The following is a 144179-nucleotide window of genomic DNA, read 5'->3' as shown; positions in this document are numbered from 1 at the left end:
CACCCCTATTATGCAAACAAATTGAAGCGCGTGATCAAATGGGATGACGATCCATATCCAATTGAAAGAATTATATCCAGTAAGAAAATTGATGGAGTCACTCATTATAAAGTGAAGTGGGCTGGTTATGACGATTCATGTAATTTGTGGGTTCCAGTGCAAGATGTTGCCAGGCTCTGAGTTTTATATGTACCTCCTATCTCATGACTGTACCGAATTATATCCAACCTGATCCAGGTTGATCAGAAAGACTTTGCAGAGGTTCGCAAGACTATCATCGTTAAAAGAACATTGGAAATAACCCTTGTAGAGCTTTTTGAAGACTTGAACATTTCTTTCAATTATAATGACGGGAGATACGTATTCCATTGGCCACATTCTATTCGGTCAATTAAATTTACAGATGAAAACTTAGAAGACGGCATTGGAGTGCCATCCATTCAAGGCACTACTATAATAGGTTCTAAGGTGCTTCGTCAGGACACATACCTTTGAGAGGAATTCGCTTTGCAGCTATGCATACTAGAAGAAATTTCTATTCTTACTTCAATTGGCTTGATCGTAAACTGAAGAAGTGCAGTCTCTTGCACGAAAGTTCTTGCTCAAATAAATCTTAGTTGCTCCTAACCGTTTTTCATGTTACGTGTGTGATTCCCTCATCCCGGGCTCCTTGACAGTGTTTCTCTTTTTTTGTTGTACTTGACTTATTGGGTTATTTTCCATTTTGTCGGCTCCTTTTTTCTATTCAATCAGACAAACGGACAACTGCGTTGACGAAAATATTTATTCCTCACTCCAATTGGGTTGCTTGTCAAAGACGTCTTTTCTTCTTCTTTCTAATGGCTTCTTTCAAATGTTGTCCATCTGATAGTTTTTGTGCCAGGTTTCTTACTGCATTCGTTGCAGTCTTACTAACGTATGGATGTGCTCGTCACAGGAGTAGTAATGCGAACTTGCGCAATGATTTAACGAATCCATTGCCCCTCTGAAACATTGGTCCCGAGTATGGTGTAAGGTCGGCAAATCCATGCCCGTAGTGGATTTCTGAGATTTCTTTAGAACATGTCTAAAGTGTAGAGCTAGAGCTGTTTTGCCTGGACCTTTGAAGTGGAGAGGTCGACCAGAGTTGTCACACAACTTAATTGAAATGAAATTTATTTCATTATGCAATAGCATAAAATATTGCATGTTTTGAGAAGCATAATGAATGATATTGTCTTCCTTTGCAGAGTATGGGACTAATTTTAATATGGGAAACTTCTTTGCACCCAAGTGCGATGATTCGATAATGTCACAATAAACTATAAAATGATGGAATAATGGTGTAAGTCTGAGGTGCATGTTTCCACTTGTACTGTTTGCAAAAGTTGTAACTGGTGCAAACCCAACATATTGGAGGGGTATTCAGATAGATGAATGGTTACACCATCAAGTGGGTTGATAGTGCAGAGCTTTATGCCATTACTACATGTGAGTAGAGCTTTGCCCTCTAATTGATTGTTGATTGTATGTAGCAGTTTCGGAGTTTCGTAATGATCTGGTGGGATAGTTATTCTTTTTGTAACAAGTACTTCTTTCTCTATAATCAAGTGATAAGTGCGTTCAAATGGATCTCCATAGTAGTGGGCTGCGTCACCTTCTAAAATAAAATTATTTAATCGGAGAAGATTCTTGAGCTGTTCTGGAATACCAAAGAGACTGTGTAATGATTGTCTCAATCTATAACTATTCTCTCGGAACGTTACACTTGCTTCAATTTTGCGTGTTCTAAAAAAACGATTTAATGCGGTCTTGACGGAACAACCTGGAATGAAAACTAAGTGCGACACAAGTGTATATAACCCAAGAGAACAGGTACAATAAAACAGGTTTCCAGAACCAAGTAAAAAGAAAACAACCAGACAGTAATACAATGCATCACGTGAGCAAGCATCACATAAGAATCAGGAAAGAGAAAGTGTACGGGTAAATGAGACATTCGAAGAATTGGGGCTCAAAAGATTTGGAGGTGAAAAACGGGGGCACAGCTGGATGTGTAGCCGCGTACGTGGAGGACACAGCTTCTGTTGAACTGCGTGGGAAGGTCCGAGTGACCTTATGGGCTGAAGGGAAAAGGAAGCTAAGAATGCTAAGAACAGAAGGTGAATGAAGTAGCTTAGCTGGAGTTGAACAACTGCAGAGGACCGTCATGAATGTTTAGTCCCTGTGGTTTTAAAGAAGAAAACTTAGAAATGAAGAAGGACTCGCGATTTTTGCGTTTGCAATCGGTGGTGTAGCCAGATTCCAGAATTGCAACAGACAGGTGTGTATCCATGTCGTGCCCGGGAAGATTAAAATGTATAGCAGCGGGAGTGGGGCGATTATTGACAATGTCGGATTTATGACCATAAAACCTCTGACGCATAGTATATAAACTCCTCTGACGTAGTACAATAAAGGGTACCGAGTTAAGAGACAAGCGCCTGAAATAGTACCCTGTAGTTGAGGCTCCTATTGGACGAGCCTGAGCTTAACGAGTAAAGCTTAACATTCTCGATCATTCAGAATTTATATGCAGTCTCTCATATCACTTCATCACTCTCGGTCATTCAGAATTAATAGGAGTATGCAGTCACTTTAGAATCGGACATTTGCCGCTCGTTTATGCACCACTGATGCAGAACCTGAGAGGCAGACCAATGTGATATGAGTGTTCCTGATTTGACTATCTTATAAAATCTCTGAACTTATGGTGAATTATATCACAACCCGCAGGTGAATTGTCAGGTGTGATATATTAGAATATTGTTTTGCATATGTACAGCTTGGGACAAAAGTTTACGGAACACCGGGGTGTCACACATCTGAATTGGAGCGGCACCCTAGCAGCAGACGGGAGCAGACAAATATACTCAGAGATGGCTAGAAGAGCCGGCCACCAGATTCTTATTCGAATTCTTCCTGATATCTAACAGGGGGCAGCTTTGATAAAGACATAGGCCGAAATAATACGAAATAAAGAAACATAGAAAAAAAAAGCACGTTCCGTAAACTTTTGTCCCAAGCTGTACGTAGTGCGCTCTCTTGACGTACACTCCTCATAAGCATGTGCACAATAATTAGCGGTCTCTACATGTGTTCTCTACTGTGTTCCAGTTTTTGGTGCACACGGGAAAGTAAGAAAAGAAATTAGTCGAGCCACTAAATAAGCCAGATAACGAGAATAGGACATCGTCTATGAATATTTGTTTTTAAATCTTATTTGTATGTGTGTGTGTGTGTGCAGTTAAAATGAAAATCACTTCTTGTAGTTGAACTACATAGGATAAAACCACGTTTATTACAGGTCCAGAATCATGACATTTATGTTGATCAAATATTTATTTAATAAATAATATAAATAAATGTTGATGATCAAGTCACATGCTCGGCAAACGGGTCAGGTCGTGGCTTAAGGAGAGCAAGCAGCAAAGATAGAACCAGATACCTTCCAACATCTCAATCTGAAACCTAGTTCTATATCATCTAATTATATATCACATCTACGAAATGCAGCAACTAAGAGGCGAAAAAGGGATAGGTCTAGCACTCGCAAGTGAATAACATAAGTATTTAAAGATATTGAAAATTTTAGTTTACTGCAAAACTAGCTTTCGGACGGAGTCCATCCTTCATCAGGTGCGATACTCCTGCAGCAACAGTACCAACCGTAGCATGGTTCCAAGAATCTCAACACATTAAGGAAGAGATTGCTCGGCACACTGCGGCAAATTGTATGAAAAACTCCGGCATCAAAATATATCCCATTTATAGGACCAGTATCTCATTTAATCTTATCATCACAATAGCTGCTAAAACTAAAAAGTGTAGTGTTGCAGAAAACAAAGTAAATGCAAATGCCGAACGTCGATGATAAATGCCATGTGAGATCTCGCTGAAAATGGAATCGACCGCAAAACTGTAGGACTATATCTACTGCTGAGACTAGAGTTCAGAGATTCGTTCATTCCGCCGAAATGTTCTGTACTCCACTAAGGAGTCGTGCTTCACAAATTGCGGCCGTGGATTCCTTTTCAGCGGAACCCCCTCTAGCCGTGAGAGCAGCTCGTGAGAGATCTGCCCTCGCCATGGCGGTCGGGAGCGGTGCACTCGACAGATGGCGCTATTTCGCATATCTCCTATTAATTAGTAAAAAAAAAAAAAAAAAACTAGGTGTCGACGTGGTGTCTTTGTTGGAATATGTATCGCTTGAGGTTACGATTGATAAAACAAAGGTTCCCAAAGAGTCCGGGGTAAAATTTAAAAGTTCGGAGTGTTATTTAGTAAATGAGTAGCTCAGTGATGAGTTCTTTTCCGATGCCTCAGGCATGCTCACTGAAAAGAAAGTGTTCCGTCAGCGCAACCTGTTAACGATTCATTCAGCCGGGGGACCATCGTGAAACACTCTGTATAATTGCACGTAAACCTGGAACTCGTACGATGATTCATAATGACAGCATGAGTGTCACAACATGAGTTTCTGAACATTGACTAACTGGGTCTTGACCAAATATCTGACATTATTTCACACATATCCAGTGGTGTAGAAAGTTTTTCTTTTTGGCGGGGGGGGGGGGGGGAGGGGGTGTTGTTGTTGGCGAACCCCCTATAGGAGTGGGTTGTCCAGAATCCCACGCCCCTATTTTCGGAGCGTGGCTCTCTTCATGGGACGCCCTCAGCCGGCTAGTTTTGTAGTCGCTATCGTACAATCGCTTCACGCAAAATGACATTTTTTTTTGTCATTGTGAGCGTTCTTCAGGTCAGGGCGTGCATTTGCGAGACGCGCGGTTGACCTTCACTTTGTGAAGCTGAACCACGAGGCACAGCAATGGCTATCAGCCGTTAACGTTTTGCGGCAAATCTGCTCGGTAACAGTACAGGGAGTTCGCTCAAAATCAGCTAGAAGAAATGCGTTTCTGCCGAATGCAATTTAAACAAGCACAGCAGGAAGTGCGTAAATTAACGTAAGCAGAAACAGAGCTTCTACCTATTGGTGGTACAATCCCACATGCCAACAAAGTAGCAGCAACCTTCGGCTCTGACGTAGTTGTTGTAGTGCTACATAGTTCTCTCACATAGTGGTGTAGTGACTTCGTATTGTTTGCGACGTAAAGGAACGCATCATGGACAGCAGCGCCGAACTGTGTCCCTCGCTTTCTGTGTACGACGATCCATTGATTCCCGAAACGAATATTAAGTTCCACTTTTCGCAGAACTACCGCGTCTCCATTATCGCTTTAGGCTACGTTCACACGAGGCATATTTTTTCCTGCAACTCGAAGCAACTCTAACCAACGTCTTATGAGCAACTTCGCGACCGCGTTCACATGTAGCAACTCGGTAGCTCCGACCACAAGCAACTTTAGCGCAACCTTAGAAAATTGATTCGAATGAAACTGGTGAGGGGGGGGGGTATATATTTATTCAAAGGAAAGGTCTGGAAAGGAAACTGGTGATTTCTCTTCTTTATCTGCTGTTTATCAAATCGTAGTCAGTTTATTACGCCAAAAGATCATAATTATCTTCAAAAAATTGCGATTGATATGTTTGTGCGGTTCCACTGACAAAAAAAAACACACTAAAAACAGACAGTTCTCGGTTGCACCTGCAGGATTTGAACCTGCAGCAGGCCGTGGACAACAACGAAGATGGCTACGCGCCTGGAGCACCGGCCAAGGTATATCTAAACTGGTAGCGTAAACAAGCAAAAATACCAAATCAGATCCATCGGCAAGGCCACCAGCAAGAGGCGCGAGCGATCCTGGGTGCTGACACTAGAGGTACGGTCGTAAACACAAAAACTTTACAACATGGGCGTGGCTTGTGTGTGTTCTAATAGGTTATTCATAATTTCAATGTAGAAAAAACTTTCTGTTACCCTGCTCGTGCACATATACGAAATCATCTACCACCCAAGTACATTTCCGTGTCCTGCTCCTTTTGCGCATGTGTCACAGTGGGCGTGTATATCCGTGCATCCCTGTATCCGTGCATTGTAATACTGAGTTGGTGCACTTTTTGGGTTAAACAGGAAACGACGTTCACATCTCGGAGCTGTAGACCAAGAACCACTTGTGTGAACAGATAAATACAATGCATCCCCTGTTGCTGGCCCTGCGAAAAAAAATTTCGTCATGGGACGAGCGGCCATGATAGCGTGAGTGTTAGCAGGAATCAGCTGTGCACCAACGATGCCATGTTTCGCATGCATCGTTGCAATTTACCTATAATAGCCACTCACTGAATAAATGCAAACGTCTAATCACTACGTGTACGTGTAGCTCTAGGAGAGAAATGGAACTTAAGTGAATCTTCCTAATTTCTGTGTGCTCATCACGATGCCCTTCAGTCTGAAATTGTATGAATCTGTGATAACTCTATGTATTTCGAATTGATATGTTTAATAAAACCGGATGTGATTTATTTTTCTGTATTCTCGTCTGGTGTTGTTGCTTGGGTGAGGGAAGGGTATATAACGCAAACAAAGTGCGCGAATGTAAACGCGTCATGGCTAATTATGCACTATTTATTATTCATAGTGCTGACGTCGTCCCTGACGTCATTTATTTACAATCGTAGTAGTCCGCTCAACGGATGGATGGCGCTGAGGGTCTCTATCATGGCGTCAATCTGAAGACACAGAGGCTTATGGGAGTTGCGCTACCTGTTTAGATATACCTTGCACCGGCTTCAGTTCCACCGGCGCGACCAATGAGATAGGCCACCGTCATCGCCTCTCCGTGGCATACAATCACCGTCGGTCTGGACTCATGTAGAGGAACAACACCTCCTCTACATTTGGTGACTCGAACGATGAACATCAAGTTCGGAGCAATTCGGCCCTTCACCATCCCAAATTTCTGACGACACCATCGACTAGCACTACCACGGCACGCTCTTCCTGGAAGCCACCGCCATTAGTCAGCTCACCACGACAACATCACGACCGCTGCTCGCCTCTCGATCAACACACCGACCGCTCCCGTCCCGCTTCCGATCCGTTACCGACCCGACCAACCCGCAACGACCCGACCGCTCACTGATCATCGCATCCGTCCACCGACTACCAGGGGCCGACCTGCGCTGTCCACGGCCTCCGACACACTCACGACTCACGGCTTCATTTCGTGCATCTCGACGCTCATTCCCTGCCGGCCGCGACACCAGAGCTACGTGCTCGCCTGCCGGTTTCGGCAGTCGCGGCAGCCGACGCCACGGCACGTCTTCAGCCGGCGTCTCGGCAGGCATCCCGCCTAACGCAGCCTCGCAACCCGTGGGATCGACCCTACGAGCTCTCGCTCCCGTGCCGGTTGCGGCACCCCAGGCCACGATTCTCACGCTCGACTCCTGACGCCCAACGACATCATCCCTCATCTGCCACGCTCATCGACAGTTTCTGCAAACGGGTGTTGTGCCTTGCCACGAACACATGGAATAGTGCACGTCATCCACGGTCGTTTCTGCTCTCTTCCTCCGGTGTTGACGTAGGTCATCGTACTTCTTTGTCGACACTCCGCGTCTGAGGGGGGAGCACTGTAGCGGGCAGTGGACAACAACGGAGATTGCCACGCGCCTGGAGCACCGGCTTCAGTTCCACCGGCGCGGCGATGGAGATAGGTCACCGTCATCGTCTCTCCGTGGCATACCATCACCGTTGGTCGGGACTCATGTAGAGGAACAACACTTCCTCTACATACCCATGAACCCATGAACGAAATTACACAGTCATCGGGAGTCACGTGGCAATGCTCCTCACTGATTGGCTGGTGCACGAGCAACTTCAAGGAGCAATTCCAAGTAACTGGAGTTGCTCGAGGTTGCCGGTGTCGGCCGACTGCCAGCAACTCTGTAATTGCTCATACTTGCTGCAAAAAGATACCCTGCGTCAACGCTGCCTCATGTTGAAAGCCCGACTTTTGTGGCCGTCAGAGCAAGGCAATGACGTGAAGAGCGAATTCGTTGAGTGTATTTGTGAAAGAAAACATCACTGTTAATCTGAAAACACTCTTTTAGGTGTAATTCACACATACCATAACTTCTCTACAAGTGTATATTAACACCCCTTTCGAGGCCTACGCCCTCCCAAAAATGGTGTAATTATACTCCTTTTTTTGTGTGTGTACACCCTGGGTACCATAACTTACTCCTTTCCAGTAGTAAGTGTACACCCCATGCCAACTATACACCCTGCTGAAAAAGGTGTTTTCTGTGATAGAAGGAAAAGACACAGTATACACGAACACAGTACACTATTATACATTTGATTTACAATGTCTGCGGTGAGAAAATAAAAGCTTCTGCCTACATAGAAAAACTTGTATATCAGAAGACAGCGCGCAACTTGTCGTACATATAGCTATTATAGCCGTTATAATTCTCATGACCCCGCAGGGGGCACCGGCTTCGGATGGTGTTTTGTGAGTGGCGCCTCAACGGATCTCAGCCCCCCGTCCCAAGGTGTTAACCGTACCGTGCCGAGTGCATTTAAGGAGAAGGGTAGAAGCCTTGAACGGTGGCGGTCGGGGTCTTGGTGAAGCCCCGGCCGATGGCTTTTCTTTAAAACTCCGGGACCTTCGCACATGTATGAATGTGAACTGTGAGTGACTCATGGGAACATTTATTTCCTTAAAACTTGAATGGGTAAACACACTTCTCCTTCCTTGATCGCGGGCGGAAAGCGCCCACGGACCAAATTTTTCAAAGAGGTGTTCGACACCCTTCAAGCTAAATACACATAGTTATCAGTAGCGTGAGCACTGATACTGAGAAAAGCACTCCACTCGTGAAAATGTCACCGTTCTTCATTGAGAAGGCAGTGGCATCTCTGTCAAAGAACTTGACCGAAATCAAGCGCCTTAGATCAGGTGACTTACTGCTGAAATGCACCTCGGAAGTCAACTGCGAGCGCATACTGAATACACAACAGATGCTCGGAATCAACATAACATCAACCTTGCACAGGACTCTTAATACTTGCCGTGGTGTGGTGTCGTTAACGGAACTCGTTGATGTCCCTTTAGAAGAGGTTCTTGAAAATCTAAAAACCAAAAGGTAATTGATGTAAAGAAAATAAAAATCAGGAAAAACAATGAGTATATAACGATACGGAACACAATCCTCACATTCACTGCCCGACTTTACCCGAAAAATTGAATGTAGGGCATTTGATCGCAGAAGTGCGGCCATATATCCCTAATCCACTTCGATGCTTCAAACGTAACTGCTTTGGCCATCCTTCTGATGCTTGTAGAGAGTGTGCATGCTGTGCTTGCTGCAGCAAGCAGGTGACCACCCTTCGTACTCGAGATCCTGCCCAAAGTGGAAGGAAAGAGGTCATGCACATCAAAATCACACAGAAAGTAAGCTATCCAGAAGCCAGAAAGACGGCATCTCCTTTCCTGTTCCAGAAATCCTTTTCATCTGTCGTTAAAGAAAAACCAAGGATGATCTCATGCGCAACACAGACAGGGAACATAACAGAAAGTGAAGAAACATGTACAGCTCTTTCTTAAACACCATCTCCTGTAACAGTAACTCCAGTTTTGCAATCATTTTCCGTGGCGTCATTTTCACAGACGCCACCTTCGTGATCGCAACCCGTGGAGGCAAGCTCCATGGAATGCGGTGATGAAACGAGCTCGCAAGGCTCTTTTATGAGCGTGAGCTCACAATCTCTAAGAAATCCTAAGAGCAGTATTTCGGGGAGTGGCTCACTCCCCGATATATCGCCTAAGGAACTCACGGCTGCTCGAAAAAAAAACTGCGAGACAGCCCATAATGCCCCCCCCCCCAAAAAAAAAAAAAAAATAATAATGAAAGTTTCTTTACACAGTACTCTCTTCCCTATGACGAAGACGCCCCTTGTGCACACATTTCTCATTTTCTATATTATGGCGATCCTTCAGTGGTATTGTCGAGGGCTTCTCACTAATCTTGATGATATCAATGATCTTTCGGACAAGTATGACACACTCTGTTTTGCACTACAAGAGACTTATCTGAATCCACATCAGAGACATACACTCCGATGATGGAACTTGTTTCCGACAAGCAACACGTACATCTGGAGGTGTTGCTATCCTCACACCAAAAACCGTCGCTGCAAAACATCTTCCACTGAAAACAGCACTGGAGGCAGTTGCCGTTCAAATATGTCTACATGGGGTCATAACAGTATGTTCCTTATACCCACCACCATCAGGTGTGGTAGATCAGAATGCACTCGAAACTAATTGACGAACTCCCGCCACCTTTCCTCTTATTGGGAGCTTTTAATGCCCATAACTGTTCATGGGGCAGCTCGAGAGTCGACAGGCGAGGAAAAATATTGGAAAATATATTACTTTCTAGAGCTATCTGTCTTCTTAACAAAGGAAGTCCTACTTATTTAAGCAGCGCTCATCGGTCTTCCTCTGCTATCGACCTCTCCTTGTGCGGCCCATCAATGTTTCAAAGCATTGACTGGGCAGTAGATCAGAATCCTCGGGGTAGCGATCATTTTCCCGTAGTTCTGAAACTGCATAATGCCCCATCCACCCTAGGTACACGTCGACCTCGGTGGAAACTGTCACAAGCTGATTGGAATCTCTTCAAAGAAGAAGCCAATCTCCTAACGCCATCTTTCCAGGGTTTAATTATAGAAGATGCCAATAATCGTATTACTGACACCATTATAAATGCTGCTGAACAGTCAGTCCCTCAAACATCAGGTCGCCTCCATAAGCCTTCATAAGCCTCCATAAGCCTCCATAAGCTCCAAGCCTTGGTGGACGAGCGACTGTGAAACTTCACGCAAAGAACAAAATTGGGCGTGGGGTGTCTTTCGAAGGCACCCCACTGCTCTAAACTTAGTTGCATTCAGGAAAGCACGTGCAAAAGCACGCTGGACACCAAGACAGGCGAAAAAAGAATCTTGGGAAAATTTTGTATCTTCTTTAAATTGTAACACCACCTCAAAACTTATATGGGACTCACAACTTGTCTAGGAAAAACTGTTGAGCGCATGGTTAATAATCACATGATGTATTACCCTGAAGAAAATAAATGTCTAGATAAATTCCAGAGTGGCTTCAGAGCTGCGTGCTCGACAACAGATCACCTGTTGGGGCTAGAGACTGCCATCAGGGAAGCATTTGTCCGAAGGCATCATTGTGTGTCCGTATTTTTTGACATCGAAAACGCCTACGACACCGCCTGCACTCTAAACCAGGTAACGCATATGTAACGGTTAAGTACCGCTTGGCCAAGAGGTACATTTAAAAAAAATGTACCTCTGAAATTTAAGAGGCACGAGCGCCCTCACATGCGGTACATGTAACGGATAGCGCACAGCGATTTAGGCCTACCCGTCGGGGTGGTTCCCCTCTTCTACGATATATTAACAGCCCCAGGAAGCTACGCTGTGCGATAAATATCACAAACAAATACCTTTATTCGAAAATTACATCCACTTCAGGGGTGATGCTTGTCCATCGCGAGCGTGCATTGTCATGATGCACAAACGCCGAACACACGGTGCACAACGTACATGGATGAACGCTGACCTCTGCATCTCTCCTTCACCATTGCAGCTGCTCCGTGGTCACGCTTGTTTATCTCTTCCACACCTTTGGATTGCTGTTCTTCACCAACTTCCGTTTCTTCCGCAGAACGTAACACCAACCACAGTAGACGATTGACTCACCCATTTACGAAATCGGCTGGACGTAACCTAGGAGAAAATACAATGTAAAAAAAAATCCAACAACCGAAATAGCTTGCCTGAAAAACATGCCTACTTGTTTGTGTAATCCAGGTATAAAGTGCAATCTAGGCTTCTCTAATTCACGCATCAACGTTGGTGCATGAAGCGCAAAGTTCGTTGTCTCCGTTCCTCAGTCGTTTTGTCCAGCCTGCCGGTGATCAGGACCACTGGGAATCAGAGCGAAGATGAACGAAAATGCGTCGTGCGGAGGACTAATTACTTCAGAGATATAATACGCACCTTAAATGACTCCAACCTTGAAAGCGTCGAACGAGTTTCTTCAAAGACCGAGCAGTCTCGTCCTCGCTCCCCGACGTTTCAAAACACACTGATTTGCAGTGGAAGAAACGCATTCTTCCCAAACGTGCGATCCCTCACAACCACGGGTTCTAGTTATCGCACTTATTTGATGGAATTATAGTGATCCATTACGGCACTGCGGTATAAAGGAACTTATTGACTGGTATTCGAAATCACGCGAAATATTTTTGCAGCGCATGGAGATCGTGAGAAGGCGTTCGTGCTCATGCGCCGGAAACACGCGGTACACATGAGGTACAGCTGCTATAGACCGCGCTTAAAGGTACTTAGCCAGTACGGATGGGTCTCCGAGCCCTTGTACCGCTTGAAATTCGCAGTGGTCGCGAACTGTACCTGCTGGTTGAGGACTGTACCTCATGTGTACCGCTTGGCCCAGGTGCGGGTCTGCTTTCATACGGTACATATCGGGTGCCGGATTTAGAGTGTGGCGGTATGGTATTCTGCAGGATGTGCACACTCTGGAAATAAGCGACCGCATGTTTCGCTGCATTGCCAATTTTCTTAAGGACGATTACTTCGGGTCCAGGTTGGATCGACACTTTCTCGCCCACTCATACAAGAGAACAGTGTACCGCAAGGGCACGTCCTAAGTGTGGCTCTATTCATTGTAAAGATGAACTCCGTAGCGAGTGCCATTCCTGCTTCAGTGAGGTATTCATTTTGTGTAGATGACGTTCAAATTTCTTGTTCCTCTTCCAGCATTGCTAGGTGCGAACGTCAACTCGAACTCACAATAAACAAGTTGGTGAAATGGTCGCACGAAAATGTTTTTTTTTTCCGAAAAAAGTTTTCCCCGGAGAAGACCGTCTGCGTCTGCTTTTCAAGAGCACGGAGAATGTTTCCCGATCCTACACTCAACAAGGGCGGACACGACATAATAAAAAGCCTGAACTTAAGTTTCTTGGGCTTATATTTACCGGAAACTGACGTTCCTTCCGCATCTCAAACACCTCAAGGCAAGGACTATTAAATGTCTAAATCTTCTAAAGGTACTTTCTCACGGGTCTTGGGGAGCAGATCGTGACACACGAAAGAAGATCTACGTCTCCACCGTGCTTTCAAAACTGGATTATGGATGTGTTGTGTATGGTTCAGCACGACCATCTACACTCATAATCCTCTATCCAGTACACCACCAAGGACTGCGTTTAGTTCTTGGTGCTTTTAGAACTTCTCCAATACAAAGCCTATATATAGAATCAAATCAGTGGTCTTTAGAGCAACGTACGTTTTACCTCACTGCTTCATATGTATTAAAGATCCTGGGTCACCCCCAGAACCCAGCGTATCAATGTGTGAAAGGTACACAATTCAGTCAGCATTTCTTGAACAGGCCTTCAGCTGTCTTCTTTTAGCATTCGAATGTCACAAGCAGTCGAACACTATGGCTTTCCAGGGTACAACTCTATGATGCTTGAGACAACTAATAAAATCCCTCCGTGGCAACCCCCTCCAAATGCAACATGCACCTCTTCAGATACAACAAACGTGAAACTGTTAACACCGTACTGCAACAGGAATTTGAGGCGCTAAAGGATAGCTTTGACAGCCATGTAGAGTTGTACACTGATGGCTCAAAGACAGTTTCCGGGGTATCGTGCGCTATGGTCTCTGGCACAGTTACAATGTCACATCGTTTGAAGGGCACCATGTCTGTCTTCACAGAAGAAGTGTATGCCATAATTTTAGCCCTAAATTATATCTTACAAAATCGCAACAAATCATCAGTCATATACATGGATTCTTTGCGTTCCTTACAGACTATCTGCAGCATTCATTGCACAAAATACCCCATTGTCCATCCTGCAAGGAGCCTAGCAAGCACTATAGCTAACAAGGCTTATCGGTTACTGTTCTGCTGGGTACCCAGCCATGTTGTATAGTTGTACCCGGAAATGAAAAGGCCGATCGAGCAGCTGCACTAACAAACGACGTAACGCCCTTCGACATTCCGTCAAAAGATATCAGGCTATGTTTAAAAAGCAGCATTAACCGACGCTGGCAGAGCTGTTGGGACCAACAGACAAGCAACAAATTACACACTATAAAACGTAAGGTAGGCCCTCCTCCATCTGCATCCAATCGATTGTATGATGTGCTATCTTGTCGGCTCCGGTTGGGACACACCAACTTAACACATGGATATCTCTCTCGGGAAGAAGACCCTATCGAATGCACACTCTCGCGAAAGAAAGGAATAAATTTACGCTTGCGTCTAATCTTACCTTTACCAGGCATAAATTTCGACAAAATGGTTGACGACGTATCCGTCAAGCCGTGTTTTATTCCTTGTACCCGAAAACGCGCCCGCTGTAAGCGTAAAGGGCGGAGTTTTATGCATAAATGGCACGGGGAACACGATTTACTCTTATATTCTGACGGACAAGATTTCGTCTTGACGGATAAACTGAGGCTCTGTGACGGAGTATTAGCCCTTTACGCCTATATTGACGCGTATTGTGTTTCATTTGTTATACGGGCCCTACCTTCTGAAACACGTGCACAGTTCAGTGTGCAAAGCGTCGTTTCTTTCGCATGGGTGACGGTCAATCTGGCTTCTGGCGTCTCATGGTCTCACATCATGCACCGTCTAGCAATGTAAGTTGTCACATTTTGGGCTGGGTGTCTTGAATTTCGTTGAACTCAAGATTTCAATTGTGTGAAACGTAGGGCAGGGTCAATTTATATGTCTACACTCTAAATCAGGTAACGCATATGTAACGGATAAGTACCGCTTGGCCAAGAGGTACATTTTTAAAAAAATGTACCTCTTAAAATTAAGAGGTACATGCGCCCTCACATGCGGTACATGTAACGGATAGCGCGCAGCGATTTAGGCCTACCCGTCGGGGTGGTTCCCCTCCTCCACGATATATTAACAGCCCCAGGAAGCTACGCTGCACGATAAATATAACAAACAAATACCTTTATTCGAAAATCATATCCATTTCAGGATTGATGCTTGTCCATCGCGAGCGTGCATTGTCATGATGCACAAACGCCGAACACACGGGGCACAACGTATATGGATGAACGATGACCACTGCGTCTCTCCTTCACCACTGCAGCTGCTCTGTGGTCACGCTTCTTTATCTCTTCCACATCTTTGGATAGCTGTTCTTCCCCAACTTCCGTTTCTTCCGCAGAACGTAACACCAACCACAGTAGACGATTGACTCACCCATTTATGACATCCTTGACGTAACCTAGGAGAAAATACAATGTAAAAAAAATCCAACAACCGAAATAGCTTGCCTGAAAAACATGCCTACTTGCTTGTGTAATCCAGGTGTAAAATGCACTCTCGGCTCCTCTAATTCACGCATCAACGTTCATGCATGAAGCACAAAGTTCGTTGTCTCCGTCCCTCAGTCGTTGTGTCCAGCCTGCCGGTGATCAGGACCACTGGGAATCAGAGCGAAGATGAACGAAAATGCGTCGTGAAGACGAATAATTACTTCAGAGATATAATACGCACCTTAAATGACTTCAATCTTGAACACGTCGAACGAATTTCTTCGAAGACCGAGCAGACTCGTCCTCGCTCCCCGTCGTTTCAAAACAAACTGATTTGCAGCGGTTGCAAGAAACGAATTCTTCCCAAACATGCGATCCCTCACGGTCATGGGTTCTAGTTATTGCACTTCTTTGACAGAATGATAGTGCTCATCCATTACGGCACTGCTGCATAAGGGAATTTATAGACTGGTATTCGGAATCACACGAAATATTTTTGCAGCGCATGGATATCGTGAGAAGGCGTTCGTACTCATGCGCCGGAAACACGCGGTACACATGAGGTACAGCTGCTATAGATCGCGCTTAAAAGGTACCTAGCCGGTACGGATGGGTCTCGGAGCCCTTGTACCGTTTGAATTTCGCAGTGGTCGCGGACTGTACCTGCTGGTTGAGGACTGCACCTCATGTGTACCGCCTGGCCCAGGTGCGGGTCCTCTTTCATGCGGTACATATCGGGTGTCGGATTTAGAGTGTACGTCCATTGTCCACCGTGCTGGCGCCTTATGTGTGATGGTCATCTACGAGCAGATCATTTTGTTATAGGTGAGGCTCTTTTCGCTTTCGTTTTTCTACGATGTGGTCGCCACAGACAGGATCGCCCATGGAGCGCTCCCGCTGACGCGAAGCATTACGGGAAAATCTGAGGAGCGCGTGACGTCAGATATCTCTCGAGCTCCATGTGCGGCTGCCAGGTGAACGCGATAAACACGGCGAATTCCGAACGCCTCAAGATGTTTGATTCGGAAATCTCGTAAAAGTCTGAAGTCGATATACCCGATGGGTGTTGGGTTCGTACCTATTCGTCTTCTCTTTTTTTTTCCCCTCAGCGGGAATCAGATGTACGCCGAAACGTCAAGTGGAGGTACAAATCTGTGCATTCTGTTTCAGTGAAAATACCGAAGAGGCCTGATGTACTTCGTTGACAAGCCAATAGCTAATGAGCACCTACGGATTTGTTTTGAACCATTCGTCAACAATATGTCTGCGCACTACTTGTCTTGTTTCACCTATCTCCAAGTAGGCATAGACGCATTCGCGGTGAGAATGAGTTTCGTGTCTTTCGGAAACAAGTGAAATATGACAGTCATCAAAAAAGTCAGGCATCGGCGGAATTTGAACTACGTATCTCTCGATTGCCAGTCGAGCGCCAATGACCAATACGGCCACGGAGACAACCACAGATTATTAGAGCGTGTTTGTTCTGAAACATATTCTGGCCGAACGCAAGGTAAGACAGCCAGCAATGTAAGCAGCAAGACCCTCACCCCTAGAGAGAATGAGGTCACCTTCCTTCGGAAGGATTTTGGGGGCCAGCCCTGGTAGTGTTGTCTTCGTAATAAAGGTCAGTCGATGTTTGACGTCAAGTGGAGGTAAAGATTTGTGCATTCTGTTTCAGTGAAAATACCGAAGCGGCCTGATGTACTTCGTTGACAAGCCAATAGCTAATGAGCACCTGCGGATTTGTTTTGAACCATTCGTCAACAATATGTCTGCGCACTACTTGTCTTGTTTCACCTGTCTCCAATTAGGCACAGACGCATTCGCGGCGAGAATAAGTTTCGTGTCTTTCGGAAACAAGTGAAATATGACAGTCATAAAAAAAGTCAGGCATCGGCGGAATTTGAACTACGTATCTCTCGATTGCCAATCGAGCGCCAATGACCAATACGACCACGGAGACAACCACAGATTAGTAGAGCGTGTTTGTTCTGAAACATATTCTGGCCGAACGCAAGGTAAGACAGCCAGCAATGTAAGCAGCAAGACCCTCACCCCTAGAGAGAATGAGGTCACCTACCTTCGGAAGGATTTTGGGGGCCAACCCCGGTAGTGTTGTCTTCGTAATAAAGGTCAGTCGATGTTTGACGCTGTGTTTGTGCTGTCTATCCGTGTGTCGTTCGTCCAAGGGACACTCTGTCCTCGCGTTGCCGAAAAGAAGTCGGCAACATGCTGTATCGCACAGCCAGGAAACACTTCACAAGCATCTACAATTTTTCTTGTTGCGAAAATCAACCACCGAACGCAAAACGACCGCGAAATGAAAGTCAGGAACTCCAACAGGAGAGACAACATGCGTCACTTCCGTGGTCTGCTACGGCGGCGCGGCTACACTCACCAGGGGCTCAGGGTGCTCCGTGGCCGAATTTTAGATCGCGATTATGGCGGCATTTCAACTAATATACGTAAATCTAAATCGAATTCCGCATTGTTTTGGTACACACCGCAATATGAGGTAAACAGGTTTGCAGCTTATGAAAGATGAAAGTCGCGAAAAGGTTAGCCAGATGTTCTAGCCTCAGAACATCAGTTCTCTCTTGACCAGCTTATTTTCACTTCCGTCGTCCTTTAAGAATTTCCTACGGTATGGATCCGCAGGAAAGTGTGTCTTTATGATGCAGTTGATGCAATGCTTGATAGTGCCAATAGCTGTCCAACTTCCCTTTTTAACCGCATGTACATGAGTTACTTTTTTTTTAATTTTACCTCACGATTCAAGAAATATATATGGCGAACCTGATAGAATATGAGATACGACACGGTTTCGTGCGTGAGGTATGCCCCTTCGCCACTGAATGGAGGAAGCATATGCACGGACGCGAGAGACCAGACATACTTCAAACATTCTCAGGCCTTATTCGCCCGTGTCGTTTCAAGCTTGGAGAAGGGAACCGTGCCGTCTGCGAAGTCCAGTTCGAAAGAGTTTCACCACGCGCATAAACACACAGACACAAAATGAGGCACAGAGCAACACACTATTTCATTACGAAAATACATACTTTAAAAGTAGTATCCAGGTTGACACAATCAACCAAAACATCCCGTACACACTGTCGGGAACTGTTTCACACACACGCATGCTCCAATGACACAAGACATCGCACGACGGACAGACGATGACTCGGTGCAGTCCGCGTTTCGTCTCGTGATCATGCTGCGATGAATCTCGGCACATTTCAAGATTCCATTGAATTGTGGCGTGAAGAAATCAAAGTCTGAAATGAGGTGTTCAATACCAGACTAGCCATGTTCGAACTGTAAGTTGGTTCAGCAGCTTACCTTTCCACAAATCGAAGCCTACAAAATCGAAACTGAAATTAACAGAAGCAACTTCGGCCACGAACTTATTTTTGTACATATTTACGTGGATGGAACGCAAGCGAAGGCTGCAGCCGCTGCTCAACGGCAGATACTGGAAAACGAGACGTGGATGATTGCACCTGCAGTGCAATCATACACTTAGTGAAAGCTGACTAACGACCAAAAACAAAACTATCAGCTCACTCGTTCCGACACCCTCCTTTGTTCTTCATCCGAGCGAGCACCGTTGGAACGCCTGTCAAAACTTGCAATGACTTACGCAGCTTTGGGGTGATATCAGGGGGGTGAACGTGTAGTATATTTCTATTGTCGGGAAAAACTCACGTGACCTCTAGCGTTGGGCCAATCGTTGGACAACAGTTGAGTAGCTTTTTGCTTTCTTTTTTTTTTTGTCTCCCTGGGTGATCTGTGACGGTGGCGATGCTTTCCCTTTCTCATCTGTTCTCTCCCTCTCCACCGCTACATCTCTACCAGTTCGTTGGATTTCTACCCATCTACGTTCGCTACTGACGATCCAATGACCTCAGGAGGTAAGCAACCCGTCCTCTCTTTCTCACATGTCGCACTCCTAGGGTATAGCTGTTACAAGTACATACACAAACACATCCCGCACGGAGAACACGGACCTCACATACACTTCTCATTGTCACCACTCATACTAGACCCCCTAGCTACGGGGTAGCGTTCCACTCCTAGAGTGGAAAACCTCCCCACTTCATCATCACAATATATATGTTGTTGCTGTTGTTCAAGCGGCGCAAGAATACGAGACATCATGACACATGTAACCGCCGCCCCACCGAACATCACGCACTACATACTCCACGTAGGGACCAACGACATCGCACGGCCGACAGCACAACATGTCATCCAGGAATTCGAAGCACTAGTTTCCTTCATCACAAACAATAGACCAGGCGCTGAAATAGTACTGACAACGATACTTCCCCGAAGACAGAACAAACACCGAGCATACATATACCAGGACACATGGCTACACGAGTTCGACATAAAGGCGCACGCTGTCAACAACCACCTCATCCACATGCGTAAGGTACACACCAACGTTATGGTTATCACACACGCAGCTTTCGAATACCACGCTGAAGCACATCTCCCTCGGGACGGCATCCACCCAAACCACGCAGGCGTACGAGCTATGGCACACAACATCAAACACCTAATGGTCCATAGCTGCCGTCCTGCACTGACAAACGCTCAAACACAACATCCTCAACCAGCTGACACTTTAAGTGCCAGCACCGCAAACACGCCAGAACACACGATGGCATCAAAGGGGACCACGACGACCACTGCGCCCACGCATACACACGCGGCAAACGACAACACTCCAAACACAACCCGCACACACACAAAGTTCACGCAAACTGTGACACGGAAAACCACAAGCACGCAAACACAGACAGATGACATCGAGGAACACAGCGAGTCTCCACAGCCAGTGGCCCCACAGCCACCGACCCCACAGACACGACGCATGCGCACATCACACAGAAAACACCGTTGACTATTTAATCACCAGCCTACCATGCAGTAAACGAATTTTCTACGAATGCGAAAACTCATGGAGAAACGTAGCCGATACCTACATCATGTACGGATCTACACCCACCACCTGGCTCACAACACAGTAGCTAAAGGCCTCACCCCTAAAACAGTTCCTGCATTAGGAAAACTGACACCTGAGCTAGAGCTAGAGTGGGCATCAGCCTTTAACAACACAGCCCGTACGTTTCTTGAAATATTAAAGAAACAGTGCCACGCGCAACTCGCTACGATCCAGGCCCATATCAACAACATCAGCCTCACCGACGCGGAGAGGAGGGAGAGGGTGTCGAGGTAAGCTTGCCGTTGTTTGCCGCACTCAAGTGGGCATCGCCACGACTATAGCAAAAAAAAAAAAAAAAAAGGAAGTGGGAGAGGGGAGTTGAGGACTTCAAAGTGATGTACAGGCAGGATGACCGATACAGATGGGATGGAAGCACACTGTGGGTGAGAGGTGCACTAGAGTGGTCTCTTCGCTAGGCCCGTTTCTTGAAGAAAGCGCACGAGGCCGCGAGTTTTTGAAAGTCGTTCCGCATTCGGGAAACCCATCTTCCCCACGCCAGGCCTGGCATACTGACGGACGTCCTGTTCCCCGACGCGGAGGCAAACAGTCTCGAACTACACATTCAACAAATCAACCGCGAGCTAGCTAACAAGGAACACTCAAAACTCGGAAAACCTAATTCTAACAACGACACGGATACCGGACCCACTAACACGACACACGCAGCAGCCGAACAGATCATTTCCAGCACCACAACCACAACTCTCCGCAACATCGCTGAGCCACCCCGAGAAAACGCTGACGCAAGAGCACCGTAATAGATATATCACGCTCACTAACCAGCGACGAACTACAAGTCCTCTCTAGGGTGTTAACATTCTGCCCTACACTCAATTCTGTTAACGAGTACGAAATCCACAAAGACATATCAGACTTTACGAGACGGCTACGCCTTAGAGAATTATTCGCTCATACAACACAAGAAAATAACAACGACCTCCGACTACCATCAACCTGGACACCAAATCACGTCCGAGAACCCGCATTAGACCTGTACATTAAACAAGTAAGCAACGACATCCTTCGCGGTATTTCCCAAAGCTCGCGTGGTCACAACCTCACTAAAACACAGCGTGACATCATCAAAGCGCTAGCTGACGGATATGATATCACACCCCACCTCCTCAGAATAATCAGAGATATAAACAACACTCGTACATTTGGTAGGAACACAATACTAGCCACGCTGGATGTGACATCACTGTATACTAACATCCCACACAACGACGGAATCACAGCCCTCTGCAATACCCTTTCTACAACAAACACCAGAAAAGACACGGAAACCATACCCGCTCTAATGGACTTGGTCCTTAAACTGAACTACTTCGAGTTCAATGGCGAATACTACCTACAAGTACACGGTACAAGTATGGGCACACTTGTTGCACCCATATACGCAAATATCTTCATGAGGTTCTTAAAAACAAAGTTCTCAGCGCCCTCTCATTAAAACCCACGGAGTACCTTCGATATATCGATGATATACTGATAATATGGGAACACGGGGAACATGAACAGGAACAGGGGAACGGGAAACAGTTCGTAGACGTACTGAACACCGCGCATTGCAGCATAAAGTTCACATCACAACAGTCAACTTATTTAATTAAGTTCCTCGACACCACGATATCACTAGACAACGGCAACCTCATCACAACCCTGTACAAAAAGCCAACTGACAAACAACAATACCTTCACTTCAAGAGTCACCACCCGCGTCACTGTAAGGTTGGAATTCCTAATGGGCAGAGTGTAAGACTACGCAGAATTTGTTCAAACGACACAGATTACGCTGAGAAGCTTGACGGACTCTGCAGTACACTTGCGCAAAGAGACTATCCAGACTCCCTCCTAACCGAATTCCGTCGCCAAGCACTCACACTCGATCGAAACGAGGTTCTGGAAAACCGAAAAAATCCTGACGCGTGCCAAATAAGCTTCATCACAAGATATTCCAACGCACTTCCAAACATCAAAGCCATTCTACAGAAGCACGAGCCCCTCTTCCAAAGCAGTGACCGACTTAGCAATATATTCACCCATCCCATACAGGTGACATACCGACGCGCAAAAAACCTAGCAGGCTCCTTGGTCAATGCCAAAATCAGCAAAACGAGCACCCCGTACACGGGAACACGACCCTGCAACCTCCCGCGCTGCAAAACATGCAGGCACGTTCAACACGCTAACTCCATCAAAAGCACTGCGAGCAATTACACCCACCCCGTTAACCACGCATTCACATGCACAAGCTCCAATGTCATATACTGCGCATTGAATGCGGCGACTGCTCTATGCAATACATTGGTGAAACCGGCCAACAAATGAACAACCGCCTTACCGGACACAGAACCGACACGCCCAACAAACTCACCAAAGCAGTCGCCGAACACTTTAATGTTCCTGGTCACAATTTTGACAACATTAAACTATATATTCTAGAAACCGGGTTTAGATCCACACGTGACAGACGTGATAGGGAGTCTTATCTCATATACGAGTTCAACGCTCTTCACCCGTCCGGTATCAACAAATCGCAAGGCACCCTATAGAAACACTTCACAAATAAAATATGCTTTTCCCTTCTACCTCCATTATCATCTGTTATGTTCTGCACGGCCACTGCTTTCTGCTCTCTTTATTGCATGCCACAACTTTGTATTACAAATATAAAAAAAAAAAACTTTGCTCGTTCTGGAATTTTCCCCACGTAACCACTAACCTCCTTATCTTTCACTATGCTTGCCACTGCTTGCCTGGTGTCCCGTTCGTCCGCGTGTTCGTGAACCTTCCATTTTTCTGTAACCGGTCTGTAGCCTAGATCACTACGTTCACATAATCTCCTCCATACTCTAACAAAGCAGCCATTCACTCCGGCCATAGAAGCCCGTACGGAACCTTTCTTCCCTCCGGGCTGTTGACCCACAATTCGCATGAACCTTTAAACCCGTCGCACCTAACCCTTTAAATACCATGCCAATGATGAGGACGGTGCCCAGAAGAAGAAGTCTCTGTTCCAAACATCGGCGGCTTCTGTCCTGAGGCAACTCCCTTCCTACATCTCTACCGGTTCGCTGGATTTCTACCCATCTGCCTAGGAGGTTGTGGGTTTTCGCTCGCGTCGAGTGAAATAAATAACAAAATGCGGGAGCGTTGGCTGTTTCTCTTACACAAAGTGCTTTTTTTTTCGGGATAGGTAATTCCAAATCACCAAACTGCAGTGTTCTGTATGATATGAACATTGTCTCTGAAGTTCGAGTGATATGCCGAAGCAACTTTGCATTCACTGATAGCTGGTGTCCCACGTGGAAGATTTCACAGTAGAACAACAGTATATTGGCTGCACAGGCACACACATTCAGAGATCCCGCATGACAGAGAACAGGTCCATATCCCTTTGCTGCTTGTGTGGGCGTCTGGCTGACCCGTCACAAAGGAACTTGTGCATCTGCTATGCCGAAAGATGAAGCTCCAACCACTCTGAGTGGCTTATCCATTCTATTGTATCCATGCAGATGCTTTTCTGAAGCACATATAAGTTGAGTGCTTATACCAGAGCAAGAAAGATCAGGAATCAGAAACGTGAAAACCAAAAATTCTGCCTGCCAAAATGCTGCGTATATGCCGCAGGTGTGGTGCTATATGCTATACTAAGCGGCAGAATGGAATAGGAACTGACTTGCCTGTCATCGAGTGGGTAGCCGAAAAATGCAGTATTGGTCCTTCTTGAATCGTTCTCGCACCAAGCAAGCGAAGCAGACCTGTGCCTGCCACTTATCTATCACTGAATTGACTTGCAGAAGTATCCAAGAGGCACCGAGTTTCATAGAGTCGGTATCGACAACATGTTAGGGAAGGACACTAAAAGGCATCCAAAGCGGTACCGGCATAGACGCTTTGCTTGCGTCCCTGCTGCACCCACCACATTTCGAAACTTTACGCGAGTTGCTCCGGCACCGCAGACACGGCGTCAGCGGCTTGAGCGCGCCAAGGAAAGTTCAAACGTTCGTACTTTCAAACCGACCAATGAGCGCTCGCATACAGGGGGAGCGGCCTCAGGATCCAATGTGCTGGTGACAGTTGAGAACTCGCGCTTCGACGTAAAAATTCTGACATTTCATGACGTTTGATGCAGAGTTCGAGGTAACTCGTTACAAGTAACTCGTTACTGTAACTAAGTTCCTTTTTTTGGTAACTTGTAACTTAACTCGGTACTTTTGCGCCGTAGTAACTTTCAGGGGAACTCGTTCCTTTTTCAGGTAACTTTGCCAAAGTAACTTAAGTTAAGTTCCAAGTTACTTTTAATTCGCTTTTCACTCACGTCCACATATTTTCTTGCTTTCTCCCCGGTTCCTTCATGGCTTTTTTGCCATAAAACGTGATATTCAATCAATGAAAGTATTTTATTCAGGAAGTAAGAACCGCTGCCATTGAAATGAAGCCAAACCACTGTGCTCCCACAGGGAGTAAGACGCAAAGCGTTCGAATAGACCTCTACCAGAGAAACGTCATCATGACATTGGTAGACAGACTGAAACCGAAACAAACCGGAAGGAGAGGGTTGGCTTCCACGAACGGGCATTTGTTCGCCGCCTCCCATTGCAAGAAAAGCAGGACCGAGGGTTGAGTCCCTTTAAAGGGACTATGAAATTTCCCGAACCCCCATACTTTTTTTCGATGGAAACTGTTCTTCCCACAGAGAAACTAATATGCCACAAATTTTTCCGGACGAAATCGCTCCACTCTGCGAGGAGCGCGCGCTGGAAATGTCTCTTCCGCGTTCCTCCTCTCCCGCGCATATTTCCCTCTCGATGGTGTAACTGTACGGACCGCACTTCGCTTCCCCGTTACGTCACCGGTGTTGCACAATGGCAAGTAATGCCGCGAGCTCGCGCTGTGGCTGCCGCCACTACCGAAATCTGCCGATCGCGCGAAAGCTGCTGTCATGGAGATTTCCACTCCCGATGAACGCATACGCGGGATCCTACGGCGCATGCTCCTGGTGGGATTCCTCGGCTCGGCAACACGTCATGATGACGTGTTTCTGAGCCGGCCGTGGTCGCGTCAAGTTACCCGTTGTGTCTCCGCTCGGCAGCTCGCCACGGCGTGGCGCCAGGTGTCCTCCCTTCGCCGCTCCGTTTAAATTCGCTCCCGAGAAATCCGCTCGCACGACGAAAGTAAAATTTCGGTTCTATACTCAGAAGAACGTCTTCTTTCGAACGAAACGAAGAAAAAAATCGTTTCATAGTCCCTTTAAGGGCGGTATCATAATCCCCTCAAGACCGTGGCTTTCGGGCGCGACCTTGTTCACCTCTAGCTTCGAGCGTACTTCAATTCTACCAAATTTGTGGCGTTGTCGAACACGATGACGTCATTTGTTTACAAACAGGGAGAGGTCTATTGTTGGACATAAACGAAAACGATCTAAGCGTGTTGCACTTCTCCGTAGGCAACTCAAGGTCTAACTCAACTGCTCACGCGCGCTGCACCTGCGAATGCTATTTTGTGTCCGAAGTAACTTGGAAGTAACTCGTTTTTTTAAGTAACTCAGTAACTGCGAGTTACATTTCAGGCTGAAGATCTTCGTTATTAACTTAGTTACATTTTTCACATGGTAACTTAACTTGTAACGAGTTCTTTTTGGCGGGTAACTTCTCAATTTATGGTTTGATGACGCGAAAAGCTCGCAGCGCCTCACTTTAGTCCGCAAGGGAACTCGCGAGTTTCATCCCATTGGTGATATCAGCGGCGATGGCTCTTCCGTGTCGGGGAGAGTCGAGGTATGCGCAGAGTGGGTTTGTGAGGTACGGGATGCCTGAAAGCAGGGATATTACCAGGATTTTCGCCTCGGGCGTAGGGGTGGGTGTGTTGGTGTTCCGTAGGAGAAGGGGACACCCATATTTGCAGCTTTTCATGCTTTTTTGGCCTTCCTGGCAGAAAATTTAGAGGGGTTTTGCAAGATTTTTGTGCGTGTCCTCAGAGCCGTAGCGGCGGAAGTGCGAGAGGGGCAGCGGCCCCGGGCGCCCTCGCCAGAAAGGGTGCCGAACAGCAGGCCCTGGCAGGTTGATTGGATAGTATGAAGCGGGAATCAAGAAAATTTGAATTTACGATCTCTCCAGTGCAAGTAAGCGTGTCATTATTATTTCTTTAGAGTGTTTCTGATGAAAACTGGCGAGGGGGTGGGCGCTTCAGATTTGCCCTGCCCTGGGCGCAAACTCGCCTCTGGACGGTTCTACGTGCCTTAGTGGGGTATAGGGAGTACTGGGAAAATCGCTGCTTGAAGGCATGTTTGAAGGTATGAGGTACAAGTCGTCTTTATGCGGTAGACCGTGCTGTACCTGCTGTGCACATCGCAAATCAGCAGCTTCCTCGTTCCGGAACGGTTGTGTACCCGCTGTCTAGCGGTGTTCGCTTCTGTGTAACGCCTCTGTACCTCATCTCACGGATCCCCGCTTCTTTGGAGAGGTATACAAAAGGTACACAACGGACATCAAATTTAGTGTGAGGACTTCAAACGTCCAGCCCAATTTGATTCTCAACTTGAACAAAAGTAATTGAACTGTTAGAGGACATTTTGGGACAGCGCTCCTCTGTTGGTACATTGAAAAGCGAACTATGTCCCTGTGGTTGACACAACTCTGACTAGAATAACTCCAGTCAATAAATAAAAGAGCAAAGAAATGACCCTTTCTGTAGCTGATTGAGACCAAAGAGAACCATCTAGAGAAGGATACAATAAAAGGGTAAAACAGGGTAAATAGCTCTCTGTGGAGCTCTTAGGTTTATTCAAAAGTACACAAGAAAGGCGTCATGTATCTTATCAACCCACGTCAGGCACAGATTTAATTATCTCGATTCTTCATTTGTATCTTTACGTCCAGTTTTCAACTTTTCATGACATCGAATGGAAACGCGTATGTTTTGGACATCAGGTATACTGCAGGAAAGAGTGAGCAGTAACCAAACTCCTTGCTGCCATGCACATGCGTGCCTTAATTCCCATCCTGTTTTTGCCTTATACGGAAGAAAACAAACCAACCATGTAAACTGGACATTGTGCTACCGGAAACAACATTTATACACCACATGGTTCTAAATATGGTGGAAAGGGAGAATTATTTTGCTCTAACACCTATTTTACACCCCAGAAGAGTAACATTGTTTCCACAAATGGTGTAATTGAGCAGGTTTGAAACGATTACACCCAAATTACACACACACAAAAAAAAAAAACGTTTTGAAATTAACAGTGATTGACGGAGAAATCTCGTTCGTAGGTACCTTCTTCCCCATTTTCTTATCATGATTTCAAAGTAAAATGCACGAGTTCGGCTTCCGCGTTAAAGTTTTCGTTCATGTGTCGTCGTCCTTCCAAGAAAGTAGAAGCGGATCGGTTGGTACTTATCGATATTGAAAGTGACAACAAGAAACGCAGAAGTACAAGTTTCAACTACTTGTACATCATACCGAAGAACACACCGGTGTCTAGTAGGGGCAATCAGAAATTATTTCGTTCCTCTTTATCCTGAAACTCTGCTGTGCATGTATCGCTAGCCAGATATGGTATTGAAAATCGTGGTATACCCTGAGCCTACTTGTTGTTGCAAACGTTGTCGCGATGCACAGGGTGTTCGTTTTCATTCGCTACAGATTGCTGATAAGGATTGGACGAGAGGCGCATAGATGATGAATTTGCGGGTGGGTTATACGGCCAGGCGGACATTTTCTTGCAAGCATTTCGAGCAAACATTAGATAGCCGAATAGGAGACAGTCCTCTTTCAAAACCACTGTATTTTTAACGCTGAAACAAGCGCTACGTTAAAATATCCATCGCCGACTTTTACTGAGCACATTTGTATATTGGACCATGACATATACCGTTGGCGGCATACCCTAAAATTGGTTGTCGTAGACGGCCACGCTGACGCGGCCAACATCACGACTATCGCAGGTGGGGTCATGCGTTCTGGGCCGACTTCACGGGAAACTGTACCGACATTTGTCGAACAGCGTCTGAAGAGAACCCAGGGAGAACACCCTGACAACACGGCCGCCGGCCGGATTACAACCTGGGTCACGTCCGAGCCTCGGTGGGACTACCATCCATCGTATCCACAGCGGCTTTCTTTCTTTTTTTCTTTTTTGTTAAGTCAGAAAATTGTATTTACAATGTTACAATATTTATACTGTGCACGGCCACGAGGCACAATAGAGCGAATCTTACTTCTTGGAGGATTACGTTACCATGTCTACACTGTATTTCTTGTCATTTCTTGAGCTTCAGGACTTTCCAAGACCGTTTAATGGGCAGAAACAATGAGTTTATACACCGTCGCCTGGAAGCAGTCAATGCTGGTGCACAGGCCATAGCTAATGTGACGTCCATCCATTTTTGGCGTCCCCTTATTTTAGTTCGGCGATATTAAAGAGTCCACTTCAACGTTCCCCGGAAATAATACCAGGTTGACTTCAGGTTCAGGTTCGCTTCCCGAATAGCCACTGCTATCCGTGCCAGTCAGAAAAAAAAAAATGCAGACCTGAGATAATCACGGATGGTTCCGATTTTCTGTGCGTTCAAGAAATTCATCAGCTGCCATTCGACGTCAAAATTCAATTTGCGGTTTGTCAGACAAGAAAACTAACGCCTTTCTGCAGACCAGACACACGTGGGACAGCGTTTCAGCTTCCCCAACTCGCACTTTACCAATGGTAACTAAAAGCCCTTCCACAATTTCCCTTTTCATGCTCGGAGGACTTCCATGTGCAGGTTTATTGAAAAAAATTTAAAGGCCGGTCTAATCGCATAGAGGTGGCGGAAACACCTTTTAACGGTATCCCAGTACAGCAGCATTCTCTTTACTACCGACAGGTATTCCCAAGTAAAGAGGCTCCCAAAGAAAACGGTGGCATCGGCCACGTCTCCGTGCGTGCTCCCGGCAGTCATTCTTGCACACAGCTGCGGTGCTGACAATCCAACGTCACTGGCATTCACCCCTAATCACGTGCATCGGGCCCGCAGTGTGGGGTCATTCTGATCACGGTCTAGTCAAGGCGGCAAGTGTTGGAAGATGCACAGATGACAATGCACTCTCATAGGAAACCAGAAAGGGAAATATTTGAATCATTGTCGATCTAGAAAGGGGGAAATAGGTGCATCAGCCTGACCCTTGTTTTAACAGACAGGGGTTTTCCTTTCAGGTTAAACACCGGTGTGTTGTGCGAATAAATTCATTGTTTCTGGTGCCCAAGTTCGCGCGGCAGACTGCCACGCGCGTTCCGCCGCCAGTTGTTCGCCGGCACCAGCTCCATGGGGCGAAAAGCCAGCGGACGGCGTCGGGAAGTCATGCTGTGATGTCACTGTTGCCAGGGTATAAGGTGAAAGCTTAGTGAAATCAGTTGCTCGAAAAAGTGCATTTAATGTCACAAATTTTGCAACTAAATCCAACAACTGTCTGAAAAGCTGCGCCCAGTAACGTACCGAAAGGCATTCACTACTGCGAAAGGAAAACATGTTTCTTGGCAGAGAATGCCTCACGTTCTAGCGATGCAGTTGGCGAAACAGCGAGCAGATGACACCATCCAGTTGCAAGAAGAGGACGATGACGATGATTCACGAGAGCAGACGACCACGTGCAGACGATCTGGCGTATATTCGTAGCGGAAGAGCACTTTGATTGGTTCATCTGCAGTTGACGCTACCGGAATCGCGGACGCTGGGCGAAAATATCGGGGATGGGCAGATAGGCGGTGGACGCTCACATTTTTGACGCCTCGCGCAGGGCGTCCGACGCTGAGCGAAGTTCACAGCTTTTTCGCTGTAAATCCGCTCCATGGAGGTTGCAGCTCCGCTGCTGTTCCGAAAGTATGAAGACGTTGTGATATTCAGAACCGTGGTCCCAACTTCATTCATAAACGCACATTGCTTTCCAAATTTCCATACTCCTTCGTGAGAAATTTGAGAAAAACTACCGGGCGGCGGTTCCACTTGTGACGTCATACTTGGAACTGCGCGGATTGGATAGTCACACCTAGCCAGCTCTGCCTGGCAACCAGTTTGTGTTTACACTCCGTCATGACCGCTGTATCGTGCTGAAATAGCTGTCACGAGCTATCGGGGACCACCGCACCGTTTTATCATGTTTCTTATAAGGAATACTTCGTCTTCGAGCACGTTCTCGTTCTCAATAGCTTTGGTGGTGCTTCCTGCACGCGCAGCAAGTCCGCGCATAGTGCGCTGCCAAAGCTCTTGAGAATGCGTAAGTGTACGTCACACGTTAGGTGTTAGGTCTTGTTGGTAGCATGAAGCACAGTGCGGGCACAGAATGTCCGCTCACGACGGCCGTCGTTGCACAACGAGGCCATCCTGTAAGGCTTGTTAAAGAAGACCGGCAAAACTATCTTTGAGGCTATTAACGACAGCAATTATCACGGAACACACCCAAAACATTCACCTTCGCCCATAGATCTCCGCCACCGCATCGACGATTTGGCGTTAGCCAAGCCACGAGCGCGGCTAAGCCAGGACGAAGCCGGGATTGGTCAGAGTTTGCCGACCACAGGACCGCCATGCCAGGGAAATTAAAAAAAATTGTTTTCTTAAAAACTACAAACAAATGGGTGAACATTTTTCACATGTATGCTCCCTGTGCGGAAACGAACGCACAGCCCAAGCATGGCTCCATTCTGTCGCAGTCGAAAATCGGCGGAGCTGAGCTTTAAGGCTAAACCACATGGAGCGAGAACTAGCGCGATTGTCGCGTTACGCGACGCATTTCTTGTCCAGCGACGGGCGAACGACGCCAGTAGTAATAGGTCTTGTCCATTTGACGACATTGCCGCCAGGGCAGCGCCACCGTCGCGTCTGGGCCGACTTCACTCGCGTATTTTTCCCCGCGCGGCGCCAGTGCGGAGGGTTGTCCGCGCGCTTATCGGCGAGGGGAGGGCTGCGTGCGCGTTTACCCTCTCACATTTTTCAGCCTGGGCCAACTTCTTTCGTCATTTTTCAATCTGCGCCGACTTTTTTCGCGACTTTTTCCCGTGCGCGGCAGGCGGCGCTCGGGTGGAGGGCTGCTGCGGTGGGTGGAGCGTGGCCGGAGGGTTGCGTGCGCGCTTACCCGTTCAGCCTGGGCCGACTTCTTTCATCATTTTTCAATCTGTGTCGACTTCAATCGCAATTTTTTTCCCGCTACAGCAGGTGTGCAGTTTACATGCAAAGGATAGCCATACACAAAAGTACGAGTGAAAATATATTTATTAAAGTCATTAGTGTCAGGAATTATGTTATGACTCTGTGTGAAGGAGAAAAACTCAGTCAAAAAATCTGATGCAATAGCATTGAAGGAGTATTTTATTAGTGATAATCACGAAAGTTTTCAATTAAGCAGAAGGAGTAGCACATTTTTAATAAAAGAAGATATTTTTAATCAATACGATTACTATCAAATTAAAAGTTTTATTATAAAAAGTCTAACATGACAACCATAGCGGAGTTTTAATTACATAGTTCTAATATGTAACTTCATGCGCAACAGCTAATATTCCATTGTGATACATTTAATTAAAGAATATATTTTTAATCAATATAATTACAATCAAAATTAAAAGTTTTATTATAAAAAGTCTAATATTCCTATACGTGAGAACCATCAGTGCAATAGCGGGAAGTTCTGACAGATGTATGTGAACAGCAGAGAACCTGGAAGACCATGGGACACGAACACAAGAGGAAATAAAATCTATACCAGTACAAAGAAGATATTCCACTTCACCACATAGCACACTACTAGCCAACAAACAGAATAAAGAATGACAAGAACACAAGAGGAAATAAAATCTATACCACTACAAAGAAGATATTCCACTTCACCACATAGCACGCTCCTAGCCAACAACCAGATCTAATGATATCTACCCTGATTTGTTGAAGACGGGTGCCGATAGATGTATGGAAGACCGCGGAATACGAACGACAAGAACACAGGAGGAAATAAAATCTACACCACTACAAAGAAGTTGTTCTTAATCAAAACAACATAGTAATCTATCATTCAAAAATCAGAAGAAAAAATCAAACTCATCAGAAAATTAATATTCCTATATGTGAGAACCATCAGTGCAATAGCGGGAAGTTCTGACAGATGTATGTGAACAGCAGAGAACCTGGAAGACCATGGGACACGAACACAAGAGGAAATAAAATCTATAACAATACATTGGTTAATCAAAACAACAGAGGAGGAGACTATCATTTTAAATATCATAGAATCATCCTCGTGACTTCCCCATACAATTTTCATTCTAGGAGACACTTTGTTTTATGAATTCAACACAGAAAATATATAAAAAAATGAACTTCACTGCGTAGCACGCTCCTAGCCAACAATCAGCTCTAATAATATCTGCACTGATTTGTTGAAGACGGGAGGCGTACACCTGACAATTATGAACATTTTCGAGCGCAATAGGGAAGATTATTCCAACATTACACAATTAATCAATTTCTTATTAAGTAAACAGCATAGACATACGGAAATAATGAGAAAAACGATCAACAGCTAATAGAGAACCAAAACACATCACATAAACAACAGACACATGCAGGAAAATAAATGAAAAAGAATCTATCAAAACAATCAACATGCACGGATGAATGGCAGAGAAACACTTTGAACAGCACATGATGAATAATTTAATACAGCACAGAGCTAACGCTAAGAAACAATCTAAACGGCGCATCTGCCAACGTGTAAACAACACACAGGAAAATATTACTGAAACAGATAATAGAGAGTCAAAATCCAACACGTAAACAAGAGGTACACAAAGGATAAATAGTTGAAGAACAATCTAACAAAGCAAGAAACATGCACGGATGAATAGCAGAGAAACACTCTAAACGGTGCATCTACCAACGGTAAACAACAGACACATGCAGGAAAATAATTGAAAAAGAATCAATCAAAACGATAAACATGCACGAATGAATAGCAGAGAAAGGCTTTGAACGATGCATCTGCCAACATGTAAACAACACACAGGAAAATAATAGCAAACATTACAATTTGAAATAATATATCTTTTGAACTATCATAAAATCAACCTTGCGAGCTAACAATATCCTACTCAGGCACTTACCTTGACAGAGGTATCCAAACAAGCACCACAGCTTTACAATAATTACAACCAGACTCGAGACATGGTGGGGTCACTCTCTCCCTCTATGCAGACTGGTGGGGTCACTCTCTCCATCTATACAGCCCAAAAAGCGGGGAGCCTGTTGTCAATCTGCGAGGTGGGGAAATCCTCTCTCTTTTTCAAATTCTTTCCTCCAAAAAGGAAATATTCTTAGGACCGGTGTACAGAGGCGAATTTTTTCATTAATCGCAAATAGACATTGGAATTATTCGATTCTAAAGAACACAATAAGAATTCTATAAAAAAAAATCTAAGAATAGACTTTCTAAGCAAACGAGAAAATATTATCGGTGCAAACAATACTCAACGAGAAACGTTGCATTTAATGTATTTCAGATCAGACACAACTATTAGGCAATCATTATTCTCAACTCACAAAATATCAATCGAGTGAAAGTCAAGTTTATTCAGTGATAGAAACAATACTAATTCGAAAACGAGAAACAAATTTAATTACATCGTTTTATGTTAACTTTGCAATACACGCAGAAGTCGCAAACAACTCATCTGAAATGCAAATTATATTGTTTGCTACAGCGGAAATCAACGCACACAACATTCCCAACTAGTAGAATATTTTTATTAATATCAATCGAGTGATCACCTGAAACAAAGTCAAAAGCAATAATTAATTTAGGCAAACATTTTTCATAATCACACAGCGCAAATATACATCACAGAAACACGTCTTTTTCATTCAGGACCCACTAGTGGAAACGCAGTGAGAGAGTTCCCGTACACATTCGGTTAAGGTTACGCCCGCATGGAGTAGGGGAATCCAAACAATGGTCTCGGTATACAAAGCCATAAAATCGCTCCTACAATTCAAGTTAGGGAAGGAGGGTCTCTTGCGCTGTCTTGTACATAGAATCACTGAAAGCAAACGTTTTTCCTTTACACATCACATCTTTTTTGTAAATTGACTTTCATAATTCTAACGCCAGGTGGAAGATTATGAACCTGATAATAAAATTTTAATAAATAAAATTAGCACCAATATGATTTAATTAAATGTCGAGGCGCACTACAAAACAGAACAGACAACTGATATACATTGAAGAGATGGACAGATTTTGTACTCGTTACCATACGTCATGGGAGGACCTGATAAAAAGCTGCTTCGAAAAGGAGGAGCCGCGAAACGATTCATTTATCGCTGCATTTCAATACGTCCTAGACATGGTCGTATTCGGAGACATGGCACAAATTATGGAATTCAAGATGCGAGAACTTGTATGCCGAATCTACAATAGTTATAAAAATATTTGCACGTCATCATCGGAAGGACCACTTGGGTTGATGGTGGAGTTTTTGAGGTTTGCTAACGAAGAATTGAAATACACTAGACCAAATGTAATTGTAATCATTGCAATGGGTATTGCATTAATCAAGAAAGCAATCAGATCAAATTATCATATACAAGCAGTCTATATCGCACGATTCATTACGGATTTGTTGAAATTACACCTAACGGTTGAAATGGAAAGTACATAAAAACATCTTATCACGTGGTATATTCCACTCTAGAACCTCTACACATTTATTTTATTCTACCAGTCAAGGATGTCAAATGAACAGAAGTTCAATATTGTCGTGCAAGGTCTGATGTATTATCACCTGTTGAAACTCAACAAACATATCAATTGCGGTGGACCACCAGACGATTTTCATCTAATACTCTCTTGTACGCCATTCAAGAACATTCATACAAAGAAAGGAAGCATCAATAAGAGATTGTGTAAGTTCATCGCGACAAAGTGCAAGTTGTTGAAGCAATACAAACACGGCGACAACATATCACCTGCCTTAATCAACGCTGGATTCAAGCGCCCAATAATCAGAATAAACTACCTGATGTCTTCGGAATTCATCAAGCAAGACAACAAACGCAAACTTCAGAGTTTGGAATAGAATTGTAATTTATCAAAATAAACAAGTGTATAATTGAAATAATAATTGTATTCTTTGTCATCATTGTAATGTATTCTACACAGCGCAACGAAAGCAGCTTTTGATTAGATTGCTAAGGAGACACTACGTACAAGGATCTTCGCATGGAATCAGCGCTGGCAATCAAAGAGATTTTTACACGACCACACTCTATACAACACCGACGCCCGAAGGAAAGAATTGTAGAAGAATCGATAATAGAAATTTAGAGGCATGTTACATCAATATTTGCTTACAGAGAGGATCACCGAAAGCTTATTTTACGAATTAAATTGCACAGTGTATATATTTTCTCAAACTATTGGACAGTTGACAATTCTATATTGAAAGGAATCTATTATCAAATGACGCGAAGGTGGAGTCTACAATTCTAATCATCATAACATGCGGCACACAATTCCAATAAGATTTTGGGAGAATCGAATCACACAACTGTCATCAGAAATGTTTAATTGCTATACAATGAAGATGAGCACTATGCATAAGATATGTAATTATAATAAGTAAATATTCCTTTTGCAAACTTAACCAAAGCAGCACACATAAACGTAGCTTCAATTCACAGAATGTACCCGAGGTTTTTAATTAGCCATACTGAAAAACTACGAGTCTATTCGATATGTCACGGCATATGAGGCACTACAATTGGAAGGACATACATTAATTTTAGAAGATTTTAGCTCATAATGAATCAAAACGCAATCTCCAACACCAAAGGTTCGTGTTTAAATTTTCAAAGTCAAAACTGTACACTCTTTCTTACAATTTTTTTTAAGATGTAGATTAAAAAGCTGTCTATATAGTCACACATTGTATACAAGATATTTGTTTGTACATTAATTGATAAAATTTATCAGATCACATTCCGGAGCAGTGGAGACTATCAGTAAGTGTTTAATTAAAATTTGAACTGCTACAGTAATTTACGAACTCAGTTGTAGAAAGCGTAATTTCACACCTTAGCTGGCTCACTTTGATACGCGAAGGTTTTAAGAACTCCTTTGTGATGACAAAGAATTTAATCGAGTGTATTGATGTTTTCTATATACTCTATAACGTAATGTGAATTCTCCACGACGTGGATAGTAAAAGTTACGAATATTTTTCGAACAAAATTTACTTAAAACTCGGAGAAAGGGTCACCCGCGTCGACGAACCCGTTTCCGGAAGAAAGCAACACGCTCGCGTGGGATGCCGCGTTAACGCGTTGGGCGCCGAATCGCGTTCGGTTTCGGAAGGGTGTCCTGGAAACGCTGCCCGGCGTGTTGCCGAAACGCATTCGACGACGCGGGTGACCCTTTCTCCGAGTTTTAAGTAAATTTTGTTCGAAAAATATTCGTAACTTTTACTATCCACATCGTGGAGAATTCACATTACGTTATAGAGTATATAGAAAACATCAATACACTCGATTAAATTCTTTGTCATCACAAAGGAGTTCTTAAAACCTTCGCGTATCAATGTGAGCCAGCTAAGGTGTGAAATTACGCTTTCTACAACTGAGTTCGTAAATTACTGTAGCAGTTCAAATTTTAATTAAACACTTACTGATAGTCTCCACTGCTCCGGAATGTGATCTGATAAATTTTATCAATTAATGTACAAACAAATATCTTGTATACAATGTGTGACTATATAGACAGCTTTTTAATCTACATCTTAAAAAAATTGTAAGAAAGAGTGTACAGTTTTGACTTTGAAAATTTAAACACGAACCTTTGGTGTTGGAGATTGCGTTTTGATTCATTATGAGCTAAAATCTTCTAAAATTAATGTATGTCCTTCCAATTGTAGTGCCTCATATGCCGTGACATATCGAATAGACTCGTAGTTTTTCAGTATGGCTAATTAAAAACCTCGGGTACATTCTGTGAATTGAAGCTACGTTTATGTGTGCTGCTTTGGTTAAGTTTGCAAAAGGAATATTTACTTATTATAATTACATATCTTATGCATAGTGCTCATCTTCATTGTATAGCAATTAAGCATTTCTGATGACAGTTGTGTGATTCGATTCTCCCAAAATCTTATTGGAATTGTGTGCCGCATGTTATGATGATTAGAATTGTAGACTCCACCTTCGCGTCATTTGATAATAGATTCCTTTCAATATAGAATTGTCAACTGTCCAATAGTTTGAGAAAATATATACACTGTGCAATTTAATTCGTAAAATAAGCTTTCGGTGATCCTCTCTGTAAGCAAATATTGATGTAACATGCCTCTAAATTTCTATTATCGATTCTTCTACAATTCTTTCCTTCGGGCGTCGGTGTTGTATAGAGTGTGGTCGTGTAAAAATCTCTTTGATTGCCAGCGCTGATTCCATGCGAAGATCCTTGTACGTAGTGTCTCCTTAGCAATCTAATCAAAAGCTGCTTTCGTTGCGCTGTGTAGAATACATTACAATGATGACAAAGAATACAATTATTATTTCAATTATACACTTGTTTATTTTGGTAAATTACAATTCTATTCCAAACTCTGAAGTTTGCGTTTGTTGTCTTGCTTGATGAATTCCGAAGACATCAGGTAGTTTATTCTGATTATTGGGCGCTTGAATCCAGCGTTGATTAAGGCAGGTGATATGTTGTCGCCGTGTTTGTATTGCTTCAACAACTTGCACTTTGTCGCGATGAACTTACACAACCTCTTATTGATGCTTCCTTTCTTTGTATGAATGATCTTGAATGGCGTACAAGAGAGTATTAGATGAAAATCGTCTGGTGGTCCACCGCAATTGATATGTTTGTTGAGTTTCAACAGGTGATAATACATCAGACCTTGCACGACAATATTGAACTTCTGTTCATTTGACATCCTTGACTGGTAGAATAAAATAAATGTGTAGAGGTTCTAGAGTGGAATATACCACGTGATAAGATGTTTTTATGTACTTTCCATTTCAACCGTTAGGTGTAATTTCAACAAATCCGTAATGAATCGTGCGATATAGACTGCTTGTATATGATAATTTGATCTGATTGCTTTCTTGATTAATGCAATACCCATTGCAATGATTACAATTACATTTGGTCTAGTGTATTTCAATTCTTCGTTAGCAAACCTCAAAAACTCCACCATCAACCCAAGTGGTCCTTCCGATGATGACGTGCAAATATTTTCATAACTATTGTAGATTCGGCATACAAGTTCTCGCATCTTGAATTCCATAATTTGTGCCATGTCTCCGAATACGACCATGTCTAGGACGTATTGAAATGCAGCGATAAATGAATCGTTTCGCGGCTCCTCCTTTTCGAAGCAGCTTTTTATCAGGTCCTCCCATGACGTATGGTAACGAGTACAAAATCTGTCAATCTCTTCAATGTATATCAGTTGTCTGTTCTGTTTTGTAGTGCGCCTCGACATTTAATTAAATCATATTGGTGCTAATTTTATTTATTAAAATTTTATTATCAGGTTCATAATCTTCCACCTGACGTTAGAATTATGAAAGTCAATTTACAAAAAAGATGTGATGTGTAAAGGAAAAACGTTTGCTTTCAGTGATTCTATGTACAAGACAGCGCAAGAGACCCTCCTTCCCTAACTTGTATTGTAGGAGCGATTTTATGGCTTTGTATACCGAGACCATTGTTTGGATTCCCCTACTCCCTGCGGGCGTAACCTTAACCGAATGTGTACGGGAACTCTCTCACTTCGTTTCCACTAGTGGGTCCTGAATGAAAAAGACGTGTTTCTGTGATGTATATTTGCGCTGTGTGATTATGAAAAATGTTTGCCTAAAGTAATTATTGCTTTTGACTTTGTTTCAGGTGATCACTCGATTGATATTAATAAAAATATTCTACTAGTTGGGAATGTTGTGTGCGTTGATTTCCGCTGTAGCAAACAATATAATTTGCATTTCAGATGAGTTGTTTGCGACTTCTGCGTGTATTGCAAAGTTAACATAAAACGATGTAATTAAATTTGTTTCTCGTTTTCGAATTAGTATTGTTTCTATCACTGAATAAACTTGACTTTCACTCGATTGATATTTTGTGAGTTGAGAATAATGATTGCCTAATAGTTGTGTCTGATCTGAAATACATTAAATGCAACGTTTCTCGTTGAGTATTGTTTGCACCGATAATATTTTCTCGTTTGCTTAGAAAGTCTATTCTTAGATTTTTTTTTTTATAGAATTCTTATTGTGTTCTTTAGAATCGAATAATTCCAATGTCTATTTGCGATTAATGAAAAATTTCGCCTCTGTACACCGGTCCTAAGAATATTTCCTTTTTGGAGGAAAGAATTTGAAAAAGAGAGAGGATTTCCCCACCTCGCAGATTGACAACAGGCTCCCCGCTTTTTGGGCTGTATAGATGGAGAGAGTGACCCCACCAGTCTGCATAGAGGGAGAGAGTGACCCCACCATGTCTCGAGTCTGGTTGTAATTATTGTAAAGCTGTGGTGCTTGTTTGGATACCTCTGTCAAGGTAAGTGCCTGAGTAGGATATTGTTAGCTCGCAAGGTTGATTTTATGATAGTTCAAAAGATATATTATTTCAAATTGTAATGTTTGCTATTATTTTCCTGTGTGTTGTTTACATGTTGGCAGATGCATCGTTCAAAGCCTTTCTCTGCTATTCATTCGTGCATGTTTATCGTTTTGATTGATTCTTTTTCAATTATTTTCCTGCATGTGTCTGTTGTTTACCGTTGGTAGATGCACCGTTTAGAGTGTTTCTCTGCTATTCATCCGTGCATGTTTCTTGCTTTGTTAGATTGTTCTTCAACTATTTATCCTTTGTGTACCTCTTGTTTACGTGTTGGATTTTGACTCTCTATTATCTGTTTCAGTAATATTTTCCTGTGTGTTGTTTACACGTTGGCAGATGCGCCGTTTAGATTGTTTCTTAGCGTTAGCTCTGTGCTGTATTAAATTATTCATCATGTGCTGTTCAAAGTGTTTCTCTGCCATTCATCCGTGCATGTTGATTGTTTTGATAGATTCTTTTTCATTTATTTTCCTGCATGTGTCTGTTGTTTATGTGATGTGTTTTGGTTCTCTATTAGCTGTTGATCGTTTTTCTCATTATTTCCGTATGTCTATGCTGTTTACTTAATAAGAAATTGATTAATTGTGTAATGTTGGAATAATCTTCCCTATTGCGCTCGAAAATGTTCATAATTGTCAGGTGTACGCCTCCCGTCTTCAACAAATCAGTGCAGATATTATTAGAGCTGATTGTTGGCTAGGAGCGTGCTACGCAGTGAAGTTCATTTTTTAATATATTTTCTGTGTTGAATTCATAAAACAAAGTGTCTCTTAGAATGAAAATTGTATGGGGAAGTCACGAGGATGATTTTATGATATTTAAAATGATAGTCTCCTCCTCTGTTGTTTTGATTAACCAATGTATTGTTATAGATTTTATTTCCTCTTGTGTTCGTGTCCCATGGTCTTCCAGGTTCTCTGCTGTTCACATACATCTGTCAGAACTTCCCGCTATTGCACTGATGGTTCTCACATATAGGAATATTAATTTTCTGATGAGTTTGATTTTTTCTTCTGATTTTTGAATAATAGATTACTATGTTGTTTTGATTAAGAATAACTTCTTTGTAGTGGTGTAGATTTTATTTCCTCCTGTGTTCTTGTCGTTCGTATTCCGCGGTCTTCCATACATCTATCGGCACCCGTCTTCAACAAATCAGGGTAGATATCATTAGATCTGGTTGTTGGCTAGGAGCGTGCTATGTGGTGAAGTGGAATATCTTCTTTGTAGTGGTATAGATTTTATTTCCTCTTGTGTTCTTGTCATTCTTTATTCTGTTTGTTGGCTAGTAGTGTGCTATGTGGTGAAGTGGAATATCTTCTTTGTACTGGTATAGATTTTATTTCCTCTTGTGTTCGTGTCCCATGGTCTTCCAGGTTCTCTGCTGTTCACATACATCTGTCAGAACTTCCCGCTATTGCACTGATGGTTCTCACGTATAGGAATATTAGACTTTTTATAATAAAACTTTTAATTTTGATTGTAATTATATTGATTAAAAATATATTCTTTAATTAAATGTATCACAATGGAATATTAGCTGTTGCGCATGAAGTTACATATTAGAACTATGTAATTAAAACTCCGCTATGGTTGTCATGCTAGACTTTTTATAATAAAACTTTTAATTTGATAGTAATCGTATTGATTAAAAATATCTTCTTTTATTAAAAATGTGCTACTCCTTCTGCTTAATTGAAAACTTTCGTGATTATCACTAATAACATACTCCTTCAATGCTATTGCATCAGATTTTTTGACTGAGTTTTTCTCCTTCACACAGAGTCATAACATAATTCCTGACACTAATGACTTTAATAAATATATTTTCACTCGTACTTTTGTGTATGGCTATCCTTTGCATGTAAACTGCACACCTGCTGTAGCGGGAAAAAAATTGCGATTGAAGTCGACACAGATTGAAAAATGATGAAAGAAGTCGGCCCAGGCTGAACGGGTAAGCGCGCACGCAACCCTCCGGCCACGCTCCACCCACCGCAGCAGCCCTCCACCCGAGCGCCGCCTGCCGCGCACGGGAAAAAGTCGCGAAAAAAGTCGGCGCAGATTGAAAAATGACGAAAGAAGTTGGCCCAGGCTGAAAAATGTGAGAGGGTAAACGCGCACGCAGCCCTCCCCTCGCCGATAAGCGCGCGGACAACCCTCCGCACTGGCGCCGCGCGGGGAAAAATACGCGAGTGAAGTCGGCCCAGACGCGACGGTGGCGCTGCCCTGGCGGCAATGTCGTCAAATGGACAAGACCTATTACTACTGGCGTCGTTCGCCCGTCGCTGGACAAGAAATGCGTCGCGTAACGCGACAATCGCGCTAGTTCTCGCTCCATGTGGTTTAGCCTTAAAGCTCAGCTCCGCCGATTTTCGACTGCGACAGAATGGAGCCATGCTTGGGCTGTGCGTTCGTTTCCGCACAGGGAGCATACATGTGAAAAATGTTCACCCATTTGTTTGTAGTTTTTAAGAAAACAATTTTTTTTAAATTTCCCTGGCACGGCGGTCCTGTGGTCGGCAAACTCTGACCAATCCCGGCTTCGTCCTGGCTTAGCCGCGCTCGTGGCTTGGCTAACGCCAAATCGTCGATGCGGTGGCGGAGATCTATGGGCGAAGGTGAATGTTTTGGATGTGTTCCGTGATAATTGCTGTCGTTAATAGCCTCAAATATAGTTTTGCCGGTCTTCTTTAACAAGCCTTACAGGATGGCCTCGTTGTGCAACGACGGCCGTCGTGAGCGGACATTCTGTGCCCGCACTGTGCTTCATGCTACCAACAAGACCTAACACCTAACGTGTGACGTACACTTACGCATTCTCAAGAGCTTTGGCAGCGCACTATGCGCGGACTTGCTGCGCGTGCAGGAAGCACCACCAAAGCTATTGAGAACGAGAACGTGCTCGAAGACGAAGTATTCCTTATAAGAAACATGATAAAACGGTGCGGTGGTCCCCGATAGCTCGTGACAGCTATTTCAGCACGATACAGCGGTCATGACGGAGTGTAAACACAAACTGGTTGCCAGGCAGAGCTGGCTAGGTGTGACTATCCAATCCGCGCAGTTCCAAGTATGACGTCACAAGTGGAACCGCCGCCCGGTAGTTTTTCTCAAATTTCTCACGAAGGAGTATGGAAATTTGGAAAGCAATGTGCGTTTATGAATGAAGTTGGGACCACGGTTCTGAATATCACAACGTCTTCATACTTTCGGAACAGCAGCGGAGCTGCAACCTCCATGGAGCGAATTTACAGCGAAAAAGCTGTGAACTTCGCTCAGCGTCGGACGCCCTGCGCGAGGCGTCAAAAATGTGAGCGTCCACCGCCTATCTGCCCATCCCCGATATTTTCGCCCAGCGTCCGCGATTCCGGTAGCGTCAACTGCAGATGAACCAATCAAAGTGCTCTTCCGCTACGAATATACGCCAGATCGTCTGCACGTGGTCGTCTGCTCTCGTGAATCATCGTCATCGTCCTCTTCTTGCAACTGGATGGTGTCATCTGTTCGCTGTTTCGCCAACTGCATCGCTAGAACGTGAGGCATTCTCTGCCAAGAAACATGTTTTCCTTTCGCAGTAGTGAATGCCTTTCGGTACGTTACTGGGCGCAGCTTTTCAGACAGTTGTTGGATTTAGTTGCAAAATTTGTGACATTAAATGCACTTTTTCGAGCAACTGATTTCACTAAGCTTTCACCTTATACCCTGGCAACAGTGACATCACAGCATGACTTCCCGACGCCGTCCGCTGGCTTTTCGCCCCATGGAGCTGGTGCCGGCGAACAACTGGCGGCGGAACGCGCGTGGCAGTCTGCCGCGCGAACTTCGTTGCAAAGATTCGCTCCATGGAGGTTGCCCTTTAAACGGCGAAAATCTGCACGTGTGCGTCAAAACTTCGTCGCGCCAACGCCGACGGGCGCTAATCGCGAGCAAAATCGCTCCATGCGGATCGGTCTTAACGCTCAGTCATATCGTGGAGTCACTTGCTATCGAGCTATGAAGATGATTGGAGTACACGCTGTTCTTCAAAGCGTTAAGTCAGACGACCCAAACACACACGTGGCAAACAGACGGTGGGCACCAGAAACAATGAATTTATTCGCACAACACACCGGTGTTTAACCTGAAAGGAAAACCCCTGTCTGTTAAAACAAGGGTCAGGCTGATGCACCTATTTCCCCCTTTCTAGATCGACAATGATTCAAATATTTCCCTTTCTGGTTTCCTATGAGAGTGCATTGTCATCTGTGCATCTTCCAACACTTGCCGCCTTGACTAGACCGTGATCAGAATGACCCCACACTGCGGGCCCGATGCACGTGATTAGGGGTGAATGCCAGTGACGTTGGATTGTCAGCACCGCAGCTGTGTGCAAGAATGACTGCCGGGAGCATGCACGGAGACGTGGCCGATGCCACCGTTTTCTTTGGGAGCCTCTTTACTTGGGAATACCTGTCGGTAGTAAAGAGAATGCTGCTGTACTGGGATACCGTTAAAAGGTGTTTCCGCCACCTCTATGCGATTAGACCGGCCTTTAAATTTTTTTCAATAAACCTGCACATGGAAGTCCTCCGAGCATGAAAAGGGAAATTGTGGAAGGGCTTTTAGTTACCATTGGTAAAGTGCGAGTTGGGGAAGCTGAAACGCTGTCCCACGTGTGTCTGGTCTGCAGAAAGGCGTTAGTTTTCTTGTCTGACAAACCGCAAATTGAATTTTGACGTCGAATGGCAGCTGATGAATTTCTTGAACGCACAGAAAATCGGAACCATCCGTGATTATCTCAGGTCTGCATTTTTTTTTTCTGACTGGCACGGATAGCAGTGGCTATTCGGGAAGCGAACCTGAACCTGAAGTCAACCTGGTATTATTTCCGGGGAACGTTGAAGTGGACTCTTTAATATCGCCGAACTAAAATAAGGGGACGCCAAAAATGGATGGACGTCACATTAGCTATGGCCTGTGCACCAGCATTGACTGCTTCCAGGCGACGGTGTATAAACTCATTGTTTCTGCCCATTAAACGGTCTTGGAAAGTCCTGAAGCTCAAGAAATGACAAGAAATACAGTGTAGACATGGTAACGTAATCCTCCAAGAAGTAAGATTCGCTCTATTGTGCCTCGTGGCCGTGCACAGTATAAATATTGTAACATTGTAAATACAATTTTCTGACTTAACAAAAAAGAAAAAAAGAAAGAAAGCCGCTGTGGATACGATGGATGGTAGTCCCACCGAGGCTCGGACGTGACCCAGGTTGTAATCCGGCCGGCGGCCGTGTTGTCAGGGTGTTCTCCCTGGGTTCTCTTCAGACGCTGTTCGACAAATGTCGGTACAGTTTCCCGTGAAGTCGGCCCAGAACGCATGACCCCACCTGCGATAGTCGTGATGTTGGCCGCGTCAGCGTGGCCGTCTACGACAACCAATTTTAGGGTATGCCGCCAACGGTATATGTCATGGTCCAATATACAAATGTGCTCAGTAAAAGTCGGCGATGGATATTTTAACGTAGCGCTTGTTTCAGCGTTAAAAATACAGTGGTTTTGAAAGAGGACTGTCTCCTATTCGGCTATCTAATGTTTGCTCGAAATGCTTGCAAGAAAATGTCCGCCTGGCCGTATAACCCACCCGCAAATTCATCATCTATGCGCCTCTCGTCCAATCCTTATCAGCAATCTGTAGCGAATGAAAACGAACACCCTGTGCATCGCGACAACGTTTGCAACAACAAGTAGGCTTAGGGTATACCACGATTTTCAATACCATATCTGGCTAGCGATACATGCACAGCAGAGTTTCAGGATAAAGAGGAACGAAATAATTTCTGATTGCCCCTACTAGACACCGGTGTGTTCTTCGGTATGATGTACACGTAGTTGAAACTTGTACTTCTGCGTTTCTTGTTGTCGCTTTCAATATAGATACGTACCAACCGATCCGCTTCTACTTTCTTGGAAGGACGACGACACATGAACAAAAACTTTAACGCGGAAGCCGAACTCGTGCATTTTACTTTGAAATCATGATAAGAAAATGGGGAAGAAGGTACTCACGAACGAGATTTCTCCGTCAATCACTGTTAATTTCAAAACGTTTTTTTGTGTGTAATTTGGGTGTAATCAGGGTGTAATCGTTTCAAACCTGCTCAATTACACCATTTGTGGAAACAATGTTACTCTTCTGGGGTGTAAAATAGGTGTTAGAGCAAAATAATTCTCCCTTTCCACCATATTTAGAACCATGTGGTGTATAAATGTTGTTTCCGGTAGCACAATGTCCAGTTTACATGGTTGGTTTGTTTTCTTCCGTAAGGCAAAAACAGGATGGGAATTAAGGCACGCATGTGCATGGCAGCAAGGAGTTTGGTTACTGCTCACTCTTTCATGCAGTACACTCTAAATCTTTTTACACCTTAAAGGGTGTAAACCCAAATGTGCAGGGCACGCACCTTTTAAGGTGTACTTTAGCACCGTCAACATCGTTAGGGTGTAATCATGTGGAAGGGTGTAATTCTCAACGCCGAATAAGAAAATACGCAGAAAATGTTGTCAGCTTGATGCGAAAAAACTACTTTTTTTCGCATCGAGCTGACAACACTTTCTGGGTATATGCCCAGGATCATCTAGGAATTAAGTGTATTTGTATCTATAAAAAGTTTCACTGCATTTAAAGTATTCAGTAAAAGTTGCTCTGCTCATGCAGCATGTCTATAGGTAACTGGTGAACTCTAATGCGATCAACTATGTGTATAAGAATGTTATATTAAGGAAATATATACGGCTATACATAGGCAACTCAAGGATAGTCCAACTCACCACATCACGCTTCAATTAGCGATATGAAAAATGGTATGCATGGCTTGTTATATGCTCTGAATTGTTTTTTTCTTTTACTGAAAACTGATGGCACAAGAGAGGTGTCACTTGAACAGGTACCACAATGTCACATTAGAAAGCTTCTGTCAGAACTGTCACGATTGATAGTTTTGCAGTTTCAGCAAGTTGTGTAATCGTAAAATAAATTCCTGAAAATGACTTGCCGTTTTTTTCAGAGATCTTAGGAATATATGTTGTAAATCCTCAGATTCTTTTCATTGCCCTGCACTGTTAGAAGAAAAGGTATATAAAAGGTATAAAAAAGGTATAAATAAGGTTTAGAGTACGACATTTATACCTCATCACCATTGTCTATACCCTGTTTAAACCATGTGTAAGGTACAGATCACTGATTCTATACCTTCCACGGCAGCTGAGGGTATAAAAGAGTACTTCTATATTACGTTTATACCTTCAGCGTTTTGTATACCTTTCCTCCCGCAACATCTGGGATCATATTAATTTGTGACGGCGATTATATCATCTCAGTTAAACAATAAGTTAATTTAAAAACATAGTCAGTAATACAGTAGCATTCTAATTATATTGGTAGTGACATCGCGGCACTTTCAAGTACACGGTTTCGAGTTGTTCGCGCTGTTCAAGAAGCACCGCTTTTTCTGTTGAGATCCTACAGGTTTTGTAGCTTCCTTGGCACCATACCGTTTGACACACCATGCAAAACCCGCTGATGGAACTCCTTACTGTTGGGATCCGCGGCCGTTTGGGCCGAAATAGCGCTGTGCAAACTTCAGTGCAACAGCCCTATAGAGGGAAAGATGTTCGATACCGACGCCGATCTTGGGACTGTTGCTGCACGTTCCAACAGATAGCCCGGCGTGCCTAACATTCCTACGCCCAAACCTTCTCCCCCTCCATCCTGTACACTAATATTCGTAGCATTCTTGGCAAGAGAGATCACCTTGAATATCTTGTCTTATCCACTTGTTCTGATATTGTTTTTCTCACCGAAACATGGTTGAATTCCGACGTAAATGACTCCGAGATAATGCCATCTTTCACGAATTTCACTTACTATCGCAAAGACAGAGGTAGGGGAAGGGGTGGGGGAGTGCTCATTGCCGTGAGAAACACCTTTTCTTGATATCTAATACCAGTCTGGTCTGTTCTTGAGATTGTCTGGGTGTGTGTACAGTGCGGGCTCACAAATGTACTGTTGGGAATATGTACCGCCCGCCGGTTTATGTCACAGATTTTGTAAGGGAGCCGTCTCTTGTTATATCTGATATTACTATACGCTGTCCTAAACACAAACTCGGGCTTCTGGGAGATTTTAACATTACTGGTATCGACTGGAATATACCTTGCGTCATGCCCGGTTGTTCCACCATTGCTAGAGATTTTTTCAGTGTGTCTTTGGATTTTCATCTTCACCAAATCATATCGTCCCCAACCAGGGTCACAGACACCACTGCAAATATTTTAGATTTGGTGTAGTCCCCAGTACCAGATATTGTTAGTTCCGTTACATGCATGACCGGCACCAGCGACCACAGTGTCATTCACTTTAATATACGTTCTGAAACACCGAAGTGTCGTACCACCAAGAAGGTGATTCGGCTATATGACCGCGCCAACTTCACTGCCATAAACGATGCTCTTTCTTCATCTCTTCAGCCATTTCTTTTAAGCCAGCCATCTCGCTCTGTCGATAGAATTTGCTCTTCTATAAGTCACTGTTGTCCAGCCTTGTCGAGAGATACGTTCCGTCTATGTCCATCATAACTTCATCCCGCGGCCCATGGTACAACAAGTCCATCAAATCATTACTGAAAAAGAAAAAAAAATACTTCTTCAGAAGAGCGAAAACTAGGAATTCCGCCGTCTTGTGGGAGATGTATATTTCATGTGCCGAGTCCTACAAGCACGCTGTCAGAGATGCGAAACGCAAGTTCTTTTCCTGGAACCTTCCGAAGCTCCTTGTTCAGAACCCCCCAAAATTTTGTTCCACTATAAATCCAGCCAGAGCTAACAATAATGAGATATTACTTCACGAAGGCAGGGGCACTGTCCCGCCTGACCAGGGCGCAAAATTGCTTTGCTATACTTTCGCGCAGGCCTTTTCAACAGAAAGTCCGTCTGACATACCGACAGTGCGAGTAGGAAGGGAGTTGCCTCAGGACAGAAGCCGCCGATATTTCGAACAGTCTCGAACAGAAGAACAGTCTCTGTTCGAAATATCGGCGGCTTCTGTCCTCAGGCAACTTCCTTCCTACATCTCTACCGGTTCGCTGGATTTCTACCCATCTACAACAGAGCGAGTGTTTGGGCTGGTTGGTACATGTTTCAATTAAAAAGAATTAAAAACCCTCAGTGCTGGGTATAGGACAAGGACAGAGAATAAAAACGACAAGGACCGGCACTCACACTGCCGGCACTGACTGACGGGACTGGCACCGAGTGCCGGTCCTTGTCGTTTTTATTCTCTGTCCTTGTCCTACCCAGCGCTGGGTTTCTTTAATTATTTTTAATTGTGACATACCAAGCTGTTCTCCATGTACTGTCCCCCCATGGAGCCGATCGTCATATCTGAAAGCCGTATGCTAAAGCTAATCGATTCGCTCCGCATTTCTTTGTCATGTGGTTTCGATGGCATCAACAGTAAAATTTTAAAGGGCACTAATCATCTCCTCTTCCTATCTAACTGCTATCTTCCGGCAGTCGTTATCTTCTGCTGTCGTCCCGGAGAACTGGCGGGTAGGTAAAGTCATCCCTATCTAGAAGAAAGATGACAAGCACGACGCTAACAATTATCGTCCAATATCACTAACGAATGTGCCATCTAAAATTCTCCAACATATAATACATTCAAACATAATGTCCTGTCTCGAGTGTAATGGCCTCATTTCTCCCTGTTAACAGGGCTTCCGCAAACACTTTTCCTGCGAACCCCAACCCGCCTCGTTCATTCACGATATTCATACTAATCTGGACAACACACTACAGGTAGACGTCATATTCCTTGATTTCTCTCGTGCCTTCGACCGGGTTCCTCATGGCCGACTAATGACCAAGCTGCGGAACTTTAATATTGATTCCACGACATTATCTTGGATTTCTGCATTCCTGAGTTCCCGTTCGCTGTCTGTCTTCGCCAATAACGTACTTTCAGACGGCCGCCCAGTCTCTTCCGGTGTACCGCAGGGTACTGTGTTAGGACCTCTCCTGTTTCTCCTGTTCATTAATGAACTTCCTTTGTCCATACAGTCAAACATACGTCTCTTTGCCGATGACTGTGTCCTTTATCGCCGCATCTCCTCTTCCGACGACCATCTCATCCTTCAAGATGACCTCACCCTCATCGATCACAGGTGCAGTAAGTGATTAATGTCACTCAATATTGATAAGTGTTGCCACGTCCCATTTTGTAGGAAAACACCAAAATTCAATCACTCGTACTCCCTTAACGGTTCTATAATTTCGTCCGCTGCATCATATAAGTATCTGAGTGTTAATTTGCAAAACGATCTTTCTTGGAACGTCCACGTTAGCTCCATCGTTAACAAAGCTAACCGCACCTCAGGATATTTGAAACGACATCTCGTGTATAAATCTTGCGTCATTTACGATAACTCATGTAACCTACTTGTATAGCGGCGTTGTTGTTGTTGCTGTTTTACTGCCTTTTTTCTATGTATTATTTTTTTCTTCACTTCCTGTAACCCACTCCTCCCATGTAGCGCCCGTATGGGGCTTTTGGGAGTACAATAAATTGATTGATTGATTGAAAGCAGACCACGAAGCACCAATCAGGACATACCGGTTGTCGCACCACTAGCACGTTATTTCTGAAAAGTCGAGTGGGCACGACCTGCCTCCACAAAACGATTATAAAGAAAAGAAAAACGAAAAGCAGCGACGAAGAGCACGACAGAATACACCGAGCACGTGAAACGAAAAAGAAGCCTAAGTGGGGTGCGGTCATGGTGCCCAAAGTTATGCCACCCATACAGGCACGGTTTCTGCTTCTTTTCTCAGTAGTGAATGCACCCCTGCTTCCAGTCGGTACAAGGTGTGCTGCATGTCGTGATACGTAATTGTTTTGTACATGTTTATCAACGTCGTATTAGCAGGCATACGACTCCCATGTCTGGGTATACTGTGTGCGCGACATCGCGTTGTCGTGCTTTGTGGTGCGACGAAGTCGTGAGCGACGATCGCTCTCAAACGTCGCTCCATGTGGTTTAGCCTCTATCAAGGAACGTAGAAAAATAAATAAATAAATAAACGCTCGGCGTCACGACACTGCCAGAAGTTGGGGTGGTCTATCGGCAATGAAAGCTGACAGAGCGGCCAAGTCATTGCGAGAATTTCCGTCTTGTCTTAAGGTTAGTTTTGAGTCCGACGTAGTCTTCTCCCATCGCCACCTACGTTCCGCGAGACAACCGGCGTTCGTTACGCCCCGCTTCCTCACCGTACCGGGATCATAGTGTGACGCGACACGTGACACGTGACATATAAACTACAAGGTAATTTTAAATATGCATTTACTTTAGCAATTGTCTTGTATATTTTCAGATATAACATCGGTGCGCACTTACGTTCGTGTGTTCGTGAAACACTGGGGGCACGCCGCACAAGGCGTGTTTCGGGAGTATCTTCGCTGGCGTTGGCAACGGAGTTCGTCGCGTTTTCGCGTCAAAAATCGCTCCATTCGGATTTACTTTTGTTCACCCTGCGCTCCTGACGCACGCTGTTTCGGCTCAGTTATTTGTACACATCATAAGTCGACGATTGATATTTTGAACGTACTTGCTCGTTTCAGTTTTTCCGGTTTTTTTTTTACAAAATAGAACGGCTTTCAAAGAGAATTGCCTCTGGTTCAACCCAAAGCCCTAATTAGGGTTAATCAATGTATTTGAGGTAACCAGTCATGCAGTATTTACAGTGAACGATTATTCATACCGGCACTGCCGATTAAACAAGTTATCCCTACTTGGTCTCCTCTCCCGTGTTCCACAAGATATTCTCTTCCAGTGAATGTAAAACCCGTAAAACCCATCTGATCTGTAAAAGCGGTATACTCAATGCTGTTCACATAGCCCTTTTTGTAAATTATGCGTAAGAATAAAGGAAACACTCAGTATACTATTATGTGGATGAGCTTTACGTAATGTAATGCCTGATGAAAGTGCAATATGTGTTATCCTCGAAAAGTTAGATGACGATGAGGAGTGTGTGCTTAAGACAAACCATCGCACGAAACGCGTAGATTCAGGGTGTGGGTTACATCACGGCAATCGGAGTGTGTAGGGTCGAATCCCACTGCTGGGGCCCTTTCGTCAACTGCCACTATTCAATTGACGAAAACGCATAGATTTGCTCCCTGGCTGAACCTGTCCGTATGACGTTTTCCCGTACTTCCAGACCCGGAGCTCAGCCATACTCTCAGCATCTGGCGTCTTCTGTTGCCCTGCATTGCATAAAATTGCGCACAAACTACTCCACAAATTCGTCTCGGATTTTCGGCGTTATTGTCCGTGATGAACGAGGAGTAAAACAGTGCTATAGTTTCGGAATCAACCTGGACGGTTTCGACAGTTCCTTCAAGAATCTGTAAAAGCCCCTAAGAAACTCCGAAGTAGTCGTGCACGAGCTGTGCCGGAGCGTGACAAAAATCTGAACAGGAAAAATCTCAGATAGGCCCACGGTCAATATTATTCCAAGGGACTTTGCCCTAGTGAGTTGCAGGGTTGCCGTCTCGAATTGCGAACTGCAATTACTCCCTATTTTAGTCCCCTAACCCCGACATTCAGTCCCCAGGACTGCAAATTGTCACTGAACTTGGCAAATGGTCTTCCGAATGCAACAGTCTACGTAAATGTGTGCTCTTGATCAATTTGATAGCATGCGGCTGCATATCTCAGCCAACTTCCCAGTTTTCCACCCACACAGAGTAAGAAACAATTAGCGCTTATTTCTTCGCAAATTGTGCCCTATGTATGTCCCAAGATTTTATACCACTCCATATGTCACGATTGACGGTTTGATGCAAAGTATTTTCATGTATGTACTCGAATATGTACCTAGGACTATTAGGGCAGAGCGCGAAATGCAGTCTTCATGCACTCTGTCACATTCACTTACTCCCGTGTATTTACTCCCGAAAGGGACTATTTTGTGTTGCAATGCATTTAGTCCTCCAAAGGAGTAAAATTACTAATTTTTTCTTAGAGTGTATAGGCTAACTCTCGAACGGCTAGGAGCGCTTAACTTTGTGAAGCGCAGATTATGTTTATGAATACTTCATGAAAAGGCAGGCATGAAAAGGCACGGACCTGATAATCAACAACATAAGTTTAGTGGTGACAGAGAGAGAGATTTCATTCTGTGATGCTGGAGATCATGGTAATATCGTTCAGAAGAAAGCGCCGTCTTGAACACCCTCGATAGGATTACAGCAATATAGTTGATGGGGGTCATGGACAGGAGCGACATATTCAAGTTTCGGCCTAACCAATGAGATACAAGTCAATTTCAAATAATAACACTGCAAGCTTAAAACCACGACGTAGGAAAGCCAATATACGATCAACGTTAGAAACGACATATGAATTATGACTTATTTGTGCCCACAGGCAATTCTGTCGAAGTAATAGTGATGGTGAGTAGTAATGACGAACAGTAGATTCTAGTAATGTAATAATGAAGTTTTGTTACTGTAGATATAAAGCAGTCGCTCCAATGATTTCTGGTATATGCATCCATTATTGAGAGAGCTTGTTAGAAGTTGCTAATTCCAGAATATCTGATATTCAGTGCGTCGGACCCGCTCTTCGTTTATGTAGAAACGCAAACATGGTCCCGGTTGATCTTTGGCTTTAGTGTAATCGAAGTGTATTCACATTATTTTGCAAACTACAACGTTTTTCACGTGGAACGTAAAACAAAGAGAAGGATGAAAAGTATGTCCGCGTTACCAGTCAGAAGACGTAGAAGAAAAAGACTTTAGAAGACGTTCCAACGGCTTTTGCTCTGTCATCATGAAAGGTCAAAATTTATTATTAGATACGGAGAAGGATATGTGGAGGTATTACGGTGGATTATCCGTCATTATTTTCACAGCAGCACTCGCTGTCCTCATCTTGGCATTGGGCTGGAAAAATGGAATCAACCCTGAAGTCCTTCTGTCAGTATTCTTCTTTTTGTGCGCATGCATTATCATGATATTCGCTCACATCAAGGACCTCTATCATCCTATAGACGATGACAAAATGACACGGGATCTGGAGTCATCGTTTAACGGCGAGGACTTGGTATGCGTTAACGTGCAGCCTTCATTGGCACCGACGTCGCTCGATAAGAACGACAATCCACGTCTGCGAAGAATGCCAGCGGAGGCGTACCGTAAGGGGAAGTCCAATGTGCGTGCAAACGAAGATGATGTCGCATCCCATTCAGTTCCTGGTGGCCACGAGAACGCATCACCCCATCAGGATGCATTCCCTGGTCTTCGTTCAAGTTTCGGCGACAGCGGTGCAGAAGGCAACCTCAAATGCAATCAATCTGTCACATGTGACATATCAGATAATCGTTTGTCTCGCTTTGCTCCGTCCCGTGGGAAGACCTCCAGGGTGACCACGATGTCCGCAACCCGAGCAGCACTGAAAGGAAAGGGGACATCCGGAGAATATCATGTCCCGCGTTCTGCAAGCGCATCTGGTACCATAGGAAAACCAGACCCCAGCATTGGGGATATTCACAGTGGTGCGGAGATAGAGGTGGCTACCCACGACAGAACTCACAGTGAGGGAAGCTGGACCGAAAACCAGGATCCAGTACTGCCTTCATCCAATGCAGTTGACTCGCGATGCAGTTTATCTGTCATTCCACCATTCTGGAAGTACGAAGATGTATCACCGACCCCTGAATTCCGCAGTGTAATCTCACCGACCGTCTTCATTTCATCTTCGTACGCAACATCTGAGGGCTCAGATTCGTCTTTCTTTCAAGCACGGATTGAAAACGCCATTACTGATTCAGAGTCTGAAACGCTTCAGTCTGCAGATGTCAGAAGCCTGGAAGACGCTATCGAAAAAAACATTCTAAAGCGAAAGTACGCTAAAATGTCATCATTGGGATGTTCAATGTTGCCAAAAAAGGATGTTTCAAGAGAAGAGTTTTCAGTTCGTCAACGTGGAGGACGTAACGCTGTTGGAACTCCAGATAGTTTAGCTCGATTAATTAAGCCAACGTCGATACGACTGAAAAAGCCCAGCGTCACCCAATATCGGGGCAACTCTGCAGCGAGGGAATCGAAGTAGGGACTGCACAGTCGAGGGTGTATTCGAAATCTCATGGGTACTCACTGAAGTTTGTAGCTGAGTCCGTGTTACAAGTGATGCATGAAACTATATTTTAATGAAACTTTCATAACATAGACGTGTGTTAGTCAGCAAAAGTAATGTACCGAATGTGGCTACGTGATCTTCTGTTGTATCTGTTAACAACAGACTACTTAGAAAATCCCAGGAACCACTTTAAACTCTGGGAAGCTTGTTGTCAAAAGGGAGGATAAAGTCTGCAAATAGTAAATTTGTCTTAGACTTAGTCATTATACCCATATTGCACAAAGTGTCATGCACAGTTAGCACGGAATGCTGCGCATACGCAACGGATACTGGGACTTCTGACTGAAGAAAGAGCACACGTAGAGCGTGCTTTTCTCTTTTGTTTAAACATTAATGAAACACACGAGGGTACAGACGTGAGCGGGCTGCACATGAAAAACGTTGACGCTATGGCGTTGGATCTCGCTAGAGGGGCTATCGCATCCAAAAACCTGTGTATGAGACGGATAGGATAATGCTTGGCACCGTTTCATAGTCTACCTGGCCAAGATCCTCTTGTGAAAACTACTTATATATTAAATAAACGAGTTTTAAAGAACGATGAAATACTTGACAGCTAAGGAGACCGCTGGTAACATCAGGATGTATATCGGGCACATGAATGGGAGCACCGGCGCAGGGGATTGTCTCCGAGTTCGTCTGCTTCTCTTTCGCGCCACAATCAACTAGGTAAAAAGAACCACGGTGAATATCCCCACTTTCGCTTATGAGTATGATTTCTGACATCACTATGTCGGGTAGAACAGGGTGTTCCGTTGACTCTTGCAAATGCTACTGAAGAATCATAGCCTCAGCATCATTCAGCAATTCATCATCATCATCATCATCATCATCATTGATTCCCAAAGTGTGGTTCGGGGGCTTTCAGGGGTTACCGAGAGTGTTTGTGGGGGTCTGCGGCGATCAAACACGGCCAGAAGATCGTCTTGGCGAGCGTTGGTCACGTCATCGCTGTGCAGAGGTCGGTATTTTGGCTCACGATCACTCATGATCACAATTATCTGATAAGGCGCACCGCCCTCACACTCACTTTGAACTCACGTGAAGGTCGATATCGCGCCCTGTATCTCGCATCCGCGATTACAATATTTTGAGCAGCTTAATATTGCCGGACGAATGGAGACGATAAAAGCGGGCGATGATCGACAACAACGCCGTCATGCGGGTCTTACACGGGTTACTATGACGTATCGCGCTTTCACGGTCACGAAATCAAGACCCAACAACACATGCAATATCGGTTACGCCATATATTAGTGCACTGACGAGATAATGTGAAGTATCACACACAGATGTGTACAGCCGAGTTACCTGATAACAAAACTTGTTTGTAGCGACCTTGATCGAGACTGAATGTCATGCAGGGGCGGCGTTTGACTGAACCCATCTTTTCATAATGCGTATGCCGAATGTTTCACGAAAATCCCCCGGCTGAATAGTTCGTGAACAGGTGGCGCTATCGAAGGAATTTCTGTTTGAGAAATATCCTTGGGACATCGGCCATGTACTGAGTAGTGAGCAACTCATTTGCGTACGCTCACTAATTAAACAAACACCCGAACTTTTAAATTTTACTTCGCGTTCTTACGGAACATCTGTTTTGCGCATCGGGACCTTCAGCGAAAGATATTAAAAAGAAAAAACGCATACACACTTGGTGATTTTTCGATTAATTAATTCGTTTACGGCAGCATATACTGATGGCGCATCCCGAAACAACAAGTCCGCCTCAGCCTTCGTCATTCCATCCGAAGGCGTCGTGCACGGAAGACGCCTTTCACATCCAACCTCCTCCACAGCTGCGGAACTCTATGTCATCCTTTTCTTTCTACAACACATCGCTGATTTTCCACCACGGGAATGGGCAGTCTTTACAGACTCCAAATCTGCACTTCAAGCAATTGAAACCTCCGGCCTACGAGGCCCATCTGCACCCCTAGTCACCGACGTGTTAATGGCTTACCACACTATCTACGCCGCAGGCCACAGGCTCGTTCTCCAGTGGGTTCCAGCCCATTGTGGTGTCGTGGGGAACGAGCAGGCCGACAGCGCCGCAGAAGCAGCACTCTCGTCTCGGAACCGGACCCGTATTGTTCTGCTCAGAGGAGACCGCCGTTCAATTCTGCGACGTCTAGTGACACCCCTGGCTTCCCGCCAACGGACAACCGACATTCTTCCCCCCTCTATGTTGAACAGAGTGGATCCCATGCTCGCTTTCCGCATGCCACGAAACACATCTCGTCAGGATGCTGCATTAATCCACCGCATGCGCCTCGATGTGGCCTTTACAGCTCAGTGGCGTTACCGCTTGAGACAAATTGATTCTCCCACCTGTTGCCACTGTGGTGCTCTTGAGGATCTGGAGCACATTCTTCTTCATTGCCCTCACTACGAACCTTCCCGAATCACACTCTCCGAGTCTCTTCGTCAGCTGGACTCTCGCCCTTTCTCCCTACCGAAATTGCTTGGTCCCTGGCCCAATCCAGCCCAGCAACGCTCTGCGCTCAAAGCTCTTCTGACATTTCTGGACACCATCGGACTTCGATCGTTATTGTAAAGGGGCTCGTTATTTTATTCCCCCCATTCCACCAAGCACTGGGGTAGAGTATCGCCTGTTGCGATGAAACTCCCCACTCTCCAAGGCCGAAAATAAAGTTGTTGTTGTTGTTTTTTCTGAGTAATTAATCGGTTTCGGTTTACATATTTCTTGCGCGGAGCAGTGCACCAATGCTCTAAGACTGACGAAATCTGGGCCTGTTGGTATGACACCATATTGCTGCTGAGCGCTATAACACGAATACTTAAAGGACAACGGAAACGAAATTTGTCCATTGCAAAAAGGGGACCGAACAAGGTGTAAATATTATGTAAAATTATGGTGCCACTAGTATTTTGCAAGTACGCTGTGCGGATGGCCATATTTCTGACGATTACGAGAGCGCTGGGCCGCCCACCCGACACGATCGCCCATGGAGCGCGCCAAGCATTGCGGGAAAATCTGAGGAGCGCGTGACGTCAAATATCTCTCGCGCTCCGTGTGCGGCTTGCCGGCACAAACACGGCGAATTCTGAATAACGCCTGAAGATGTTTGATTCGGAGATCTCGTGGAAGTCTGAAGACAATATATCCTATGAGAGATGGGTTCGTACATGCTTCTTCGTCTCCGTTCTTTCCCCGTAGCAGGAATTAGACGTACGCCGAAACACCAAATGAAATGAAGCGAAATGAAAGTCAGGAACTCCAACAGGAGAGCCAACGTGCGTCACTTCTGTGGTCTGCTACGGCGGCGCGGCGACGCTCACCAGGGGCTCAGATTGCTCCACGGCCGAATTTTATATCGCGATTGTGGCGGCGTTTCAACTAATATAGGCAAATCTAAGTCGAATTCCGGATTGCTTTGGTACACATCGCAATATGAGGCAAATAGCTTTGCAGCCTATTTTCGTTTCCGTCGTCCTTTAACAAGGAACACAACACATGCGCTAACTTCCAACACTTTAATGAAATTCGTCGTACCAGTTGATTGCATTCTGAAAACACGTATTAACTATGCCCCTCTTCACCAACTTCGAATGGGCTGACGAAAAAGGCAGGAGAGGTTTGTTACCTCTGGGCAGGTACATCCAACAGGCGTGTTCTTCGGTGAACGTCAGACTTAGATCCAGGAACTTAATGCTGCCATTGGTCATCCTCTCTTGGGTGGTTTCAAGCGTTCTCAAGGCTTCCTGTAGGTGCGGTCAAGCGGTCTCAAGGCTTCCAAGTTGGTGAAGTGGGGCATAGTTAATACGTGTTTTCAGAACGCAACCAACAAATCATGCCCCCATTCCATGAGTCATAGCATACACCAACAAGCCATCAGGCTAGAAAAGCCGGGGTATCCAACGACCTTGCTCACGACGGTTGCCGAGTCCCTGCTCAGAAAGACTTTAAGTCGGAGACAATCGGATCCGGAGTTGGAGGATAGAACAGCAAGAACCGCAGTTATTCCCCATATCCATACAGTATCCCATAAACTAAAGAAAATTGCTGGTCGCGCCGACGTCCGAGTCGAAACTTTGTCGGCTGCTCAACGGCGTAGATCGAGAATCGAAGGGGTGCAAAAGCAACACAGGAATCCATACGTGGAATGCAGGCAGAACATTGTCTACAAGATTCCACTTTCGTGCGGAAAGTTATACGTGGGACAAACAGGGCGCTGTGTGAACGACCGACAGTGGGAGCATTGGCTAAACTTCAAGAACTAGAGGGGTGGGTGGCTAGCGGAACACTGCAGGGTGTGTGGGTGTGAGCCTGTGGTAACCCAATGTGTAATCATCGGAAGGAATCAAGATAGAACAGCTTGAGAGATTATAGAGGCCCAAACAATTAAGGATTTGGGTCAGGCCTGTGTCAGTGTTCCTTCCAATGCTTTATCTGACAGGGAGCCGACGTACCTCGACACGTATAAAAGTAGAAAGAACCGGCAGGTGGCGAGGAGCGTTTAAGCATCTGGTACGACAAATTTAATTAAAGTGTTGGAAGTTAGCGCATGTGTTGTGTTCCTTCTTAAGTCCTCGTCTTATAGCGCTCACTAGTAATATGACCAATGGTCTCTTTGGATAAGCTATCCGGCTGTCAATTTCGTGTTCATCCGCCTGGTTGACACACGGGGGTGATGGAAGATAAGGAACAGCCACCTCCCGTTTCCAATAAATCGGGCGAGAACGTTGTAATTCGGGATGACGGTAGGCTAGGAGCGTGCTACGTGGTGAAGTTCATTTTTAAGGAGGTACCCCCACTAGTTCACAGCACTCGAGGCGCATTCGTCATCATACATCATAAGAGCACGCTATCTCACGTACGGAATGACAGAACCGCCAGCGCTGTTTACTAGCCTCGTTGTGAAGGAATATCAAAGCGTCTCTTGCGGCTGTTCCTAATCTTCCGTCACCCTCGCGCGTGAACCAGGCGGATGAACACGAAATTGACAGCCCGATAGCTGATTCAAAGAGCGCATTGCTGCACTGCTCCGCGCATGAAATTTATAAATCGAAACCGATTAATTACTCAGAAAAATAAGTAAGTGTCGATGCGTTTTTTCTTCTTGGAATATTTTTCGCTGAAGGTACCGGTGCGTAAAACAGAGGCTCCGTAAGCGTGCGAAGTAAAATTTATAAGTTATGATGTTTATTTAATTAGTGAGCGCATGCAAATGAGCCGCTCACTGCTCAGTCCATGGCCGATGTCCCAAGGATCTTTACCAAAAGGAATTGCTTCGATGGTGCCACTTGTTCACGAATTACTCAGCAAGGGGATTTTCGTGGAACACCCTGTATTTGATGGAGGATGAATCATATACGGTTACGGTTTCGAATTTCGATAAACGGATTGGGAACACAATAAATACGCCCCCTTTTTTTAAGCCTTAATGCGTGATGTCAGTTATAGCTGCCATCATACGCAGTGTGAGAGCGAAGAGCACATTAAAATTTTGCGCTTAATGCAAAACTCTCTAGCGTGTACTCGAAAGGACGAAAGCAGTGTTGAGCAATTACATATCTCTTTGCCGCCTAGTTAGCTTCAGTGGCTTATGGTTCTCGCTAATCAATGAAAAACACAAATAAACGTAGACCGCGGTCGATGCAAATGATTTATACACCGTTGATCACCGGAATGAGCGCAAAAAATCAATCAATTTTAATTCCATTGGCTTCGTGTTGAACTACAATGAACATAACAAATGAAATCATCCCGAATAAAATAAGTCGCCTGTCACAGACCACAAGTTAAAATTACTCCTTTTTGATAACGAAGCACGCCCGATCTTCAACTTGTCGTTACCTCACAACGCGCAGGGATTTGCCACGAGCCCCTGCGCGAGCCTAAACACCGGGTTTGAAGCGCGCGAACTTTAAATATAACGATAACGATCGCTACATTGCAGTGCTACGGGGCTCAGACCGTGTCAGGTAGCTAGGCCGCCTTTAACCTGTAGGTTTCTAGCTACGTTTGTAGCAAAACAAACAAACAAACGTGAAAGTTGAAGATTGGGACGGCTAGATAGAGCGTTCGAAGTGTACATAGGACATTCCTGCGACACTTCCCATCGTCTGTCTTCCAATTTCAAATATGGCAATCAAAGGCCAGCGATGGGTGGTAGGCGAAGTACTCACGCAGCAACTAATAATACTCAATAGACGGGTGATCTGAGCGATTTGGTCAAATTAGTGCGCATACGCACGAGTGCCAGCCCAAAGTCACCTTCTCAAAAACTTGTTTTGCATAACAGTGAGTAAGTGGCAGGCGCGGTTGCAACATAGACGCACAGGTACCCATTTATGTACTGCACATTTACAGCATTTACTCTTAACTCTCACAGGCAAAAATAGAAATTAAAATGTCCCTATGCAAAACGCCCCGAAAGCAAGTGACAATGTGGAATAGCACTTTGAGCATTGTGGGGTGATATGACTCCGCACTGTTTTGAGCACGTGTTGTGCCGTAGGCACATGTTATCGCAAGCGCGCGATAACGGTTTGCACTCGGTACGCTCGAGGGAGCGTGGTAGACATCCTTAAAAGCCAGAGGTGACTGGGGAATGGGCTCTTCTCTGTCGGCGGTGCGGTGAGGGCGGTGACGGATGCATGTCTGGTAGGAAATAAACCTTTGTTCTTTGTTTGTTATTGCATTTTGTTGTGCTGCTTTCCTCGCCGGGAGCGGACGGGCGGACACCCCGAGAGTGGAAATGAGAGATTTCCACAAGTGGCGCCCAACGTGGGGGCAACGCTCGTTCGCCCGGCGGGGTGCAGGATGTGCGGCCCTGGCGCTGGTATTGCTTAGGATAGCATTAGCGTTAGGGAGCACCGTGGTTTTATCCTTTGCCGTATCCTCTGTTCGGTCATTGTATAAGTTTTGTGATGTTTCGTCTAAGCCTAATTGCAGAAGTTCCATCCGTCCAATCCGCACTTCAGCCACGGACAGAGCCACCCTGCGGACCGTACGCCGCTACGCGGTACGCTACACGTAGCAAGCCCCGCGATCCTGCACATCCGTGACCTTGGTCCGACGAGGAGCCAGCTAAAAGTAACTCGGTGCCCGCAGGGCCGGGATCAGTGGCATACTCAGTAAAGGTGCCTGCAGGACCTTGAGAACGAGCGCTATACGCGATCGGGACTCCCTTATAGCGGCGGCTTTACAAGCTGCGCGACACGACGGCGTAGGGACATTTTCCCCTAGTCCGGAATGTTCGCTGACTGTCATCGGCTGTCTGCCGAAAGAGCGAACGAACGGTTACAATGTTACGATCCGTGACCCTGATAATTCCGAAGCTGGCTTTGCAAGCAGCAAGATGATAGGAAACGCTTTAGCTCCTTTTGCTCTTTCCGTCCGAGATAACATCGAGGACAGGGAACCTAACATCGCCGTTCGAATTTGTAGAGATTACATCGCCCTTATCAACGCGGGGGCTATGCTCTCGCTTATCGCCCACTGTTTTTACGGAGACACCGGGTAAGTCGTCTGTGTTACAGCATAGCATAGACATCGGTAACGCTAGGCCCTGGCGGTGTATTCCGAGACCATTGAGTGTTCATAAGCGTGCCTTATCAGATGCTCTAGACGAAATGCTCCAAACTGGTGCAGTTCAAAGGTCTTATATTTCCTGGGCAATGCTACTGTGTTTTCAACATTTGATTGTAGTAAAGGGTTTTCGCAAAACCAAGTTCCCCGGGGGATGTCCCGAAGACAGCATTTACCTGTCATAGGGGTTTGAGTTTGTACGGATGCCGCTCGGTCTGTCTAACTCTCCCGCCAGTTTCCAACGGCTAATGCATACCGTATGGGGAGATGCGAAGTACAATTTCGCAATGGCGTACATGGGTGATGTCCTAGTGTTTTCCAGAATTTTTCAGGAACACCTCCAACACCTGTCAGTTGCCCTTGCAAGGACGAGACAGGCAGAAGTGACTGTCACCATCAGTAGAGTGCAGGCGGTAATTCCAGTCTCCCCTCTAGGGCCTAGAGCAGGACTCCGATTCCGGACCAGCTTCTACCCGCTACAGTCTGCGTTCTCGTAGGCGACGCATGTAGCGGTCACTTTTCCGGTAACTAGCCCCTGGTGCTCCTGGTTTGGCATAGCATATCCTCTTCACGTGGGAGCTTTGTATTCACGGCAATCTGCATTGTGTATTGCACAAGGCCTTACGACCTCGTCGGCTGGGAGTGTTCTCCTGACTGTGTACGCATTTTTTCAATTATTTTAGACCAGACTCAACGCCGCAAGATGAGGACCCGAGGAGGGGGGCAGCAGCGCCCCAGTACATCATCTGATTCCAGATCTGCCCGCCAGAGTGTCCGCACTCATTCTGTCGCCACTTGGACGGTAGTAGCTGACCACCGACCCGTCTCCTGGCTTTCTCGGTCGAAATGGGCCGCTCAACCTCGACCGCTGAGAGGTGCTCGGTCTGAAGAAGTCCCGCTGCCCTTTCGAGCATTAACCCTCGAGGAACGTCATCCAACGGATCCACCCCTCCCTCTGACGGAGGAAGAGCGCCAGATTCTTTGCCCGGCTTGTGGTGTACCAGAGATACATCGTAGCGCACACCGGAGGGGTTCACTCCATCGAGAGAAGACTGAAGCAGAAAGATCTCTCAGGTCTACAGCCTCCGATGTGGCAACTGCAGTGGACGTATTGCGAAGACTCCGGCCAGACCTGCTAAGAGAGCAGGGTGTTCTCCCCCGCCAGATGGATGACGTCGTCCTGGATATGCTCGATGACTTCTAAAAAACTTTGATTAACTTTGGCCCCCCTTCGTTTGTTTAGCAGACTCTATGTCTTGTTTTGGGATGGGGGAATGTGGAGTGATATGACTCCGCACTGTTTTGAGCACGTGTTGTGCCATAGGCACATGTTATCGCAAGCGCGCGATAACGGTTTGCACTCGGTACGCTCGAGGGGGCGTGGTTGACATCCTTAAAAGCCAGAGGTGACTGGGGAATGGGCTCTTCCCTGTCGGCGGTGCGGTGAGGACGGTGACGGACGCATGTCTGGTAGGAAATAAACCTTTGTTATTTGTTTGTTATTGCATTTTGTTGTGCTGATTTCATCGCCGGGAGCGGACGGGCGGACACCCCGAAAGTGGGAATGAGAGATTTCCACAGCATCAACGTCAGACCGATGTAGAAAAAATAGCGACCTCGCGACAAGATGAGTGCGGACTCACACGATGATGGCGTTGAACGGAACGATTTCGTTCGGAGCCCTACAATGGTTCCCGTTAGTACCGCTGTGGGACGTCCCAGCATGAGTGCACTAAGCAAGTCCACGATATCTCGCTGCAGCGTGAGCGCGATCACAATAATCGCGTTGTATTGTCAACGTAATAGCAGATGATTGCATACGTGCTGTCATGCTGTGTGAAACGACAAACGAGTGGTACTGACACACTCGATACGATCGGCGAACGTGATTGTCCGTATCGTGAGATACCGCGCTCATGAGTTTTTTTTTTACCGAGGTCTGTCTCTGTGGGGGACGATATTCATCGTTGACGACATATGATACTAAAGAAGGCACGGCTGTGCCTTGTTTGTTTGTTTATTTTTCCTTTTCTTTGTCCATTATTTATGTCAACATGAATAGTACTTAACGGGGGCATCCGAATGGATTCTCAGTGGTCTTTGGGGTCCGACACAACGAGAAGTTTGGGAAACGCTGTGCTAAGTCATTCGTACCACAGCAGAGACACTGTAGAATAAACGTCACTGTACAACGACTGTCCTTCTCTCGGCAAGTCTTATCACTGACTGTACAAACACATCTGGCGCTAGCCCAGTAGTGACAATCCATGACACGATCGCAGACTCTCCGTGACCTGCTAACGCGCGTCCTCCCACCGGTCGCCCAAGGGCGCTCCCTGATTGGTCTCCAGCATACTCTGAACATCTGGCCGTGAGTCTGGCTTGCTGTGAATTACATCAAATTGCACAAAAACTACTCTATAAACTCGCGTCTGATTTCGTCGTTACTGTCGGTGATCAACGAAGAGTAAAGCGGCGCTATAGCTTTGTAATCGACGGGGATGAATGCTATAATCCCTTTCAGTTCATTCGTCAAAAATAAACCTCTACCCGAGAAACGTCATCATGACGTTGGTTGACACACCGAAACCAAAACAGATCGGAAGGGGAGAGCTGGGTTCCACGAATGGGCAATTGTTCGCTGCCTCCTATTGAAAGAAAAGTGGGACCGAAGGTCGCGTCCTTTTCAGAGACCATCGTAATTCCCTCAAGACCATGGCTTTCGGGCGCGACCTTGTTCGCCAGTAGCATTGAACGTAGTTCAACTCTACCAAACTCGTGGAGCTGTCGAACATTATGACGTCATTTGTTTACAAACAGGTAGAGGTCTATTGGACTGTTGCTAGCGGGAATAGGGGGCCGCATAAATCTTCGAAGCGCGGAACACAGGTCAGTCTTTCATGTCCAGTGTGAACACCTCTTGGAAAAGCCTTGGTTTTTACGCAATTAAAGGACTAAAACATGCAAATGTATTCTGCCAAGAAGCCAACATGGCGAAAATAAGTCTGTCATCAAACAAAGAAAAAAGAAGAACGTGACGGTCTTCAGCTTACTTTTAGACAATCGAATGCGTTCCGCCGTCATGCCGTGATGTGGACACTTTTTCAAACCCTCAGAGCTAATGGATATTCTATACAAAGCAGACGGAATCCACGTTTGTGGTGTCAGTTTTCTCCCATTTTTTTTTTCTTTTTCACTCACTTACTCACATAGTTTCAATGGAGGGCATTGCAGTTCGCAGGTTAAGCCAACTTTAAGAGTAGGTGTCCCGCAATTCTTGGTAGGCACACGGACGAAATAATGCTGCGACAGCACAAAGAATGCTCCGTTCAACAAACCATAAATCAATATCTCCGAGAAAACAAAAGTTAACTCTTGTTTTCTCGGAGATATCGATTTATGGTTCGTTGAACGGAGCATTTTATTCTATCTTCCATGTCCTGAAATCAGACTTTCGCCTTCATATAAACGCGCCATGGTTGTCACTGGAACGTGCATGCTACAGACAAATTTGAGAATGCTGGCATACCAACTTCAACCACGTGGAAATACCGCAGTGCAACATTTATCAACGTTCCGAGCCTATGTCCCTTATGCGCCAGGAGGCTCTACGTGTTATGTTTGCCCTTAGATGGAGCCCGTTTACGAATTATTTGATTCCCCGTTCTACACTGTGATAGGTAGACCAAATCACATACATAGCGCACGTAATCGTTTTGTTGATATGTGAACAACACGAATTAATAACTTGACATGCGAGGCGGTGCATTTTCTTTGATTTTTCATCTGAATCTCAGTAAAAGTAAAATGTACCAGAATAGGGATAGTGGTGCACGGTTCCTCTCATCAAGGGCACCCTTGGTGCGGCGATTATGTGAACGACTTCAGTGGCGCTGTCGCGAACTGCCCTTGAAGCTAGTAGCTAGCTTGAAGCTTCTAGCTAGTTGTCACTGGCTCTCGCTTTTCGTGTGTCCTAATACTATACATGGTGTCCCAGAAAACGTGTCATTGAACTACGGCAAAAAAACTACGCCAGCTAGAATGATGCGGTCAAAGGCATTTGTTCTTATTAGGTTTTTGCCACCTCCTGATGTGAATGTGATGTATCGTAAGTTTCATTATGTCAGTATTTGCGAACTGAACTCGGAAATTCTCTAAGTAAAGGTCAGTTTTTTACCACACCAACATGAAGAGCGTGCCAAATTTAGTCAAATTCGCTACAATTGACATCGATATTCGCGAGCCACCCCATCGGAAAAAATGGCCGAGCATCATGCTTTTCGGAGTACCGGACAATAACGCGCGATGATTTTTTGAGCTCATTCGCGCTCAGTCCGACGAAAGAACTTTCCGAACCCTTCCCACAGAGTGATAGTAGAAAAAGTATCAGTTCCTGAAATTGGGAGAGGCAAAGTGTTACCAGCGAAAGTCGGACGCGATAAGCGATGTCTGTGTTATCTCTTTCTGCGATGCAGGGGTGGGCTGGGTTTCCAACCTCCTTTCGTCGGGCTGACAACAATTGCGCTGAAAAATTCGTTGCGCGCTATCCTGTAGGAGCTCCGAAGAGCATGATGTTCGGCTATTTTTTCGATGGGGTAGCTCCTGAATATATCTGTCAATTATGATTTATTTGAGTAAATTAGACACGCTCTTCATATTGTCGGAGTAAAAAAGTGGTCGTTACTTGGCAACTTTCCGACTTCAGCTCGCAAAAATTTACATAATTAAACTTACGGTACATGACATTCACATCAGGATGTGGCAAAAACCTAATAAGAACAAATGCAGTTGACCGTATCACTCTAGGTGGAGCAGCTTTTATTATTATAATTCAATAACACGTTTTCTGGGACACCCTGTATAGTTGTGCTGAGCGTGCTTGCATCCTAAATACGAAAGAAGAAGCGTGAAAGGCACTGTTACGCACCTGGTGCAATACAGGATATGCCCAGTCAAAAAACGACTGCAAGTTGTCACATTTTGGCGTCCCGGACGATAAGGTAGTGATGGCCTATAGTAACACAAGCACTGTCGACAGTGCTATCGATGGTTGAGACGACCACTCATTTGACTATCGATATAGTTTTTATCAAAATATTGATAGTTTCAGCTATCGATACTAAGTTGGACGCAGCCCAAAACCGCTTTCTGGAAAAACGTATAAGTCACCGTATTTTTATTAACGATGTATTGATTTTCGCGAATATCGCGGCCGCTAAAATATCGCGAAAAATTTTACTCACGAACACAGCTTGACATTGATCCCGCAGGAGGAAACAGAACTGGAATCGCGAAATTAAATACTCGCGAATAACTTCCCAAATGCGATTCGCGAAAATTAAGACATCGCGAATAAAAATACGTTTGCAGTACCTTTATTCAGTTACGTGCGCAGTATTGAAATATTTGGAGCTGTTTTGTGCCGTTAACATGAAAGAAACATGTGACACAAAGCAGAGGAGCTGCATTGCGCAAAACAGTTGCGAACCTCCATTTTGCTTAAACGAACCGCGCAGGAAAAGGGATTTTGTGGATTCTTGTGCGCTACGAAACGTGGTTAAGCATTATTCACAGCAGCCACATACGCTGTCAAACTATCAGCAGTTTACATAATTGTCGCAGCAATACGGGTTTGTGACAATTGAGGACACATTTTTTATTTGACTAATACTTACTCAGGAATGTCCACTTTATAGCTGCGCAGATGTGCAATACGCCGGTATTAATACTTTTGTAGAGCAAACCGCGATTGTCGAATTGTATGCGAAAAATGACCGGGAAGGTTCGATTTCCAAGCTTCTAAATATCGTGTGGCCAAACTATCTATAGTTTGCAGGAGCAAAACGCAAATTAAAAAACGTTATGTTTCCAAAACAAGCATGTCAAAGTTTTAAACTTCGGTGTGGACAAACTATTAATAGTTTGCAGGAGGGAAACACGACTTCAGATAGATTGGCTTTCGAAAGAAGCGTTTTCAAATTTTAAATTCGGAGTGGACAAACATTGATAGTTTTCAGGGGCGAACCGCAAATTCACAAGGTTTGGTTTTCAAAAGAAGCATGGTAAAATATCAAAATCGAAGTGAGCATGGTCTTGACAGCTTGCAGGAGCGGAACGTGAATTCAGAAAGTTAAGAATAGGGCAGCCAGAAGGGAGAAATCAAGGCATCTGAAAATGACTCGACGGACACACGAATGGCACAGTTCATGCGTGGCTCAGTTGTATATAAAATGTGTAGTTTGTCAAATTTTATAGTTAAATAATTATTTTAAGTTGTAGTTCTGTTTAAGTTGTATCTAGACGTGGAGCTCCTAGAATTGTATTTAAAATTATTACTTTGATCATTAAACGTTCGGACTTTGTACAGAAGGAAGCGTTTTTGATCGCATACGAGGTACACATGTGGGGCTCTGATGTGGTGTACATGATTATGCACCCTGAATTTTCGTTTGCGGCCTTTGTTGTCACTAGGACCTTATGCCTGACATTGAGTCATCGATGCCCTTGACCTGTATGATGCTCTTACGCCTATCTACATAACTCGCGACTGCAGGCTGCTTCACCTGAGCTGTCAACAGGAAACGTTCGAAGACAGGTTGAAGCCTACAGGGTGTCCAACCGAAGAAGGGCCAGAGGCAAAAAAAAGACGGAGTGCTGGACACAAATGGAACCAATTGTACGTGTTTAGCAGTTGTGTGGTCTATCCAAATTTTTTTTTTTTTTCATCTCTAGCTTTTCAATTATAAAAGCTACGAAGTTGTCTCAATGAGAACATCTGATCTCTTCGGTCGCCTGATACCAAAGCCGTTTTCAGAACAAAAATCCGTTCGATAGATCGTTCACAAAAAATTCGTGAAGGAACACCATTTTTTTCTTTATTTTGTTCGTTGCGCATCTCTAGAGGGGCGTCTTTCCTTCACCCCCAAAACGAGACGACGAAAGAGCACACTATCGCCTCTTGCGTCCTGGAAAAAGGTTAAAAGAAAACAGAAATAGCAACCCAAGATAAGGGCAGTTGCGATAGAGTCACCCCATACATTTCTTTTTGTTTTGTTTCCGCAAGTTAAAACTCATCTTCGACGCATGAGGCGGCACTGTGCTCTTTCACTCTCTCAAGGAAATACGCGTCTTCGAGGATGCGCAATGAACAAAATAAAGAAACAAATGGTTTTCCTTCACGAATTTTTTGTGAACGATCTATCGAACGGATTTTTGTTCTGAAAATGGCTTTGGTATCAGGCGACCGAAGAGATCAGATGTTCTCATTGAGACAACTTCGTAGCTTTTATAATTGAAAAGTTAGAAAATTAATTACCGCTAATTAATTAACAAGGGGCGACGAAAAATATATTTTTGGATAGACCACACAACTGCTAAACAAGTACAATTGGTTCCATTTGTGTCCAGCACTCTGTCTTTTTTTGAGCCCCTGGCCCTTTTTCGGTGGGACACCCTGTATATTTCACATTTTAGTGTAGTTAAATTTAGAAAAAAACGTAATTACTGCACGAATTTCCGGAAGGTCAGATCAATGCAAACGAACTTAACAGCTTTTGTATACGTTTCCTCCGTGAACAATCTCCGTCTGCAGTTTCAGTGGAAACCGACCGCAGCGCACCCCTTGTGCCGTTCACAGGCGCTGCATTGGCCACGGCCAGGCGGGAGAGCCCACTACCCCTATTCTAGTACACTTTAGTAAAATGGACGAAAATAATTTCTACCGTTTTTGCTGAACGATGGCTCTCAACTGTCGCAAATATTTAATTCGTCATTCTCACATTCTGTTGCATTCGTTATAAACTTTTGAACACTCCTCATACTACCTTCCCACTACTTCATCGAACAACACCAACTCGGGGAATTCATTCACCACTTTCGTGGCCCTTTCGCTCACACTGTGATTCGAATGCCGGAACTACCGTCCTCCGCTTCAAAACCTGATAGCACTCACAATGCGGCGTCACTATGCTGAATCATCTGCATAGGACGCCGTGTGCAAGGATGAGGCTATGAAGAAATGGCTTTCTTGTCACTTATTTGTGGTTGGCAAAACGTTATGCACGTGACTCTAAACTATGAAAAATTGCATTTCGAAAAAAAAAAGTAGTTTCAGCAAATCTCACTTGTGCTTGAAAGGAGCTCATAGCTTGGAGAGTAAAAAAAAGAACGAAAGAAAAACAGGAAGAAGGCTATACTGATCTAATAGTAACCTATAATGCTCCTAAAAATAGGAGTGTCGAACTGTTAAGTAATAATAACGTACAGGAAAACTGGCGATGAAGGACCACGACTGTTTAACACGCGGACGTAACACCGGGAGCACCTACGTAATACGATTCTTGGGCTATCCATGAAGAAAAAGTCTGAGACTGCGCAGAAGCAGATAACGACTCCCGTCGTGTTGCATGTGGCCACACTCAGGTTTTTAATAGGATAGCAGTATTGCGCCAACTCCTCGGTAATACCATTGGTCTGCGCCAAAAACTCGTCTGGGACGATATATGGAACCATGGGCGCAATGCCGTGGATGCCAAAGGGAGTCTGGCCATTAGGAGGAGCCTAAAAAAGAGGCTCGACCTGTCAATCAAATTGAGCGTTTTTCATTGGCTGCTGTTTTCTTTGCGGGCCGCCATGACACCAAAATTTTCCCGAAAGTGGCGGCGTAGCTTGGAACGTCGAAGCGAGGATTTCATGACCAATTTTTTTTACAGATTACGTCAATTTTACTCCGTAAGTGTACATTCTGTTGCAATTATCTTGCAAATCACCTTTAAACTACGCTCCAGTGTCGAGGTTTACCTGAAAGTAACATGTTTCGTCGTCCTTGTTAGGCCCAGCAACGACAGCAATCACAGGCAAATAGCAACCAAAACGCTACGGATGCCAAAAATTTGCATTTCATGACATACTTTCATTCGTGTACACACCTTCGCCCGTTCTCGATTCAATCATGTTATGTTTTATAGTTAAACTACGTATAATACCGGCAGGCTGTTCCAACTATAGCGGTTCTACCGGCCAATCCAGGTGTGAATAAGTCGCCATCTTCCCATGCATTTCTCCCTATTCAGCGCGTCAAACGGCGGCGGCAGCCATCAGACGTCCCACAGTTATTTGCACAGAAATTTCACTCACCATACTTGGCGCAAAGTATAGAGTGTCTGGGCACACTGTGCCTAAAGTAGGATGATTGTTTGGATCCAAGTGGATAGAGATTCAATCCAAGCCATCCAACTGGCAACTTGTCCAAGCCAAGCCTAAATACTCCTAATGTCAACAACAAGCACTGCGAAGGCGAAGATAATGCGAAATCGTCGGTTTGCGAATTGAGGAAACGCATTTTTTGAAGGTCTTGATCTACAATATGCTGCAGAGTTTTGTGAAATTGGTGATTTGTGGCTTCCGGGCTTCAAGCCTTGTTTACATCGTCGCGTTTGTTGGAGTAGTGTTGTCGGTGCTGTGGCCTTTACATTTGCGTGCCATTTACCACTTCTATCATGAACAATGACCTGCGTTCGTTTTTGTGAATTCGTTTCAAAGTTAGCGAAGTGGAGTACGCAGCATATGGATCATCGTGCTAGCTGCATCATGCAATTGAACTATTAACAGATGCATCAAGTTGTTTGCATCGAATGAACTGCGTATGTTGACGGTACTTGGCACAGAGCTCTGTAGGTCGATGTGCGATGTCACAATCTGCCGTGATTCAGGCAGAATAGCTATTCGAATGCACGAAGTAGAGGGAAACGTGTAGGTGAATGAGAGAGCAACACACAACTTTGTTGCAACAAAGAAAATCTGTTCATTAATGCGAGTCACGATTCCATTAGAGCACAGTACAGTAAAATTAAGTTGTTTCACGGGGTAGTCGAGAAACATGTAGCTGCTGCTGCCAAGGAGCATGTCAAAACGTAGTTGTGGACGGGATGCTACGTCTGAGCGAACTGTACTTGCCTCTGTCTTTTTTTTAAGTAAGTTCTCTAGAAAAGGGAAGAAAATTGTGGGGATACAGTCTTTCAGTTTCCCATCTGTACATCAAGATGAGATCAGGTGCTGGTAATGCATTTGGGTGTTATAAGTTTCATAATTTTTTTCTTTTCTCTGTGCAACTGGACCTCAAGTAAAGGAAGTCAAATATACAGTTGTCACAATTAATGGTCACAAATGCTAAATGTTGGGATATCAAACATGCCTTGCATAGTTTATTTTTGCAGTAAAATAATTTTACATCATACATATGCATTCATATTGCCACTAATTAGTAGATATGATACATGATTGGAGTTCAGACAGAGATCATGTTCAACCAAATTGGGGCTCAACTGATTCGGGGTAATAATCAGTAGGAGATGAGTTCAACTTGAAAAAGTCAGACCGTAAATATAATGCTGTAGGTACACAGGCTGTTCGACACAGGTACACCTCTCTATTAAAAGAATGGATGGTGATCACGAGTGGTGTACTTTATTGTATCGAATACAATTAACACACAATTTATGAATGGTCAATATTCCTTCAAAATATTATAATTAATTGAGATTCATAAAGCGAGGCTGGTAATTTTGTAATAAATAAGGAAATCGGTTTTGTTTGAGACGGCAGTGTTAATAAAATAAAGGAATTTGTGAATTTCATCAATCAAGAGGATTATCCTATTTTGCTTCAGTGAAAATACAATTGCATTGACTTTCTCTGTAACAAGCTGTGACTGTATTACACAGGAGCATTCACCGCTGCACTGTCAGTGTCGGTACTCCCCATATAAAAGAGATGATCGACTGAGCAGCCACGATGTAGAACATGTTGTAGCACATAGCTGCTTGATGTAGACAGTTGTAATACCCGCGCACATTGGTGGAGATTCTTCCTTGGTTTTGGTATAATTGCACAAAAATTTAAGCCATGGTTTTGTGGTTAGTACATAAATTTTTTGCACCCCTGGAGCTCTCTGAGGGGGGGGGAGAGGGGGGCGTCCTCAGATAAGTCTACACAGCTGACAGTCAAGACGAACTCTTCGAGGAATATTCTAAGAATCGCACGTTCCACGCGAGTGAACATGTAAATACTACTGTAAACATCTGCTTCACAACGACACAGCACAGACTCCACGACACCCTACCCGACCTGTGTGTATGTATTTGTGGGAGGAGATTGTGCCCGACCCCTTCGACAGATGCCAAAAGTCTCAGCCTATGACAAGATGGCGTATATGCAGGCAAGCTGGTGGAAGACCTCATGTAAAACTTTGCTGGTTTGAGTCGTGTGTTCGTGTCGTTCCTCTGCGTGCCCAGACTCAGGCTTTTACATAATGGAGTTCTCAGCCTATGTGTTCGTGGTCGTTGCCGGTGTGTTGGAGTAAATCAAGTTAGGCCTGGTGTTATCCGCACAGGTTTCATGTGAATGCTTGAGATCCTCCAAACTAATGGCTTACAACATAAATATTATGTATAAATAGGGTATTATGTATTATTATTATTATTAGTATTATTTCATACCAGGCAAAAAAGTATCACTCCGCAACGACACAAGAATGGACTTTGAGTGTGATTGTACACTTGACACGCTGAAAGGTACCGATTCTGGGAAGCATATCAGCAGTTTTTTTTTTTATGGTGTAGTGTTACTCTTGTAGGAGCACAGTTCTTCCTTGTTGCTTTAAGGCAAAAATATCAATAAATAAGAAGAAAGAAAGAACACCAATATCCGTATGGTGTCCATGGATCCCACGCAGGAAACTCGTTTATGGCCCCCTAAAAGGATATGCAGGCGGAATGTAGATGGTTGGCGTGTTGTAAGACCTTCAAACTCATTTAGGGGCCGACTGCGCGCTCGCACTTCGTTCACTTTCGCATCGGCCGACTGCGTTGCGAGATGTTTATGAGTGCTGCTTAAGATACTCATGGTGCGGCCGAAAAGGGTTTTCTTGACACATCGCGTTATCTTCTTTAGCATTGCATCATAACTCATAGCAGTTCTGCTCTTACTTTTTTTGCCTGATTCGCTGATTTTTTGTCAATTTAAACGATTTGTTACGCTAATTGTCAGCGTAGCGAGGCAACGATGACTATGAGGACCGTACAGTCGCAGACATATGGAGGGAGGACGGAGGGAATAAGTGGTGGACAGGGGGGTTAGTATGCGTATAGTGGGACGAGATCATAGGGAACTGTGCCGACCATTCGTCCGGAAAGTCTTCGGAAAACCCAAGGAGAATCTCAGAGAGGACAGCAGGAGGAAGGATTCGAACCCACCACCTCCCAGACTTTAGAACTACCTTGGCTACCACCAACGAGCGGATCTCTTAATAACTACATACATTTTCTCATCAGTTATATGGTCCGAGATGTTGCTTAAACAACAGGTAAAAAATATGTGAAAATTTTCCTCTTCCCTAAGAAGCACATTACATAGAATGCGGTAGCTCCGTGCCTTTTTCCAGTGCTACCGCATTCGTGCATAAACTGAAGGTGTGCATGAAGAAGACAAAGAGGCTGACATCCGCGTGCGAAGGAACGTCGAAAGCTGGCTTAATTAGCACGTCGGCTGCGACTAATCCCCACTTACGGATTCTATTACTTCACACTCAAAGTAAGTGCTTTCGCCTTTGGGATGCAGGGTGTAGTTCCGTATCGGGACCACTCGTTTTTAAAAATTAGTGGAAGCGTTAGGAAGGTAAATATTGCATAGAAGTGGAAGAAGGTCATATACTGAATCTAAAAATGTAAGAATTATAAAATTCTATGGACTATAACTTTTTTATATGCATTTCAACAACCCCATCTGATTCACTTTTAGCGCAGGACAAACACGGGAATGCTAAGCCTAACGGACTCGAAACTTGCCATCTTGCAAGAGGTAGGGTCGTTGAATTGGGCTAAATCACCTCACTTTACTCACGTTAGTCTAGGTTAGGTTCTACAGATTGAGGGCGAGGGGTCTGCCCCCCCCCCCCCCAGGCACGCACTAGGCGGTGTGGACGTCGACACTGCCTCGGGTTAAATCAGAAGGTCCTCAGTAAAGATGGCGGATCGCCTTCCAGAAACGGGCGAGAAAATTCAATTTTTATACGTTTCACGCAATATACAAGGGTCATTCCTGTTTAATTTCGTTACTAATTAGCTCCTCTTTCACGTAAAAGCTTTTGATTTTTGTTTGTATTCTTTTTTCTTTAAAACAAGCCAGTGGTCCAGATACGGAACTACATCCGGGATGCATAAAAGCTGTGCTTGCTTTCAGTCGGCAGAGCTACCTCATATTTATAGAAAAAAAGAATGTACCTCCATTCCCGGGCCCCTGAATTTGACGAGTTAGCCAGTTAACGAGTTAGTTAGAGCAAATATTGCGTACACGTGAAAGAGGGTCACATGCCGCATCTAAAAATATCAGAATCATGAAATTAATTGTATGCTATAAGGAATCTTTTTATATGCAGTTGTATATGCAGTTGTTACCTACTTCAGTGAGGTTGGGTAGGCACAGATTTTGGGGAGGGGCGCTACCCCGTCGGGCATGGTCCAGGGGGTGTTCGCATGAGATTGTGCCCCCTAAGCGCCTTTGACTCTTCAGCAAACACGGCGAACAGTCACGAAGAAACCGGGGACAAAAATTCAAACAACATTCTACGTTCATTCCTGTTTCATTTCGTTCAGTTTTTCCTCTTCTTTCAGGTAAAATAGCCCTTTTTCTCTTAATTTTCTTTCGGGTACGACGCTACATCCGAAAAAAATGGCGATTCTGACAAAAACACGTTGAAGTATCCGCGATTTCAGATGTTGCATGGCCATGCTTGCATTAAGGAACATTTTGGATCAGCTAAGGTACCCTGTTCGAAATAGAGGCGGCCCTCCTGCCACGGTCTTTCCCTAACGATTCGTTATCGGCCGCTGGGTCTTCTCCTACTTTTCTAAGGACCTAATCAGGTGTTTTTGACTTCGATGAGGTCGTTTTGTCTTAAGCATCCACGAGGAATGACGGTATTTCCAGGAAAGCAACTGTACCCAAAACCTGTAAAATATGCGATCGTCACCACAAAGAGATGATTGGCATCGCATTTTTCTTCATGCGAGGTTGTCAAGTTTTTGGTGAAACGCGCGAATGATCTTATTCGAACCGATGAGGCTAGAATAAAACACTAACCGCTTTCTTACTCCACAGGTTTCTAAAAAGGGGCTTCAAGAAATTAGGAAGCGAGAAACATGTCACGGCAGCCGACAACCACAACGGGAGCAACACAGAAGGGACCTAGACCAAAAATGCAACAGCCAACTGTACAAACCGGTGTTGTTTGTCCTCCAGGACTGGAATACTTGTCGGTCCTCAACCAGTTGATCATCAAGCAACAGATAGAACTACTTGAAGGTACGTGGGAAGATTCTCTTATCGATCGTTGTTGATGAAGGGTCAATTCCCTCTCGGCGACATCCGACGCGTCGTCGTGAGCGGGCGGCGGAAATAGAGGCGCATTTGCGCCGTCCCCTTCAGATAGCACGATATTCATGTTCCCACCACTGTGGCATTCCGTTGTCCAAAGCAGACGAAAAATCAGGAAGCGTGGCCGTTATGTGTCACCTTATTGGTCGCCAATATATCATTCTCCTCCTCAACTCCCCTCTCCAACTTCCTTTTTTTTTTGGCTATAGTCGTGACGATGCCCTCTTGACTGCGGCCAACAACGGCAAGCTACCTCGACACCCCCCCTCGCCGACGTCGTGAAAGAAGTTAGGCACGGCATTTTTCTACTTTTCGTTTAGCTATAATGTGTATTTGCTCGACGTATCTCATCTCCCAACTCGCCTGAAAGGCAGGTCTATTTCCGTGGCGTCCGCTGTCGACACGCGAGAGTTGGCCTAATAGTGAATGAGTAGATAGTCGATCACATGTCTTCCGAAGTACCATGTCTACCGTACTCGATCAACGGATAAGATTCTGAGTTATGCAGGCTCCATTCGTTCCGGTAGGTACGGTACGGTAGCCTCAGAGTGACGTCATCAGTGGTCTGCTAACGCTTTCTAATGCTAGTGATTCAACATAATTCATCAGCGCCGCAGCGGCCCTCTTTTGATGTGTTTCGAAATACTTCCTGCTTAAATTTTCGGAAGGTACGGAAAGGATGAATGTTGATTGGGTGTGTTTCAGAGAGGAATGTCCGCGATAAATTCGCGTTGTTCGTAGAAACTGTAGTGACACGCCGCTGTAGGACACTAATGGCATTTCCAGTGCTGCGCGGGTGTTCTCTGCTACGAATTCCCGTTGTAGCGCCCATAGCATGCTGGTGCCGAATTTGTTAACATGTACAGCGTACATACACGACACTTTCAGACACAGAAACACTTTCCTCACTTGCGTGCTATTACAACAGGACGTAAATATATTACCTAGCATCTTATTGTGAGTTATTACATATTATCACACTTCATTTTGGTGTTTAGTTAGTTCAAACAGATTCTCATTATATTTTCGTCGACTGAAACGAAGAACTACATGCTTGAAAGCCCACTGCCTTTTACCTGGCGACCACACAACTGTGTTAACACAAGCTTTATTTTCTGCGTTACAGTGCTCGCGGGCATCGAGACCGCGAACAAATACATCGCCTGCAATAACCAGGGCCAGTCTGTATACTTCTTAGCAGAAGGTAAGTTGGTCTCTCGCAGTTGCAGCTGTAAGTAACTGTTTCAATGGAGATGGTGAGCGGCCGATCTGCAAGCGCCTTTAGTTTCAGAGCATCGATACCGTGCTAGTTGATTCATTTCAGATCACCCGTACACCAACCATCGTTGATCGTTACTCTGCTCATGTAGCTCTTCCTTCCTCTGCATAACAAATATGACAAAAACAAATATTATTTCGCGGGCAGACGCCACTAGCAGAAACACTAGCCCTGAAAGCATTAGCTGTAATATGTGTGTGTTTGGTTGTATTGATGCTGCTCGGCGTGACGTTCGTGTTGGGTCCACATGGTGTCATTTGACTGATGGCATAAGCGCCAAAAATGATCAACGTGCCGCAGTTAGCAACGTGCCAGGCCACCAGTTCCAAGGTGATTGGACAAACGGTGGCCGTGAAAATCTAATAGTGTTGGTTCCGTCTTCCGCCAGCGGTGTCAGATGGTGCGTCTCACGTCTCCCGCTGAGAACCCACGAAAAACAGCCGCATCGAGTGCGAGCTTAATAGACGGAAAGAGATGGGCATACACGCATTTTTGATGTACCAGGGTCGCCACATATAAAGGTTTAGCCATACAGGCGCGCCGTACACACCAATTACTCAGTGCTGGTGTACAAATCATCTGCTCGTGTTGAACTGTAATTGGTACGTTTCATCGTAGAAAGAAAGGCGCTTACTCTTCCTCCGTCGACGCTGACTGTTCAAAACCGGTGTTTCTTCCTAATTTCCAAATCGTTTTTATGAGTCACCCTTCGTTCTCAATTGAGATATTTCACAATTGTGTTCTGTCCGTAAAAATGATTGTGGGAACCCTACAAACTTGAAATTCATTCAGTAGGGAAACCTCCCTTCAACAGAACCTTTCTTCGAACACTGATACGTGTTTACGGAGCGATCTTCTTGTCATGACTGATATTGAAACCAAGGTGTCGAACAGAACCCGAACCGAAATAGACCTCTCCTTGTTTGTAAACAAATGCCGTGATGGTGCTCGACAGTGCCACCGATTTGGTAGAGCTTACCTACGCTTGAACCTAGCGGCGGGCAAGGTCGCGCCTGAACTGCACGGTCTTACGGGGATTACAATGGTCTCTGAAAGGGACACGACATCCGGTCCTACTTTTCTTTCAATAGGAGGCAGCGAACAAGTACCCATTCGTGGAACCCAGCCCTCCACTTCAGATTTGTTTCGGTTTCAGTCTGTCTACCAACGTCATGGTGACTTTTCTCGGGTACAAATCTATTTTCATGATACTGTTGAACCTGAACGAGAGCAGTAGCGGAAAAACATTATAGCGGTAACTGGTTCGCAACAAAGCTGTTTGGACATAGAATAAGACAGCATAAGAGTTCAAGTGCCCATAGGTCGGCATTTTTCGAAATATTCATTCAACATCACATCATGTCCGGTTTTGCCCACAGCCCATAACATCACATCACCATCACAACCCATCACATCATAGCCCATCATTCAACATCAACATCACAGCTCATCACATCATTACCCATCATTCAACATCAACATCACAGCTCATCACATCATTACCCATCATTCGACATCAACATCACAGCTCATCACATCATTACCCATCATTCAACATCAACATCACAGCTCATCACATCATTACCCATCATTCAACATCAACATCACAGCTCATCACATCATTACCCATCATTCAACATCACAGCCCATAACGTCATTACTCATCATTTGACATCACAGCTCATAACATCATTACTCATCATTTGACACCACAGCCCATCATATCATAGGTCAGAATTCAACTTCAGAACTCATTCTGACTTCTGAGTTCAGCTTCATTGTGTATGATGGACTTCGAATCTGAACTCCAGGGACCGGTTATGAGATTGAGGGCCTTGTATGCTGCGCATGCTTGCGTTTCGGGGCGACGACTTAGCTTCGGCGACTGTGCGTCCCGGCGGCTCAAGGGCAGATGTCATCTTCTGGGTAGCGGCCGTTTACAGTGACGTTCGTAAATTAAACAGATGTTGTGTTGTTTGTGGTGTCGCGGGCGGGGCTTGGCGGGGCGCCCGCCCACTGCACGGAGCGAGCCTTCGCGGGGCGGGGTGGGGATGATATAGGGCTGTACTGAAAGCGTGAATGCAAATACCAGATGCGTAGGGTGAGGATTGGAGAGCGGCGTGGCGGTGGTATGCCAGGTCTTGGCCTAGGCCTCCGGTGGCTTTATGGTATCAACTTTCTTGGCGCTGCGCTGCTGCTCATAGAGCTGGGGCATTTCCGCTGGGCTGGGGCATAGAGCATAGAGCATATCCGTCTTCTGCTACGTACGTGGAAGCTGGTGGTTGTGTGTGGGAGAAGGAGGGGGGAGGGGATGAAACTGCTCGTCGGTACTCGGTGGTCCCCTGTTTTTCTGCGTGCGTTGAGATCTCCATTTTTATTTTTTTCCTAGTCGTGTGGTTTTGATGTGCTGCTGTTTGAACTGCGGCTTCTAAATTAGTGCAGTGCAAATATCTAGTAAGAGTGCGGATTTTCATGCAGATGCATGTTTTGATTTCGCTCTCTCTTGCACATTGCGCTCGTATAATCATAGGGTATAATAATCAGGGCTCGCGTAATAATCAGATGGTTATACAGGATGTTTATTTTAACCTATACAGAATTTTTATTAAAAAACTGTGAGAGCAGCAAATATGTCGTCTTTCCAGTGGAGTTCTACAGCCAGGTGGACATCCTCTGGACGAAAGTGTGCAACTGCAAGTGACTAGTTACCTAAAATTCATTTATTAACCTTTTAATTAGGGGATTTCGGGCAAAAGCGAGATGGCAGATTGAAGGGCTATCCTAGTTGCAAGCCATTTCACGTTTACAAATCCTGAAACGCGCACGTGCGCTAAAACATTCATCCCCGAATTTTAGTATGCAAATGAACCAAAACCGAAACCGCGGCGACCGGGAACGCGTGGAGTACAGTGCTCACCTCACGTCAGTCATCACAGGGCAACGTGATTTGGAGCGGTAGAGATGATTGGAGTAGGTGTCGCTCAGCATGCCAGATAAGCCTCCGTCGGCGTGGGTGATGCGCTCCCAAGGCGCGCTTTTTCCGTTTCGGCTCATTTGCATATCAAAATTCCGGGATGGATATTTTGACGCACGTGCGTGTTTCAGGATTTTCTTAAACGCGGAATGGCGCTCAAATAGATAGTTTCTCAATCTACTATCCCGCTTTTGCACGAAATTCCCTAATTAAATGTTAATTAATGGATTTTAGGTAACTAGTCATCTTGTAGTTACATACTCTCTTGCAGAGGATGTCCGCCTGGCCGTAGAACTCAACCGCAAAAAACAACATCGATGCTGCTCTCATTGTTTTTAAATAAAAATTCTGTAAGACTAAAAATAAACACCCTGCATCCGTATGTACTGCCCGTGTAATGACGTTGAGTAATAAAACTGATATCCTGTGAATTTTGTGGTGTGTTTTAAGCCGGGATCTTCTGCAACACTTGAATACGATAAAGAGAAATCCGGATGATGATAAGAAATCCGGTATAATAAAACGTGTGGCACGGTTCTGAAGGACATCGATATTTTTAAAGCGACAATTTTGGTAGGGATCCCATCGGAAGCGCTCACATTTGACTGGTCAATCAAGTACTCCTCAAGGACAAAAGCTGTCCCAATGCCGCCGTCGATTTAACTGTCCTCTAAGGTGAGCTGTTCACAAAGGGTTCAAGAGTCGTGACACGTCCCGAAAAACGACCACCAATGTTGGAAACTACTAGGTCTGTCCTTACAGGCTGGACAGGGCGTGAGAACTTGCATAAGCGTATCGCGTGAAATGTCATGTTTTCCATGGCCACAGTCCTGTAGATGTTAGGGAAGGAGGAGGAGGTTCCTCTATACGCTTCGTGCAAAGCGTCCGCCGTGCCACGGAAACTCCTGGCGGCAGCCATAGGAACTAGTTGTGTGAGTCCGCTCGGTTCTCTAGGGCTATCCGTACGCTTTCAATCGTCATCTTGCTTCGGTCACGCCGCGCCTGAATTGATAGCTGCTCAAAATAATGCCGTACCGCACAAACTATTGCGTCGTTGGGTGCACAAATACGTATGAGGATGCCGGGTGTAGGAAAAAATGGCCCCTGGTTCTGTGGGCAGAAAAATGGTCCCGCAGGCTCCTGCGCGCCCAAAAATACAGGGACGTGGTTATGGATAACTGATGAAACACATCACAGCCGACCGGGTGTTACCATTCGCTTTCCCCATTTGTTGAAAAAGGAGACATAGGTCTTTCTTTTTCGTGTGTTAATAGATAATATCTGCACGACACTCAATAAGTAACATAAAAGTGACATCATTCGATGCACTATTTCGCTAGCGATAAAGTTTTTCCACTGTTGGTCAGGCACGAGTTTTGGGTTTGAGTTCGAGCTTGAATGTAAAAAAAAGAGAGGAGGCAAGAATTTTACAGTTGTTATACAGTTGCCCCCTACATCTTTTCCGTGTCGATGTTTATGGATAATAAAGGATGTCGCCCTCTCATTCATTGTTTCATTGCCTTTACAACTCCGCTTCTGCTGAAGATACGGTTCATCGACATAGAAAGTATGACAACCTGCGTGACCAACAATAGGAATTCACTAGCATCCAGGTTGAATTGGAAACTACATCCAACGACCCCCACGTACAGCGAGCGTGAGGTCAGAGCCAGGAGAAGGTAACGTGCCTTTTTGCCAGACATGTGCGTAACGCGTTACTAGTAATTGCGTTACTTGTAATCAATTACTTTTATGAGTAATTTTTAGTGTAATCAGTTACTTCACTGTCAAAGTAACTTTTCGAATAATCAATTACTTTTCTGAGTAATTGATTACTTTTCCGGTAGAGATTAACTCATCTTTCAGATGTTCTGCCCCAAGTCAAGACCCTCGTGCAGTAAGCCTTTTTTTGACCGTTCTACTATACCAAGCGGAGGTCATTGTAATAAGGTTATGGAATTTCAGGGTCTCTCACCCTAATCTCTTACTACACCAGTGTGGTGGTACCATTGTGGTAGCTTTGGAGGTGTAGTGAGTCATGGGAAGATCCACGCAATGCTCTTCCACAATCGGGTCAACGTCTTCCCAGGCGATAAATACAGTAGACGTACAGATCTACTTGTCCAGCGCGTTTTTGTTTTTCGTTTTATTTCAGTTGTTCCCGCTGTTGAACGATTTCTTTCTTTCTTTCTTTTCCCCCCTCTGAGGCACACAAAGACGGGCATAATTTGCGTGAATGCAGAGTAACGACCGGAGTAACGCGTTACTTTTCTACTCGTTACTCAATTACATTTGAAGTCCAGTAATTGGTAACGGTAATCAGTTACTTTTTCCGTACAAGTAACGGTAACGGTAATGAATTACTTTTTTCGAGTAACGGGCACAAGTCTGCTTTTTGCTTACTCCTCAGTAATCCGTCCTGTCGCAGGTACCATTTTCTCGGCATATCTGCAAGAAATCGGGCTGTCTGTACTCCACTGAATAAAAAAAAAATATATATATATAGCGAGAGTAACAGAAGGGACAGACGGGAATGCGCTCAATACAACCAGTGCAGCGAATGTAATCGCTTTTATGTTACTCACTGAATGGCGTGCAGCTTTTATAGTTCATTAACATCAATGTTAATTTTAAAAGCCTGTGTCTCCCAATTTTAACAACTCAGGAGGGCGAATGATAGCTTGGTCGACTAGGATCCGTTTCATCGGCTCTCCACAACGACTGCTGTATTTTTAGGCGCACGGAACCCGCGGGACCATTATTTCCGCCCACGCAACCAGGGACCATCTTTTTCGGGACCCGAGAGTGCCCACCGGGTACAAGGTGCCATAGCTTCCCGCCAAATCCACACGAAGTGGACAGGAGATGTGTGTCGGGCGTCAAACGTACGTGTAACAAAATAAGCTACTCCGTCGATTCTGTCTGTCTTCTTTTATGCCAGTGATCCTAATTGGTTGCCGTATTGAGAAAGCTAAAAGAATTGTAATAACGCTGACATGCCTGCTTCTGCATATAGTCTTATGCCTTAATGACCCCGAAAGTAGTCGTTCGGAGTTTAAAGCGATTGAAATCCAGAAAGTTACACAGCTTATTCACACATTTTCGATCTTCATGAAGCCCGCCACATGCACTCTTGACTGGTTTCGATATCGAACGACTCACACAAAAAGTTCGCTTTCCCACCACTACGTGGCCACGCAAAGCGCCACCTTTAGTTTGTGCACCAAGCGTATACCTGAGCAAGCTTGCAGCATTAAATAGACGGAAACATTGCTGCTGTGGTCCTTTTCGTGTCATCTGTTCAACGTGTTTTGTGTTTGTACCGTCAACATTCTCGTGTGTAACTGACGATGGGGTCGAAACGCGCGACTGAAGTAGTCGAAAAGCTACCAGGCTACTCCCTACCCACCGACGTAGCCGACAGCTATGAGTACGTTGGAACCACGAAAAATGCCAATCCGAAGACCATCCTTCGATGTTTACATTGCGGAGAAGAAAAGCGAGGAGCCGGGCGGCAAACTCAAAACTTTGTCCGACACATGCAGGTAGGTACCTTTCAAGCTGACTCCATGCAGGGGCGGCGGAACGTTTTGACTTCAGGGGGGTACAAGCCCCTGGTTGGTGCCCCCCCCCCAATGTCCCAACCCAGATGTACTGCTAGCAGCAGGAACACACATGTTGACATAAATCCTAATCGTGGCAATGAGGCACGTGGACTCAAAAGTCGTAATTTGTAGAAGCTTTCAAAGGTATGCCGGGCGCAAAACTAGCTGGATCGGGGCTCATTCCGGTAGATTTGTTAGAGACACTCCAGCTGACATAGCTGATGTAGACGCGCCGGCGAAAGTGCTCTCTTTGGTTCGCTTTTCGAAGAACTGCATAAATGCTTTTGACTGCAGCGCTCGCTTTTCTTCTGCCTTTTTCCTCAGCCTCCTGCTTTCTGAGCCAGAAAGCTTGCGGTTTTTTTCCCCCACTCATCTTACTGTGGTCACCCAGCTGTAATAAAACTGCGGACTGCTCTGGGGCCTACGCTACAGCATGCTGTTTCTCCCAAAGCAGCACGAACCGCCGTTTCGAAGACGCTTCGTCTACGCGGCAGACTACCCGGCGCCACGCACTTCATGCGACGCGCGAATATGGACGCGCAACTCCCTGTGCAGCTAGGAGCTGCGTATAACGTCATTCAGGAAACTGAAACGCAAAGAAAAGTGCGGCTATTGCACACGAATATTTTTTCAGTTTAACTACGGATTTCACAAGGGCATGATCACAGGATTGTTTGCCCCTGCGATATTTTGAATTAGCCCACTTGAGCCCTTTTCCACCTGGTGGTAATGACGATTTTGCGACCCCCCTAGGAATATCAGGGGGCGACAATGTACCCTTGTCCCCCCGTTCCGCCGCCTCTGACTCCATGGGTTGTATAATTTATACTGTGATATCACAGAACGACTGTATTGTGATCTCAAGAGCCATTTTGATTAATTGTTGCCGTATGTGCAGATAAAAATACGGGGCTGCTATGCTGCGATTCCGTTGTTCTAAGTTCTATATTTCAATAGTTCCTATAGCTCCTATAGCTCTAAGGACAGAAATATAAGACTTATCTGTTGCATGCATGTGTGATCAGCTGCCTATCCTTTGTAAATTTGTGTCGGACTCAACTAGAGTGTAATCCTCGGGCATCTGGGTTGGGCAACGTGGCTTCTGCTGTGAAGCGCGTTCATAATTTCGTTTTACGTAAACACCTAGGAAAGAAGACAATTGTCTCGCTATTGGGCTTACTTCCGTACGGGTGCAGTTCAGTTCAAGAGCAAAAAGAAAAGAAGTTGTTCGAAGCGCTGTTTTTGTTGTGGGGCAAAATTCATTCGTTTATCCGACTACTGTGTCTCAGACTGGTCATAACTGGTGCTTACGCTGCATTGGAAACAATATGTACACACACACAGACACACGCGCGCACACACACGCACGCACGCACGCACGCACGCACGCACGCACGCACGCACGCACGCACGCACGCACGCACACATATATATATAAATAAATAAACAGACGATGATGAGATGGTGCTGATGCCTGCCAGGAGACTGGGCGCTGCCCCAGTGCCATTTGCAGATAGTGAGAGATGATGATGGAGATGAGGATTCCGGTGATCAAAGCATGGTGCAGAGGCCTGTTAATGACAGGAAATCCCAAAGGTGACGGATACGGAAACGATGTACACCTTACGCTTACATACTGGAATACAAATCAGGCGGTAACGGTAATAGTTTACTAGTGAGGCTTGTTTTCGTATCAGTGACACCGTATGTGCACACATTCGTCTGAAAGCGAGGACGAACGATGATGTCACACGATGCCGCGGATTAAGTTGCTTTAGTCACGAAACTCACACACAGATACACACACACACAAACCGATGAAGCAATACAAAAAGGTTACTTTATTAGGTGGAAACCATATACGAAGAGTGCCCTGGACCGGCAATCCAGAAGATGTGGGTTCGAGTCCTACAGCCTAGCTAACCTTTACAGTGACTTCCTTCTTTCTTTACGAAGAGTGCAGTTCGCAGGGGATAGTGTACGGTGAGGTGTACGAGGTGTCAAGCAGGAAAAAAATTGGCTGCGTCGTAGCGGATAACGCGTCCAATATGAGCAAGGCCTTTAACATGGCGGCATTGTTCTCAGATACTTGGCGCCTTAACGACGACGATGACACAGTGCAAAGCCCAGAGGACTGCTCAGCAAACGAAGTATCAGTCAGCGCGGCCCTCAACCCCAGCAGAAGGGTACGGTGCGCAGCTCACACGCTTCAGCTGGCTGTGAACGGGGCCCTACGAGAAGACGATGAAGTCCAACAACTCCTCACCGTTGTCAACAAGGTGGTCAATTGCTTCAGGAGGTCGCACCTCCTCACAGCTGAACTTAAACAGCGATGTGGAAAAGACCTCGTCCAGCCGGGCGGCACGCGGTGGAACTCCATCCTTGCAGCCCTAAGTCGCCTCACCGAGGTAATTAGTTTTCCGTAATACTAATTGCTTCTATGTACGTAGCCTAGGTTGTTTTCTTATTTGCTAAAGATAAGCGGAGTGAGCAACGTATGTGGTCCTGAACTTATATGCCGCGGATACGATTTGAGTCCAAAGCGAAGGGCGGACGACCATGAACCGATGTAACGCGTGAAAAAAAGAAAAAGAAAAGCATGAGAAAAATGTTGAGCGACCGTTCCAATTTGAAACTGAATAAGCTAAACTGTCTGAAAATTAAGTCAATGCAATGCAACTGAGTTGGAATGCAATCTCAAGAACTTCTTATTTTTTTATAGGAGCAAGTTTTCTCGTCAGTCGACACGATCCTACAGGAGCACGACGAAAGTCATCCTAGCAAAGCAATCAACATGATTCCACCAGTGGTTACCTTGCCGCGGCTCAAAGAACTTCGCGAACTGCTGCAGCCGTTTGGCCTTGCAACCGACCGACTACAGGGTGACGGAGTAACGTCGTGCACGCTACACCTGTGCATTGCAACATGCTACATCAGCGTTGATAATCTGATTTGCGAACAGTAAGTTAGTGCAAAAGATCTTCATGTACAGTGCTGGACAAAAGTTTACGGAACACGCTGCCGCGCATTCCTTCCTCAGAATGACACGCTAGCAGCGAGTGGGACTGCACAGACTTGTAGTCTTGCAAGTGGGTTATACTTAGGCACATGTCTGTAACTCCGTACTGCCCCATTCGCTGCTTGTGTGTCACTCTGATGAAGGAACGCTCTGGAGCGTGTTCCGTAAACTTTTTGAATGAGTAGTTTGAATGAATAGTAAATAGCTTGAATACAGAAATTTTGTGACACTTAAAAAGCATCTTGTATAACAAAGCTCTAACAGTCATTCAGCCTCGACAGCGTAGAATGAGGTAACCAAATTGTTTGAACCTCACGATACATTTCTTTGTCCCATAGTTTTTTAGAACTGCAAATGAAGCTACTGGCGCAGCTCACAGAGAGGTTTCGGGAGCCGCTAAAAAACGCTTACATCATAGCGGCAAGCGTGCTCAACCCTAGACAGAAGTTGAGGTGTTTTCAACCTACCTTCGCACCTCTACTCTCGAAGCCAACCGCTCAGGAGGCCACTGCTAGTGTGAACGCGCTCTTTGATGAGCTGCGTAAGGTATGGTGCACCTGTATTACAACAACTATTAAGAAAAATCCCAACAAATGTGCTTGGACTGTCTAACATTTTTCTTGCGTTTACAACTGTAAGCGTTGTTGTACTACTAATATCTAAGGCGTAACGCATGCGCGAGTAGTTTGACTGCTGCTCATGCTCGTTACCCCCCTCCAACAGACTCCTGACCCACAACCAGGACCTTCACACGTCGCCGAGGGCCCTCTTCCCCCTTCTGGGGGTGACGATGACCCCTTGTACACTTTGCTGGACGATGTAAGCCCGGCAACGACGTGCCATAAAGAGAATGAGCTAGACCTCTACCTGAAAGCTCCGTACAGTGCAGAGGATCCGCTTACATACTGAAAAAAAAAACAGCAGCGCGTATCCCGGACTCTCCCAAGTGGCATCTGTGTGCCTAGGTGTGCCAGCGTCGTCAGGCTCGGCCGAACGGCTGTTCTCCGTTGCAGGAGCTCTGCAGCGAGCGCGCCGTTCCTCTATGGTGAGCTAGAAGGACTGGTGTGTTGAACGGCGGTTGCAAACGGGTCGTGCCCACGGGCCCGCCGACAGGTGGCTACGAAGGGCTCGGCTCGCTCACGCTGCGCGCGCCCTCGTGGTCACATGGCCCTATGTGCAAAGAGCAACGTGGCGAACCCCAGAGTACCTGCGATAGGCGAAATTGAAGCAGTACGCCGCAAATTCTAGGGAAAGAAAGATGTGCGCGTGCTGGTGTGTCACGCTGATAAACTTGATAAACTGCTGAAAACGGGGCGTGCTTGAAGTCAGTGCAGGGTTCTATATAGGAATTGGCAGTGATGTTTTTGTTTTTAATGTATGCTACAGGTAGCGCCTTAATGTTCAGGAAGAAAATGTCAGTCGATGATTCTTCCGTTTTGGCACATTACAAGAAGGTGGCGAAATTTTCGCTACAGTATTTTGAGTTACGTTTACGTTACGTTTGGTTATGTTTGGATTTCGTTATACATCCCGTTTCACGCTGCTTGTAGTGTGTGAATGCAGCTTGTGTGCGACACGTTAAGGTATCCTTGGAATTCTTTGGTGTGAATAAGTTTCGCACATAGAGACACACTGAGATTTATTATAATATATGTTCTGGAAATCAACTGATGTCGTTCCCGCGGAGATAAGCTATTTTCCATTTTCGGATATGTAGCGATACATGTTAATACATTCAGAGTGTTTGAAATTGTCGAGGAACTGATACCTACACCAACTCGTGTCACCCAATTACAGAAAATGAAGAATCATCAGAAATTTACATTTCTATGACCAGAAGGTGTCTGTTCAAAATCTATGAACAGAAGGTGTCTGAGCTGAGAAAAAAAAAATACAGAAAATACTCATTCAATTATGCCTTTGTGAATAAGGAACGTGGCACAGAAAAGAAAGGTGGTAGGAACTGTAGGAACAGAGGAACTGTAGAAATGTAAACGGAACGCTGCTTGATCGTTGCATTGCCGTGGTTGTCCGGCTTCAAAGACAAATATGTGGATACAGTTTTATCGCGAAACCATTGGGGAAGGCGTAGCATTGAATCGATACAAGCTAGTAACAACAGCCGGTGATCTTGCCTTATTTAGTGAGTCTAATCTTGCCAGATGCCATCAACATTCCCGAAATGATGCAGTACATCGCTCTCAAAAAAGTAAAAGGAGCACCATTGAGACTCCTTAAAAAGGGATTGCGAGGATGAGTACGACAATCAGTAAATTCTACACAGGGCCGGTGCTAGGGATATGCGGGGCCTGGAGCAAAGGCACATCGCGGGGCCTGTTTCACACGATTAAGTGCATACTTGATATTTAAAAAAAAATAAGTAATCCCTGGTTGAAGGCTTTGTGCGCGGAGTCTATGCAAGCGCGGGCCTGAAGACGGTCGCCTTACTCCCCCCACTATCGCCGGCCCTGATTCTACACGAGGTAATCATTGTGAACATCGTCGGATGAGGTTGAATTCCAAGTGGCACACATATTCCAAAGATAACTGACGTGATTTTTAGTTACTTGTGGAGGTAAACGCACTCTAGTCGCAACCGCATGCACATCGTTCACACACATGCATGGGATGATGATAGGACCCGTAATTAACCACCGCCGGTACATTGCTTTTCCAGAAGATCGTTCGCTCTACCGGTACCGTACACGAACTGGACTAAAGTGCTTGTTACAGAAAACTAGAGCTGCGTACAGTATAAGGTTATGCATCGAAAATGACATCCTACAGTAATTACTTATCACAGTTGCGCGATGGCATTCACACCAGCAACCTTATGGGTGCGAACTGCCCAGGGCACTTAAGTAAACTAAGACGCCCATCGACCAAACTTTTTCTCAAGTGAGAGTATCCAAATGGCACTGAAAGCGTCACGCAACATTACATAAGGACTAGCATGAACAATGAGTTAGCTCTAACTGCAGACTGTGGTGACTGGATTAAGTATTGTTCATGTAAGACCACTTCTGTCATGGGAAGAGCCAGGATATTTTGAGCGACGATTGTGCAGTCTACTTGCTTGACACTTTAGCGCCAAAAATCTACAGCGAACAACGGAAAGGTCATAAAAAAGAAAGTACTCCAAGTATAACAAGAAATATCTGTAACATGAGTACTGTAAAGAGTCCCTAAATTGGGCACTCGTGCCCAACAGATGACACATGAAGCAGCACACATTCAACAGCACACATACACTTTACACCAAATGATTGGTCTCCGAAACCGCACTTGCTTTATTTTGTGTACTCTCATTCAAAAAAGAATAGCTAGCGACAGGAAGTGATTTTATGCGGTTGTAATGTGGACAGCAGGTGCACTATCGCCGAAATTCTTGACATTCTATCCTGTGTGCTTGTCTAACAAAACGTTTATTTTGCACCAGTACACCACCTTAACGTTCCAGTACAGGGAGAATAGTAGCAAATAGACGTCAGGAGGCTTGTTACACAAACACAAGTACTGATGCTACATCTATTGTAGCCGCACTCAGTAATTTATTTACATGAAATGCATTGTGGAGTGTAGGACATATGGTAACCTTATTTGATGAAGCACTGGTCGGCGAAGCATAGTACCACAGCACCTCACACCTCTGGGTTTCTGATCCGGACCATACCCGAAGCGACTAAGATTTACCCAACCACCGAGACCTGAGCTGGACCACTACATTTGATCGCCATCTCCGTTTCGAGCGATCGAGGGACCGTTGCTGGGCAAAAGACACATACTACTTCTCTGCTCCTCCGCGGCCGGACACGATGTGAAAGGGGACTGCTCACAAAAACAGACAAGAAGGCTGGGCAACGACTCAGGGCCCGGGACTGTTCGGGGTGGACACGAATCCGAAGCGCGCTTGACATAAACAGGGCTGGGAGGCTCTAACCCTGCACGTTGTGTTGCTCGAGCCACACCAGCTCATTTTAAGTGCTCTAAGTTAGGAACCACAGAAGGTTTCCAAAAACTGTGCTAAAAAGATGTGTGAAAATTTAATATCCACGATGCGTCTATGCCGACATGCGGTGCTTATACCGTGGTGTCCCGGTAACGGTGATTAGTGGACCCCTTCCAGGAGACGGAATCCTGTCATGCTTGTGCCTGAATGATGGTCGTCGTATGAATAGAGATATTGAACGCAAGGAAAATAAGCAGCCAGGTTATAATTAAGCGATATAGTCACGGGACTGTGTGCTTTACATTTCCAAATGCGTCCTCCAAGTACCCATACCATACAATCAGAATCGCTCCCCCCCCCCCTTTACAACCGCCAATTTTTTTGTGACACTCGCACCCTTTGTTTCCTACCCACCTGTAGTAGGGGTATTATTACAAGTGTAGTTTAGACGTGTGGCAGCAACGCTGCCTGCACGACTATACTCTAAGACACCAAACGAAACCCATCGAAACAAGAACTTTATTTTTAAGATGAGGAATGGAGAGTGTTACAAGGCATTGAAAGCTGCCATGATGCGTTTGTATATTAATAATGTTATGTTGCAAGCATCATGCAGAAAGCGTGAGACAGCATAAGCAAACGAAAACGAAGTTGAACAGCGCGAGAGCTCGCGGCTCGTGACGCCGCGATAGGCCATCCACCGACGCTGTTTGATTTCTTAGTCAGCACGGTGCAAGGTTCCGCGTTTCACGGGAAGGCACGTGACTCGAAGCAGAAGAGCATCTCGGAGCACCACAAAAATCGTTCCGCGAGGCGCGCAGCGAGCGTCAGCGCATCCATGTAAACAATCTTACGTCACCGGGTGCCATTTCCGCGACCACGCGCTCCCATGCATTGGATAGGCCGGTAAGCACACCAGTCCTTCTAGCTCACCATAGTTCCTCTCTCAACCCGGCCACAATTGAACATCTCATACTTGTGGGAGAAAGTGTAAAATACAGGTTCGCCTCTGAACCACGTGGGGGAGCGAAGTAGTACTGTAATATTTTGCACATTGTACTGCATAAAGCATATTTTGACATTGCATAAAGACTGCACATTAAATAACCTAATTACTATGCGTTACACGTATACGGCGTCTGCCTATACTTTATCGGGTGTTCTCTGTGTGTTGATCCATATATATATATATATGGACGTCCATGTGGACGCGAAAAAGATAGACTAGAATAAGTAGCAGTAGATATAGAGTAATGAGAAGAGTTGGAAAGCCGTATAAGAATAAAAATAATTATAACTATAGCTTCATTACACTTCAAAAATAAAGAAGAAATTAGCTTTGAAAAGTACCAGACATAAAAATTACATTTAGTAGTCGACGTTCTGCAGGACTTTGACTAAACTTGAAGGAACAGCAAGCCGTCCTCTCTGGCTGACTTCGCTCCCAAAATATGCAGATTCCCCCCCGCCCCCCCCCCGACGCACACGAGAATGAAGTAAGTAGGAAAAGTCATAAGAAGGCAAACAGGTTACACGAAAACACAAAGGGGCGTTTATTAATACTTAACACTTAAAGGGGCACTAAAATGCAAAACAACTTTCTCTCAAACAAAAGTCTGTTTTAATTAGTACAATTCAAACAAAATTAGTTCACACAACGCTACCGTTTAGAAGAAAAATGCAATGAAAACATAGCCATCTTTGGCGGCAACGAATTGATTCTTAGGAAGCAAAGATCGACGGTATCCAATGAGACAGCAGGAAAAGCGCGCGTATACCTGTTGCGGGCGTGCGGATTTGGAACGCATACGACCGTAGAGATCGTATATGCGCAGCATGATGCGCATTGCTGCATTTTTCAATAGCGATTCACTGAATTGTAGCCCACAACAGTTATCGCGGGTGTAGTTCCGTATCGGGACCACTCGTTTTTAAAAATTACTGAAACAGTTAGGAAAGTAAATATTGCATAGAAGTGGAAGAAGATCATATACTGAATCTAAAAATGTAAGAATTATAAAATTCTGTGGACTAGAAGTTTTTTTATATGCATTTAAACAACCCCATCTGATTCACTTTTAGCGCAGGAGAAACACAGGAATGCTAAGCCTAACGGATTCGAAACTTGCCGTCTTGCGAAAGGTAGGGTCGTTGAAATGGGCTAAACCACCTCACTTTAGTGAGGTTGGGTTAAGTTAGGTTCTACAGATTGGGGGGGGGGGGGTCTGGGGGGGGGGCGCCGCCCCCCCCCCAGGCACGCACTAGGCGGTGCGGGCGTCGAGACTGTGCCTCGGGTTGGGTCAGTAAGGTCCTCAGCCAAGATGGCGGATCGCCATCAAGAAACCGGCGATAAAACTTAATTTTTATAAGTTTTACGCAATATACGAGGGACATTCCTGTTGAATTTCGTTACTAATTACTTCCTCTTTCACGTAAAAGCGTTAGATTTTTGTTTTTATTCGTTTTTCTTTAAAAAAAGCCAGTGGTCCCGATACGGAACTACATCCGTTATCGCAAATGCTCCACTGATGATATTTGTCTTCACTTCTTTCGGACGGCGACGCCTATCAGCTTCCCAACGCGCACATATGTTTATCACCGGGACTGCTCCATGGCGTATATATATATATATATATAGCACGCGCGTGCACGCGCAGCATGGACTAAAAGCACCGATGCACGAGCTGAAGCGTCATTCACTGCTTGGCGCCGAAGCAAGAAACAGTCCGGTATAATTTTGTTTGCATAGCTTCGTAACGGAATCAAAGTTTCGAATTATGATAAGATGTACGAAATTAACACAGCATACAACGTAATTTGAAGTGAACTTGTTTTTGAATTTTAGTGCCCCTTTAAGGGACGGGGGTCGACGTTTGCGCACTTAGCGATGCCTTTGACCGAAGTTCCATAGAAGGTAGCGCCATGGGCGTCCCCGGAGCGGGGCAAGGGGGGCATGACCCCTCTGGAGCCCCAAGGGCGCTTGTGAAAATAATGCACTCTTTAGACATAGGTCGTAATGATTATTTTCAGATGTCATAATAAGAACGTCTGGGCATCCGCACAGTCCGCAACGTCCGCCTCCAGAAAAAGAGGAGGTAGGGGGTAGCACGCTTGCCCTTTCCCTTGGAAAAAATCCTGGGAACGCCCATGGGTAGCGCTGATTGCTGAAACGGCCGAAATGTTTCTCCAGTCCACTTCCTGTCCACGCAACACTGCACTGGGTTGTACATTCAACCGCTCACAATCGGGTTCAACCGGCGCGAACCTTCATCGGAGGCATGTTTTGTGCATCCGTTAGTTCGGCGGTACGCGGACCTACTTTCCTTTTGAGCACTGATACCATAAAAGGGCTTTCTCGACTTGAAGCATCGTTGGTTTGGCTTGATATCGCCTATACGACGTGGGCCGGACAACATCAATATCAGGTTTGTCACGCTCTATGTCAAACCTGGAAGAAACCCGCACACCCATACGCAATTCCTTTGGGACCGTCGTAGTGATCAGTGATCCTAATCCAGAACCGGAGTGTATCAAGAACTCGACGGCGCTCGAAAGGTCAGGCCGAAGCCGGACAACGGTTTCGGCAGTTCGAACTGTCTATATAGCCATTCCATTGCCACGATTAAGTGTATAAATGTCCAGGCGTGAGAGCACACTGTACGTGAAGCTGAATCATTCTACAGGTATTTTCTTTTATGTGACTCGTCTCTCTTGCAGTGTCTTCCTTGAAGTGCCGAATACAGTTCACCGACCATATACGTGCGGACCATCACAGTCGTCACTTTGTTTCCTATTTTGTAATAAATCTGTTACGCTGTTACTGACAAAAGGCAATGCTGAACGTCGTACTCAGAAACAACACATAAGTTCGGATAACAAAAACACAAAAACAAAACTGTATGCAATGAAAAATCGGGGCTGCGTCCCGAAGCTGTTTAGCATAATATATTGGGTTGCCGGCTGTACCGATGCAGTGTACACGTGATTATAAACCAAAATTATGCATCTCAGTTTCATGCCACATTGCCCTGGACAGTTTTTTCATTTATGCTTGCATTCTGCTTTTGCAAAAAGTGATATAAAACTGTCATGCTATTTGGAAGGGTAATTTTTGTGGCAGTGTGAACGGAAAATCATAATGCCGAAGTGCATTATTCTGCCGTTGCCCAAAACAACGTCGGGCAATCGATGCTGTCATTTTGTTCACGTGACAGTGACTTACCCAGAGTTCATACTGCACGATACCCGTCCCATAATACCCGCGCCGCTTCTTTATGCTCTGGAGCCAATCCCCACAGCCGTCTTTTACGGATGCCATCCATGTGCAGCGCCACAGAGTCCCCAACTCCAAATACAACGCTGAACGGCAAGCCCTTCCCCTCCCACACCTGATATTTCCGATATAACAGCCCACCGAGCCATCCCCACAACACCACACCTGTTCTGAGGCGAGGCGACGCAAAACTAATAGCGCGAGCGCGCCAAGGTCAGCCCACCTCCCCTGCTCCATGTCATTCATCCAAGTGCAGCTCCGCCCAAACTACCGAGATCCCGACTCCAAAGCCTTAACACAACGCTGAACTGCAAACACCCCTCTCCCTCCCACCCTCCAGAAGAAAGGTCACGCATACAATTGGAGCCTTCCCGCCACTACCGGTAAGCTCATATGATCACAGTACACGAGAACAGGTACACTGAAAATGGGGCACCATATTCCTGTCTAGTCAATGCATACTTCTATAGGCAGTTGTATGCACGCCCCCCTCCCCACCCACGACTACTGTCAACCCCACACCCTAAAACGCCGATTTCAACTTGAGAAACCCATCGCAGGGTCTTCAAATTCAACATCTCATCTTCACACATAAGTCAACATCAAACTCAGCATGAAATCATTGCCCGTCACTCAACATTAATGTCACCATCACATCATTGCTCATAATTCAACATAAAATTCAGAATCACATCACATCATTACCCATCATTCAACATCAAACTCAACATCACATCGCATCATTGCCCATCATTCAAGATCAAACTCAGCATCACATGACATCATTGAATCATTCAACATCAAACTCAACATCACATCACATCATTGCCCATCATTCAACATCAAACTCAACATCACATGACATCATTGAATCATTCAACATCAAACTCAACATCACATGACATCATTGCCCATCATTCAACATCAAACTCAACATCACATCACATCATTGCCCATCATTCAACATCACTCAACATCACATAACATCATTGCCCATCACTCAACATCACATCATTCTGAGTGATGTGATGGTGAATCATGTCGGTGATGGCCATCATGATTGAATTCGCCGACCTATGCGTGCCTCTCAATCCCCGATGGAGGTCACATTGGTGATCTCCAAATTTTTTCTCCAAATCCCTTCCGGACACGCTCAAAATTGACTGAAGTGTCGCTAGGGTTGAAGTTTCTTGTCAACGCAATCGTGCCAGGTGGAGGGACCCGGCATCAAATAGAGGATGAACCTGCTCTTCAGGAGACTACTGGGTTGTTAAAGAAATGCGGGAAGGGGACGTTCCCGTAATATATTTCCTAATAAACCCTCTAATAGTTACCCCTGAAGGTGACGCACGCTCGACCTTTTTCAACCCGTATGAGAAATTTGAATTGAAATTCAATTGTAGATTTGTTTCCTTTTTTGGGTGGAAGAAGGAGGCGAAAGATACTCTCAGGCTTTTCTTCCCTTACAGCACACCGGCAGCTTATACAAAAATGTACACACAAAAAATCTACGCAATGCTGCACAAGAATGCATATTGTGCAACGAAATACTTACAATAATTTCAAATAATTACAATAAATAAATAATTACAAGCAACACAAACAATATCGTACAAAACACAATATTAAAACAACAACAACAACCATTTTAAAAGTGTCTTCGTACAACCCGTGGGGCACATATCCTTATCGCGTCATCGCGTATCGTCGTTTGCTTAGAAGGAAAGGGTCAACGTTGATATCGAAAAACTGATTTAATATTGATGTCAATATACAGGGTGCCCCAGCTAAGTGTATACAGTTTTTTAAGAAAATATATAACACTTTTTCCAAGATAAAATCAATTGCAATATAGCATGTGCTGAAGGCATATATAGCATGCGCTTCTTAGAAGACGCGTCTTTCCTTCACCCCCAATGTGAGAAGGAGAAAGAGCACAGTATCGCCTCTCGCGTCCTGGAAAAAGATTAAAAGGAAACAGAAAATGCAACTCCACTAAGGCCAGTTCCGATAGAGTAACCCGATACATTTGTGTTTGTTTTGTTTCCGCAAGTTAAAGCTCATCTTCGACGCATGAGGCGGCACTCTGCTCCTTCCCCCTCTCACGTTGGGGATGGAGGAAATACGCGTCTGCGAAGATGCGCAATGAACAAAATAAAGAAAAAAATGGCGTTCCTTCACGAATTTTTCTGCAGGCGATCTATGGAACGGATTTTTGTTCTGAAAACGGCTACGATATCAGGTGACCGAAAGGAACAGATGTTCTCTTTCGGACAACTTTGTAGCTTTTATAATTAACAAGTTAATTAATGAAAGTTAATTAAGACATTGCCTTTGGACTTTGCTAATGCCCTCCTAGGAAGTGCCCTGCAGCATATGCTATATTGCAATTGATTTCATCTTGGAAAGAGTGTTATATATATTTTAAAAAAATATGTATACACGTAGCTGTACACCCTGTATAATGCCTACCGTAGCCCTACACACAGGTGGATACCGTTGCTCCATACGGGTAGGGTAACTACAGTGCCTTATCCAATAAAAGTCCACCGCGCGTATTGCTATGCTTGCCAATTACTCAGTGCAGATGGCACATCGTGCTGCGTAGTGTTGTGTTGTGTGTGTTGTGTTGCGTGCTCATAACGGCATTCAGTGATGGTAAATTTTGGTAGTGATTGAGGACCGCAACGCAAAGTTATAACGCGAAAGGTGCGATTCCCGTGGTCCAAACAACAAAGATGGCGGTGTTGCGAAGAGCTGCTGAGACGCTGCTCCCCAGACGACAACATGTCGCGTGTCGCTTTGGCAGACACGTCTCCGCGTTATGTTATTTCACTGTCTTTCAATATGTTACTACGCACTACTTGAACACGGAAAGAGTGACAGCCAATCCTGGCGAGAGAGCACGGGCTTTGGAGCCATGGAGCTCAATATCAATAAGTTCAATAAGAGCTCAATATCAATAACACCCTTTTAGGAGGGTGTTAAACACTCTTATACCCTTTCGAAAGGGTGTAAGCTCCCGCGGCAGCATGCCGAGCCATGCGGTCCGACGTTTTTGCTTGTATGGCAACAACCACCCTAGCGACGGCACAGTTCCAGCCGTGGTTCCACACAGAACCTAAACTGGAGCGCAGCGCGTCACTGGCAACCCTCATCGTCCTAGCAACACTGTGAGTGAGCAAAAAAAAAAAGAACAATTCAAATAAAATGAAAACAAAACAGTTGGACATATGTAAGGGAAGAGGTGAAGATCGCAACATCGTAACGCCGTCCGTGCTCGTGAAATGAGCGGCGTTACGATGCTGCCATCTTCAGACGATGCCTGTAATGAGCCCGAGCACTCTCGGTAGCCTAAATTGGCGTACCAGATTGATCATATATTGAAATGCAGTTCGTTGGAGTATATTCGCTAAGCTTAGTGCGATAAAACTCGTCTGTAACGGTGACGAACATGTGTCTTTGCAATTAACACGTACGCCTGTAACGAGTCAAGATATCAGCGAGCTTCCTGACATCCCTCCCTGTCAAATATTGTGTTTTCAACTCAAGCTATCGTCTATAATGTGATTACCTAGTGAGCGGAGCTGTCAAGCCAATGTAATTTTTCTCTCACGAATGAAAACACCGTTTTGAACACCAGTGTATAGAAAGGGTGTATATAACGTAAACACCTTTTTCGACACCAGTGTTACTTGAAGGGTGTAAAGACATGTGTAAACGCATAAGAACACCCTTTTTGATACAGCACTTGGTGTAATAAAGAGTGTATTTTCTCATACACCTTTTTTAGCACCCTTTTTGCGGCCTTTGGTTATCTTTGTGGAATTAAAAAAGGTGTATTTGCTTAAAAACACATTTTTTTACCCAGAAAGGGTGTTTTTGAATTTACTGTGTACATTGAACTTCAACCCTTGGCAACGAGTCTCGTACATTTCTAGAAATGCGTAAAAGCAAGTGTCACGCGTAGCTCGCTCCAGTTCAGTTTGGCGTAACGGCATCAGTGTGACTGACGCACAGGCAAACGTCATCCATGTTGACATCTAAAAATTCGATCGTAACTTACACCACGAAAAAGTAAATCCACTCCGGAGATGTAATAGAAACGACAGAAATTCCCGCCTGTCCATGCCTAGCTGGTTCAACATTAGCGTAATGAACCTTTTGCACATTCGCGTCGTATCCTTGCGGCTCTCCCGCGAACTACCTCCGGCGCGCGAAAATAAATCTATGTAGGTAGTATAGAGGATGAAAACGGTCTTGTTTGGGATCGGTGAGAAAGCCTTATCGTGTATCTCCTCTCCTGCCCAGTATCAACTTACGACCTAAAAGCCCTTTCTAAACAGCTAATTTTCGGTTCCGTGCTCAGTTGTGTTAAAGGGACGGTCGCATCCATTCCAGTCGATTTCGAAACTATGGTGTGAGGAAACATCTGAGAGTGAAAGAGGGATGAGTGCGAGAGTGGTTGGTATGTCCCTTCAGATGACGCAACCTTGGAAGTCGCTGGGGAGGCTGGGGTAGAGCCCTGGACCGAAAATACAGAAGATGTGGGTTCGAGTCCTACAGCTGGCTAACCTTTTCAGTGACTTCCTTCTTTCATCTTCGTCGTTTTATTCCTCGTTCTCATAGGCCCCGTATAAAAATTCCACGCGAGATAGTTGCGACGTTTGACTGCCGTTCGGTTCGATACGAGGGGTGTTCAAGTCAAACTGGGACTTTCTGTCTCCTGAGTGTAGAAATGGCTCGCGCAATTTTTCGTCATTCAATTTTTCGTCACGCGCGACACGCCTCCGCGTTCACCACGTGGTGGTCCAAAGTTTGTGCAAAACAGAAGACACGTGCTGGACAAGATGGCCGACAACGAGATGAGCGCGCAAATCGAACAGCGGATTGTCAGGAAGCTTCTCATGAATGAAGGCGTAAAGTGGCCTGAAAGTCACAGAAGACTTCAGGCTCAGTATGGCCACGATGCATTTAGCCGCAGCACACTGGTGCAAACGGATCCGAGACGGCCGTACATCAGTGCAGGACGATCCCGGCCGGGGCGGCTCAGAGCCCAGTTTCAGAGTTGAGAACATCCTGAGAACATCCAACTTGTGGAGCGCCTGATCCTCAAGGAGCGACGGATAAGATGTCTCGAACTGGCTCGAAAATCGGACCTTTCTGTGGGAACGTTGAACGCTGTCATTCGTGAACACCTCCAGTTCCGGAAATTTAGTTTCCGTTGCGTCCCGAAGCAGGTCTCCGTGTTTGACCGGCAGAGATGACTGGAAATCTCCTAAGAGCTAAGGTACCGTTTCGACACTGAAGGACAGCCGTTCCTTGATCGGACCATCACGTGCGATGAAACTGGGATGCTCCATTTCACTCCTGAGTCTAAGCGCGCATCAAAACAGTGGAAGCATTAGGACTCGCAAGCTCCCAAGAAGCTCTGAAGCACCCAGTCTGCGGGTAAAGTCATATCTACGGTTTTCTGGGACCAGGCTTGCGTTCATGTTGATTTTCTGCCCAGTGGTGCCACCATCAATAGTGCATAATACTGCCAGGTTCTCAGGGATGTGCATAAAGCGCTGCAGCAAATGCGGCCCTGCCTCATCACCAAAGGAGTCCTCCTCCTACAGGATCATGCACGCCCGCATACCACGTATCTCACGGCACGCACCTTACAGGAACTTGGCTGGGAGTTGCTGCCACATCCCCCTTACAGTCCAGACCTCGCCCCCAGAGATTGCGATCTCTTCGGGCCACAGAAGGCGTTATTTGGGGCCCCCGATAAAAAAAATTCATCAAAGCCAATCCTAATGGAAGCGTTAGGTCAACAAGCCTATCGTAATTTCGGACATCTCTAAGAGGATAGGACCATTAGCACCTGACGGTCTAATGGCCTGATGGGAGCTCCACAAAATGAAAAACAAACTAAAAACACAATTTGTCTCTTTCTGTCTTTTTTCCGACTCCTCTCGTGACACAATTTGGTTTGTCTTCCTTCTATTTCTTTCATTTGCGAGACTTTTCAAAATATACAACGCACACAGAATTTCAAGAAGTGAGTGAACAGATAACGTAGAAAATAAAATTAACGTTCTTCAAAACTGGAGGACTAGAGCCTCGCTTAGGATGGCAGAGTCCATTTCCTTTGGTGCATTGGCATCAAAGTGGAAGTGGGCGCAGACAGCACAGATACTATACTTATAGCTTGTCTTCTGTGATTTGGCGAATCCGATAGCCCTGTTTCCTGCTGCGGCTAAACAGAAGGGGTAAGGTGTCTAAATTTATGTAACTCACTCACACACGCAACACTGAAGTGACGAATGGCTAGAGGTACTAGCTCAAGACTACCACAACGTCTGTGTTTCTTACTGATTTTGGTTCAGGCATTCTGTAGATCCATCGAGAATCAATCTTCTGCACTGCAATCGCGCGTTTTTCCCCCTCTCGCAACACTCCATTCCATCAAAGGATTCCGTCAAGACTAGCACGCGTCCGACACGCGACACTCGGCGCCTATATGGAAAGCGTCGCTCACCTATGAAGCTCCCAGTCGTTTTATGGATGCTGATGGCACTCGCGCATGGCACGTGGCCTTTTATCGAAAATTGTTAAAAATTGGGATCTTCGGTATTTCGTACTTAACAAGCGATAAAAAAAGCCCATGCTGGAAAACATACGAAAGGACAACACACAGCACAGACTGATGAACAAGATTTTTATTGACAGACCTGCCTCTTAAATAACCTGAGCCAGCAACGCCCTCTTCTGCAAGGTTACCCTTTTACACCATCAAGCCTGCCTAGTCCCTTTATCTTTTTGAAGGCACAGGACTTAGGAGTTGCTAACAGGAGGGACTCTTGATAAGTACTGTGCTTTCGGAGAGATAAAGTTACTAGGCAGACTTGAGGATGCAAAAAGAGAACATAGCAGAAGAGGGCTTTGCTGGCTCAGGTTATTTAAGAAGCAAGTCTGTCGATAAAAATCTTGTTCGTCAGTCTGTGGTGTGGGCTGTGTCGTCCTTTTGTTTGTTTCCCGGCGCGGGCTTTTATAAGTGCGGGCTTTTATAAGTTGCAAGCGCCGCGTGACGGTCTCAGCTTGAGTCTCTGACAGCTGATCGTTTAGGCAAGTTTTATGGGGGTGACATATCACAAACGACTGAACCTTGAATATTCCGAGTCGTAATAAAACGGCATGAAAATTAGCAGCCTGACTGTCGGAGGTCTACCGGACTGTCAGGACAATGAGAGCTGCCATACTGAATACTGGAAGAACACCGGCTATAGCGTTGCTCATTGCTCATTTTTTTATAACAGTTAGAAATTTCGACACAAGGAAACACTATATGACGAGACAAGGACAGGACAGGATGCAGGTTCCGCCTTACCTTTTGCAGGTCTGTCCTTTACGGCGTCCTGCATGGAGTGGTTTGGCGATTATATGCTATTCCATATCACTCATGTCCAGTTAGGGACACCTGATCCACAATGTGGCATCACATGTTCGACCGCAGAGCCTCGTTGACGTACCATTCGGTTCTTCTGTGGAACCACACCTGAGGAGCAGTTCGATACCCTTTGTTGGGCCGTTAGGGGCCCTTTTTCATCAGCCCTTTTTGTGGGGGCATTCAGCCCACCTGGCACGCTCTGGGACAGCATTTGTCGGATCGCTAACAGCCCTATTGGACCACTAGGAGATTTTAATGTGCCGACAAGATGTTTTGATGGTCCGTCAAAATATTCCAAAGGACCATTAGGATTTCTGATGGAGCCTTGATGCCGTTCAGCTGCGACGACGAGGTCAAGAATGCGGTCTGATCATGGCTGCTACGCGCCGATAAGGATTTCTACGCTGTTGGCATCCAAGCCCTCGTGAAAGGCTGGGACAAGTGCTTCACTGCAGCTGTAGATTACGTTGAAAACAAACTAATTTCTCGCCTGTAAGTTCATTTTACTTTTGCGAAAAATGAAAACTCCCGGTTTGACTTGAACACCCCTCGTAGATGACTAGGGCAGATGCACGTTGTTCAGAGTATCTCTGAATTCCCTCTCTAGGGCCGTTTATGTTTATTTGCTCGGAGCAGAGCTCAAGCTGAGCGGAAGTCCGTCATCGAACCGGAAAAGCCCATTTGTGTGGGGAAACCAAAGAGGAAAGGAATTTCCGCAAGCGACCGAGCGACAAACGACAATTGCGCAGCATCTATAGCTGTGTCGTCTGCTTCCAGTTAGCGCTAGACACACGGCGATCGTTCTTTATCACTTCGTAACGAAAGGCCGTGACTGCATGCGTCTCACGGACAGACACACACGCACTTACCCAGATTCTCTCCAACCATTCCAGTCACACGCCATTCCATGTTGTATAAGGGGCGTTTCACGCAAAATGAGCCCAAGTTTCATAAAAATGGTTAGCCACACACCTGAAAAGGGGACTGCATAGTGTTACCGGTGGTGTGTAGGTATACCCATAGTATTTTTAAAATTAAGAGAACTCAATTAATTAGTTTTCTACTGTAAGGATTATAGCCAAAATGTCGATGAGCACGTTGTAGCGGCGAATACATCGAAACGATGCCCGCTGCTTGCAGCTCTATACCTCTAACGTATCCTTTTTCCGACTTCAAAGAGTAACTTTAGGGTAAAAAACTGACGCGGAACATGTCGTAGACGCACGAGGTCTACATTCGTCATTTCTTCTGCTACACTGGGCAACTGTCGCTGCTGGGTGTCCCAAAATTGTCTGTCAGGTAACAAGGCATATAAGTAAGAGGTCACTGTGATATCCTGGAGTCTAGATCCCTGTCCACAGTGCCGGAGCCGAATATTCTGGAACGTCCGTGCACGTTCGCTGCCAGCCAACAACAACCTTTATTCCTCGTCGTCCTTCTTGCATGGTGCGCTAGCAAACGCCATCTATACACAACATTTCTCCCCCTGTAGATAAATTCATCACTCCTCCCCGAAAAGCCAAATGCATAACACATCACTGAAACCCAAAACGTTCAGGGGGCTTCCTCTTCCATGTAGATTTTCGTTGTGGCACCAGAGGCACTAATTTCCGGATAACGACTGTAGTAGTCGATGAGTGTGATTGCATAGCGGCACTCATGAGGAGCTGTGTCGAATGGCCCGACGATGTCCATCGCAACTTTGTCCCACGCGTAATCCGGCAGTGGACCAGGCTTCAAGGGGACCACGGCAGGTTTCGCAGTCTTGTCGGAAGCCTGACAAATAATGCAACTCTGTATAGATAGCACGGTCAACTTGTACTTGTAGTCCTGGCCACCAGTACAGCTCACGTGGTCTCTGCTTCGTCCTGACTGTGCCTTGGTGAGCTTCATGTGCTGATGTTACGAGCATTTTCGTAAGCACCAGAGGAACGACGAGCCTCTGGGTACGATACAGAAGACCTTGTACGACAGACAGCTCATCCTTGACCATGAGGTAAGGAACTGTAGCAGAGGATAAATTCTTCTTGCTAGGCCATCCTGACGTGACATAACGAATAACTTCTTGAAGCGTCGAGTCGTCGCCTACAGCTTTCTCGAAGTCTTCCCGAAGCAGGCAGGTTGACACAAAAGAAACGACTTCTGATTCAACTTGGTCATCCTCGTGCAGTACTTGCATCGGCAGTCGGGATAAAGCGTCAGCGACGACATTTTCTATGCCCTTCTTGTAGCTGTCATCGAAATTGTTACGGAGTAATCGTTCAGTCCACCTTGCGATACGTAGCGGACGACGTCCATGACTGCTAACATAACAGCGTAACCAATGCCTGATGGTCAGTAAACAGGCGAAACCGACGTTCCCACAGATAGATGTGCCAATGTTCGCAGGCCCATAAGGAAGAAAGTGCCTCACGTTCACCGACTGAGTATTTCCGTTCAGCTGAGGTCAATGTAAGTGACGCAAATGCAACAGTACGGAGTTCACCGCAGCATTCTTGTTGTAACACTGCTCCCAAGCCCTTACCCGATGCATCGGTTGTAACCATAACATCCACGGTCGGGTCAAAAGGCTGCAGTACAGATCCCGACGCAAGAATTGCTTTAACTTGCTTGAAGCTAGCATCTGCTGCTGAATCCCAGTGAAACTCTTCACCTTTACGTAGAAGTCTTCGCATCGGCTCCACAACGTCCGCGAAGTGTGGAATGAATCGGGAATAGTACCCCAAGAGTCTCAAGAATGTCTTCAGGGTCCCTGCATCTGTAGGTTCGGGAGCTTCTGTAATAGCCTGTACTTTCGACTGCAGGGGCTTAATTCTTTGTCCGCTAACATGGTGACCAAGAATAATGATTTCGGTAGTGTTGAACACGCATTTCTGATTTAGCTTCAAACCAGAATCTGAAATCCTTTGAAGAACTGCTCTTAGGTTCTTTCCGTGCTCCTGCTTTGTCTTCCCGAACACGACGATGTCGTCTATGTACACGAGTACTCCCTCGCAGCCTTGTAGGATAGTTGACATGATTTGCTGAAAAGCAGCTGGTGCTGAGGCCAGTCCAAAGCAAATCCTCTTGAATCGAAATAGTCGTTCTTGTGTAATGAATGCTGTGAGGTCGCGGCTTGCCTAGTCGAGTTCTACCTGGTGGTATGCCGAGGCAAGGTCAAGTTTTGAGAAATATTTCACTCCTGCCAGTGAGTTGAATTCTTCTATGTGCGGCAAAGGAAAGGCATCAATGACTACTGCTTTGTTGGGCTCTCGCAGATCCACGCAAATTCTTAACTTGCCGTCCTTCTTTTTGACTACAACAATGGGCGAAACCCGTTCGGAAGCTTAAATTCTTTCAATTACCCCGTTCTTTTCAAGGGCATGGAGTTCGCGAGAGACTTGGTCACGAAGTGATGCAGTCTATGCATCTTGGCTGTTACAAGCTTCACTCCCTGACGCATTTTCACAGTATGCAGAATGCCTTTAGCCAGTCCAAGCTCATTGGAGAAAAGATCAGTAAATTCATCTTGCAAGCCAGGTGGGAGTGCGATAGACGTTTTCTCAGTCAGCTGCAGACAGCGCAGGGTAGCTCCTTCAATCTGCAGTTCAAGCTGCGTAATAACATCTAGTCCGAGAAGAGTTGTGCCACGTGTGACAACGTGGAAGAGTGCTGACGTAGTTGTATCCTTGTAAGATACCGGTGCAGAAAAACATCTGTTATGTATGTGTTCAAACATCCCGCGGTTAGTACCGCAGTAGCTGGAGCGAGCGCGCGTGTGGCGTGAAAACTCACGCGAATGTCTTTTTGTTCGGAACCTAATAAAGGTCGGTTGGTTGTTGGTTGGACTCCTGCTGGACCCTTGGTCACTTCAATTGGCGACGACGGATACGGAGTTAATACCACAATCGACGATGGCCACTGATGCCGCCGGAGATTCCACGTCGCAAGGCGTTCGAGCAACGGCTGGGTACCTGGGACACATCGAGCCGTTCGATCCGAACACGCCAGACGCCTGGGACTGCTACTTGGAACGCATGAATCTCTACTTCGAAGCAAATGGAATCACGGAGGAAAGTCGTAGGAGGTCAGTCTTTTTAACCCTGTGTGGACCTGAGACTTACGCCCTGGCTCGATCTCTGCTGCTGCCACGGAAAGTGTCGGAATGCTCATACAGCGAGGTGCACAAGTCACTTACAGAGCATTTCGCCCCGCAACCCTCGGAGATTCTTCGACGATTTCATTTTCACAAGAGAGATCAGCGCGAAGGGGAGAGCATAACGAAATACATGGCCGAAATCCGAAGACTCAGTGAGTTCTGTAAATTCACGGATTTGGATGATATGCTTCGAGATCGTCTGGTCTGCGGCATCAGGGATCAGGCGACCCAGAAACGTTTATTCGCAGATCCTCGTTTGACACTGAAGTCTGCTTTGGAGTTAGCCCTAGCTGCAGAGGCGGCTAACAAGAACGTTTCCGAGATCAAGGAATCTACGAGAGACATCAACTACACTTCGAGTCATCCGATGACTAAAGCAAGCATGCGGCAGAAGTCCAGATCGCAATTTCCCAACAGGACAAGGAACACCTGTATTCGCTGTGGACAGTGCCATGGAGGCCAGAGCTGTCGTTTCAAAGATGCAACCTGCAACTTCTGCAAGAAGAAAGGCCACTTAGAGCACGTATGTTTCAAGAAGGCGGCTACGAGAGCTTCACCACAAGGACCGGTGCATCATCTGCAGGACGAGATGCCTGAGAATGACAGTATGTATCACTTAGGTCCGCTACGGTCTACCAGAAACGGGGAACCGATCAAGGTGGACGTTGTACTTGACGGAGCTGCAGTAACCATGGAGGTGGATTCGGGAGCTGGGCCGTCGATTCTCAGCGAGTCCACGTACAGAAGACTATGGAGCCAACCTCCTAGGCTGCAGCCATCATCGACGATTCTGCGGACGTGGGCTCATCAGCAGGTACCTATCTTGGGGTCACTCGACGTCGATGTACAATTCAAGAACGTGAAGACCCGACAGTCGATTCTAGTAGCACCTGGTGATGGACCTTGTTTGCTGGGGCGTTCATGGTTCAAGGATTTAGGCATTCAGGTCCAGGGAGTTCACACCGTCACCGACGAGAGACGGGCATGGTTGAGCAACCCAGTGTTTGGTGAACGACTGGGGAAGTTTACAGGACCACCAGTTTCTGTTGACATCGAAAAGGACGCAACGCCAGTGTTCAAGAAATGTCGTCCAATTCCGTTCGCAATGAGGGACAAGGTGGCCACTGCCATACAGAAGATGGTCTCTGAAGGAATACTGGAGCCTATAGCATTTTCGAGGTGGGCCACACCGATAGTTCCCGTGCACAAGCGTGACGGTACTTTGCGAATATGTGGAGACTACAGGTGTACGGTGAACACCGTCAGTCAACCAGACAAGTACCCGTTACCAACGGCAACGGAGATGTTTGCCATCTTGGCAAATGGCACGGTTTTCAGTAAGCTCGACCTCGCACAGGCGTACCTGCAGTTGCCAGTTGATGAAGAATCATCGAAGCTCTTGACGCTGAACACACCATTGGGCCTTTTCAAAGTAAAGCGCTTACCATTCGGTGTGTCAGCCGCGCCTGGAATTTTTCAACGTTTTATTGAGACGTTACTGCGAGACATACCAAGTGTTGCGGTATACCTGGATGACATCATCATCACCGGCAGGTGTGTTAAAGAACATGACCAGAGAGTTCAGGCGGTGTTGGAACGTTTACAACATTCAGGACTGCGACTCAACGGCAAGAAGTGCTTGTTTGCCGTACCTTCCATGGAATTCTTGGGGTTCAATATCAGCACCGCAGGGATACGTCCATGCGCCGACAAGGTAAAGGCTATTCACGACGCAAGAGAACCGAGGGACAAGAAAGAGCTCCAAGCATTTCTTGGCCTAGTTAACTTTTACGAGCGTTTTATAGCGAACAAAGCAACACTACTTGAACCTTTACACCGACTGCTGGACAAGAATGCCAAGTGGAAGTTGACAAAGGCGCACACAGCAAGTTTCGAAAAGATCAAGAATGCTCTGAGCTCGGAACTTCTCCTCTGCCACTTTGACTTAACGAAGGACTTAGTTCTTGTTTGTGACGCATCCCCGTACGGTGTAGGCGCCGTGGTGTCACATGTCAACGACGCTGGATTGGAAGTACCGATCGCGTTTGCTTCACGAACACTGCACGAGAGTGAGCGGAACTACGCCCAGATTGACAGAGAAGCGTTGGCAATTATTTTTGGGGTCACAAAGTTCAGACAGTACCTCTACGGACGGGAATTTGTAGTCTATACGGACAACAAGCCATTACTTGGGATTTTTCACCCACATCGGCAGATGCAGCAGATTCTTTCACCGCGAATGCTTCGCTGGACACTGACATTGGGAGCGTACAACTACGAGCTTCGTTACAGGAAGGGAGCTGACATGGGCAACGCAGATGCCTTGAGTCGACTGCCCCTACATGTCCAGACTGAAGACCCTGAGGATCCTAATCCTCCCGAAGTCTTCCTGATTGAAGAAGTACCACAAGCGGATATTCATGCAAGGAATATTGCTACAGAGACAGAAAAGGACTCGTTGCTGTCTCGGATACGACAATGGACTCTAGGCGGTTGGCCAAAGTCAGCACCCGGAGAGCAGGATGCCAAGCAATACTGGACACATCGCTCAGAGATATCCATACAGAGCGGATGCCTACTTTGGGGCACGAGAGTAATCATCCCTCAGAGTCTTCGACGGGAGATTCTCACGACTCTACATTCAGGACATGCTGGTATCGTCCGCACAAAGACACTAGCAAGAAGCTTTGTATGGTGGCCTGGTATTGACGCAGATATTGAGGCCATGGTGAGCCGATGTACAATATGTCAGATGACACGAAACATGCCACCAAAGGACGTGACCCATCCGTGGATACCACCACAAAAGCCATGGACAAGACTTCACATGGACTATGCGGGACCCTTCCAGGGCCAGACCTTCCTTGTCCTGGTGGACGCCTTTTCAAGATGGCCGGAGGTGGTACGAGTCACATCCATGAGCGCAGCAGAACTAGTCAGACATTTGCGAAGGATCTTCTCGACTCACGGATTACCGGATATTGTCGTATCCGACAATGGGACTTCATTCACTGCATTAGAGACCGCAAACTTCCTGAGAAGGAATGGCATCAAACACGTCTTCTCTCCACCATATCATCCGCAGTCGAACGGCGTGGCCGAACGAATGGTGCAGACAGTGAAGAATAAGCTTCGCCAGCTACGGCGCGACAATCTTGAATGTCGTTTGTCACGGTTGCTGTTTACACTGCGGGCGACGCCATCGGCGACCACTGGGAAGACTCCAGCGGAACTCCTCATGAATCGACGATTGAAGACACTACTTCATCGGGTTCAGCCGGTTACCAATGCCATGAAAGAGCAGCGGTGCAAGGAGGACACTCCGAAGTTTCAAGTGGGAGACGAAGTCTTCGTGCGAGACTACACTGGAGGCAATAAGTGGGTACCTGCGACAGTAATGCGTACCCAGGGTGCCTGTATCCATGAGCTGAGACGTAGTGACGGTGGCCTTCAACGAGCTCACATCAACCAAATACGAAAACGATGCACGCAACGGACCGAGAGCGATAGATCTGAGGGCGACTGGTTGTGGTTACCGACTTCACCATTAGAACAAGAGATCGACAGTACGTTCAGGGATTCTGGTGACAGCCCTTCGTCTCCTGTGTGCCGACCAAAGAGAACTCGGCGTAAGCCAGACTTCTACGGTGTAGGTGTCTCCGGCTAAGTGGGAAGGACTGTTATGTATGTGTTCAAACATCCCGCGGTTAGTACCGCAGTAGCTGGAGCGAGCGCGCGTGTGGCGTGAAAACTCACGCGAATGTCTTTTTGTTCGGAACCTAATAAAGGTCGGTTGGTTGTTGGTTGGACTCCTGCTGGACCCTTGGTCACTTCAACATCCTTGGACGTCAATATGCGTCCCCGAGTAATTTATCAATGTCACCTTCGTGGGAGACAGCGTGAATTTGTGCTTGAAATTCTTGGTGAAGACATCCTATGCCATTAGCGAGACAGACGATCCTGTGTCGACGAGAAGCCTAACTGGGTGACCTGCTACCTGCACATTCACATGAATTCCTTTTTCACGATTTTTCGTGAACAAAAAGGGTGCTGACATCGTTCGATGTTTCTTGTGGTCGTCTATCATCATTGCCTCTGGCTTTGCTTCGGCATACAGTTTGGTAGTGTCTTTTCCTGCCGCAAGCCTTGCATGTTGCATTTCGTGCTTTGCAGGAAATTGCATTTGCGAGATGACCTTGACGTCCACAGTGATAGCACGTAACCTTTCCAGTATTAGATTTGTCTTTCGCATATTTGCGTTTTCCTTCTCTCGTTGTAACATGTTGTACAGGAGACGTGTTGGAGAACTCACGTACCGCATCCCCTGTCCCTTCTGGATGCTGACAGATGCCAATGGCTCTGTCGAGCGTCAATGATACCCCAGTGGTGCACTCGTACAAAAGACGCTCACGAAGATGCTGTGTTGTGCCTTCCCCAAGCTGGTCACAAATGGTGGTCCCAATGTCTTGAAATTCACATGTTGCAGCCAGGCTTCGAAGGGCGGATATGTACTCATTGACATCTTCTCCGGGCTGCTGCGTCCTACGGCGAAAACGATGTCTCTCCACAGCTATGTTCACCTTCAGTTTGTAGTGCAGATCGAGTTGCCTCATTGCGATCTCGTAGACGTCCGGCTCACTGTCGGGTGCGGAAGACGTTCCTGTACCATCCACCGTACTGCTAGCAGGAGCGTGCGGAGCGACTGTTCCCGGAAGCGAAGGTAATGTGTACAATACACGCTGGCCTTCTATCCCAAGTGCATGAAGCAAACTAGCTTTCCGTCGAACCAAAGACATTTGATCTCCTCCAGACGCAATCAGGAAATTTGTGAAGAGTTGCTTCCATTGCGGCCATGGAATCACTGGTTTGCCCGGTACCGGTAGAAAAGTCGGAGGTGGCGCAAGTCCACTAAGGCTCATTGCTAGAAAGTTGCTGACTCTCGAATACCTCCAGTAAAATAAGGGTCCGGTTCAGCTCGTCGCCAAAATGTGATATCCTGGAGTCTAGATTCCTGTCTACAGTGCCGGAGCCGAATATTCTGGAACGTCCGTGGACGTTCGCTTCCGGCCAACAACAACCTTTATTCCTGGTCGTCCTTCTTACATTGTGCGCTAGCAACCGCCATCTATACACAACAGTCACCTGTACATAGCACGGTGCAGTAGGCCTCAAAAGGGAATTCAACGACCCTTCCACCCTGAAATCTGACTGGTGCGAGGTGGCCACCCCAAAGTTTTTCAAAGCACGTTCGCTACCATATGCGGTTCACGATGAAGTGGCAGAAGAACTGGAGAGGTTGTGCAAGGAAGAGATCGTGTCGTCCGTTGAACGCAGGGAGCGGGTCACTCCGGTGGTAGCGGTCCTGAAGAGGCATGGCAACTTAAGGCTGTTTGGGGATTTTAAGATCACATAGCGCGCGTTTTGTGGGGTTGACCCTCTGCAGAAGATAGAAGACGTGTTTGCATCTCTCAAGGATAACGATTGGTTCGCAAAGTCTGATCTAGAGGAGGCCACCTGCCATGTGCCACTGGACAAAGTGTCCAAGAAGTTGACAGTGTTAAACACGCACAGATGACCTTCCGCCCTAAAATATGTTACCTTACGGGGTAACAGACATCTGCTCCTGCCATTTTTCAGAGCTTTCAGATGATTTTTGGAGACCGCACTGAAAAATATTCCAGGGACACACGCGTTTTTTTATGGCATTTTAGAGGCGGAACACCAAAACGAGTTTGGCACCACTTTGAAGAAGGTGCTCATGGCACTCAAGAGATAATGACATCAGACTTCCTGAACCAGGAGTCCAATACTTGGGGAACCGTATTGACCCGAGGGACTTCCATGTGAGAAGGAGATGGACGCCGTAATGCAGGCTCCAGAGCTAAGATAACTCCAACGGCTCCGTTCCTTTTGGACGTTGATCTCTTATTCTAGAAGTATTTTAGCCAAATAGGGCAACAGTACTGGTCCCTTTCCACAAACTGTTGCGGAAGGACACCGTAAGGCTCTGGGAAAAAGAAGAGGTACAAGCGCTGAATAACGTAAAGGAGGTTTCCAAAGACTCAAATCTTCTAGCCCACAGACAGACTGTGTCTGTCCTTTACACAGAACACCTTTTGGAATGTGATGCGTCACAGGGGAGGGACTGCTAGCTGTGCTCACCCACCCCAAAGGTGAAGTGGAACGACCAGTTACTTACTACCACCTTGACTCTGGTTTTCGCAGACGCAGAGTTGAGAGGCTTCCTAATAGGTCGATAATTTATTGCAAAAACGAATCGTGAACCTTTAGTGGCTTGGTCCAAAGAGAACAATACCTGCTGTGGCAGGTACACGGATCCAGATGTGCCCATTAATAATGGGAGCCCATAGGTATCCGATTCAGTACAAACCGTGACACCAAAATGCAAATGCGAATTCCCTAAAAAGACTACCAACACAGTCTGAGGAGGAAGTCGGCGTAACCAACGGTGAGCAAGTCCGAGCGGCTAAGATGTTGGATTGCAGTCCTGTATCACGACATCACCTATAGGATCTCTCCCGGAAAGATTCCACCTTGGAAAGATTCCACATTCAGGTCCAAGCAGAGTGGGGCACGCTAAGGGCCAGGTCATATTTTTCTCTTCGTGCAGTAACGAAGATTTGGTTGGCTTTGAAATAGGAGAGGATGATCACTGACGAAACCAAAATCAGAAGAAAATGAGCAGGCTGTCTCAACACGCTTTTGAGTGAGAAAGAGCAACACTTGATGAGACAGTTGAGCAAGCAAATAAATGTATTGTAAGGGGATCTCTGGGTTAATTTACAGTGTCTCCTTGAGCATTCCCTATGACTGCTATAATAACTAAGGTCCTGATGCTCTAATCCCAACGGGTATGCTATTTCTCATGTAATTTTTGTTGCCTTATTTATCCAGAACCCCCTGCACCGTCAACGCCCCACAAATGTATAGCGACACACCCTGACTTTTTACGTCTGCACTTCCTACAAAGTGGTGGCCTTGCTATCCCCCGCTGCAAGTTTTTGCAACACCCCGACATGCTGGATATAGCTGGATAAGTTTACTATAAACCATTGTCATCGACAGTAAGCACGCGACACAGGCTGCACGAGTAAAATATGTGCTGCTCAGAGATGAAGGCTTACGACGGGGTAAAAAAAAGGAGAGGATGCGTCCTCATGTCGTACTCCCCGACAATTCCTTTCCCACGGTCCTCAACTGTCGCCATGTGCAGTAGGTGTCCATTGTTAGAAACTAAACACATTCACTTATTTCTATACTCCAGCTCAGCTTTTTCCTTCAACGAGGGCGTCAAAAATTTATTCATTTCAACGTGTGCTTGCTCCGAGTCATAGCAGGCACTGGGATCGCACACGTGTGCTTTAGGTACGGATTCAGGTTGAATCAGGTTGTAGGATGTGGAGCCGCGTTTGCATGAACTCGACAAAAACGGGCCGCGTAGATTTATCGCAGGAAATCCTCTCCCATCAGGCAGTGCCAACCAATCGTCTAGGGGAGATTGATGTAAGGAGGTGCGGTAAGTCAACTCTGCCCGTTTCTGGTGGGTTCATGTAACTGCGCCTTGGGTAGCATGACCAATTTTCCTCCTTAAGTATGTCATCTAGTGTGGCTCTTTCTCATTGATTTTATTTTTCAAGCATGTTCCACTCTCCGCCTGTACCGGCGGACCAATACAACATGTCCCATTCGGAATTACGACAAGAGGAAGCTCGCGGTGGGCACATGGCTGGGCAAGGACATTTCCTGAATTGAAATGCTTTCAAACGCTCCAGCACGTCGCTTCCACACATTCCAGACGAGGAGAAGACTCTGCTCTATCATTCCGCGACGCCTGTTCACCCTCCTCTCTTTCTTATCCTGGTCCATCTCATCGCTCATACCTGTAGATAGCTTTTAACTACCACACACCCTCACATCCCACTCTCATCTCCCCAATAAACATCTGTCTCACACTCACCGTAGTTGTGGCGCTCTAAGGCCTTTGTTGCCTTTGTGCCATTAAAACCATAATTTCTCTCTCTCTCTCATTCCGCGACAGAGTAGTAAACTACGATCAGCGCTTAGCGCGGCGGAAGGCGGGCTGGAACAGTGCGCTCATTTTCTTCCTACTTTGGTTTCAGCACTCCCGCAAATCATATCTTCCCTAACTCCTGAAGAGAAAATCTGTCCTGGCGCTTTAAGGAGACACAAGAACCAGCTTCGACGCCGTCAGTGATGAACATAGTAACAGTTCTACTGACCTCAAAAAGAGTGCAGCCCGGATCTTTAATGCGATTCGCCTCAGAAATATAATACGGAAACCCTGTCAGCAGACAAGGCCAACCCCACAGGGAATGCTAGATCTCAGCGAGCGCTCTCTCTGGCTCCCTCCAACCGTGTAAGGGAACGAGTTTTCAGAGATATGGCAAAGACGGAGCTCTCTCGTCAGCTTTCATGATGCCATCCTCGCGGACGTTCGCGAGCGTTTGCGCTTCCTCAAGCAGCACAATGTACCGAAAGTCTAATGCAATAGGGGTGGAGGGGTAGGTGGAACAGGTTCGTGCAACTAAAGAACATTGATAAGACACATACCGTCCACCCCTATTGCACTGGCCTTTCAGCAGGTTGTGCTGCTTGGGTCTGTCCCTGCGGCCGTAGCACCTCTTAGTGTTGAGTCATCAGTTCTCTCTGGGCGGTCCTCTACCGCACCACGCGCAGGACTAAATTATACCGGTCGCCGATTACCTGCTTCTGCTGTCTTGCTGGTCATACCTGCCGATTTTGCAAGCAACGCCAGGGAGGTTTTCAATGCGAACGCTATCAACACCACTCCCAAAGTCCCTATATCCCTCAGCAGCGAATTTCTAGTCCCCGATATCGCCGCAGTCCATTTTTTGACACGCCCTCCAGGACGAATGGCAGCGCAGTAAACACAATTCGAATACTGACGGCAGAAGTTCAGGAGTCCTCTCTTTCACCGCCAGTTGGTCGCAGACAGTACAGACCGTCGCCTCCTGCAAGGCCCCGATCGGTGTCTCCTCTTAATCCTGGAGTTCCAGGCACCACATTACCGCAAAACTTGATAGGGCTCGCCCGGCACGCCAACATGCCGGTTTTTCACCTACGAGTAGATAGGGCAACCTGCTGTTTCACAGGAGGTCAGTTGGCGTACTCCTATTCGTATGCAAGTCCTCCTTTCGCAGCGAACTACGTTTCTTTATTTCTTGATGGGTGCGTCATTAATGGCTTAGTTTGTTCAGATTCGTTACGTATTAGGTTACATACGGTTATATATGTCCGGTTTGTGGAATATCATATTCGTTTTGGTGAGACAGGTTCGGTTCGTCCATTAGGATATTGCACTAGTCGGGTCGATTTTGGCGGTCACCTGTACGTTGCACAGTTTGCTGTTTCGTCTAGACGTAACGCAGACATTATTTTCGGATGAGACTTTCTTTGTGCTAGTGGTGAAGTTATCAAGTGTGCGCAAAATAAGTTGTCCCTGCGTTCGTTCTGATTTTTCCGACTTTCCGGATCACCTGTCGCGAAATATTCTAGTAGTGAATACGAACCGCATTGGTCTTTATACAATGCCGCCTATTCTTGTTCGGGCGGACACATCCATGTCTGGGGACGTACGTTTTTTTGGTGAATCCGGATACTTTCCTGCGCTCTCCCCTTGCTGTCCAAATGCTTTGCTGGCGCTCACTAAATCCAAGGCCACATTATCATTGCTCAATACAACCGTGATTTTTACTGATCTTAATGATTCTGACAGACTGAAAATCTTCAGTTTGCTTCGGAGCTTCTCTGACATATTTGACTATACTGGGCAGCCACATTGAGCGCGGTAACTTCGTACAGCCTCGTATTCATAGTTGCGTTGTGCTCCAGTGCACAGTCGGCCATATCGCGTGTCTCATGGCGAGCGTCCCATCATTCGTGACCCTGTAAAATATGGGCTAGACAAGGGTACCATTCAGGAATCCATGGTTGTCTCCAGTTGTCCTTGCACGGAAAAAGGACGCAATGCTCCGCTCCTGCGTAGACTACCGCAGGCTAAATAAAATCCCCACAGCGCATACAGCAAGGTACCTCTCGTTCACGAACCTCCGTCCCGGCTATTTGCATATTGCTGTCGAGGGGCACGATTGCGAAAGACCGCATTTCTCAGCCCTGATGGTCTTTATGAATTACATGTTATGGCGTTCGCTCTGTGCAATGCTCCTGCCAGCTTTGAGCGCATGATTGACACACTGCTGATAATTTTTAGCTGGTCTTTTTGCCCGCGCTACTTGGATGACGTAGTCGTACTTTCTTCGGACATTGATAAGCGTGTTGACACGCTCCAGAAAGTTTTCCAGTGTTTTCGAGCTGCAGGCCTCGAGCTTAACATAAAAAAAAACGTACCTTTGATGGCTTACAATTACGAAGCAATCTTTTGGATCACGTTTCACGGGAGAAGGAATACGGCCCGATCCCGAGAAAGTGCAGACGCTCCTCGACTTCCCTCGTCCCGTAAACAAGAAAGGCCTTAGGTCCTTTCTGCGGCTGTGTACGTATTCCTGGCATCTTCGGATTTGGCTAGTATAGCAGCACCTTTACAACGGCTTCTAAAGGAGGCTACAACCCATGAATATGAATTAGATGAATATGTTTATTAAAGATAAAGGAAGGGGGAAAGGCCAGACAGGCCAAGGCCGATTTGGTGAGGCGCCATGTATGGGATCCGGACAAAGAACGGGCGTTTCCCACTCTCAAATCTGTGTTCTTGTCTCCACCAGTTCGTTTCTGAAACTGCCCTTAAGCGAGGGCACACCTACGCGAGTCTTAGCAGCTCTCACCAACTCCCCATAGAGCCCATAAAATTACACGCCCTGTAAATTCACACAACACTGGGCACATGACCAATGAGAATGCAGCGATTGCTTCCTCAATCCTCCAATCAGAAGTATTTCCGTCCGGCTCGCAGACCGACCGGTTCTGGCTGTTGCTGACTTCTGCTTTCCATACTGGCCTGTACCGGCTCCCCCTGACCTCTAAGTCTACTAGCTTTCATGCACGCCGTAAAGTTATCCCGTGATCCCCAAACAACTGAAAAGTGTCGTAATGAACAGAAATTTATTTGAGTCATTATACTGACACAGTCGGCAGGTTGACGCATTTACATGCACTGAGCGTAGAGTCCATTGCGTAGCGCTTCCTAGAACACTGGGACAAAGTTCAAACTTGCAAAACACGCATATCGACACAGCTTATTCCCAGCAACGAACAACTGTCACACACTTCCGCACAATCTCTTGATCATCATGTCCTTGCCTGCTACACGTCAAACATAAAATGCTGCTGATTCACGAATCCTATTTTCTTGTCACCGCTATGCAGATCTGACGGCGCTCGAACATGTTCATCGAGCCAGAATTCACCACAACACTTCACTTCGGTCAATGCTTGTATCGAGGAACAGTACAACACGATCGAAGACACCATAATACATGGATATGACGGTGAACGCACTTGCCTCCCAACGAAAGACACCGCTGACCCAGCGTCCGCCGTTCAAATTTCAAATGAAACCGCCGAGGGAGTACGCAGCACGCAGGCGAGGAAGCGCGAAGTGCCGTTTTCAAATTCCGGCAACCAATCCGGGCACGCTTGTGGCGTCCGACCAATAGAGAGGCACGGATTGCTCCGTGCGCAGTAACACGGATTTTGATACAGATTTTGCGAGAGCTGTGGAGGGCTGGTTTTAGTCCCGCGAGTTTCTCAATCTGAACGTGCCATTGCGTACACTAGCCGTACACTGACGCATGCAGAACACAATTGTACGATTACCCAGAAAGAGTGCGTTGCTGTCGTCTGGGCGGTTAGCCTGTATGTTTGTGGTCGTCTTTCTCAGTTCTTACTGATCATCATGCTCTCTGCTCTCTATATGGGCGACTGGATCGTTGGGTGCTTAATACCTCTGTCAGACGGGCACATATACGGCCTTAACGGTCACGGCCGTAAATGCATGCTGTCATGAACTTCCTGCTAGACGGTCAGCAATAAGGCCTTTGCGACAAAACTGAGGTAGAAGGGCAACGGCGTTCCCGCAAGACCGTTTACGGCGTTCCATCGAAACTACCCAAGCCTCGTCACCAAGCACGCCATAAACAGGATTTACCACATTTAATTCAATTCGAAATAAAATGCTTTTTACTCGACGTAATGTTGTCATCTTTTTTTTTTCGTATTGTTTTCGTATTTTTCTGGCGTTTTTGCAATTTGCTTCACTTTTATCCCACCTGTACAAGTGTTACGTTTGTACTCACACCCTCGAACCACTGCACGCGGCATCGCATCGCACCGTGTCGTCTGCATCCAAAAAGTCGGCGCCACTCAAAAAATACTAAAGCACCTAAAAACAAATATAGTTTGCTCTTGTACGTTGAAAATACCAACAAAACGTTGTTCTCGTGTACCTTCAGTAAGAAAAAGCGTTATTTCGCTGCATTACATTCAACGTTCACGGACTTGTTTATCGACGTGGACATCATCGACAAAATGCCTTCACGGATACCGTCTGGCACCTCCCCAGAGCTTAAGGCCGTATGTAACTTACGGCCATTTCTTAATGCCGTAACTTTAAGGGCCGTATATGTGCCCGTCTGACAGAGGTATAAGCTGCAGGAATATGACATAAATGCCCTTTATAGGTCAGGAAAGCGTCACTTAGGCGTCCACGCGTTATCCCGCAATCCTCTTTGCGGTCCGTCGTCTTCCTTACTCATGTGTCTTCGTTGTTTTTCCACTCTCCTTTGATCATATAGATGAAGATCAAAGTATGGATCACACGCTAGCCTCATTCTTCTGGGACCAAAACGGGAAATCTCCTTCCGGCAATGCCCGACTCTTTGCGGTCATCAACCGGGTACTGTACATGCAGAATAGAGAGGGCACGGTGGAGTGTGACTCCTCGTCGATCCTCGTGCTATGCAGCGGTCAGTCATCAACGTCAGCTATGACAATCCTACGTCTGGGAAACTTGGTGTTTTTAAGACGTACGCTCGGATACAGATATTTTTCCTGGAAGGGCACGCACCGTTCTCTGCTGAGATTTGTAAAGTCGTGTACCGCATGCGACGTCCGGAAACTACCAACGACGCGTCCATCTGGCCTCCTGGAGGCTGCCAGTCCCCCTACAACACCGTTTAAGGAGATCGGGATCGGTATGCTGGGACCACTCCCTCAATCAAAACTGCTTCTCAAAATCCACGTTTCCAAACATCTGTTGCCCAGGAAACGAACATTTGAGAAGGAAGAGAGCCTATCATGAACACTGTTTTCCACGTGGGCTCACGTAAGAATCATAAGCAGTTGGCTTGCTGAATGATCATGAATCGTTCCTTCTATTTCTGAAAAGTCCGCCACAACTAACGACTCGAAGAAGAAGAAGCAAAGACAGTTAAAGACTGTAAGCGTGACATGAGTGGACCCTATAGCACAGGGACCGCCGGCCGTTCAGACAAGACTGTCAAGTCAGTGGAACTAAAACAAAAAAAACAAATTGTTTCTTAAACGTCACAAACAATTCGCTTAAAATATTACAGAAATCTAGCGTTCCCTAATGGACACAAGGTACAGTTGTTCCTTCATGGGGCACTGAGCGTTTTGCGTAGCTGAAGCTAAAGGAAACAGGTTATTCGCCTCAGTCGCAACGGTCCAGTTCGGGGTTTTCCATCCACCTATGCTGTTGACCTATAGACCGTTCTCTCGCGGTGGTACGCACAGCTGCCGAGAGAGGGCAGCACGCAAGCGCCCGCCATTACAGGTCTTCACTCCGGCCGACTGAGCGACTGACGCATGCACTGTGGGGTGTCCCTGTCTCAGCTGTGATTATGCCAGTCAGTTCGAACGGGACTTTTTTCCGAGCCGGAAAGACTTCTGCTGTTGTGGGTTGCAAGAATTGTGATGGCCTCATTAGACTTTGGAATGAATCGGTTTGCAAGGAACATGAACCAAATCGACATAAGGATTGCCCATGTTTGCGTCCGTTCTCACTACACACGTTTCCAAGTGGACCTACCAAAGAAGAGACTCGCAAGAAATGGTTGGCAAACCTGCAGCGAAAGGATTTCGATCCCAAGTCATCGGCAAGGGTGAGTACCGTAATAATATTTTTATAGTTATTATCAGCGACCAAACGTACGCTACACTGCGTTCAAAAAAAGATGCAATATTTATTCTCATGCAGTTTAATAACAGTCCTGATACGGACACACAAATGCGGACGAACCAGATCGCGCTAACATATACGTGGTATCGCGTGTTTCTTTTATATTTTTTTTATAAAGGTATGTTCAGTTCACTTTGTGGATGGCAGACCAACAGAAGAAAACCCATACCCAACCCTGTTATTACGTACTGGTACCGAGGTAAGCTCGTAGGTAATATAGGCCATTTGAGCACAAACCTGTGAAGCTCGATTGTGGTGGTTTGCCTTGTGAGGCACAATGCAGTGATGTGCACAAGGTGACATAGCAAGAGGAGTGAGACATCTTCAGAAAAAGGACTGTTTGATCTTTAACTGTTGAAATTCTCACCGGATGTCATTGTTGCTGTGATATTGCACAACGGCTGATACATTTGTGTTTTCATGCAGGCTCCAAAGCACAAGGGTCGCCGGAGAGTGACAAGGGCGAAGGACACTTATACCTCAGCCACAGAATGTTCAACAGGGGAGCGAGAGGAGAGTGCTACAATACATCACCAGCTGTTGAATAGATATGACTGCAGCGAAGGGTTCACCACAGTCAACCACAGCCTTATGTACTCTTGCGAGCCATCTCAAGAAATGGAAGAACCAACTGGACAAACCGTTGCTGAGGGCCACATTACAATTGCTGCCAGAATTTTTTCTACCACTTGTGATAAGAGTGTCCAGTGGAAGGGAGAAGCAACGCACCACCATTATGCAAGACCTTCAATCACAGATGTGAAAAAAGTGACAGCAAATCAACACAAACCAGTTTCGCAGTGTATGATACGATACCCGTAAACAAATTTAAATTCTGTACTGGCCTAACCAAGCAGACCTTTGACGCCTTCATTCAGGCGATTTCGCCACTGGCAGAGGAGCCATTTACTTTGCCCATCAAAGATCAGATACTGCTAACGTTAATGAGGTTGAGGAAGGGTCTACTGTTAGGTGACCTTGCCCTTAGATTCAGCATCTCCACTGCTGTAGCAGGTAGAATATTCATGTTCTGTTTGGCAGTACTGGCAAAGTTTTCCAAAGAGTTCCTCGTGATGTGGCTGCCACAAGAGACAATTTTTGCATCACGGCCTGGACCTTTCAAAGATTCTTCAATGGTTACATGCATTATTGACTGCTTTGAAGTCTTTATAGAGCGACCTTCTAACATGAGAAGACGGGCAGGCACATATAGCCACTATAAGGCACACAATACTGCCAAAGTTGATAATGTTCGTGTCACAAGCATATGGTGGAAGAGCAAGTGACCGTATGATCACCATGGACTCCGGCTTTTTGGATCACCTCCTGCCTGGAGACGAAGTGCTTGCTGACAGGGGATTTACAGTGCAAGACGTAATGCCATATGGTGTCAAACTGTCACTGCCAGATTTCAAAAGAGGGAAGGATCAACTGTCCAAAGAGGCGGTGTTGCGATCAAGAAGACTTTCCAAGTTGCGGATTCACGTTGAAAGATCCATTCACAGAATGAAGTGCTTCAGGATTTTGAAGCATGTACCCGCAAAGATATTTGCGAACAGTGAATCATTCGATGACATTCTTATAGTGGTTGCTGGCTTATGTAACTTGCAACCACTATTAATAAGGGATTGAATGTGCATCAGTATATGGAACTTAAATATACAAGTGCTGCTGTGCCAGTAATAAAATGCATTATGCTACAAGTTACGAATTGACTCTGAAGCAGTATAAGGTTTACGAAGAGAAAGTTTAATTCATTTACTCAGTAAGAAAGGAACAAATACATTAGTTAAGAGTAGTCTGCATCAACACAATGAAGCAGTGAATGAACACATTCATGCCTCGTCAACTATTGCTGGCAACAAATGCTGGAAGTAGAAATTCTGTAGTTCACCCACTAATTCTCTTACATATGTGCTGTCATATGGAACGGACACAACAGCACCTTCTGGGTTTCCCCAGACGACAAAATTGCAGCTGCTTTTTTGACAGCAGTACAGCTGGAGTTGTACTTGCGTATAATACTTATTTCTGCCATTTTTCTGTAAAATTAACAAGTCATCTTCATAGGCCACGTCATATTTTCCTGAACGGAATAACCCATCAAGTGAACCGTATTTTTTTAGAGTTTCCTTCGTAGGGCACTTGATCTCCAGTAGCTTGTCGTCGTCTGCAATGACGCCATCTGGACTTGCTGCCAGCCATGGCATATCTGACCTCAACGTTAATCCACATGGAAGGACTTCACACTGCTTCTTTCCTGCATACCACGCTCGGGCCAGTGGTTCTTGTGTTATACCATGCCTAAATTTGCAAGAACACATTTCAATTTATTTTCATGGAAGTCATTATGTAGCTTATGAAATGCATCCTACATGTACACTTAGAATATTACGAGACAAATCTTACATACCTTGTGTTTGCATTCCCAGAGAAAGTGTTGTTAAGGTGCCTTGACACCCATTTATCGGGATTGGCCTTCTTTGGGATAGAGCCTGCTGTACTTGCAGTAATTCGAATCCTGCGTTGCTGCTTCCATTCTCCTGTATTTTGGCATCTCGTCCTCTCTTCAAGAGACAAAATTTCAGACTCTTGGAGCGCCACCCTCCTATCGTAAAAACTTTTGCAAAGACCACACTGTAAATCTCCTGAGTGAAGTCCATGCTGTGCTGAAATGGTGATAGAAAGCGTTTCAGGGAGCACTGTACGTATACATAGCTCCTACATAAATATACAAAACAAGTAACCTAAGTGCCGTGGTTCGGTGTCTTACCAGTAGGCGTTGACATAGCCTCTGAAACTTTTGCTGTCAGGACCATGTGCAATATCGTCCCTTGGAACACGGAGTCCAACCCGGACTTTCTAAAATGTTGCTGCAGTGAAGTGTGCGTGTCGAATTGGAGGAACCTTTTTGGATTGCAAAGCTTTCCATAAATATATGCCATTGGTTGAGGTTCAAGGTTTTTCGACGTTGACGCGTTCCATTTGCACGTTTCGTCAGTGCACGATTGCCCCGTAGAACCTCTCCGTGTGGCTTCTGCGGCTTTAAACATCACGACACCAACATGGGAACAACAGCCTCCTAAACCTGCCGCACATGTGCATTGGCCTGCTCTGATCTTGCCGTCCATGAAAGTTACCGCTGCAAGGTAGATCTTCGAAGTAGTCTGCGATGATCGTACGCCAGCTTTCAGGACACAGGAGTCACCATCCCTCCGACACAGAACCTTGCCTACATGGCCCGAGTCCAGCAAGTTCATAGCTTCTGCATACCCACGGTAATTCTCGGCAGGCTTCCCGTCTGCATCAACTCGCTTGATCATGTAGTCAAATATATCTGAAAATATTTAAAAATTACACATCCGATGACGAAAACAACGTTTTCAAAACAGTCAGATTGAATATACAATGCACCGCATGCAGAGCGGTCATCACCGCCAATTACCTTGTCTCATATAATTATTCCAGTACATTATATCGATGATATCGTACCTGTTCTTTCCAAGTTGGGCCAGAGCTTAAGATTATCCACCCAGTCGCTGTCCATGGTGTGGCAGCACGACATATGCGAAGGCAAACTCTCTCACGGAGCTACCAGCTACCACCGGCGTACGGGAAACTGAAGGCGCCTGATGGCGGGCGGTCACGTGACGCGAGCATGGCTGCGCCCTTCAGAGTTAGTTGAGAAACGTGTATAACACACATGAAACCTTGAACACATAGTCCTTGAGCCGTTAAATATCATGCCAACGATGAGGACGGTGTCGAGAGGAACATACCCTGTTCCAAATATCAGCGCCACTTGGCTTCAGTCTCTTCCCCTAACACCGACTCGCTGGATTTTCTACCTTTTATGTATTTCAGATGATTATTCGTATCTGCTCAATCACTTAGCCCTCACCAGATTGAATGGCACATTACGTGAGCCTAGACAAGGCACTTTAAAATAAAAGCAGTGGTCAACATGCTTCGATCGAAGCACTGCGATGTATTGCTGGATCAGTTTTCCTGCAGACTAACACCTATGCCGGTTTCTTGCAGTAAGTGGCTTCTGTACCCGATGCTGCTGCGATGCAAACCGATGCTTTGATATGCACGTGTATGACACCCAGAACAGAGTGGTTATGAAGTTTCAACGACCACTGCGATGCCAGAGCAACTACCGAGGCGGTTGTTGCTGCTTTTTACAGGTCTGAATGCAGATTCTTCTTTTCATATTGAGGCTTTTCGAGAGATCTGACGAATCCAGAACCCGAACCCGAAACTGAATCCGAATCAGGGGCGGATCCAGGGAAGATCCTCGGGGGGGGGGGGGGGGGCACTAGAAAAAAGAAGACGGGGGGGGGGGGGGTCGCCATGTAAGACGGCGAGCTGCTGCGCTTTCATTTCACACCAGAACTTTATTTATGATTTACATGTTGCGAAGCTTAGCAAGCTGTAGAGGAACGCCACCGTGCGGCGTGTGCGGAAAACGGAGCGTGCGGCAGGAAAATCTGCCGGAATGGAGGGTAGAGGTATGTCTCGGGGGGTGCCCGGGCCCCCCCCCCCTGGATCCGCCCCTGATCCGAATCGAAGGAAGATTCTGCGAATCCACGAATCTTACGAATCCTTTGTTCAAAAAGAGCTTTGAAAGCCAGGGGAAATGCACTTCTACTGAAACGCGTTTTTAAGTATTTAATATCCTTGTTTAATTGAAAGCAACTTATAAAATGTTCCCTTTCAGAGGAAAACATACCCATATAGTTCTCTTTAAATGCACTTAGTTTAACAAGTTATTCATCGACTATAGAAAAAGACAGGAACTTCTCGAGCCTGAATTCTTGACATAGCACCAAGAACCAATGAAAAGCTTGACCATTACTCCCAAACTTGTAATGTGAGAGTTCTCGTGAAATCTTTAGCCCAGACCAATGTAAACAAGCAAATAAAAACGCAGCTGAAAGTTTTAAATTACTGCTGACTTTTTTTTTTTTGAAAAACACCAGCATCCTCACCCGCTCATGGTCGAATCTGCTGCGTTTTTTTTTTTCTTTTTTATCGGCTATATGACACCCGGTGTGCTGGAGCGTCCTTCTGATATTACTGTCGATCGGGGTGCGATCAGGAACTTTTTAGGCGAATCATGCTTTCGGCGGACCCCGGAGGTTTCAATTGTAAAAAGGTACGAACAAAAGTGGTTGGTGGATCCGAAGGATTCGATTCGTCGTTTTGGGCACTGGGATTCGGATTTCCGAATCTGGAACCCCTGCGTAGGATTCGAGGATTCCCGGATTCGGTCGGCTCATGCCTAGCTTTTTCAATGAGATACATATGGTTATTTTGTCTAAAGGACGTTAGTCTTGTTGTTCTGGCATTTCTTCTCGGTTTTTTATGTGCATGCTGAGGGCCGATCCTCCTTAAAGGGGGCCGGAGCTCGCGTTCGAGGAGTGGTGTGGAGGAAACGGGTATGAACGCTCTCTGATCGACACGTGTAAACCATGACGTAACAACTTGTAGAAAGAACACACAGAAGCGATGTCTCAAGCACAGCAGAAGATGTTAATACAGAGACGACAAATGTACACACAGCAAGGGCAACGAGGGGATTGAAGAAGCCAACAGCTTGCATAAAGCTAGAAGTCTTCGCTGTAGTCAAGCTCAACCTTTGTAATTGTTCGACAAGGGAATTTAATACCTACAGTGCTTCATGCCCTTTACAGTTATCGGTCGCTTAGGCAGCTTTTACTTCGGCCAAGTACAGTCAAAAACAAAAAATAAAAAAAGGCAAGGGGATCGCATAGGTAGTTTTACACTGACGATGGATAGATTTATTTTGTTGTGGTTCTTACAGATAGTGTCAATCTTTACGAAGGGGATAAGAATATCGAGGTGGAAGTCGTTTTTGAAAATAGGTTTGATGTGGAGCTTTCGAGATATGACCACATAATGTGACACATCATGATAATACGGCATTACAACACGGGTGATAGCAATGTATCCTTAATGAATCTGCACTCTAAAAACAGGACTTAACACGAACTTAACAGGACTTAACACGAACATAACACGCTTTGCGCCAACCATTGCCACGAGTCATAGGGTCATATCTGATTCGAAGAGTGAAGCGGCGTACGCCTTTTTGTGTCAATTTGGATATAGGATAATTGACATAAAGGCGTACGCCCCCACCCCTCTAAGAATCAGAAGGGATAACCCTATCATTCGTAGCACTGGTAGGCGCACACTGTGCTACGCGGGGAAGTCGGGTTTTTAGAGTGTGTGTGGAGCCCGAGGACGAATTTTACCTGTGAAGGACGAACAGCCTGCCGGTTTGTGGTGAAAAGAAAACTTCATTAGGAGAGTAATAAACTCATTTGAACAGTTAAGACGACAACATGGCAGAATGGACTCTATAATGTAAAGTCCTGAGTGTGGGCACACACAGGGACGACAGGAACAAACAAGGCGCGTTCGTGCCGTCCCTCTGTGTGCCCAGACTCATGATTTTACATTATGGAGCCCATTTTGCCACTTTTCGTTCTAAACACTTCATCCGCCAGCTAGCCTTCATCAGCGGCATTTGGTTAGTGACAAAAGGGATTTCGAGACAAGTTTCAGGCAACGTTAACAGAAACTCGCAGCCCTAGAGCGAAAGTGTACGCAACACGTGGTGACTCCGAGTGTTTGACTGGGTCCCGTTTTAAGCTTGGTTCTCAAGAAAGGGTTGAGGATTGGGCTAGTTGGTAATGAGACATCTGAACTGAGAGCGCAAGATACACGGACAAAGAACGGAGAAACAGACAGGACGGGCGCTAACTTCCAACTAAGTTTATTGAAGAAAATGAGTAAGAAAGCATAGGGTGAAGCATAGTGAAGGGTTTATGCTTTCTTACTCATTTTCTTCAATAAACTTAGTTGGAAGTTAGCGCCCGTCCTGTCTGTTTCTCCGTTCTTTGTCCGTGTATCTTGCGCTCTCAGTTCAGTTGGTTCTCAAAACCCATTCCGGCGACGCAATTTACGTAGCTTACTACTTGGCATTACATTGGTCCACCATTGCTGTAATGTTGAGATGGGTTATCCGAAGCTGCACTGGTGCCAAATATTGCGCAATGTCAGTGTCCGTGGGAGCGCATCGATATGTTGCTTGCCTTGCGACCTTCTACAAGCATTATGCAGTAAACATGACAACGTGTCGCGTACGCATATTTCGTAATCCCTAAAACAGTTTTTCCCTGGTTTTCCTGTGGAGGTTTTCCCTGTGGTAGCGCTCGGAGCATCCCGAACGCCATCGCTAAATGAGTGCGATAACTTGCATACAATACAGGCAACAACAACTTTATTTTGAGATGTTGAATGGGGAGTTTCATCGCCAGGGGAGATACTTTACCCCATTCTGGTTGTGATGCGGGGAATGAAATAATGAGCCCCTTCACAATAAGGATAGAAGTCCGACGGTATCCAAAAACATGAAGAGCTTTGAGAGCAGAGCGTTGTTGGGGTATAGGTATGTGGCCAGCAACTTTAAGACAGGGGGGGGAGGGGGGCGAGAGTCCAGGTCGTTAACCCGGGACCCGGAAAATACGGTTGGGGAAGGTTGGTATAGTGTGGGCAATGGAGAAGAATGTGCTCTAGGTCTTCTACAGCACCGCAGTGATAGCATTGACGAGAGTCAACTTGTCTCAAGTGGTAACGCCATTGCGCTGTAAAAGTCACGTCGAGTCCCATTGGATGAACTGATGCGGCGTCTTGACGAGATATATGTCGAGGCATGCGGAATGCGAGCGTTGCATCAGCTCTGCTCAGCATAGCGCTGCAATATTCAAGACCTGAAACTGTACTACCTGAGCTCAAAAAGAGGGTACGAGCTTCCGAACGAAATAGCATGCGTGACGTTTGTGCAAACGCCAGGGGCAACACAAATACATTACGCATATACAGCCAGGCCGTCATGTAACCAGTTGTCCGCTAAATATTTGGGACCCCTAAATCATTGCATCATGCACACTCGAGTATTCAGAAAACGACATTATTTTTCTACGGTGTCGTACACACGTATTCCTCAATCTGTGATATCAGAGCTCCGGACATTCCCATTGGTAGCACGTGACCTCCCTCGTCTTTCCTCACTGGCGGAGATGGCTGCTGTGACGTCCGGGTCGCATGGGGTTTAACCCTCTGATTCCGTTTTCTGCGCGTCTGTTACCGCATTTTTTGTGAAAATTGGAACGCGGGTTCACAGCGCTGCAACTAATCGCATTTTAGATTTATCCGCAGTAACTTCAGACCAAGTCTCACAACCCTTGTAACACTTTCAGACGTGCTGATAAGGTAAGATCGGGGTTGTCTGGCGACGTAGAGCCCCGAATTATTATTGCTATTATTATGATAAATTGAACACACTAATATACATGAAAAAACTGATGTTCTGAGGCTGGAACAACATAGAAGGGACAAATGCATACAAAGCCTCAATTTGCCTAAGAAATTAACGATGAAAGATTAAAACTTTCGTCTTTCATCTTTCATCTTACACTGATATATGCTGTTTAAGCATGAACGATTTGCATAAATTGTTTCAAGTGTCATTGCTGCAATCGGTTGAGCGCTTACACTGTGTGATAAAAGATGTGGCTGCCGCGTTATCAACAGCTTGGAAACGAACAGCATACTATTTCTATTTCGTTTGCCCAATGAGGTAGAGTATCGCCCCTGGCGATGAAACTGCCCATTCACCCTCTTAAAATAAAGTTGTTGTTGTTTGCTCAAGTATGCCGCATTTGTCTGCGGATTCCTTTGTGTTATAGGAGGTGGAAGTGCAAGCACCACCCGACCACACGATAGGCTTCGTCAACGAAGAGTGTTCTTTCTGCCGACCATCGTTCACCATCAACGACAGAAGCGGGAAGCCTGTGATACGCGTGCAAGGCCCATGCATCACGCAGAGTATCCCATGTGCATGTGACGTCATTTTTTCGGTAATCATTTTTTTTATCGCTACCATCATTAGTTTCACTACTCGATTCATATTTCCTATTCTCGTTTCTTTGTCTCCTATGCTGCAGAAAAGCCGATATAATCTGGTTGGACCCCACGGCCGCCCGCACAACTTAGAAGTAGTTCGTAGGTTTCATCTTACAACCGCTGTCGTAGTGGAAGGGATTAGTCGAGGTCTCAGGTAGTAAAAAAGAATAAATATTTCCATACAATAACGGGAATAATCTAATAGGCCAGTCACCCGAGAACTGACTGTGGTCGCTAAACTGAAGCATTGCACTGCATTTTACTGTTAGTCGTACGTCAGGAATGGGAGTCGGAAGGTGGCGCATTCCAGGTATCCCCCCCCCCTCCCTCCACCCTGAACTTTCGCTCTGAGGGTCCTGAAACACCATCGTTCACCCGTAAGAGTCGTCCCCGACAGATTCGCTTTGAGCTTTGTCACCGCAGAATGTCAAAAATACCGGTCTAACGTTGACAACCAAATTCACCTGAACACAGGTACTATCCCCTTTAGTTATCCGACGCAATACTGTATGTGCGGACCTACTGCGAGAAGTGTAGCGACACCCCATTCAGTAGAGAGCCTTTTTAGTGCAGCAGTAGTGACGTCCTTCGCAGACGAAAACATTGCGCTTTAGACTAGTTCAAAAATAAATAGAAAAGGATAGACAACGGAGAATCAAGCCGCCGCTCGCTTACTTCTATAGATTTGTCTTACAGCACTTAATGAAGGCACCAACAAATATTTCAGTTTGTGCTGCTCTGATGTCAATTTCTTTTTCGCCTCAAGGTAATGAACGCGTGATGGCCTTCCCCATCGCACCCAACCTCCGCCGTCGTCGGATTGCATGGACGAGTAATTTATGATAAGCACGTCAATGACTACCATTTTTGTACTTGCCACACATCTCAACACAGAAACGTGCTCCGTATTGCTTTCCTCTGAGCTAGGTTAGGTTAGGTTAGGGATTGCCCCCCCCCCCCCCAACTCTGTTTTTCTTTTTTGTGAAGAACTTCCGACGGCCCTGGTGTGAGGGAACACAGGACATTACGCTGTTTTTTTTTTTTTTTTGTCTTCTGACTCATCATTTTTGCATCAAAAGATATTGAAGAAGAAAGGCGCCGAGCTTAGGGGCTCACTTTTTTGTGTAGTATATACATAATGTGTAGTAAACAGGTCGTCTCCAAAATGTAAGCAGCAGTCTGAAATTATTTTTATTTTTATTTTTTCGTATACGGCATCTGTTATGTTACTTTGAGCACTGTATATATCTGCTCTTTCTGATCCAAAAGGAGCTGCGCAAGAAGTCAGTCACGTTCAAACTGTCCATAACTACTGAACGGTTCGGAACAAGGGGTTTTCGACAGGAAGTGGGACTCCCACACAGCGGCTATGTTTCGTGTCCCCTCATGTAGGGAGATGATGGGCTATGCGAAATGCAGAAATATTTTGCATGTGTTCCGTGTACTTGAGCGGGAAAATGAGAAACGATGATGGTCAAGTCAGCGGCACAGCCTTCGCCAGCCACTGACTTCGGAACTTTGTGCTGTGAGCGATACAGGACAGAGGACACCGTGTTTTTTTAACTAAATGTAGCAATCCAGTTGAGATGTATAATAAGGCAACCGGGCGACGTGACGTTAGAAAGACCGATCGTGGTCATTTCTTCTGGAAATCGCAGGCAAAAAAAAATGGCTTCGTGTCATATAGAACATTCTGTTGCATCGCTGGGCAACGGAGCGTATACATACGCCCTCGTGGTTCCTACACGTTCGTTTGTTTACCCGTTGATCGTTTACGCTGTGAAGGCTAACGCTACTCCCTCCCTCTTTACTTACTTCTCCCTACTTGCTCCCTCTACTCCCTACTACTTACTTCCTCTATACCTTGTATGTATTTCCAGGTCCTGACACTGAGTGGTAACCAGATCGGCATGATCACGAAGCAGTTTTCAGGAGCCCTGAGAGAGTTGTTTACAGATGCGGACTTCTTTTGCGTCACATTTCCCATGGACCTGGATGTCCATGCGAAGGCCTGCTTAGTCGCATGCGCAATTCTGATTGTAAGTATGCATTGCTGCCTGATGACTGTCTTAAATGTATGCTGAAATCGAGGCAAGGCGTTTTCTCGACACTGTGATATTCCCTGAGAGTGAGGGACAAGAACAACGTACGTATCTCAGCCTTCAAGAGTGACACTGGGCGCATTCTTTTCACTTGCACTGGACTGAACTACCTTGGACTCCACGCAAGACAGGTTTTCAGGAGCTGCACTTTCCAGCAGAAAGGAACTTTCTTAGTAATGCCTTTCTTTTCAACAGGAAAGTGCAGTACGCAAATAACCCAGTTCAGATCAGGTGCAGGCGGTGCAAGCGAAAAGAATGCACCTACTATGTTCAGAAACTTATTTACATCTGAAGTTTATATTAATGGTCGCCGTGACTGACTCGAAATCGCATTGTATAACCAGGGTATGGGTGCCTCTAAGATGTTTCCATATTCTTACTTGGCAGCAAGGTTAAAGTTGCTTAGTCACGCCGTCTTCCGCGTATGAAACCGCGCGTCTTGTGATTTCAGTGAAGATTTCAGTGCACGCTAAAGAGTCATCAGGAAGATAAAATTAATTCACAGACTGACCGTGTAGCTTCGCTCGAGCGACGCTACAGTGGTCACTCTGTGAATTAATTGAATTGAACTAATTCATGAATAAAGGAAGAGGATGTGGACTTAGACTGACAAAATAAATCTTGAGACACACTGCTGCACTGCTGACAACAAAGAAGAAAGAGAAAAACAGCTGCACAGGAAAAAATCGCACATTTTTGCGGGTCTTTACATTCCGTGCAGAAGTAAGATTTTTTTTCTCTCTTCAAGGCGAATACAAATCCGGACAATTCTCATGTGCAATAAAGCGGACATGCAGAGCCACCTCTGAGTAAAGTTTCAAACGCATGGGGCAACGCGTGTGTGAGACAGGCGGCATCGAGCAACAAATGTCTCATCTTGCCCCGTGTCTCATCTTGCCGCACCTTACCCTCATAATAAGTCGTGGCTCTACGTTATGTCACAGATGATCATGATCATGACAGAAAGAAGAAGAAAAAATCACAGCAGTGCAGCAGCGTGTCTCAAGATTTATTTTGTCAGTCTAAGTCCACGTCCTCTTCCTTTATTCATTCATCTATACGTGCAAAATATGGGTACTGTTGGTTGTCCGGTGCTTAACTGACAAATTAATGCATCCGGTTGTATCCACGAGGCAAGACGCCGCAACTTTATGTTATTTAAGTGTAATGCAATTTAATGTATTTTAGAAACTGATCACTCAAATATTAGGTGGCCTTATGTTTGTTGCTCCGGGACTCCTTTTTTGCATATTGCCTAGGATTTTCAAGCAAATTTTCCTGTGTACTAGGATATTTCCAGCAAAGCAGAAATGCATTCAAAAGCGAGCGACACATCAGACTGACGGTGCCTTGTTCGCAAAGGACGGTGGACGGAAATATCACCGTGTTCTCTGGGGCTATATCGCACATCATGCAGGCGGTGGGCTCAAGGGGGCTGTGTAGGTGCTTAAATTGCAAAAATAATTTGTATAGTTCATTACCACGGCGTGTCTCATCTTGCCCCACGCGCTGCTTCGTCTTACCCCGAGGATAAGATGATAAACTCTGCATTTTTGAATTTTTCGTTCTGTGTTTATTTGGAACTGGTTACGTCCATTCTGATTTACACATCAGGAGCTCTAGACACCTGACAATGTATCTATTGGTAGTTTTTGTTTATTTGTTTTTAACATGAAAAATTCTATGCTTTGTTGCAAATTTCTGTCTCATCTTGTCCCACCTTACCCCATTCCAAATGATCACTTGCTTGTGGTCGTCCGGTGTGTCGTTGCGCATTCCCGTAAATCATCTCACAAATTAAAGGTGAAGTATTAATCATATACTGGGTGTTTCACGAAGCTCTGCCGACTGAATAATTCGAAAATAAGTGGCTCCTCGTAGGGCTTTCCTTCCAGTAATCATCCCTGAGAGATCGGCTAAGAACTGAACAGTGAGCGGCTCATTTGCATACGCTCATTTATTTAAATTTTACTTCGCGCGCTTTCAGAACCTCTGTTTACTGATCAGCACCTTCAGCGAAATATACTCAAGATAAAAATAACAAACGCGTCGCTGGGCGAAGCGCCCTCGCTGATACTAGTGATGTAAGTATATTGTACACTGCAGCCTTTGCGCACGTAAGGGATAGCGTTGGCGGTTCTGTGCACGCGCAAAGCGTAGAGAGCGCAGGACCACCACGCTATCTGCGCACTGCGCGAAGTCCTCTTTCTATTATGGGCGTTCCCAGAACCAACAACGCTATCCCTTACGTACGACAGTGAGTGAGTGTTGAATTTTTATGGCGCAAAGGCGACTAAGCCCATGACGCGCCAATCATGGGCCTTACGTGCACAAATGCAATTGCGTACCATCTGACTCTCTAATGACGTGTTGACGTAAAACTCTCGATCGGAAGAAAACAGTGTCCATCTTTCTACCTCGCGGAGCCAAGAGCTCCGCAAATGGATTGCAACTGATGCGATTGCTAGCATGAATTTGGCCAGCGACTAATTTTCGGCAGTCAGGTTTATGTAGAAACCACGGGAAAAAATGTCATTTTGATGTGCATAGTGTTATGGCGATAGGCTTCCGAATTCATCAGAGAAAATGCTACCTACGGTTGGCCGATTTTGCGAGTTCCATTACCAAGATTAGCTTAATTAATGCGAGGCACGAATGGAAACGGCCTCAATCTGTCGAAAAAGTCTGCATGAGTGTTCCAACTAACGGAATTTTCTGAAGTGGCTAATTCCAGCGAATTTCGACCAAGCAAGGAACCTGACCATCTTAATTTTTTTGTGAAAAAATATATGCTTCAGGGGACGGGAAATATGAAAAATGCACCGATATGTAAGCCCCAACGTTCAGCCGTTTTCGATGGAGAGGGGGGAGAAAGAAACTGGTCGAAATGTGACCCAGTCATTTCGTGCTACCTTGAGGGCTTCTCAATTGATAACTATGCGGTTCTAAGAGCTACAATTTTTTTCACCTGCTCACTACTACATGGACGACACACTACCTTCTTTCTACCCATTTGTAACTGAAACTTTGTTTTGTAAAAAAATGGCAAAGTCGCAAGAAATCTCGAAAAACGCCGTTTTTCGGAGCCTTGCTGTATTGACGCCGTTTACCGGAGAATAATGAAACCTACACCATTCGTTTCGTCATTGCATGCCCTCTCTGTTGATACATTTTCATTGTTCTAGAGTTAATCTGCTAGAAGCAGTTTGTAACAATCCCACAGACGGTATCGCGATTTAGCTTTATTTCGGCCAGCGCTAGCAAAAAATGGCCATCAAAAAGTTCCCGCGATTTTTTTATATGTTGCGCAGAAACCCTTTCCTAACACACGGAAAAAAAAATCGTATTATGATTTTCGGTGGACGTACGATTCTTTAAAGTGACAGTGCACGCGCGCTGCGCGCTGACCCTATAGGTGGTACTCTCCCGCAGCTGGTCAGCGTTACCGTCGCCAAGGGCGGACGCGATTCAGAGAAATCAAGTTAAAAACATGGTTATGGCTCAGAGCAATGCACTTTTAATTTGTATAACTCTAATAAACACAGGACGAGAACGCAGTTTACAACGGTGGGATATCTGCTTGAGTCTTCTTCAACTTTACACTGTTGGGAGCCTCACTTTCCTTTTCCCACACGTAATCAGAACGAAAGCCAAGAGCTGGACGTACATTCTTCCACTTTTTGTTGCCTGAAGGTTTTCACATCTTCCGAGGGAAGGTGCGATAAAGTCGCGTTTTTGGCATGTCTTGACACGGCGGTAGTGAACTCACACGCGTTTGTTATTACTTCCGTTGCTGGAGAGCGCAAGTTGAAAATTGTTGCAGCATGTTTGACAACACCTCCGACTCCATCACAGGCGTTCTTTCCATGACCTGGAGCTGAGAAAAGCCACTGCTTTACAGTTGTGTTGCGTCCGAGCTCATAGTGCTGAAATCTGTTTTTGAAATGCGCACTGGCCCCATCAGAGATGTATACAGCGCTTCCATACAGGGGTCTGTGGTCCTTCATGCATATGTTCTTCTATCTTGAGAAGAGAAAGCAATGCTGCTGCGCTGTCGTGCCGGGTGTCGTCAGATACAACAGCGTAACAGTGAGTTGAAGTTGACGTAGTAGCCACACATGTGAATGCCACAATGTTTTGTGCCAGTGGTAGCTCTGGACTTCCTTGGGCAGGATAACTGTCCAATTCTCTGAAAAGTCGAAATGAAATACAACGTGTCCTGGCTTTACAGAACACTTCTCCTTCCTGATGTGGTCATGGCTGATACAGGAGCTAACCCACTTTGTAATTACTTCAATGAGGTCGCGCGCAGGTAATGTCCTCCCATATTGCGAAATCAATTTCTTGGTCATCTTGGATGCCCAGACATTCTTCAGGAAGGGCTTCTGGGCCTGCTGGACACTGTTCGCAATCCCCAGAAAGACATTCTTCGGAGTTTCTATCACACATGCACATGCTGATGATACTTTGCGTTGATATACCCTCTTCGGAATTCCTGATGGCAGCTGTCGTGGTAAGCTCGAGGTTTGCACAGTACGTGCATACGCATTTCTCTCTGCATGGGCTAATACTAATTCACTTAGGGCGAATGGAGTAAAATTTGCTCAAGCTAAGTCTTATGTCTGGATACTTGTTCCTAAATTTTCTGGAGGCTTCGCGGATTGAACAGGGCATGTACCACTTAGCTTTTGTGAGTTTCTTGCCTCCTTCTTTAACGTGCACGACGTCTCTGGATCTTGGGCTCTGAACCGTGCTGTCCAGCTCATCCACCGTATAAAAGCTCGTTGCTGCCGCCAAATCATCTTCCTTCAGAGCACTGCGCTCGTACGGATCAGTCAATGCCCACACATATTTTTCCGCGACAAACTTGTGTGAGTTTTTAATCATGTACCGGGTTGCCTCAGGAACGATAGCTAGGACGTCGCGCTCCGACATCGATGCAGGAAGAAGCGTAAGAATTTGGCATCACTGTTGCAGTGACTTACTTGCTCGGTAGGCCATCCTTATATTTCCCAACAACACTAGGAGCAGCTGGCAGTTCGTATTCTTTGTACCGGGAAGGGAAACGTCGAACGCTGCTTCAATCTGTCGACATGCATTGACACCTAGAGCTTCGGAAATTTCGGAGTGCTTTCTTTTCACGTGCGATGTGGTTTGTTTTCACCGGTGTCGCGCCGATGCCTTGCGACGTTATTAATCGATTGGTTTCACTAATCGCATCGTCTTGCGTTGAAAACGGATCATCTTTCGTGCTGGTGTTGGATGACGTGGACGTTGAACGTTGTTGTGATTCACATAACCTCAGGAAGTTCACAAAGCAGTTTCGGCACAGCATATCTGATTCCCGGATATCACCTGCACGTTCGGCACCAAGTACAACTTTCAGGGCGTCAACACCAATCCGAATCAGCACAGGAAGTCCTTAGTAGCTTTTTTTCTCCTTGTGCTTGTGCAAGTAGTCTGCACAGTAGACCCGTTTTCTGCTGTAGGCAGAACTCATGTCTCATGCGGAAACGTCAGGAGTACAAGGCGAGTCTGAAACAGTCGAGGTCCAACAGCCGCAGGAAAAAAACTTGGGTGGTGGCAATTTAGGCGCCGTCATTCACACGGGTCAACCGCATGATCCAGCCCTGACCAATTTTGGCGACGACCGATGTCTGTCAATATCCTCCGTCAAGGCCAGCTTTAGCTTGGTGCATTTGAACACAAAAGCAGGGGCTCTTGGAAGCCGCAGTGGTATCATCACCAGTTGGTACAAAAGGTTGGCCCGTGAGAAAGCTTTAGACATAAGGTTTCCCACGTTCTTGAGGAAACACGAACTCTGATGATATGTATCGATTGCGTCAGCGACTCGTATATGAGCCATAACAGCGTTTTTAACTTGATTTCTCTGAATGGCGTCCGCTCTTGGCGAGCGTGACGCCGACCAGCTGCGTGGGAGTACCGCCTAGGGTGAGCGCGCAGCGCGTGTGCACACTGTCACTTTAAAAAATAGTAGCGTCACCGAAAATCAAATACGAATCTCAATATTTTTTCAGTGTGTTAGGAAATAGTTTCTGCGCAACATATAAAAAAAATCGCTGCAACGTTTTGATGGCCACTTTTTGCTAGCGCCGGCCGAAATACAGCTAAATCGCGATACCGCCTGTGGGATTGTTACAATCTGCTTCAGGCTGATTAACTTTAGAGCAATGAAAATGGTATCAACAGATGGGGCATGCAATGACGAAACGAATGGTGTAGGTTTCATTATACTCCCATAAACGATGTCAGTACAGGAAGGCTCCGAAAAACGGCGTTTTTCGCATTTTCTTGCAGCTTTGTAATTTTTTTACGAAAAACGTTTCAGTCACAAATGGGTAGGAAGAAGGTAGTGTGTCGTCCATGTAGTAGTGAGCAGGTGAAAAAAAAAGTGGCTTTTTGAACCGCATAGTTATCAATTGAGAAGCCCTCAAGGTAGCACGAGATGACTGGGTCACATTTCGACCAGTTTCTTTCTCCCCCATCTCCATCGAAAACGGCTGAACGTTGGGGCTTACATATCGGTGCATTTTTCATATTTCCCGTCCCCTGAAGCATATATTTTTTCACAAAAAAATTAAGATGGTCAGGTTCCTTGCTTGGTCGAAATTCGCTGGAATCAGCCACTTCAGAAAATTCCGTTAGTTGGAACACTCATGCAGACATCTCGCGCGGAGGACGGCGTGTCTGAGCAACTTGTATTAGGAATTTTATTGCATCCTCTGGTATCCTGACCCTGTATGGAGCCATATAAGCAAAACACAACAGGGAAATGCTCAATATTTAGTCATCAGGTATTTTTCAGTCTTCGTGCGTTCGATCCTTATCGATCAGGAGCTTTGTTTCGCTCCTATTCCTGGTTTCCCCCTCTAAGCGCTCCGATGGCCATCAATATCAGTATCGCTATCACTTGATCATAAAAAAGATAAGAATAAAAAAAGAGGCACAGCGCTGTATCAGGCGTCAGTGCTGCTGACGCCTTGCTGACGTCAATGGTGACTTAAATAGGTGTGTACAGTCTGCTTCTTTCTCGTATAATCTTCTTCTTTTTTCTTTTTTTGTTCACTTCGGCAACAGCGCTATTTGCTTTCCAAGCGGTCAGGAAGCTTAGCATGACACTCGATATAATATGATTGACTTTACCACAGACTTTACTACGTTGTTGATGACCACACTTGTTTGGCGACATAAAGTCATCGACTTCCCTTTATTCACTTGTTTCATTTTCCTGGTACGTCGTGTGACCTCTCTTTCAATGTGTGTAAGATTCCAGTATTTAGTTTCGTATTCCGACGGTATGGATGACACCTCCACCAATGACTATTATAAATACGCGCGAAAGAGAAATGACTGGCAATACGCACCGGTCAGATTTCCTCATGTCGCAATAAAGGCCCTTTGTCTCCGGCACGGTCCGTACGCCGGACTCCACGCACTTCGTATGCAAAGTCCCACCTCCCACATTATAATATTTTTTTTATGCTACCGAGTTTTGAAATTACCCCATTTTTGAGGCCCCTGCCGACCGTGGCGCCAAGCTGTGCAAAGGAGCTCCATCAAATAGACGGAAAGTATCACTTTGACCGGTTGGTCTATGGCTCTACGTCATAGCCCATCCGTCGCCGCGCCGCGCCCCATGATTCACCGCGTCCCTGTTTACAGGCGCCGTCATAAGGCAACACCACGTAGATACAGAAAGCCAGCGTGGTCGTGGACGCGATGTAACAATTAAGAGTCAGCTAATCAGGACCGTGTTTTCAAATGCAGTAGTCAATCACGAACGTGCATTCAGCGGCCGTGGCCATCGAGAACCACCGTCGTCTGCGAGTTGATTGAACGTCCCCGCGTACTAAATGGAACGACTTGGAAATGAAGCAGAAAATGGTTTCAGTCTTTCTCAACACTGATTTTCTGGAAAGCGTCTTGCACTTTCTGTCTAAATATTTAGGTATGCAGGTTTCAGGTCAGCTGCAATCATTTGTGGGTTCCTGAATTTGCAGAACGGTGAATCGCAGTAGCAAACGAATTATGATTCTTAATTCAAAGACTGAGAGGAGACAATGTACAGGCTTTCTCTCTTCAGGTGGTGCTGCATGACGACGGGAAGCTACGCACGTTGTACTATGTCATACCGATATCTGAGCCGGACCTACAACTTTTCATTGTCACGTAACGCTCGCTGAATACATCACTTCGTCCTGTGATCCGCAACGAGCTCTTACGCGAGTTTACCAGAGCGGCTTAGGAGTGTGCGAACATTAAATATAACGATAACGATCGATATGTGAACGTTCAAGATCGGGGCCTTGGGGATGAAGAGGCGAGCCATGAGTGAAAGGATATCCTCGTATTCAAAGTGGCATACCTTCGTGACGCGGGAGCACAGCGTGAAAGAGTTTCGACGGAGAGACGTACCACTCTTCAATCTACATTTCAACAATTTCGTTTAGTCACTAATGGAATGCGAAATATCTTGTGTGTGTGCATGTTTGACCCTCTCCACGTGTGTTCCTGTCATCTGGAGCAGTCTAGATACATGTTGGGGGTAATGTACTTACTCCACTGTACTTCCCTCTGCAGGACTTCATGTTCTTCGAAAGCCCCAGGAATGAGTAGGGCGGCATCAATATGAGGCGTTCTGTAGGGTGCTCATTGTCAAACCCTTCCTGATTATTGGCCATGCTGTGTGGACGTTCGCAAGCCACGCATGCCACAGACAGCTCTAGATAACGAATACCCTGCATCGAGGCTGCACTGACGTAGATAAATGGTATTCTGCTCTCGCATACCACGGCGCACGACCTATACGTTGGAAAGACCGACCTTTCCGTCAAATTAAACGAATGTTTCGTTGTAAAAGAAAATTTGCTATTAAATAAGTGTTCTATATGGTGCATCTGAACTCCCCTAGTCCAGCTGACTGGCAAATCACGGGGGAACAGCAGTTTACAATTTAGAACGTATTGTTTTCAATTCTATGCTCAGGTTACCATGTCGTTCTCTAACCGTATTTTCACCAGTTGTAAGTACGAGTCAGTTCTCACTTGGCGACGCCCGACGCGGCGTCGTGAACGCGCGGCGGAAGTAGAGGCGCATTTCCGCCGCCCCGTCAGCGCACACGATTTTCGTGTTCCCACCACAGTGACATTCCGTGGTCCAAAGCAGACGAAAGATCAGGAGGCGTGGCGTTTCTGTGGCACCTTATTGGTCGCAGTGCATCGTTCTCGCCACCTCTCGCAGATGTCATAAAAGAGATCGGCATGGCAATTTTTTTGGCTCGACGTCTCGCCTCTCCCAACGCCGTCTATCCAAGTGAGAACTGGCCCTAAAGTGTTGAACGTCCATGTGACTGCAAAATCGTTACAATAAAATGCTTTTTTTTTGCTTACACTTCGCAGTTTTCGCAGACGTTGTGTATGACACGTGCGCTAAGAAATAATTTACGTCAAAATTATTTCCGTATTGAGAATTGAGGAACGCCCACTTTGACATCCGACGACCGCGCCCCTGCGGACGTGCGGAGTAAGGTGCATGACCGAGATAAGGGCGATGGGGGACAGCTTTGAGATACGGTATGAGGTAATATGAAGCTTTTCTACAATCGGAGGTGTGAGCATCAGCGAAAGCGCTGGCCATCAAATTCAATTGAAATAATTGGCCATTAATTAAAGTATTTTACACGGTAACTCTGAGCATAGTGAAAACAGCTTGTGACGGCGTTCGCTCAGCTTTGGTTTGGGTACAGAATGTGTCGAAAATGGCCGGTCTCAACTAGTCAAACCAGTGTTATTGATACATTTGCCTCACCGGTATGTAGAATTACGGCCATAAGTCCAACCTGCGTTACACATTGTCTTGTTAAACCAAATGTCGTTGGTACTGGCAATAAGCAAGGGGCTATTCAGTCGTAGACTGACTGAAGGGAGCGCTAGACTTGGTGATAGCTTATGACTACAACGCAAATGGTGCCAAATGTGAGTGGTGTCAAGGTTTGACGCAAATTGAATTAGGACAAACAACATTTTATGCGTCATCGGTACCCAAGCGTCTGACAAGGACGTATACTAACCCCCTTGTCCCTCGGTCCTTCCTGCTGTCCTCCTTCCCTCTGTACACGTCTGTACACCGCTTATAGCAGCAGTTGCTCCGCTGCGCTAATACGAAATTGAAAAAAAAAAAAAGAAAACGAGAACGTATCAAAAACAACAAGTTTATTTTGGCTTTGGAGAGTGGGGAGGTTCATCGCCACAGGCGATACTCTACCCCATTGCTGGTGGGAATGTGGGGAATAAAATAACGAGCCCCTTCACAATAACGATCGAAGTCCGATGGTGTCCAGAAATGTCAGAAGAGCTTTGAGCGCAGAGCGTTGCTGGGCTGGATTGGGCCAGGGACGAAGGGAGAACGCCTTAGAGAGAACGTATCAGTATATTGCGCCTTAGGGAGAACGTATCAATATTTTGTTGTGGTGGCTAAGAAGCGGGTAAGAACGTGTGTGCTGATAGACTGAGAAGGCCGAGATGGCCGATAGGTGCCACCAGCGTGTTTTGGGAGGCGGCGATACTTCATCAACGAATCGTCATCATACTTATCGATATCGTACGTCATCGATGTCATCGACGCATCGCCGCCGCGCAAAATATTCTATGCCTATCAGCCTTATCGGCGTTCTGAGCATATTAGGCAGTGATGGGCAGTACAGAAGTACCAAGTATTCAATTACTATTCTAGTAGCACATTTGCGAGAACGTGTACTTTGCGAAGTACTCTTTCCAAGTACTTTCTCATCAAGTACTCAGGTACCCAAACTTGGTATGCGCACAAAAAATAAAAAGTATATAAAAACAGACCTTACAAAAAGCGCTCAAATGGAAGAAGACGAGAACGCACAGGTAGTGCTATCTGTGTGTGTTTTCGTCTTCTTGCCATCATTTTAGCGTTTTCAGTGCG

General features: G+C 45.6%; 3 protein-coding genes and 1 pseudogene across 3 annotated transcripts; all 4 read left to right on the top strand.

Moving 5' to 3' along the window:
* Positions 1-53797: 53797 nt before the first annotated feature.
* On the top strand, positions 53798-55505 carry LOC135383245 (uncharacterized). Its single transcript, XM_064612786.1, has 2 exons — positions 53798-54006; positions 54081-55505. The coding sequence occupies exons 1-2, from the start codon at positions 53982-53984 to the stop codon at positions 55139-55141; spliced, it is 1086 nt and encodes a 361-aa protein (XP_064468856.1). The 5' UTR covers positions 53798-53981; the 3' UTR covers positions 55142-55505.
* Positions 55506-75245: 19740 nt separating this feature from the next.
* Positions 75246-142125, top strand: LOC135383244 (phospholipid scramblase 1-like). Its single transcript, XM_064612785.1, has 7 exons — positions 75246-75374; positions 76941-77144; positions 78343-78420; positions 126148-126296; positions 130890-131060; positions 132987-133145; positions 141810-142125. The coding sequence occupies exons 2-7, from the start codon at positions 76982-76984 to the stop codon at positions 141843-141845; spliced, it is 756 nt and encodes a 251-aa protein (XP_064468855.1). The 5' UTR covers positions 75246-75374; positions 76941-76981; the 3' UTR covers positions 141846-142125.
* LOC135386411 (uncharacterized) lies at positions 87141-90073 on the top strand. The gene is made up of 4 exons (XM_064616325.1): positions 87141-87482; positions 87797-88035; positions 88432-88639; positions 88817-90073. Exons 1-4 carry the CDS (start codon positions 87141-87143, stop codon positions 89000-89002), a joined length of 975 nt encoding a protein of 324 aa, XP_064472395.1. The 3' UTR covers positions 89003-90073.
* LOC135386410 (uncharacterized) lies at positions 121912-123738 on the top strand (annotated as a pseudogene).
* Positions 142126-144179: the final 2054 nt, after the last annotated feature.

Source organism: Ornithodoros turicata, chromosome 2, assembly GCF_037126465.1.
Source record: "Ornithodoros turicata isolate Travis chromosome 2, ASM3712646v1, whole genome shotgun sequence".
Lineage (NCBI taxonomy): Eukaryota > Metazoa > Arthropoda > Arachnida > Ixodida > Argasidae > Ornithodoros > Ornithodoros turicata.
This window is presented reverse-complemented; position numbering and strand designations above follow the sequence as displayed.

Excerpts from the sequence above, each read along its gene's own strand:
- LOC135383245 (XM_064612786.1), top strand. The coding sequence starts at position 53,982 with ATGGAATCAACCCTGAAGTCCTTCT. Across the intron at positions 54,007-54,080 it reads ATCAACCCTGAAGTCCTTCT|ACGATGACAAAATGACACGG; the intron begins GTCAGTATTCTT and ends ATCATCCTATAG.
- LOC135383244 (XM_064612785.1), top strand. The coding sequence starts at position 76,982 with ATGTCACGGCAGCCGACAACCACAACGGGAGCAACACAGAAGGGACCT. Across the intron at positions 78,421-126,147 it reads TGTATACTTCTTAGCAGAAG|TAAGTGGCTTCTGTACCCGA; the intron begins GTAAGTTGGTCT and ends GGTTTCTTGCAG. Across the intron at positions 126,297-130,889 it reads GTTGTTGCTGCTTTTTACAG|GAGGTGGAAGTGCAAGCACC; the intron begins GTCTGAATGCAG and ends TTTGTGTTATAG.
- LOC135386411 (XM_064616325.1), top strand. The coding sequence starts at position 87,141 with ATGGCGGCATTGTTCTCAGATACTTGGCGCCTTAACGACGACGATGAC. Across the intron at positions 87,483-87,796 it reads CCCTAAGTCGCCTCACCGAG|GAGCAAGTTTTCTCGTCAGT; the intron begins GTAATTAGTTTT and ends ATTTTTTTATAG. Across the intron at positions 88,036-88,431 it reads GATAATCTGATTTGCGAACA|TTTTTTAGAACTGCAAATGA; the intron begins GTAAGTTAGTGC and ends TTTGTCCCATAG.